The 114,753-nt window shown below is 43.5% G+C and overlaps 1 protein-coding gene across 2 annotated transcripts; it reads right to left on the bottom strand.

Annotated features, from left to right (window-relative positions):
* Positions 1 to 6,370: 6,370 nt before the first annotated feature.
* Positions 6,371 to 94,492, bottom strand: bms1 (BMS1 ribosome biogenesis factor). Of its 2 annotated transcripts, XM_072282375.1 has the most exons (23): positions 94,229 to 94,492; positions 93,178 to 93,369; positions 88,398 to 88,588; positions 86,973 to 87,052; positions 84,751 to 84,939; positions 83,663 to 83,805; positions 75,315 to 75,436; positions 71,325 to 71,518; positions 66,461 to 66,600; positions 59,690 to 60,318; positions 57,271 to 57,369; positions 47,570 to 47,718; positions 40,600 to 40,681; positions 37,032 to 37,114; positions 34,892 to 35,071; positions 34,259 to 34,447; positions 31,788 to 31,968; positions 26,777 to 26,835; positions 22,590 to 22,712; positions 19,972 to 20,119; positions 15,097 to 15,272; positions 7,904 to 8,065; positions 6,371 to 6,874 (listed from the first exon to the last, which is right to left on the bottom strand). In XM_072282375.1, the coding sequence occupies exons 2-23, from the start codon at positions 93,348 to 93,350 to the stop codon at positions 6,650 to 6,652; spliced, it is 3,717 nt and encodes a 1,238-aa protein (XP_072138476.1). In that variant the 5' UTR covers positions 93,351 to 93,369; positions 94,229 to 94,492; the 3' UTR covers positions 6,371 to 6,649. The 2 variants fall into 2 exon arrangements, with proteins under 2 accessions (XP_072138476.1, XP_072138477.1); XM_072282376.1 differs by lacking the exons at positions 86,973 to 87,052; positions 93,178 to 93,369; positions 94,229 to 94,492 and having other exon boundaries at positions 88,398 to 88,465.
* Between the last annotated feature and the right edge of the window lie 20,261 nt (positions 94,493 to 114,753).

Genomic DNA, 114,753 nt, shown 5'->3' with positions numbered 1-114,753 from the left:
AGGGTAAAAAGACCCCGATGGAAGTGATATACAGAGCTCCGAACCACAGCAACAAGTGGGCTACAAATTACAATGGGAGATAGAAAATGCACGTCAAAAGGGCAATGCTACGATAGTTGTGGGGGATTTCAAATTGCAGGTAGATTGGGAAAAACAGGTTGGTGCTGGATCCCAAGAGGAGGAATTTGTAGGATGCCTATGAAAAGGATTTTTAGGGTACATCGTGGTTGAACCCACTCCGGATAGACAAAGGAGAATCGAGTTGGTGGATGTTGTGTACTTGCATTTTCAGAAGGCATTTGACAGGGTGGCGCACGGGAGGCTACTTAACAAGTTAAGAGTCCTTGGTATTACAGTAAAGATACAAGCATTGATAGGGAATTGGCTGAATAGCATAAGGCAAAAGTGGGTATAGAGAGCCTTTTCTGTTTAGCTACTGGTAACTAGTGGCGTCAACAAGGGACCACTTCTTTTGTTATAGGTCAATGATTTGGATGACAGAATTGATGGCTTTGTGGCCAAGTTTGCAGATGATACGAAGATAGGAGGGGCGGGTAGTGTTGAGGAACCAGAGAGGACTTAGACAGATTAGGAAAATGGGCAAAGAAAGGGCAGATGGAATACAGATTCAGGAAGTGTATGGTCATGCACTTTGGCAATAGAAATAAAAGGGAAGACTATTTTCTAAATCGATACAAAATTCAAAAATCTGAGGTGCAAAGGGACTTGGGAGTTGTAAGACATAACAAATAGGTGCAGGATTAGGCCTTCTGGCCCTTTGAGCCTGCTCTGTCATTCAAAAAGATCATAGCCGATCTGACCATGGACTCAGCTCCACCTATCTACCTTTTCCCCCTAACCCTTAATTGCCGTACTATGCAAAACTCTATCCAACCTTGCCTTAAATATATTTACTGAGGTAGCCTCCACTGCTTCATTAGGCAGAGAATTCCACAGGTTCACCAGCCTTTGGGAAAAGCAGTTCCTCCTCATCTCAATCCTAAATTTCCTCCCCTGAATCTTGAAGCTATATCCCATAGTTCTAGTCTCACCTACCAGTGGAAACAACTTTCCTGCTTCTACCTTACCTATCCCTTCCATAATTTTATATGTTTCCCTAAGATCTCCTCTCATTCTTCTGAATTCCAGTGAGTAGTCCCAGGGGACCCAATCTCTCCTCATAGTCTAACCCCCTCATCTCTGGATTCCAGAAATGAGGGTGTTAGACTATGAGGAGAGATTACACCACCTCCAAAGCCAGTATATCCTTCAAGTAAGACCAGAACTACATGCAGTACTCCAGATGTGGCCTCACCAGTACCCTACACAGTTGCAGCATAACCTCCCTTTTAAATTCAATCCCTCTAGCAATGAAGACCAACATTCCATTTGCCTTCTTGATAGCCTGCTGAACCTGCAAACCCATCTCTTGCGATTCATGCACAAGCACTCCCAAGTCCTTTTGCACAGTAGATGCTGCACACTTTTACCATTTAAATAATAATCTCATCTTCCATTTTTCCTTCCAAAGTGGATAACCTCACATTTACCACATTGTACTCTATCTACCAGACCCTTGCCCACTCACTAAACCTATCTATATCTCTCAGAAGACTCTTTGTATCCTCTGCACAATTTAGTGTCATTAGCAAACTTAGATACACTACACTCAGTCCTCTCTTCCAGATTGTTAATGTATATCGTGAACAGCTGCAGGCTCAGCACTGACACCTGTGATACACTGCTCACAATTGATTGCCACCCAGAAAAACATCCATGTACCCCAACTCTCTGCTTTCTATTGGTTAATCATCCATGCTAATACATCACCCCCCAATTATATGCATCCTTATCTTATGGCTAAGTCTTATGTGGTACCTTATCAAACGCCTTCTGGAAATCCAAGTAAATAATGTCCATCTGTTCCCTTCTATCCACTGCACTTGTTATATCCTCAAAGAACTCCAGTAAATTTGTCAAACAGGACCTGCCTTTGCTGAGTCCATGCTGCACCTGTATGATGGATTTATTTGTTTCCAGATGCCTCGCTATTTCTTCTTTAATAAAAGCTTTAAGCATTTCCCAACTACAGATGTTAAACTAACTGGCTTATAGTTACTTGCCTTTTGCCTACATTCTTCTTTGAATAGTGGCGTGACATTCACCTTTTTCTAATCTGCCGGGACTGGCCCAGAGTCCAGAGAATTTTGGTAAATTATCACCATGCCTCAGATATTTCTCAGTTTATTGCCTGTGCCACTGTAATGTTATTAGTTGGTGGCCTATAGACAACACCCACCAGTGATTTTTTCCCTTTACTATTCCTAATCTCTACCCAGATGGATTCAACATTCTGCTCCTTAGATCAGTCCTGGTGTCGGATTTCCTAAAGGTTAATTTGCAGGTCTAGTCAGTGGTGAGAAAGGCAAAGCAATGTTAGCATTAATTTCAAGAGGTCTAGAACATAAAAGTCAGGATGTAATGTTGAGACTTTATAAGGTACTGGTGAGGCCTCACTTGCGAGTATTGTGAGCAGTTTTGGGCCTCACGTCTAAGAAAGAATGTACTGACGTTGGAGAGGATTCAAAGGAGGCTCCTTATCATATGAGGGCGTTTGATGGCTCTGGGCCTGTACTCATTGGAAGAAGAACAAGGGGGAATCTCATTGAAACCACTTGAATGTTGAAAGACTTAAATAGAGTGGTTGTTTTCTGTGGAGGGGAGTCTAGGACCAGAGGACACAGCCTCAGAATAGAGGGATGTCCATTTAGAATGGAGATGAGGAGTAATGTTTTAGCCAGAGAGTGGTGTTTTGTGGAATTCGTTGCACACAGGTGACTGAGTAGGCCAAGTCATTGGGTATAATTAAGACTGATAGATTTTTGACTAGTCAGTGCACGAAGGGTTACGGGGAGAAGGCAGAAGAGTGAGACTGAGAGGGAAGTGGGTCAGCTATGATGAAATAGCAGAGCAGACTCAATGGGCCAAATGGCAAAATTCTGCTCCCATATCTTACGGTCTTATTTATGAAGCATTTCCACAGGTACATGAACTGGAGAGATATGGACCACATATAGGCATCTGGAATTTGTTCAAGTTGGCATAATTGTCAGCACAGATGTAAAGGGTGTTGTCCTGTGCTGTACTGTTCCATGTAACTTTAATCTTCATTCTGGGAAAAATAAATTGGCATAAGTATTCATGAGGACATGTTCCTGGAAAGCATTTAGAGGCAGTTTCCGAGGACAGTACATGTTATCCAAACAAAGAAAACTTTAGATCTGGCCATACATAACATTTAGTATTCACACAGTAATGGATCTTTTGTAGTAAATTGAGCACAACAGAATATGTCATGCTTTATCTGTCCCATCATCCACACTTGCCACTCTGCTTCATGTATTTAGTTTAGTTTTTGGGTACACACACTCCAATGCTTCTTATAAGCCCAACTCTGATTTAGATTTTGCCCATGCCCTGACTCTTATTTAGTTCTCACACAGATTACACCCGCATTCGTGCATGCCATCAACTTTGAAGTGGTACATTTGCCCTAGTAACTGTTAATCCATTTAGCTCTTATATGAGATACGTATACCCATCCCAGTGCTCACTAATTTTTCAGATGTACTTTACACCTGCTCTTTACTTACTAATCCTGTTCTGATACATTCATTCATGTTTAATGTTGATTGACGCTGTCCTGGTGATTTGTATTAACTTAATTCTTATATGGGTTATGCCTGCCCCACTGTGCATCATTAATTCACTTCTGCAGTTCATACCAGGTCTAATTCAGCTCCGATGTCAGTTACACTGTTCTGCTGCCTCTTACTAATGCAAAATTATACTTTTTAAAAATGTTTTTCAACTTTTGAAGGATATACCGTTATCTACGAAGGACAGCAAAGACAAGCCGGGGAACTACAGGCCAGTGAGTCTGACATCAGTGGTCGGTAAGTTATGGAAGAGGGTTCTGAAGGGCAGGATCCATCAACATTTGGATTGGTACAATTTTGTGTCAGCATGGCTTTGTGTGTGGGAAATAGTGTTTGACAAATCTAAGTTTTACGAAGGGGTAACCAAGAGGAGAGATGAGGGTAGGGAAGTGGATGTTGTTTGTATGGACTTCAGCAAGACCTTTAACAGAGTCCTGCATGGCAGAATAGTCTGAAACATTAGATCACATGGGATATAGGGAGAGATAATTAATTAGATTCATAATTGGAATGATGGTAGGAAGCAGAGTGATGGTGAAAGCTGCTTTTTTGGACTGGAGGCCTATGTCTAGCAGTATGCCACTTGGACCTTTGTTATTTGTTATATAGATGAAGGATTTGGATATGAATATAAGACATAGGAGCAGAATTAGGCCATTCAGCCCATCCGGTCTGCTCTGCCATTTCATCATGGCTGATCCATTTCCCTCTCAACCCCATTCTCCTGCCTTCTCTCCATAACCTTTCATGCCCTAATTATTTGGGACACTAGGCCACTAAATTGGGACAGGAGACTGTCGCTGAACAGTTTTGCTCACTGTGGTTTCAAGCATTCAGGCTTGGAGATGCCAGAAAAGTCATGGAATGAGAATGAAACAATTTCACTACTTCAACAAGTTACGAACTATGAAGAATTTGGACGGCCTTCATTAAACTACAAAGTGTGCAGAGATGATTTATGACGTCTCTTCCAATGCTCAAGGGCCTGAGTTATAGGGAAAGGAAAGGCTATGATGTTATTCTTGAATGCAACAATGAAAATGAAGATTTGGATGCACTGATCGAAAGCATTGTATGAAGGCAGTCCATTATCTGAACCAGGTGTCTGCGCTGATTTTGTTCATTTACACTCAATCAAAAGAACACGGCAGCGTACACTGGATGAATTCCTCTGTCGATAACTATTAGGGCCTAATACAGTTTTTTTTAAGAGTACTGTGGTGCTCTTGATAGTGTTCTGATTTGTTCTGTAATTTTATTTAAATACATCATTTGTTACTCAGTTAAACTGTAGTTTGTCTTTTTACAAGACATGTTCAGTAAGTTTGTAGATGATACTAAAATAGGTGGTATCATTGACAGTAAAGTCTATCAAAAATCCCAAGGGATCTTGATCAGCTACATAAGTGAGCCTGGGACTGGCAAATGGATTTCCATACAGATAAGATCATGTTGCATTTTGGGTAGGATTGAAACAGTGAATAGTTGGGTCCTAGGGAGTGTTATGGAACAAGGGGACCTAGCAGTGCAAATGCATAGTTTGCTAAAAGCAGCTTCACAGGTAGGAGGAGGTAAAGATGTTTTACACGCTGGTCTTCAGCAATCAGGACACTGAGTTTAGGAGTTGGGACATTATGTTGCACATGCAGTATAGTCTATAATTTTGGTTGTTTTGCTCTTGGACGGCCTTCATTAAAGTGTGCAGAGGTGATTTATGAGGTCTCTTCCATTGCTCGAGGGCCTGAGTTATAGGGAAAGGAAAGGCTATGATGTTATTCTTTAGAACATGGGTAAGGTGAATGCACAATCCTTTTCCAAGAAAAGGGGAACTAAAGACCAGAGAACAAAGGTATAAGGTGAGAAGGAAAGGATTTAAATTGGATCTAAGAGGCAATTTATTCATGTAGAATATGGTGGGTATATGGAACAAGTTGCCAGCAGAGGTAGTTGAGGTAGGTAGAGTAATAATGTTTAAAAGATATTTGTAGAAGGTACGTGGTTAGAAGGGGTTTAGAGGAATTTGTGACATTAGCGGTAAATGGGACTAGTTTCATAGGCATCATGGCTGACATGGACCAGATGGACTGAAGGCCTGTTTCAATACTGTATTACTCTGAGTTCACTCATCTCAATGATCTTTTAATTAATTATTTTCATTTTATAATAAACATATCTGTTCCATAGCTTTTCATTCAGTTCAGATGTAGATTATGGCCATATACGCTACTTACTAATCCCATTCTGACCTCCAGACAGATTAAATCCAAGATCTTATTACAGAAGCCTGAGGGAGCCTTACTTTGGCTCTTATTAAGCCCACTCAGATTAAGGTTGTGCTCATTTCCCTGCTTTCTATTAATGCATTTCTGATGCAGATTATATTGGCTCTGGTGCATGCTACCAGTTCACCTCCCCAGAGAGGGTGCCAATCAGATTGGAGAAGAGTTAGTCTAAGACATTTAACTTCCTTTTCCCAAACAAGATATTGTTGTGCGTATACTCTCTGAAGTGGGCTCAACATCAGCAATTTTTTCGAAGGCTGACTCAGTGAAGAGGTGTTTACAATGCAGAGTGCATTTCTGTAGGGCCCAGTTCAAAAACCTTGCCCGAAAGACTCTCAGCTTCCAACTACAATTACCATCAGGCACTAATTCTACAACTTTAGTTTTAATAACCAAAAATTAGCAACACAAAGGCAATTTGTCTGTTTTTCTAAAAATGCATTATATAGGGCAGGGAATATTTAGTTGTTAACCACATTCCCCTTTTGCCCAAGAATCCATATCCGTATGAAATGAAATTGTTTGTGGATGGCACTTCGCAAGAGATGTGCAAAGATGAGTAATGATCTCTGAAGACACGAGGATGTTTTGCATCTTCAGTTTCCTGAAGACATCAGTGCCTGCAGTGACCCAGGAAGGCCTGATACTTCAGTCTTCTCCAGGCCCCTTAAGGCTAGATTTCATTTTGCGCTTCTCCTTCTGACCCAGAACTCGATAGATTTTCTTTCGAGCTTCTTTTTGCCTCTTAATCTTCGCCTCTTCCTCTTTCTGTTTCTGTGCAAGGAACTCCTTGCGCTGTTGCTTTTCTTTTTTCTGCTGTTTCTGTACTTTGTGTTTGTTAACTGTGCTCAGAGCCGTGATCAGGGCTGAGATCTGGAGATTAAAAACATATCAAGCTCAATAGTTGACAGCAAACAAAATCAAAGATAACTTAAAATGAAGATACAGAGATCCAGCTATCTATAGCTATTACCTTTTTTTCTGCTCTTATTTTCTAACAGGATAGTTGCACAGTGACTAAACGAGGAGTCAGATATTTTTCTTTAACAGTGCACAATAAGGGGTTAGGCTGTGGGCTAACTAATAGTAATTAGAATCAGGAAAGTTGTTCCAAATGTACTTGCTTCACGTGTGAGGTTTCACAGTGTGACAAAGATACGACAGTGGGGAGCTGCAGAAGCTCTGAAAAGACACTCAGTGCAGGGACAAGACATTCCTCTGGGAAAGCTACACGAGCTGAAACAGAGAGGCCATAATTCTTATCAATTTGGGTAACTGTACAAACAAGAAATGCAAGGATACCTTAGCAGAAATAAAGAAAAGCTTAACCCACCATCGAACTTTGGGGAGGGGAGGGGAGGCTGGAGATTGATTGATTCACTAGGAAGGTAAATAAATTATGTTAATGATGGGTGAGGAACACTTAACAATTATTTTGAATGGCTGCTGTGTGTGGGCAAAGGTGAGCTGCATATATTATCTTCATGCTGGTGATCCTTTATCAACAGAAGCATCTCCAAATAAATTATCCTGCCATGTTGATTGTCTCTTAGCACTCACCACAGAAGTTAATTGACCAGCCAGCAGCTGCCTGACATTTCACAGATTTCCAGTGTAATTCTCCAGTTCTCTGACACTTGTAGCAAGGAAGGATTAAAAGCCCTCTTACAGAAGGACTTACTTCTCATCTGACCACTGAAAATTCCTATCACGTTGACAGAATACTGAAAATGCACAGCACACCAAAACTAAGCCTATAGAATCCTTTTTCCATAGGAGGAATGTTCCAACAAGATCAGATGCAGCCTGGCAGAATAGGTCCCAGCATCTTAAAATAGTGTTTTCTTTAAAAAGAGTATTTAAATGATGATTTCTTTTGAAATTATGTTTATGCACTCTTACCTTCTTCTCGTGTGCACTTCTTATAACGGTGATGCGCTTTCTGTCGCGTGGTACTTTAGCAAGTTTCTCTTGGTTTTTGGGTTTGTTCTTGAAGGGTAGGGCTTTTTGCAGCATCTTGGGGATGTACAGGGGACTAAAATGCTTCATCTTTCTCTCAATGGTCTGCAAGGAAATGCACACATTTAGAAAGAGAGGCTACTGCAGCACAACACATCAATTAATATTTTTGGATTGCAGAGTCAGAACAAGTTACCCACAATTAGAAGGCTCTGGCCAGTAAATAGAGGTGGCCAAATAGTGTGAATGTATTACTGTCAGCATTCAATACACATACCATTGATTGTTTAGAGGTAGTATCTAACTCAAATAAACAGAGCAAATTCAACAGAGAAGGCAACAATTCAATCCATTCAATGGCTCCTCATAAAACACAAACCAAGTAGCTTCACGCCTTATCATTCTCTCCATAGCCCAGCATTTTTTCCCTTTAAACATTAGAGTATCATTGATTGTGATTCAATCACCTCCCTTCTGGTTTTGACAATGATGATAACATGCAGTTCTCTGGTTACTGCCCACTTGCTGCTGGAAACTATTTCCCCAGCTATCCTAATCAAACTCTTCCCAAATCTGGCTGACCATATCAATTCATCCCCAACTTTCCATACTTAAGAGAATAGTACAACACAGGAACAGGTCCTTTGGCCCTCCACGTCTATGCCAGTCGAACTAATCCCATCTGCCTGCACACACTCTATATCTCCCCATTCCCTGCCTGTGCACCTGCCAGTCGAAAGTTTTGCTGACTTATCAGTTTTCACTACCTCCTCAGATAGAACATTCTAGGCACCGACCACTAATCTCATTAATTTCTTTCAAACTTGCCCTTTCTTTAATGCTCCGTCTTCTGGTATTTGACATTTCACTTTGGGAATAAGACTGATCATCTACCCTTTCAGTGGCTTTCATAACTTTATTTACTTCCACCAGATTACTGCTCAGTTTCCAATTCTCCACAGGAAACAATACAACTCTGTCCAAATGTTCTTTGCAGCTAATACTGTCTAATCTAAACTCTTCACATCCTTCCAGTAATGCATAAAGGTGAGTAGCCTTTGCTGTCTTTGCACCTAACAAAGCCCTTCAACAAAGGGAGCACTCAGCTATATTACTTCTGTACCTTCCTCCAAGGCCTTGTCAGTCATCTCACAATATGTCCAGAACACGAGAAGATTAAGTTCATGCATTCCTGTACAGGAAGGATATAGAAAACCTACTGGCATGCAATCAAGACAACAACCTTTCCCTTAGTGTCAGGAAAACAAAAGAACTGGTCACCGACTTCATGAAGAGGGTCCCTGTATATATCAGTGGGAGGGGAGAGAGTCAGCAGGAACCTGAATGGCAACTTGTTCACCTACGAGGGTAGTCAATATATGAAATGAGCTGCCAGAGTAAGTGAATCAGGTGTATTAACAACATTTAAAGACACTTGGCAGTTACATGTACTTGTATGATAAAATAGCCTTGACCTTATAATCTACCTTGTCGTGGCCTTGCACCTTATTTTCTGCCTGCACTGCACTCTCTCTGTAAAAGTAACACTTTATTCTGCATTTTGATATTGCTTTTCCCTTGCACTACCTCAGATTACTGATGTGATGAAATGATTGGTATGGCTGGCATGCAAAACAGTGTTTCTACTGTAGTTCAATACATGTAACAACAAGTCAATTTACTAACTGCAGCACAGCATGGTGGAGGCCACATTGGACCAACTTCAAAGTTGTTGCCATGTTCAAGATATTTAAGGTGGAGATAGCGAAATATTTGAAAGGTTGGGGGTTACAGGTAACTAGCACAAAAAAAGGGCTGGTCAGCATGGACTCAATCCAAAATCCTGAAGCTCTTCCTCCTGCACCATCTCCTTAGTTACATGTTAAACAGCAGTATATTCCTTTGTCTGGCCTCACTAGCACGTGGCACAGGTGGCAATCCTGAGAACACAACCCTGGAGGTCTTGTCCTTTAACCTAGCACCTAACTCCCCAAACTCACCTTCCATGATCTCATCCCTTTTCCTGCCCAGTTCATTGGTACTGATGCAAACCAGGACCTCTGGCTGCTCACCCTCCGACTTCAGAATGCTACAGACTTTATCTAAGACGTCCCTGACCCTGGCACACCGGAGATAACATACTATCGGAGAACCTTGTTCTGGTCCACAGAACCTCCTGTAGGCTTCTCTAACAAACAAATTCCCCATCACTACTGCTCACCTCTTCTCCCCACTTCCCTTTCGAGCCAGACCATCATCATCAGCAATCACTCATAGTCAAGTATGATTCTTCTCCTGGTGGTCGATCTGGTCACTTGTGGGTCTTGAGATGACTGAAGAGGCAGATCTGTGATCTACAAGTCCAACTGCAGTGTTGGAGGTGTAAGTCATAGAAGTGGTGGTGGATGTAGTTGGTTGCGTCTTTCCCATTCTCTCCTTACGTTGAAGCCGTTTAGTCTCAGCGGCACGGTGGTGTTATTCTTCAAGCTGTGCAGTCTCCTCATAGACGGTCCTTCTCCAGCTTTTCCTGACCTGTGCTAATTTCTCCCATTTATTCAGGTTGATGCAGCATTCTCAGGTAGGTATTGATATTGTCCGTGTACTGCCTTTCCTGCCATCCAGGAGTGTGCTTTGCATTGAGTTGGCCGAAGAGGGATTGCTTAGGGAGGCAGGAGTCAGGTATATGGATCATGTGACTCAACACCATTGCAACTGGTGTTGAGTCATGATTGTGGCTATGGAGTTAAATGTTAGCTTCCTCCAGGATGCTGGAGTTAGTACGCCTGTCCTTCCAGCTAACTCGCAGAATCTTTCTGAGGCACCTTTGATGGTAAGTTTCTAGGGATTTTATGTGTCTACTATATGTTGTCCATGACTCCGCTCCATATAGCAACAAAGGGAGGACTGTAGCTTTATAGATCAGAAGCTCAGTGTTGGTCTTGATATCCTGACCTTTCTCAGCCTGGCCAAAGCTCCACTCGCACAGTCTCTACTGCGATTTATTTCAAGGTCAATGTTGGCTCTTGAAGAAAGAAGACTGCTAAGATATGGGAAATGATCAGTGTTCTCCAGACAGATGTTGTCAACTTGAATGGTTGGACATTTAGGAGCTTGATTTGGTGTAGGTTCGTGCAGGACTTAGGTTTTCTTGATGTTCAGATCAAGTCCGAGGAGCTTGTATGCTCTGGCAAAAGCATCCATTATGCACTGCAGATCCCCCTCAAAGTGAGCTACGATGGCGTTATCACCTGTATACTGGCGTTCCATGATGGAAGCAGTTGAAACCTTGCTCCTTGCCTTGGCAGTGTGAAAGATCAGATTGCTATGGCTTTCCTCTGCTGGGTCATCCCCTCAAGTAGTAATCTTGTTATTGAGGGAACAGCCACAGGGATACCCTGCATTGACTGCCTATCACCTTTCTCTGTCTTGGTGGTTCCCTTGTTCCTGTGTTGTGTTCCTTAGGTGTAACTGCCTCCTTGTATCCCTGCCAATTAACCCCTCAGCCTCCTGAATGATCCAAAGTTCATTCAGCTCCAGCGCCCTAGCATGGTCTGTAAGAAGCTGCAGCTGGATACACTTCCTGTAGGTGTAGTCATCACAGACACTGAAGGTCTCCCAGTCTTCCCACTTCCCACAAGAGAATTCCACTGTCCTGCCTGGCATCCCACTGCTCTTAAGTAAATAATGAGGAAAGGAAGAAGGAAACTTGCCTCTCCTCATCAAAGCCTCAAGCTCGCCACAGGCCTACTCACGCTATGGTGTTCCAGTTTAAACCTAAGCCCTTCTGTTGGCCATTGCCAATGGCTCTTGTAAACTTAAGCGCGCCAAATGTCCTCCATTGCTTTTTCAAACCTTGAGCTCAGTCATCTCGCAAGGGTGGGTAACATCAGAATACAGGCAATGAGTTTGGGAAGTTGCGAAAGTCAACCAAAGAGTTCAGTGCTTGAACTGTGTTTAATAAAGTGTAGTTTTTGGACTGTCATCTTATGGTGCTGGATTTAGTTGGTAAGTTCGGTGATACAAAAAAATTGGAATTTCAACTAATGTATAGAGCATCCAGAAATGAATATTACAGTAGTGTATCATCGACATGTTTCTCAAAAGGAAACATCATTGAACTTTTGTGAGATAACAAAAAGAGTAGATAATGGCAATTTATGCAATTTACCTCAATGTTCAAAAACCTTTCAATTACATACCCTATCAAACACAAATGTATAAAATTGGAGAGTCAGAACAAGGAGCAGAATGGATTGCTAACTGACCAGGACAGAAAGCAAAGGATGGGAGTAAAGTGCAGCAATCCACAATGGAGGTTGGAGCACTGTGCTGTGATCAATTCAGTCTGAACAAACAATTCAGACGTAATGAACATTCCGATAAGAACTGTCCTTTGTTATTCAAATCCGACAAGAACTGTCCTTTGTTATTCAAATAACTCAAAACCGACAAGAACTGTCCTTTGTTATTCAAGTAACAAACCATGGGTGACAAAGGACATTCAGGACGTCCTGAACGCTAAGAAGAGGGCGTTTACAGATGGAAATAGGGAGGAGCTGAGGGCAATACAGAGGGACCTGAAAGCCAGGATCAGGGAGGCTAAAGACAGGTACAGGAGGAAGCTTGAGTGGAAACTCCAGCAGAACAACATGAGAGAGGTCTGGAGGAGGATGAGAACCATCACCGGGTTCCGGCAAACTAGCAACAGAGGAGCAGAAGGCAGTGTGGACAGGGCCAATGAACTTAACCTGTTCTTTAACAGATTTGACATTGTGGCCCCTGCCCATCCCCCACATGAGCCATCTGTTGTCGGCCCCCAACCAACGCATATTCCACCTCCCCTCCTACCCCTCCTCACAGTCCCCCACCCTGCTCTCATGACTATATCCCTTCCCCACACGAAACCACCACGGTGGGCTTCACAGCTGAACAGGTGAGAAGACAGCTGAAACGTCTCAACCCAAGCAAGGCTGCAGGACCTGATGGTGTCAGTACCAGGGTGCCCAAAGCCTGTGCCCCTCAGCTATGTGGAGTACTTCGCCATGTATTCAACCTGAGCCTGAGGCTCCGGAGGGTTCCTGTACTGTGGAAGACGTCCTGCCTCGTCCCTGTGCCGAAGACGCTGTGCCCCAGCGGCCTCAATGACTACAGACCAGTGGTATTGACCTCCCACATCATGAAGACCCTGGAGAGACTTGTTCTGGAGCTGCTCTGGCCTACGGTCAGGCCACACTTAGATCCCCTCCAGTTCGCCTACCAACCCCGACTAGGAGTTGAGGATGCCATCGTCTACCTGCTGAGCCGTGTTTACGCCCACCTGGACAAGCCAGCGAGCACTGTGAGGGTCATGTTTTTTGACTTCTCCAGTGCGTTCAACGCCATTCGCCCTGCTCTGCTGGGGGAGAAGCTGATGACGATGCAGGTGGATGCTTCCCTGGTATCATGGATCCTTGATTACCTGACTGGCAGACCACAGTACGTGTGCTTGCAACACTGTGTGTCCGACAGAGTGATCAGCAGCACTGGGGCTCCACAGGGGACTGTCTTGTCTTCCTTTCTCTTCACCATTTACACCTCGGACTTCAACTACTGCACAGAGTCTTGTCATCTTCAGAAGTTTTCGGATGACTCTGCCATATAGTTGGATGCATCAGCAAGGGAGATGAGGCTGAGTACAGGGTTATGGTAGGAAACCTTGTCACATAGTGTGAGCAGAATTATCTGCAGCTTAATGTGAAAAAGACTAAGGAGCTGGTGGTAGACCTGAGGAGAGCTAAGGTACCGGTGACCCGTTTCCATCCGGGGGTCAGTGTGGACATGGTGGAGGATTACAAATAGCTAGGGATATGAATTGACAATAAACTGGACTGGTCAAAGAACACCGAGGCTGTCTACAAGAAGGGTCAGAGCCGTCTCTATTTCCTGAGGAGACTGAGGTCCTTTAACATCTGCCGGACGATACTGAGGATGTTCTACGAGTCTGTGGTGGCCAGTGCTATCATGTTTGCTGTTGTGTGCTGGGGCAGCAGGCTGAGGGTAGCAGACACGAACAGAATCAACAAACTCATTCGTAAGGCCAGTGATGTTGTGGGGATGGAACTGGACTCTCTCACGGTGGTGTCTGAAAAGAGAATGCCGTCTAAGTTGCATGCCATCTTGGACAATGTCTCCCATCCACTACATAATGTACTGGGTGGGCACAGGAGTACATTCAGCCAGAGACTCATTCCACCGAGATGTAGCACAGAGCGTCATAGGAAGTCATTCCTGCCTGTGGCCATCAAACTTTACAACTCCTCCCTTGGAGGGTCAGACACCCTGAGCCAATAGACCGGTCCTGGACTTACTTCATAATTTACTGGCATAATTTACATATTACTATTTAACTATTTATGGTTCTATTACTATTTATTATTTATGGTGCAACTGTAACGAAAACCAATTTCCCCCGGGATCAATAAAGTATGACTATGACTATGATCATATCACAGTATAGAGAAAACTAACTAAGCACTGGGCTATATTTCCCAGAGAAGAGAAATGAAAAGTTAAGAAGTTACGCAAAGCTATTATCACCACTGATGCACTGGAGGGGTTGCAGAGCAAGGCCAGAAATTTTGGGCCATAGGTTTCCTTTCTCCAGAAAAGAGATACAGGTCAGTAAAATTATGAAGGGCTTTGGTGTTATAAAGAGAATATTTGAAATTACAGGGAAAGAGCATAATTACAGGTCCTCAATATAAGATACAGTAGTTACTGGTAGAACTTGCTATCATAAGTAGCATTTAAATAGCATTGGTACACTGATGAGGAAGCTGGACAAGTGTAAGTGATTACACTGAGATGAAGACTGTAGAAGGACTGAGTGGAAAATAAACATCAATTCAATCTAGTGAGGCTGAATGGCTTATTTCTAATGCATTTATCCTATGTAGATTATGTAAGTATAATTCCTGTAGTCCTGTTGTAGCTGTATACAAGATTCCCTGGATACAGTTCAGTACTCAAGCTACTAAACTCAGAGACTGCCCCTCCCCAACACAGTGATCTGGGAGGGGGGGGTGCTATTTTATTGACTGCGCCAAGGGAACCCTAACCCAATATTAGTATTGTATATATTGAGGTTATAAAATTACCTTGTACAAGGAATCCTTGTTTGGTTTCATCCTAATACCCAAATCATGCTTGAGTTGTCCAACAGTCCGCATTCCAGTCCAACTCTCCCTTTCAGTATTTGGCCGAAGCAAGGAGGTGACTGGATTATAGAATTTTGGCACTGAAACTGGATACCACGTCCTCATGAAGACAATATCTGAGAAAAAGAACAAATAGCTCTGCTTTGTAATAGTTCAGAATTTTATTAAAACAGGGAGGAAAACAAAGCAGATCAGATAGCTTAACAAAGTCACATTATACAGCACAGATACAGGCCATTCAGCCAACTGCATCAATCCTAACCATTTTTCCCATCTGTATTAGAAACATAGAAACCCTACAGCACAGTACAGGCCCTTCAGCCCACAATACTGTGCCAAACATGTACTTACTTTAGAAATTACCTAAGGTTACCCATAGCCCTCTATTTTTCTAAGCTCCATGTACCTATCCAAGAGTCTCTTAAAAGATCTTCTGTGACCTCTCCAAAGCCTTGGCATCTTTTCTAGGTGGGAAGTTCAGAATTGAACACTGTGCTCTAGCCAAGGCTTTAATGAAGACTTATAGAGGTTAATCAGGACTTCCCATATTGTTTTAGGTCCACTATTTCTAAAGGCAATTATATTCTTTAAACATCTCAAATAGTGAGAAAATGGAGGATGCTGAAAGATAAATGGGTTTAAATGAAAAAGGCCCGATGCTGAATTGAGGGAACACCACACAAATGAGTGCAAAACATGAAAATGCAGTAACATGGTGAAAATGGTTCAGCTCAGAAAAATCCAAAATAGTACTTCCGGTCACCATCCGGTCTAGTATGCTTCAGGCATCTGGCATGCTGATGTGTAGCGTGACAACATCTGGCAAACAATTATAGCTAAAATAATCACTTTTGTCTAGTTTCGAAACATTATTGGCTATTCACGGAGAACTGTGTGATCTATTCACTATAGCTGTTCTATTTAAAGGTCTACATAGCCATTTACCTCTTACTTCTAATGTCAGTTGTACTGATCAATAATAGTAATAATACTAACTATTTATATAGTACATTTCATACATTAAGATGCAGGCTCAAAATGCTTTACATAGATTGTAAAGATAAATCAGTATACTGTAGTCGCAAAAATGCAAGACATAGTTGGAAATCATAAGAAAAGACATTATACAGAATAAAATTCAATTGAATGTACCAAATTACAGAAATGTAGTTATTTTCAATAAGCATTAAGTAATCCTACAAGTAGGCCAAATTAGAAAATAGGTTTTTAAGACATGTTTTGAAATGTTCCACAGTTCTAGCCTGTCAGATATGGGGCATTTCCATTTCTCCAGTAATTGTCTGTTAGTTCTACTGTGGTGCACAATTTAGAGATATGGGTCAGATGTCAGAGGCAAGGCAGACAAATCCAGGGGCAAGAGCTGCAAACAATGTAGACAACTGTAACAAACACAAAATGCTGGAACAAACCAGCAGGTCAGGCAGCATCTATGGAAAGGAAAAAGAGTTGATGCTTTGAGTCAAAACTCTTCATCAGGACTGGAAAGAAAAGGGGAAGATATCAGAATGGGGGTGATTGGATGTAAAACACTGCTGACTCACAGGAGGGAATTCAGCAGTTTCACTGGGAAAATTGCACTGAGTCAAGTTTGAACAAATTAGATTAGCAGAAGTGACTGAAACAAATGGAATGCTCAAAAAATTCAGCTATAGTCTCCATCAATGGAAACTGGGTAGCTGTTTCAGGAAACACAAGTGGAGAAGAGGATCTCCCCTTCTAGTTTTGTATGGGACAGTGGCAACACAGTTATGTACAGTTCTTAACTTGCTCCCTTGAAGAATTCACATGTGAGAAAAGTCAGCTAATGTAACACGTCGGGAACAAGGTGGCTGAACTTGAGGAGGAGGTAGCTGACTTGCGATGTTGTAGAGTATTGGCAGATGTGCTCTGTTCCAGATGTCCTTTAGGGAGATAGTGTGCACCCCAAAAGGGCCAAGGGTTGAGACTCCAGACCAGAAGGGAAGAGACAGGTGGGGGGCCATGGGAAGGAAGCACAGGTAAGAGGTGCACACTGTCTAGGGCATCAACCCCAGAGTTGGAAGTGTCCAACCATTTTGAATATCTAGCGATGCTCAACGATGACCATGAGACCTCTATGCTGGTAGGCGGAACAGAGGAACCCCACAGGACCCTCTCTAATCCTAGACCTAATCCCCATAAAAAGGAAGTAGTGATAGTAGGGGGGCTCAATTATCAGAGGAGGTTGAGAATCAGGTCTGTACTGACAAGGAGACTCGTACAAATAGGAGACCTCCCTGGACGAGTAGATAAGCTCCTGGCCAGAACTGTGGTGAATTCAGTAGTCATCGTCCACATTGGAATAAATGACATGGGAAAGGGCAGGCTGTCAGTTCTGCAAGAGTTAGCTGGGAAACTTAGGGCCAGAACTGACCAAGCGGTTTTCTTGGAAGTTCTGCCTGTGCCAGTCTCGTTATTATAGCGCCAGTGACCCAGATTCAATTCTGCTGCTGGCTGTGAGCAGCTTGTACATTCTCTCTGTGACCACGTGGGTTTCCTCTGGGAGTTCCTGTTTCCTCTATATTCCAAAGTTCATATGTTAATCGGTCTCATTAGGCAGCATAGGCTTGTTGGGCCAGAAAGGCCTGTTTCCATGCTGTATCTCTAAATAAATAACAAATAGTTTTGAAACTCGCTTCCTTAAAGGGTGGTGATAGCAGTGTTTGAGTATATTTAAAGCGGAAATAAGCAAAGGTGTGAAAGGTTAAGTTAGTACTTTGTGTTAGTACAGTATTTACCAAGGCAAAGGATTTGGAGGATTATGAGATCAGTGTGGAGCACGCTAATATCCTAGGCCATTTTGAGATAAAGAAAGAGGCACTGTAGTGTTGGGTCTCTTGAAGTACGTTAAGGTGGCTAACTCCCTTGGGCCTGATGGGGTAAAACCCAGGCTGAGAAAGTAGAAAGATGAGATTGCTGGGACCTTGACCAAGTCTTCATGTCCTCTCTAGATACAGGCAAGGTTCCAGAGAATTGGCGAGTAGTTAATGTTGCTGCATTATTCAAGAAGGGGAAAAATGATAATACTGGAACTATAGACAGGTGAGTCTCATATCGATGGCAGAAAAGTTACTGGTGAGGATTGTTAGGGATCGGATTTATGAGCATTTGGAAATCATTGCCTAATTAGGGACAGTAAACATGGCTGTGTACGGCAAGTCTTGTCTAATTAACTTGATTGTTTTTGAGGAGGTGACACAGGCAATTGACGAGTTGTAGATGTTGTCTGTATGGATTTTAATAAGGCATTTGACAAGGTCCCTCAAGGCAGGCTCATCCACAGGATTAAGATGCATGGGATCCATGGTGAATTGGGCATTTAGATTCAGAATTGGCTTGCCCATAGAAGAGAGCAAAGTAGTCAATGAGACTTATTATGGCTCATGGTCCTTGGATACTGGTGTACACAGGGATTTGTACTAAGATCCCTGCTGTTTGTGCATGGACCTAGATAAAAATGTAGATAGATAGAAGTGTAAGTTTGCAGACAATACCAAGGTTGCTGTTGGTGTGGATAGTGTAGAAGATTGCAAAATGATACAGAGAGATATGCATCAGTTGAAGATATAGGTAGAGAAATGACAGTTGGAATTTATCCAGCCAAATTTGTGGTGTTGCACAATGTTAGACTAAATTTTGGGGAGATAGTACATCATTAACAGTAAAACCATACTGATGTAAGCGTTGAAGTACAGAGGAATCTTAGTGTCCAAATCCACAACCTTCTGAAAGTTGTTCAAAGCCAAAATGTTATGTTGCATCTATATAAAAGTTATGTTGCAACTACATAAACTGTATTTCCGCCACAGCTAGAGTAATGCATGAATTGTGGTTACGCCATTACAGGAATGATATGGACGCATTGGAGAAGGTGGAGAAGAGAGTTACCAGGATGCTGCATGGATTAGAAGACGTGCAATGAAGAGAAGTTAGAAAACTCGGGTTGTTTTCTCCAGAATGGCAGACACTGAAGGAAGACCTGTTAGAGCTTTATAAAATTATGAAAGACATAGATCAAGAAGATAGACTGCATCTTTTTACTAGTGTTGAAATGTCTGCCAAGCCAGAGAGTGTGTGGGGCATATACTTAAGGTGGCAAGGGAGTTCACTGGAGGTGCAAGTTTTTGCTTTTACACAGAGAGTGGCGAGTCCTGTAATGCACTGCCAGGTGGTGGTGGAGGAAGATATCAGAGAGGCATTTAAAAGATTCTTATGTGTGGAGAAAGGGGAGGGGGGGTGATATAGACATAGTATAGTTTAATTAGTATGGCACAAGATTAATGGACAATGGGTCTGTTCCTGTGCTGTACTGTTGTATGTTCTACCAGAATTTAAAGACCCAGAGGCAATGCTGATGAGATTTTAAGACAATTATCTTGTTTCATGGTCATTGTCATCAATACTGAGATCTTGACCGAAAGAACAGAATGTTAATCAAATGCAAAGTACTGCACTGTGGTTAGAGGCAAAACAAATTCTGTTGTTATTAGGTGTTCAACTCGCAATCCAACCCCATACTTTAACAGCATGGGTAATGAGTTCGATACACTGAAGGGAAAGCACGAATCCAGCATCTTGAACTAGGTTTGTTAAATGATTTCTTTCAGACCCTAAAATGCTTAAAACTGAACAGGCCCAGAACAAAAATGAGTCAATATTAAAAATTCCAATGGATAATAGATACATTGGAGGTGAACAATGTAGTATGAATAATAGGCTTTGCTATCATTTTGAGATCTATTCCTTTAGAATTAGACGTAGGAGGAAATTGCTCACCACTCATTAACAACTTGTCTTCAAAGGAGGCCCTGAATGCACCCTCTGGGGAACGAACTGCTTTCTTTATTTGACCACGAATTCCACTTACAGTTCGGAGTGATGCACCCTCAAACTTGGCAACTTCCAGCGCAGAGTTGAACATTCCCTGCATGCAAACAGAATACATCCTTGAGAATGCCTGACTACCAAATCACCTGTAGAGGACACAACTCATTCAGGGCAAATTTCAGGAAACTGAAGGCAATTCTGCCAATGGAAACAAAGGGTAAAACTAAGAGCAACAGAACGATATAAAGGAGGAGATAGTTCATTTGTAGACTAGAGTGGGAATGAAATACAGTCAAAGTTAGAGCTACCTGGTTGGATAAAAAAAACTAGATACAAAATGAAACAAAACAATGCTAAGATAGAAATATTGAAGAAAGAGAGAAGGGATATAACATAGCACAGGAATGGTTTGTGCTGAACTAATGAAACCAGTAATTAAAAGCCCACAAAATTAGTCAGAGACATAGAGCAACAGCATGGAAACAGAACCTTCTGCCCCAACGATCATAATGCTCACCTAGTTGGTCCCAATTTCCCATGTTCGGGCCCTATCCCCGCAAGTCCCTATCCAAGTGCTTCTTAAATGATACTACTGTACTTGCCTCAACCATTTCCTCGGTCGGCTCATCCTAATCGTCATCGTCATCATCTGTGAACAAGTCACCCCTTCAGGTCTCTTTTCAAGCTTTCACCTCTCACCCTAATCCCATGCCACCTAGTGCTGGATTCCCCTACCATGGGGAACAGGCTCTTACAATCCACCTGATCAGTGCCTCTCTTAATTTTAAACACTTCTGTAAGGTCACCGTCATTCTTATATGTTCAAAGGAATAAAGCTATAGCCTGGCCAATATCTCCCTATAACTCGCGGCCTCTCATCCTGGCAACAACTTCATCATGGAGCAGTATGGCTGAAGAACTAGTTTCTGCGCTGTTTGCTCCCTCTCTACATGCCTGTTTGCTTTTAATAAAACTATAAAATCGTGTAGGGTTCTCCTTTACCTGATCTGCCAGGGATATCTCAGGTCTCTCTTTCACCTTCCTTACTTCCTCCTTGTGTGCTCTCACATCACAAGGGACCCACTCAATCCCAGCCACCAGTACCTGATGTAAGCCTCCTTCACGTGCTGAGCAGAGCCTCTAAGCCCCTCGTCAGTCAGGGTTCCCTTATCCTGCCAGTCTTGCCCTTCACTTTAGCAAGATGAAGCTGGCCCTTATCACTCACCATGTCAATTCTAAAAACGTCCTATTTGTCTAGGATCGCTTTATCTGCTAACTCAACATATGCAAGTTTCTATCAATGTCAATGGCTGTGAACAGGCTGAGAAAAGAAAGGTTGTGTTTTCAGTTATTCCTGTTGGGGTAGAAATCTTATATATTTACTGACAGTAAATGATAAAGCAGTGGTGGTTGGAGGTATGCCCACAGGAAAAAGAACCTCAAGGCTGTATGTGGTGACATATAATGTGGTCTGATAATAAAATTTACTTTGAACTTTTGAGTGTGTTAATGGTGGAGGTGTTGATCAGTGCTACTGCTTGGGGAAGGTAACTGTTTTTGAATCTGGTGGTTTTGGCATGGTGCTACGAAGCCTCTTTCCTGATGGGAGTGGGACAAGCAGTCCATGAGCAGGGTAGGTGGGATTCTTCAAGATCTTACTGACCTCCTTTTCTGGCACCTTTCTGTATATGTCCTTGATGGCGGGTAGTGCCAGTGATGCATTGGACAGTTTTGACCCATTGCAGAGCCTTTCAGTTTGCTGAAGTGCAGTTTCTGTATAATGCAGTGATGCAGCTTGTTAGGGTGCTCCCTGCTATGCCTCTGTAGAATGATGTTGAGTATGGGTGTGCACAGCCCAACTCTCTTCAGTTTCCTCAGAAAGAAGAGGTGCTGTTGAGCTTTCCTGATTGTGTACAATGTGTTCCAGGACAATGACAGGTTGTGAGAGGTTATGCGAGATATGTAATCCCAGGAGTTTTGAAAATGCTTGCTATTTCCACAACTGTGCCATCCCTGTAAAGAGTGCTGTGAGTGGTGCAAGTTCTCCTTCAGTCAATAACCATCTCTTCCATCTTGTTAACATCGAGGAAGAAGTCGTTTGCCTTGCACCAGGCCTCAAGCTCTTCTCTGTAGGCCGTCTCATCATTGTTGGTGATGATCCCCACCACTGTTGTATCATGTCATTACTCATGTGTTTAGCCATGCAGTCATGTGCGATTGTACAGTAATTGATTAATTACATAGCTAATTCAAAAAACAAACTGGGAACCAATTTACTGAATAGACTCCTGTGTGGTTTGATTCTATAAAGGAACAGGTAAAGCTTAGAAACAGGAATGGACAAATAGGTAGACTGGGAAGGGGAGGAATGCAAAGATAATGGCTAGGTGTATCAAAGAAACAGAAGAGGAAAGACCAGGCAGTATAAAGGAGCCAGCTGGCGTGGGGAGAGAGAGTTGAAATAAGATTGCTACTTCTCATCCCATCTCTGCGTCTTGTCAATGTCCTGTTGTAAGCTATGCTAACTTTCTACACCATCAACAACTCCAATGCGAAGAGTAGTTCACCTTTATAAAGGCTGTGTTCTTGTATATCTTGAAAGGGAATCCAACCAATTTGAGTTTTTTAACAACATTTATGGATTTATCGAGGTTCAGCACCACACCCGTTGCTGCAATTCTGAAATCACTCTGCAAAAAAAAAGAATCAGTAGTTAGCTTTGAAAACTAAGATTTAACTTGCCTGAATGGTCAGGTAAAGTTACCAGTACAATGTAGGTGGGGTGGCACCAATTCCATTTGCCACTGGTGCAGGGGAAGGCGAGAGGAGAGCAGACAACAGCAGCAGGTAGAATGTGGAGGGAGGGTGAGAGGACAACAGACAGCAGCAGCTGAGCAATGTAGAAGCATGGGTCTAGTAAGGACTCTCCTTCAATCAGCCTGTGTATATATTGCCAGATATCCTTCCTGAACAGACCTAACAAATCTACCTCATCTAAACCTTTTGCACGAAGGAGGCGCCAAGCAATACTAAAGTTGAAGTCACCCGTGACAACAACTGTGTCTTTCCAAAATCCGTCTCCTGATCTGGTCCTTAGTGTCTCTGTTGCAACAGCATGGGGTCTATAGAATACACCCACTCGGATTCAGTAGGCAATCCCTCCACGACACACTATCCCTGATTAGCAATGCCAGCACCCCCTCTCCACTTCCCTTACCTCCTTCCCTATACCTTTTGGAACATCTAAACCTCAGAACATCCAGCAGCCAATCCCGCCCTTGCAACAGCCAAGTCTCTGTAATGGTATAACATTGTAACTCCATGTACTGATCCATGTTCTAAATTCATCACCCTTGTTCCTGATACCTCTTATTAAAATACGCACATCAAGCTGCATCAACCTGTATAGCAGCTGCCCCACCCTCTACCCCATCACACTGGTATCGAACCCCCGCCAATCTAGTTTAAACCCTCCCCAACAGTGCTAACAAATCTACCCGCAATGATCACATTCTCAAGTTCAGGTATAAACTGCCCTTTTTGTACAGGTCATACTTTCCCCAGAAGAGATCCAAATGATCCACAAATCTGAAACCTTGCCCCCTGCGTCAATTCCTCAGCCACACGTTCATCTGCTAAATCATCCTATTCTTACCATCACTGGTGTATGGCACAGGCAGCAATCTAGAGATTACACCCTTGAGGTCCTGATTTTCAGCTTCCTACTTAGCTCCCTGTATTCTCTCTTCAGGACCTCATCCCTTTTCTGATCTCTGAATACCAATGTTGGTACCAATAAATACCGCGACTTCTGGCTGCTTCCCACTGTTCCCTCTAAGCTGTGCAGCGTGCGGCCACACAGCTGGATGCAGTTCATACTGATGTAGTTATCAGGGATAATGGAGGTCTCCCAGAAGTCCCACATCATACATTAACAACACACCCCTGAGCCTGGATCTATCCTCACTACTCTAGATAGGCCTAATAGACAAGGAAAGAAAAAAACTTATCAGAATTCTACCTTAGCCTCCACTTCTTCTCACCTAAGCCTGTTGAGCCAAAGCCTCAAGCTCTCCATTCTAACACTGTCCACTCACACAATAGCCCTATTTAGTAAAGAACCTGAAAAGGTTCCTCAGGGTAGGCTCATTCGAAAGTCAGGAGCCGTGGGATCCAGGGAAACCTGTGTGGATTCAGAATTGAGGTTCCCATAGCAGGCAGAAGGTGGCAAGTCTGTGATCAGTGGAGTTCGTAGGGATCTATTCCGGGAGCCTTGCTCTTTGAGATTTTTATGAACAACTTAGGTGAGGAAGTGCAAGGGTGGGTTAGTAAGTTTGTAGCTGGTAAGGTGTGGTGTGGATCGTGTAGAACAGGGGTCGGCAACCGTTTTGCCTCTGTGGGCTGGGTCGCGTATTAATGAGCGGACGGTGGGCCAGATAAATGCCATAAAAATCTTGAAATATGGGAATTATTCGTTTAACTACATCTAGTTATGTTTTGCCTCAAATTAATGAATAACGCATGCTGGAAAATCATTTGTGCTTAAGGTTGCCTACCCCTGTTGTAGAAGGTTGTTGTAGGTTACAATGGGATATTGAGAGGATGCACAGCTGGGCTGAGGTGGGGTATGGAGCTCAATCTGGGAAAGTGGAACGTCAAATGTGAGGACAGAATAACGGTAGGATTCTTAACAATGTGAAGAAACAGATGGATCTTGGGATTCGCACCCACAGATTCCTCAAAGCTGTAAGAGTGTGAGTTGATAGGGTGGCTGTTACAGCACATGGTGTCCTGGTCTTCAGTTGTTGGCAAACTGAGTTCAAGAGCCATGAGGTAATGTTGCAGTACTATAAAATTATTTGTTGACCACACTTGGAGTACTGTGTTCAATTCTGGTTGCCTCATTATAGGAATGATGTAGGAGGTTAGGATAAGCTGCAAAGGACATTTACCAGGATGATGCCTGGGTTAGAAAGCATGTCTTAGGTTGAGTGAGTTAGGGCTTTGCAGAGGAGGATAAGAGATGACTTGATAGGAAGTATACAAGATGATAAAGAGGCATAAATCAGCCAGAGACTTTTTCCCAGGCATAACTGTAAACTGTGGAGAGGAAAGCATACGGGGGATATCAGTGGAAGGTGCATGGGATGTGTTGTCAGGGGTGCTGGTAGAGGCAGATATATTAGGGACATTTAAGAGATTTAGAAAGGCACATGGATGAAAGTAAAATGGAGAACTATGTGGAAGGGAAGGATTAGACTAATTTTGGAGTCAGCACTACTGAAGGGCCTGTACTGTGCAGTACTGTCCTCTGCTCAATGAGAATGTTAGTTCCCTGCCAACTCTCTGCAAATCCCATTCCCTTTCTCTGCTCCTGCAGTTATCTGGTTTATTCTTTGTGTCAACACACTTTTGAAATCACTGATCATCCAACTTCCAGCATCCTTGTAAGCAGCGAGCTCTGGGTCATTACTTGTCATTGACTGAAGGAAGGCTTCTCACACTGCCCTACTTTTCTAGGCCTTTAAATCTGGGCGTGGATCCTTCAGTCAGTGTGGGGAGAGCTTTTCTCTGTTTACCTTTTCTCAACCTGCCATTAACGTCGTACACCTCTATCAAATTTCCTCTGTACTTCTCAGCTACAACCTATAAAACCTTCGAAGTTCTATCCTCTGGAAAGGGTCCTATATACTTTTCTGGAATTTAGATTTTGGTTTACTGAGCTATTCTACTTAAGTACAGGGACGTGGTGTTGAGGAAAGGACCAGCCCTGAGACGGATGACAAAACAAATGGCTTTTTCCAGTTAGTCTCACAGCATGAGAAGGATTCCTTCAGCCCACTACATCAGTGGCAGACATCAAATACTAACCCACACTAATCCTATTTTCCACACGCGGCTGTAACTTCCTCTGTCACGCGTCTGGTGCTTGTCCAAATACCTTATGATGTGTTAATACCACCATCCCCTCCAGCAGATTTCAACCATGCTCTGGGTGAAAAATCATCGTCCTCACGTCCCCTCTATCTCCTTCCCCTATCGCAAACTTTCCCTCTCTGGTTGCAAAGACCTCTGCCAAGGGAAAATGTTTCTCACCATCTCCCCTACTTCTGTACCCTGTTCAGTGCAATTGCATCCTTTCTGTAGTGCGATTATCAGAGCTGTGTACAGTGACTATTAAAGGCCAGTATCCTGTTTGCTTTCTTAATCATCTTCTCTGTCAGTTCCGATGACTTCAGGGCTCCTTGAAAAGGTTCCTCTGTTCTTCCTAGGTCTTATCATCCATAGTAAATAGAGCAGAAGCTCACCTACATGTTTTTGCCAGCTCTTTTCCTGCTTAGAGGGCATAAATCTCAATGTCTTCCCTATATATGTACCTCCCCAAAGACCTAAAAAAAATGTAACTGCAACTACATCTATCAGCACATCTGGCAGCTTGTTCCCTCAGATCTCTTTTAAATTTCTCCCCTCTCACCTTATAGCTAACAGCTCTAGACTCCACTGTCACAGGATAAGGTCTCTGAATACCTATTCCCCACATTATGACCTTCTATAAGGCTAACCTCAGCCTCCTACATTCCAAGGGAATAAATCTGGACTCTTCCTGATTAGTGGGGAGTTGTAATGATAGGGTGGCAGAAGGAAGAGATTAAGGATGACGCAGGAGCATGCAAAAGGGAATCGTTGAACCAAGGCTTCCCTGCCCCCCATCCAGGACTTAGGCTTTTCTCGTGTCATGCTAGTTGTAACTCACCGAAGCACCAACCATAGATGAAATGGCGAAAAACCCTGTGCCTTGTGGAGTAATTGGACCTGGAATAAAGGGGAAAGGAATAGCAGTTAGAGATCATAGAAACAGGCAACACAGAGCCATGCTGACCAGTAACTCCTCCTTACTGCACTTGATCTATAGCTATCCATGCCTAAGCAGTTCAATTGTTGCCACTGAACCGAATAGTTTTTTTGGATCAGCCTCCACCAGAGAAAATATTGCTCGTATCCCTAAGATATCAGGCGGGCTAATTTCAAATAACACAGTAGAACTTGCAAAAGATTCAAGATTGCTTAACGTCATTTCCAGTACACAAGTGCAAAGGAGAATGCAATGATTGTTACTCCAGATCTGATGCAGCACAAAAAATACCACAATAAGATAAAGAAAACAATGACTTTTTAAAAAAAACACAAGCAATAAATATAAATACACAAGATGGCTTATATACATAGATTGATTGAATGTTCATAAAGTAGTGGTGGAGGTGTTGATCAGCCTTACTCCTTGACGGCAGGTAGGCGGGTTCTGGTGATGCATTGGGCAGTTTTGTCTACCCGTTGTAGAGCCTTCCTGTCAGCCAGAATGCAGTTTCCGTACCAAGCAATGATGCTCTTGTTGGGCAGAAAGATTGACAGCTTACAAATCAGTAAATTCAAGTGAATCAAGGACAGTGGAAGCAGGCAGACTAATTGCCTTTGTTCTTGCCGCATGCTTGGGGATGGAGGCTGCCACTTTGTGAAGACACTCTATTCTCCATTCTGTGAGCTCGACATGCTGGGCTTGATCAATGTTTTAAAGACACAATGATACTTCAGGTAATCTGCTAATCTGGAGATCATTTCCAAACAAATTATCTGTGAGATGTTCTTTCGTTGGATATAATATGCAGGTTTGTGAATGCTAGGGTTGGTGCCTGACTGGAGTGATTCGAGCTCGTTGCTGATTGAGAACAAACAGCCATGCATTATCGGCTGTCACTTGATGGGAAGAGGGCAATAAATTGATGCTAGCTTGGAGCAGCGCCAATAACAAAGTGTTAAAGGACAGACATATGACCTGTGGCCAATGACACTGGAATGCGATATTTGAATTGATAAGGAATGGATATAAAAGTTGATGCTTCGTGTGTGCTGGTAGCAGTAACTTCCAAGAATAACCATCTCAGATACAAGCATGAGCAATCCTGTGTGAAACAGGTGGCAAGTGAATCAGCACTACGAGAAGTGCCTGGCCAGTGTAAACTCCTTTGCCCAGGTAATACTATGCTATTCTTTGACTATTCAGGAAAGTCAGGGATACTTAGCAGGTGTGCACACAAAGAATTTTAGTGTATGAATTCACATACTTGTTAGTTTAAACAATAAAGGTACTTGTCAGTAAATACAGACTTCTCTGTGCCTCACTAATCATCATAAGTTTTTTTTTACAACACTCTCTACTATGCATCTGTAGAATGACATGAATATAGATGTACATAGTCCAGCTCACTTAACCTTCCCAGAAACCAAAGGCATTGGTGTGCTTTCCTAAATGTGAAGAATATATTCTGGGACCATGTGAGGTTGTGCAATATATGCACTCCAAGAGTTTAAAACTACAAAAGGGATTGAGAGTGGTAAGGGTTCACCTGAGGTCAATAACCTTCTTTGTCTTGTTGATGCTGAGGAAGAAGTCATTTGCCTGGCACCAGGCCTTGAGCTCTTCCACCTCCTGTCTGTCTTATTGTTGTTGGTGATGAGGCCCACCACTATTGTTCAAAGCACTTCATGATGATTGGCATCAGTGTCACTGATCCCTATTGGTAAAGTCCCAATTACAAGGGGCAGAGTACTGGAGAAACTCAGGGGATAAAGGCATTCAAGTCATGAGAACCCATTGGACTGCAAACTTGCTTTAAAAGAAATGGCTGCCAAGATAGTGGATCGTCAGCTGAAATTTTTCATAACTCATTGAGCTGGTACCAGAAGATTGAAAAACTGCTTATGCGACTCCTATGTTCAAAAAGGAAGAAAGCTAGAAAGCAGGGAACTAGGGGTGAATTGGCTTAAGTGTTGGAGACTCATACAACATAGAGACAAGCCCTTTGGCCTAATTCATCATGCCGATCGTGTTACCGAGCAAGTTAGCCCCACCTGCCCATGTTTGACCCATAGCCCTCTAAACCTCTATCTAGGTGACTTTTAAATGTTGCTAATGTGCTGCATCAACCACCATTTCAGGTAGCTCATTCCACCCATTGTATGAAGAAACTGCCCCGATGTCCCTTTTAAATCTCTCACTTCATCTATGCCTCCTTGTTCTTAGAATCCTTCCCTTTGAAAAAAAACTGTGTACTTTCATCCTGTCTCTGCCCCTCATGATCTTATATACCTCTCTCAATCAACTGTTGGGGGGTAAACTACTCCTCCACTTCAAATATCCTCATTGCTTGTTCTCCACAGCCACCTATGGCAATGAATTCGAGAGATTCACCACCTTCTGGCTAAAGGAATTCCTCTTCATCTCTGTTCTCAATGGATGCCCTTCTACTCGGAGGCTGTGCCCTCTTGTCCTAAAGCTCCTCCATTTTCATTCCTGGAATCATTCTTGTGAGCCTCCTCTGGACCCTCCCCAATGCCAGCACGTCTTTTAGATAGTGTGCCCAAAACTGCTCCCAATACTCCAAGTACAGTTTGACCAATGCCTTATAAAGCCTCAGCATTACACCCTTGCTCTTATCTTCTGGTCCTCTTGAAATGAATACCAACATTGCATTTGCCTTCCTCACTACCAACTCAACCTGCACGTTAACCTTTAGGGAATCCTGCGAAAGGACTCTTAAGTCCCTTTGTACCTCTGATTTTTTAATTTTCTCCTGATTAGAAAACAGCCCCAGGCCTTTATTCCTTCTACCAAAATTCACAACCATATTCTATTTGCCACTTCTTTGCCCATTCTCCCAAATGAAGTCCTTCTGCAGATTCTCTGCTCCCTCAACACTACCTGCTCCTCTACCTATCTTTGTACCATCCGCAAACTTGGCCACAAAGCCATCAATTCCATCATCCAAACCTCCAAACCCACAATCTCTAATATGGCAATCATGGAAGGATGCTTCTGGGACCAGATGCCCATAACTAGTGATGTGCCTCAGGGTTTAGCGCTGGGCCCATTATTCTTTGTCATCTATATCAATGATTTGAATGAGAATGTACAAGGTGTGGTATTAAGTTTTGCAGGTGACACTAAAATTAGCGATTGCAGAAAGTAAAGATAATTATTAGGATTTACAGAGGGATCTTTATTAGATGGGTTAGTAGCATAATTTGGATAAGGGCAAGATATTGCATTTTGGGAAGACATATCAGAGTAAGATTTTTACAGTGAATGATATGGTCCTGCGGAATGGTGGGACAGAGGGAGATAGGAATACAAGCCCACATTCTCTGAAAGTGGCTTCATAGGTAGATAGGGTGCTGAAGAATGTTTGTGGTACACTGGCCTTTATCAGTTGAGCTGTTGGACACACAGGTTGGGATATTATGTTGCAGTTGCATCAGTGTCATTTATTGCAGCCGCTGTTCTGAGTATGGCCTCTACATCAGTGACACGTGGCATAAAGTGGGCTGCACTTTGATGAACTCAACAGCCAGGTTCTCCTGGTGGCCACACATTTCAATTCCATTTGCCATTTCCTCACCTTCATGTCTATCCATGGCCTCTATTGCCATGATGAGGCCAAACTCAGGCTGAAAGAGCAACACCTCATATTCCATCTGACTAGCCTCCAACCTGATGGCATGAACATTAATTTCTCTAACCTCCAGTACCATTCCCCTAAGTTTTCTCTGCCCTCCCCCCTTTTTCATTTCTCCTCCCATTGTGGTGGCTTTTCAATCCTGCTCTTCTCCTCCACCCTCATGATCTGCCCGTCACCTCCCTCTGGCCACCCACCACCTTCCCTTTATTCCATGACCCACTGTTCTCTTCTATCAGATTCCTCCTTCTTCAGTCCTTTACCTCCCTCCCCCATCACCTCCCATTATTCCTCCCCGACCGCCACCGTTTCTACTCCCGCTTTCCTCTCACCTGGTCTCATGTATGACCTACCACCTTATACTCCCCCCACCTTCTTATTCTGGTCCCTTTCTTCCCAGTCCTGATGAAGGCTTTCAGCCTGAAAAATCGACTGTTTATTCCCCTCCATAGATGCTGCCTGATCTGTTCCTCCAGCATTTTGTATATGGTGTTCAGTTTTGATTACTGTTTTATAAGAAATATGCCACTTAGCTGGAAAGAGTGAAGGAAATATTTACCAGGATGTTCTCCAGGACTGGAGGGAGGTTAGAGAAAGTAATGTTCATGCCATCAAGCTGGAGACTAGCCAGCCTGACTAGGCTGGAGAGTTGGGGAGAGCGGGCTAGCACTTTATTTACTGGAGTATAGGAGAATAGGGGAAGGTGATCTTATAGAGGTGTATAAAAGTCGTGAGGAGCATAGATAAGTCGAATCTGCAGAGTCTTTTTGTCCCACAGTTGGGAAATCCCAAACTAGATGGCATAGGTTTAGGACGAAAGGGGAGAAATTTAATAGGAACCCAAGAGGCACCATCTTTACCCAGAGAATGGTCTGTGGAATGAGGTGCCTAAGGAAGTGGTTGAGGCAGCCATATTAACAGCATTTCAAAGATACTTAGACAAGTACATGGACAGGAAAGGTTTAGTAGGACATGGACAAATGGGACTAGCTAAGATGGCAACCTTGGTTGAAATGGACCAGTTGGGCTAAAAAGCCTTTTTTTCTGATTTGTTTGTCTCTATCACCAAGGACAAGAAGGCACGTGTGTGGGTTTCACTCACGCTCTATACCATCCTGACTTGGAAATCGATCAATATTCTTTCATGACTGAATAAGTAAATCCTTCAAGTATTGTGGCTATACCTTCAGCAGAAAGACTGTTAAGGTCCCTGACATTTTTGAGGGCAGCTAGCAATGGAATTAAATTCCTTACCCCAAATAGTAGCAGTACAGTGCATGTGCTCAGGTGTGTACTTGAGCAGCCTATGACGCCCATTGTGATCATCGATGTGATACAGTGGAATAGTCTGAAAGCGTCTCCAGCCCAAGGAGAAGATCAAAGGGTCCCTGGTCTTCAGAATCTTCTTGTGCCATCGATGCTTCTTTAAACGCATCTAGTCGAGAAGGAAACAAAGGCTGGTTAGGACATAACACCACCCCATGGTATGTGGCCAGTTCAGTAGCTCAGTACCTACATTGTGCTCCTGCATAGATTAAAACTTCCACTGTACATCTTTTAACACATGTAACCTGTTTCATGGTTCATCTATTACATTACCTCAATGAAGAATTAAGAAAAAGAAAAAAATAGGCTGAAAATGTCAGATGAAATTTAGTGTAGACAATTGTGAAGTGCTGCACGTTGAGAGGACAAACCAGGGTAGGCCTCACACAGTAACAGTAGGACACTAAGGGGTGTGGTAGAACAGAGGGATCTGGGTACACAAATCCACAATTCCTTGAGTATTCTGGCCTCCAACCTACAAGAAAGATATCAATAAGATTGAAGGAGTACAGAGAAAATTTACCAGGATGCTGTTGGGACGTAGGACCTGAATTATAGGGAAAGGTTGAATAGGTTAGGCCTTTTTCCCCTGGAGTGTAGGAGAATGAGGGGAGATTTGATAGAAGTATACAAAATTCTGATGGGAAAAGATAGGGTAAATCCAAACAGGCTTTTTCAACTGAGGTTTGATGAGACTAGAACTAAGGTCAGAGATTAAGAGTGAAAAGTGAAATATTTAAGGGGAACCTGAGAGGAAACTTCTCCACTCAGTGAGTAGTGCAAGCTGCTCGTAGAAGTAGTAGATGCGGATTCTACTGTAACATTTAAGGGAAGCTTGGATGAGTACATGGATGGGAGGGGTATGGACGGCTATGGTCTGGGTGTGAGTCAATGGGACTAGACAAACTGCAATTCAGCACAGACTAGATGGGCTAAAGGGCCTGCTTCTGGGGTGTAGTGTTCCATGACTCACATGGAGTGTGAAGCGCAGAATCAAATATCGCTGTGATGATTGTACGTTCTAGTACCAATTGTTTGGCGACAATAAAATATAAGTATCCTTGCAGCAGGAAAGACTGGCAGAGTGACATGGCTCGAACAGGGGTGCTGCCACACAGCTCCAGATCCCTGGTACCTGGCTGTGTGTAGCCTTTCTGTGCAGGATGGGTTTCTGCTGGGTGCTGTTACTTACATCCCAAGGGGTGCTGATAGGTTAATTGATCATTCCAGATTGTATTTAGTGTAGATTGGTGGGGGAAATCAGGACAATTAGTTGGGGGGGGGGGTATGGGGGAGGAAGATGGGATTGCTTGGAAAGATGGCACAGGCCTGGTGGGCTGAATAATGGATTGCTGTTTCACTAGCAAGACTATCCTGTTCATAAAAACAAGATCAGGTTTGTACTATTTGACTTGCACTGAGAGAATGGAGAAGGAATACTTCGAAATGCATATTTAAAATATTCCAAAGCTGTCCGAATGAAGCAATCTAATTCATAAATTAGGTCAGACAGAGAACAGTACAGCATAAGAACAAGACATTCAACCTACTATGTTGATGCTAACCATGATGCTAATTTAAACTAACCCACCTGCCTACACATGTCTATACCCACTGTATTCATGTTTGTGTCCAATTAAATACTTCTTTAATATTAACAGTACAGCACACAATGTTGTACCTGAGAAATTAAATTAGTGACCCCTAATTAATTTAATGCCTCTTTCACAGATATTGACCATATCCCTCTTTTCTCTGCACATTCATGTGCTTATCTAATTGTCTCTTAAATGCTACTATGCTATCTGCCTCTACCACCCATAGATGCATTCCACGCCTGCACACCTCTCTGTGTAAAAAAAACTTAGCTTGCACATCTCCTTTGTACTTCCCCCCCCACCTTAAATACAAGCTCTCTAGTAGGAGGTATGTAATCCAGAGAAAAGTGTACTAGCTGCCTATCTGTTTAACATAAATTTATATAGGTCCATCAAATCTCCCCTCAGCATCCACCACTCCAGAGAAAACCCAGCTTGTCCAACGTCTTCTCATAGCACGGGCTCCAAAGTTGGCAGCATCCTGGTAAACCTCCACTGTACCCTCTTGAAAATCTCCATACCTTTCCTCTCATGACATGACCAGAATTGAATGCAATATCCCAAATGCGGCCTAACTGAAGTTCTATACAGCTACAACACAATTTCTCAATTTTTATACTTGATGCCCTAACCAATGTAGGCAAGTTTGCCACATGTACCGTACGTACTACTTACAGTGTCATATGAGAAGAATGCTGCCCTGTTATCTTTAACTCAGTGTCAATTTGTCAGTTTCTTTTCTGCAAGTGTTCCTATGGTTAAGATATTGTTTACTGCAAGTTGTTAATGGTGAATATTTACCTGCAGGTATCCTATATTTCCTTCGCTGCTTCCCAAGCCACCAAGTATCAATGGATAATGGGAGTCAAAATTTGCCACAAATTCGTAAGGTACATTCTCGATCTCAACTCGTACATACATTCCAGGTCTAAAACCTTCATACTGAATCCGGACTTCATCATTTTGGTCATCAAATTCAGCACGGTTAAGCTTTAAGAAGAACGAAAATTCACATGAAGTAGTAACAATACAGGATGATGCAGAGATGTGTGTGTGTCTGTCACATATTATTACTAACTTCTTGCAGCATTGTACCTGAGATAGTAGCAAATGGGACCTATCATGCTGACATATACAATTAAATTGATGTAGCGTACACAATTAACTTGGATTTTCCATTCAGCTGTATATTTACAATAAATTGTTTCCAATTTTATCAAACCACTCAGAATCAGAGCTCAATAATTAGGGAACTAATGAAGAAATCCCTCTAAATGACCGGGAATGAAAACAGTGACAAACAGCAAATGAGGGAGTAGATACACCAATCTAGGCATCCTAAAACATTCTGAATTTGTGATGTTTAGATTCCTAACTTGTCATATTAATCATATTTGTGCAGAGCAGGCTCAAAGTCTGAATATCTGTTTTTACCTGTGCTTGCTTCTGCATTTCATCCTTCAGATCATCAAAGTAAGTTCCATCTCCACCATCATACTCAACGTCGAACATTTCCTTCAATTTCCGCTTTTTCTCCAAGCGCTTGGTCTGTTCTTCCTCCTCCTTTGGCTTTCCAGGATCATTGCTATCTTCAGCATCTGTTATATCGTCTTCCTGGTTTAACATACAATTTGTATTCAAATTTAAAATAGATCTCTCTATCAAGTAGCTCCAACATAAGAGTTTCAATTTCTGCCTTGCTCCCCATCGAGCCCCGAAGCTCTGAATGTTATAATTTATTTATGGACGTGATCCCCTGGACAGATTTTAGCATCTTGCTCCTGCGTCAATTCCTAATGTGCAAACCAACACAAAAAGTGTTGACAGATGATTCATGTCGCTGGAATGACACTCGAGTCTGATTCGCTCGCAGCTGTCAGTTCCATATACTGTAATTTAAACAAACATCAGCATAGATCCAAAAACAACAAGAATCCTGTACAATACAAAATGTTTCAGGCTAAGACCTGACAAAAGCTCTTTGATCTATAATGTTAAGTCTGCTTCTCTCTTTATTGATGCTGCTTGATCAGCTATGTGTTTCCAGCATTCTGTTATGTGGAGAAGTTCATCTTTGTTGCTTTATACCCAAATACACAATATGTCAATGGTACTAACTTATGCCTTTACAGTGTGACACATTACCTCACCTTTCAGCTGCTATTTTACAACACAGGGAAACCACAAGTGGACTAAGCATGGAACAATTGTTAAAGGTTCTGGGGAAGGAGTGAAAAAATGGATTTGGACAAAGAAGGGCTAATGATGAGAAAATCTCTGATGCAGGATTAATGGATGAGACCAGCTCCGTGTTGTTACACCTAGCATTATACAGCAATGCAAACAATTCTTTACTTATTCCCCAACAGCTTTCTTTAGCTCTCCACTTACTTTTCTGCTTCGGGATGAATTTCAAAGGTTCCTTTTCTTTTCTTGCCATCAAATGTACATTCAATACAGGATAAAGGGGAGCCCAAACAAGACACAATGAACTGTATATTATTTCCTTGTTTACTTAACAATCCATAAAGAGTGTTATTGCTTCAGAAGACATCTATTATGAAGCTAATCCATCCTTAGCCCCTCACTAGCTGTAGCTAAGATGAGACCTGCAAATTACACTGCACCTGCAAGACTCTCACCTAAAGCCCTCATTTTCAAACACCCTACCTCCTTACCACAACACCTCACTCTCAAACTCCCTACCTCCTTACGCCTCATTCTCAAACTCCCTACCTCCTTGCCCCAACACCTCACTCTCAAACTCCCTACCACCTTACCACAACACCTCACTCTCAAACTCCCTACCTCTTTGCTCCAACACCTCACTCTCAAACTCCCCTTGCACTTAAGTTTCTGTATTCCATTTCCATGATCTTAAACTCCAATTTCAAAGCCCTCACCCCAAAAAATTCCTCCTAGTCTAACCTACACTAATTTATTATTTCACTTTTATGAAACATTTCTGTCAGCTCGCACATAGTCACATTTGCCCCTCACACTCACATTGCCCAGTGGGCATCCATCCACAAAAATCCACCCTCCTGGCACTTGGTCCATACCCTTCCACATCGAAGCTTGTTGAGACTCCTTAAATGCTGTCAGTGACGCTGCCTTCATCTCTGATAGTACATTCAGAAACTCTCCACTCTCTGGGTCAAAAAGGTCCCCTGAGATGATATCTCATCTGAACCTTTCCCCCATCAGCCTATGTAATCTTGTTTTGTCTACCCTTGTTATAAGGAAATGTTTCCTGCAGTCTATCTATACACCTCAATAATTTCACACATCTCAATCATGTCCCCTCTAAGCTTCCTCTGCTATAGGGAGAACAGACCCGGCTTCTCCCTCCTCTCCTCATAACTAAAATACTCTAACCTAAGCAGCAGCAGGGTGAATTGCCTCTGCAGCCCCTCCAACACTATTGCACGATATCTTGAGAAATAAGCATGATATGCATTGAATTTCATAATATAAGAACAGAATCACGATGGAAACCTATGTTAATTTTCATTGTTTCCTGAATCTTCAAAAGATTAAGCTTAACTATACAAAAAGTTTCTTAAACCCAGACCTCGTGACTTTGTTTTAGTGCTTCAGGTTTCCCTTTATGAACTTCTCCCGTCTCCAGATCCTCAAATGCTCCATATAGAGAGTCTGGAAGGAAAAGAAAAATATGAAAATATTAAGGAACATAATAACTTTGATCAGGTTTCTAAATACAAATATCAGAGTAGCTGGGAAATTTTAATTCAGTTAAATAATCTGAAATAAAAATCTACTGTTTATATTGGTGATCATGAAGCTGCTGGATCATCCATCTGGTTCAACACTGCCTCCAGGGAGGTAATCCATGATTTTTAACTGGCCTGACCAAGTCATTGATTGCCACTACACCTCATAATAAAAATAAAATTGGAGGAGCCATATTGTAAAGTCATACAGCATGGAGGTCAATGTGGACCAAGACTCACATCTAAGCTAGTCCCACCTGCCAGTGTTTGTTCTACATCCCTCTAAACTTTTACTATCTGTGTACCTGTACAAGTACCTTTTAAATGTTGTTAGTGTACCATCCTTTGACAGATCATTCCATTCTATGAATACACCCAGGTGAAAAAGTTGCCCTTCAGGATCCTATTAAATCTCTCCCCTCTCAACCTAAACCAAAGTCCTCTAGTTCTTGATTCCCCAACCCTGGGGAAAAAAAACATTGTGCAACACCCTATGCCATATCCTCACATTTTCAAAGAATTAGGAATGTGGCTTCAGTTCATCTTCACACCCAGTTTGGGAAAGGTATCACAAATAGAAGCCAGCCCATCACCACCACTAGGCACCATTCCACTCCGCATTGTCTTTATGCAACAGCATCTGTAAGAGTGCTTTACATTGACTCCAGATCTCACAAAGTCTTATATCAGCAGATTAAATACAGGTGTCCCCTGCTTTTCGAACGTTTGCTTCATGAAACCTCACTGTTACGAAAGACCTACATTAGTTCCCTGTTTTCGCTTTCAGAAGGTGTTTTCACTGTTACAAAGAAAGGCAGCACGCAATAAAAGGCAGCGCGTGTCCCGAGCAGCCACTCTGCCCCGGATTCAGAACTGCATTCTCGCCGGCATTGCTTAAACACGTACCTGTGAGCAGCCGTTTGCAAGATGAGTTCTAAGGTGTCAGAAAAGTCTAAAAGAGTTCGTAAAGGTGTTACACTTAGCATAAAACTAGACATAATTAAGCGTTTCGATCGTGGTGAACGAAGGACAAAGTGAGTTTGGGTTGTGAAAGCTGACAAAGACGATGTTGAAGAAGTTTTGGCATCTCATGACCAAGAACTGATAGATGAAGAGCTGATGCAATTGGAAGAAGAAAGGATAACAATCGAAACCGAATGCAGTAGTGAATTGAACGTGAAGCAACTGCGTGAGATTTTCACTGCAATGATAAAGTACGTCTTTAATTTTGAAAGGGTACGTAGGTTTAGGGGATATTTGCAAGATGGTTTGAGTCCTTACAAAGAACTGTATGATTTAAAAATGCGCAAGGCTCAGCAGTCAAGCAAGCCTTCCACATCAGCCACAGCAGATGATGAAACTCGACCTTCGACATCGAGGCAGGCAGTCATAGGAGAAGATGAGCTGCCTGCTCTAATGGAAATAGACGACGAGATGACACCCCAGTGTCCCACCACCCCAACATCCAGGCCGCGGATGGATACCGATTCGCGGAGAATGCAGCGGTAGCTGGGAGGCACACAGCACATCTCTAACAGAAAAGCTGAAATGAACATGGTAATTAATTAGGTGCCACCCGACACATAATTGTTGGCCCAGATCAGAGACGATGCAATTGGAAATCGGCACTGATCTGGGCCGACAATTACATGCTGGGCGGCACCTAATTAATTAGCATGTTTATTTCAGCTTTTTTCTTAAAGATGTGCTGTGTGCCTCCCGGCTACCGCTGCACCCCTGCATGCTTCGCGGTTCGGTATCGGTCGGCGGCCTGGACGGTGGGGGCCAGTGCACACCCAACCTGCGACAACTCAGTTTGACACACCATCATCAGTGTGCTCGGCACTGAACCAATTCTGGTAAGTGATACTACACTGTACATACATTATTTCTACTTTATATCGGCTGTGTATTTTTACGTGTTATTTGGTATGATTTGGCAGCTTCATAGCTTAAAGGTTACTGGAGAGCTCTTGCGCTGTGTTTTTGCCAACAGCGCTTGTGTGAGATGTCCTGCTGACGGCGCTTGCACGAGATTTTTGCTACGGAGAACGGTGCAGCAATGATTGTGGAAAAGTATTTCTACTTTATATAGGCTGTGTATTTATCATATCATTCCTGCTTTTACTATATGTTACTGTTATTTTAGGTTTTATGTGTTATTTGGCATGATTTGGTAGGTTATTTTTGGGTCTGCGAACGCTCACAAAATATTCCCATATAAATAAATGGTAATTGCTTCTTCGCTTTACGACATTTCGGCTTACGAACCGTTTCATAGGAACGTTCTACCTTCGGATGGCGGGGGAAACCTGTACTGATAAAGCATTCATGATGAACTGGTGTTTACCCAAGCCAAACACTGCTCTGATGAGACACAGTACTCTGGATGGGCATTACCACTGACTGAGGTTCCTGAAGAGAGCTATTGAAGACTGGACAGGTGGTGAGAGAAGGAATGCGTGGGGAAAATACTGCTCGACTGCTCCTTGCCACTCTACGTATCACACACACTTTTGCCTATGAAGATAATGCTAGGAGTTACTCCCAAAGCTTTCCAATCAGCTATGTCAACTTGTAAAATAATAGTGTAATACTCCATTTGCCTGTATAAGTGCAGCTTCAAAAATACTCAAAACTATCCAGGATAAAACTACCTTGCAGCTGGTAACTCACCAAATATTTTTAACACTTTCATCCTTCATCATGGGTCACAGTAGCATACTATCCAAAAAAATGCAGTTTGTCTCAATTGCACCCCCCCGAATCTTTCTCCTCCCCCTGCTCTTTCATGATCAGCTCTGGATTGAGGTGATTACTCCCATCCCAGTTTTGTGGGTTGTGATGGTATAAAGCAGGAGGTACTTGACAGTATGGGAGGTTCATAGATCAGGAAATAGTGTGCCCTTTTCTCTGTTTACAATGAGCTTCTGAGTCCTCCCAACACAGGGACTCAAAGTCCTTCATACCATTCCAAATGCTCTCCCTCCACTGTGAGCAGGCTAGTTTTGCCACAAGTATGTGGAGAAAGCTGCCAAAGGAAATGGTAGAGGAAGGTACAATTACAGTGTTTAAAAGACATTTGGACAGATACATGGATAGGAAAGGTTTGGAGGGATATGAGCCAAACTCAATCAAATAGACACCTTGACCAGCATAGGTACATTCAGCCAAAGTGCTCATTTCCATGCTGCGTAACTCTGCAGGCCACAGATGCTGCCTGACCTGCTGAGATTTCTCCAGCATTTTTTGTTTTATTCTCTATCACCTTCATGTGACTGTCAGCTGAGAAAGCCCAACAAGTGACTCTATTAAGGGATAATTATTGTGGGTAATAATTACTGCCAAACCAACAATATCCATATCGTGTAACCAAATAAAAAAATGTTTCATTTAAATACCACCTACCATCTTCTTCAAGGAGAGCAGTGGCATCCTGATCTGATTCCCATTTTCCTGTCACAAAGCAATCCTGGACACTATTCCTTACCTGCATTTTAAAAAAAAGAACATCACTGAACAAAAAACCTACACCTATCAGTATTGAGTAGTAAGATATCTCACTGGCATTCATGTATTAAACCAAAAAGTTCCGGTAAGATGGCGGTGTGCTTGGATGACCACTCCAGGTTCAATCAAAGGTGCTTGCTTGTCTTGTACATTATTTTTACAATTGCAAGTCACTAGCGGGTACTAAGAACATCAACAATATCCCGTCAGCGAGACTTGGGCTATATTTTCTTACTTTGTGACTGCATGTTTTTCTGAAATCCTAACCATATGCGCTTTTCATGTTATGTGCAGTGTGCTGGTGGTAACGTGTTTTGCACCTCAGCCCCAGAGGAACGTTGTTTTGTTTGGCTATAGGTCATGTACAGTTGAATGATAATTAATTTTGAACTTGAGGTTTTCTTCTGTCTGACAGTATGAATTGCTGATTTATGTATTTTCTGGCTGGTGGTTACTATACTATTGGAAAAATTTCATTCACACCTGCAAACAAAATTCCTTTCTACTTCCCAGTGCGAAATCATAAGCACAACATACCAAGCAAGTGTTATTTACTGAACAAACTACTGGAGGAGCTCAGCAGGACAAGCACCGTCTGTGGAGGCATAGGGATAGCTTGCGTTTCAGCTCGAGACTCTGCGTCAGGACTGAAAGTAGAAGGGGGAGTGAGATAGAGGCAGGTGACAGATAGGTGGAAGTAGATGAGGAGGGTGATGGGAAGATGGAGTCAGGAGACAGTGGTTGGTGGGTCTTAGGAGACATAAGGAAAGAGGAAAAACAATGGAGCCAGATGTGAGGAGGAGAGAATAGAGGCAGAGACATCGGCTGAAAGGTGTAAGTGAAAACAAAAGGCTACAGCTGATGATTTAGGACAAGGAAAGGTTACACGTGGAGCCAAATAAGGGAGGGATAAGGGGCAGCTGAAACCAGTTTGAGGGAATAGGAAAATTAAAGGTACAACATGTGGGTGAAAAAGAACCTGGGTGACAGCCCAGTTGGGGGTGGGGTGGGGACGAGGATGGAGACAAAAGAACACAGGAGTGTGGGTTACCAGTTTGGAAAATACAAAATTGATACCATTAGGCAGTGCACGATCTAGACTGCTGCTCTTAGGTCTCATTCTGGCAGCGAAGGCCAAGGAAGGACAGGTTGGTGTGGAAACAGAAGAGGAATTGAAATGGCGTGCAACTGGGAGCTCAGCACAAGTGTTGCACTACATGGTCACCTAGTGTATGCTCAGTCACGCCAGCGTGGAGTCTGTATCGAGAATACTAAAAGCAGTTGCTATGATTGGATGAGGTGGGCGTGAATCTCTGCCTCACCTGGAAGGTGGTGAGAGAGGAAGTGCTGGGAAAGGTCAGCACTTCCTGCACTTGCACAGAAATTTGCCAGGGACCATTGGGCACATCTACATGAAACGTAGCCATAGAAAAGCAGCACCAATCACCACAGATCCTCACCACACAGACCATGCTCTTTTCTCGCTGCTGCCATCAAGTAGAAAGTACAAGAGCCTCAGGACTTGCTCTCACAGGTTCGTGAACAGTTACTACCCTTCAACCATAAGGCTCTTGAACAGAGAGGATAACTACACTCATTTAAGGATTCTGTTACATTGTTATTTCATGCTCATTATTTATTGCTAATTATTTATATCTGCATTTGCACAATTTGTTTACAGTTGGGGGTTGGGAACCGAACTGAAGAGACAGAGGAAGGGGCTGTTGGCTCACAAATAGAGAAAGCTTGGAGACAGTGCGAGAGGGAGGATAGGCAGGTGATAGAGAAGGGATGTGCTCAGAACGATGGTTTGAGATGTGTCTATTTTAATGCAAGAAGCATCACGAACAAAGCGAATGAGCTTGGAGCATAGATCAGTACTTGGAGCTATGATGTTGTGGCCATTACAGAGACTTGGATGACTCTTGGCTGGTGGAGTTTGTGAGGTGTGTTCAGGAAGGTTTCCTGACACAATGTGTAGATAAGCCTGCATGAGGAGAGGCTGTACTTGATCTGGTATTGGGAAATGAACCTGGTCAAGTGTCAAGTCTCTCAATGGGACAGCATATTGGAGATAGTGATCATAATTCTATCTCCTTTACCATAGCATTGGAGAGGGGTAGGAACAGACAAGTTAGGAAAGTGTTTAATTGGAGTAAGGGGAAATATGAAGCTATCAGGCAAGAACTTGGAAGCATAAATTGGGAACAGATCTTCTCAGGGAAATGTACTGCAGAAATGTGGCAAATGTTCAGGGGATATTTACGTGGCATTCTGCATAGTCAAGAAGAAAAGCTTATGAAAGGTTCAAAAAGCTAGGTAATGATAGAGATCAAGACAATTATAAGGTTAGCAGGAAGGAGTTTAAGAATGAAATTAGGAGAGCCAAAATGGGCCATGAGAAGGCCTTGGCGTGCAGGATTAAGGAAAACCCCCAAAGCATTCTACAAGAGGGTAAGACGTGAGAGAATAGGACCAATCATGTGTGACAGTGGAAAAGTGTGCACGGAACCAGAGGAGATAGCGGAGATACTTACTGAATACTTAGCTTCAGTATTCAAGTTTCTGTGTGTCAACATCTCTAAAGATCACCCTGGGCCCATCATATCGTTACAATTATATAGAAGGCACAATAGCAGCCGTATTTCATTAGGAGCTTGAGGAGATTTGGTATGTCACCAAAGACTCTCACAAATTTTTACAGATGTACCGTGGAGAGCATACTAACTGGTTGCCTCATTGTCTGGTATGGAGGGGCTACTGCACAGAATTGGAAAATGTTGCAGAGTGTTGCAGGCTATATCATGGGCACTAGCCTCCCCTGCATCGTGGACATCTTCAAAAGGCGATGCTTGAAAAAGGCAGCATCGACTATTAAGGACCCCCATCACGTAGGACATGCCCTCTTCTCATTGCTACCATCAGGGAAGAGTAGCAAGAGCCTCAATGTTTTAGGAACAGCTTCTTCCCTTCCACAATCAGCTATCTGAACAGACAATGAACCAACCCATGAACACTACTTCTTTATATTTTGTTCCCTCTTTGCAGTACTTACTTTTTTAATATACAAATATTTCTTATTGTATTTATGTATTGCATTGTTCTGTTGATGCAAAACAAATTTCAGAACGTATGCCAATGATATTAAACTTGATTATGATTCTGAACATATTAAAGTTAAGAAAGAAGAAGTGCTAGAACTTCTGGAAAACATTAGGATAGGTTAGTCCCTGGGCCCAGATGGGATATATCCCAGGTTACTACAGGAAATGAGGGAAAAGACAGCTGCGTCCTTGGGCGTGAGCTTTGCATTCTCACCGGCCACAGGAGTAGTACCAGTTGATTGGAGGGTGACAAATGTTATTCCTCTGTTAAAGAGAAAGAATAGGGATAACACTGGGAATTATAGACCAGTAAGTCTTGCATGACTGGTAGGCAAATTATTAGAGAGGACTTACAAATATCTAGAGGAGCACAGTCTGATTAAGGATAGTCAACATAGTTTTGTGAGAGGTAGGTCATGCCTTACGAACTTGACTGAATTCTTTGAAGATCTGACAAAGCACACTGATGAAGGCTGGGCGGTAGATGTGGTGTATATGGATCTTTGTAATGTGTTTTAAGGTATATCTTGGTAACTCATTCAGAAAGTCAGGAGACAAGGAATCTACAGGATCTTGGCTGTTTGGATTCAGAATTGACTTGCCCATTGAAGGCAAAGGGTGGTAGCAGATAAAGTACGTTCTGCCTGGAGGTTGGTGACCAATTGTGATCTGCAGGCATCTGTTCTGGGACCCTTATTTTTTGTGATTTTTATGAACGGTGTGGTTGAGGAAGTGGAAGGGTGGGTTAGTAAGATTCCAGATGACATGAAGGTTGGTGGAGTTGTTGATAGTGTGGAGGATTGTTGTAGGTTGCAATAGGGCATTGACAGTTTCACATAAGTGTGAAGTGATGTAGGGTAGGGGAGTCTAGGACAAGAGGACATGACTTCAGGATTGAAGGACATCCATTTAGAACAGAGATGCGGAGAAATTTCTTTAGTCAGAGGGTGGTAAATCTGTGGAATTTGTTGCCACGAGCGGCTGTGGAGGCCAAGTCATTGGGTGCATTTAAGGCAGAGATAGATAGGTTCTTGATTAGCCAGGGCATCAAAGGGTATGGGGAGAAGGCAGGGGAGTGGGGATGACTGGAAGAATTGGATCAGCCCATGACTGAATGGTGGAGCAGACTCGATCGGCCAAATGGCCTACTTCTGCTCCTATATCTTATGTTGATTCATTTTGAAAGGTCAATCTTGAAGGCAGAATACAGGGTTACTGCCAGGATTCTTAACCTTGTTGCAGGAACAGAATGATCTAGAGGTCCACATCCATAGATCCCTCAAAAGTTGTCACATGAGTTGATAGGGTTGTTAAGGTGCATGATGTGTTGGCCTTCATTAGTCAGGGGATTGAGTGCAAGAACTGTGAGATAATGTTTCAGCTCTGTAAGACTATGGTTAGACCACATTTGGAATACTGTATTCAGTTCTGATCACCTCCATTATAGGAAGGACGAGGAAGCTTTAGAGAGGGTGCGGAGGAGATTTAACAGGATGCTGCCTGGATCAGAAGACATATCTTATGAAGAAACAAGACATAAGGAGTGAAGAAGGATGGGAGATGACTTGATACAAGTTTATAAGATGATAAGAGGCATAGATAGAGTGGATAGCCCAGAGGACCTTTACCCCAGGGTGGAAATGGCAAAATTTTAAGATGATTAAAGTATAGGGTATGACAGAGGTGTGTTCTTTACAAAGAGAGTGGTTGGAGCATGGAAACCCCTGTCAGGAAAGGTGGCAGGGGCAGATATATTAGGGGCATTTAAGAAATTCTTAGATAAGCACATGGATGATAGAAAAATGGAGGGTTATATAACAGAAGGGTTAGATTGATCTTAGATTAATTCAAATGGTCAGCACAACATTGTGGGCAAAAGGGTCTGTACTGTGCTGTAATGCTCTACGTTCTATACAGATCAGGAGTCGGCAACCTTTTTGCCTCTGTGGGCCGGATCGCGTATTAATGAGCGGACAGTGGGCCAGATAAATACCATAAGAACTTGAAATATGGGAATTATCCATTTAAACACATCTAGTTATGCTTTGCCTCAAATTAATGAATAACACATGCTAGAAAATCATTTGTGCTTAAGGTTGCCTACCCCTGATATAGATAGTGTCTCCTGAGATGGTGACAGAGAGAAGCAGAAAAGGCGAGAAGTATCAGAAATTTGAGGGTGGGAGGAAATTTGCCACAAAGGTGATTGAAGTGACAAGTTCTTCACAAATGCAGGAGATGGCACCAATGCAATCATCAATGCAGTGGAGAAAGAGTTGGAAGTAGTGTCAGAGTAAGTTTCAAACATGGACCTCCACGTAGCCTTCAAAAAGACGGGCCCTGTGAATGATCACCGTTCCTCACCCGTTCTTTCTCCGTTTCTCTCTAAACCTTTCAGCCATTGTTTCCACCTCTACCTCCCTTCGCCCAACCTGGCTCTACCTCTCCTCCTGCTTTTCCTCTTTCTTTATCTGTCTCTGTCTATAACCAACCAGCCAGCCTCCTGACTCCACCCTTGTTGGAGGGGATATGGAGTCACAAACGTTCCCAGAGATCTGAGTTGACAAGTTGAGCAATTCATTATTTAGTTTGAGACAATGTCCAGACAAGCCACTGGGAAGAATGAAGGCAAAGGTATTGACCTCTGACCATAATGTAACATCATGGCTTCACCAATACACCAGTGCAAGGGCTGCTCCAATCCTCAGACTCAACATTTACTGTCCCAATGCTCTTCAGGTTGACTTCAGACATTCTACTTCTGTTCAAAACTGTACTCCAACATTTATCTCGAGTGGTACAGTTGGTAGAGTCACTGGCTCAGCATCAAAGACCTTGGTTCAGTTCTGATTTGGGATGCTGTCCCTGTGGAGTGTGCATGTTCTCCCTGCAACCTCATGGGTTTCCTCAAGGAAGGCAGTCAATTATCTGCACTGGGTGTCTGTGCTGATTTTGTTTGTTTATAGCCAATCGAGAAAACAAGGCAACATACACTTTTTGATGTCCTTTGTTGATAAATATTAGGAACTAATACAGTTTTATAGAACTGTAGCAGTATTGGTAGTATTCTCGTTTGTTCTGTATTTACTTAAATATGTAATTTGTTACTCAGTTTGTCTTTTTTATATCTGTTTAACTATTTTATTGAACCTTCGGCTAATTGAGGCAGCCGTTTAGTTGGGTCCCAATGTGTGCCAATCAACTGCAATGTCATCAAGTCATGAAATGTAGCAGAAAATGCAGAAGGATAAAGATGGGGGAAGTGAACAGAATCTTAGCAAGAGTAATGTAGTACTTTGCACATGATCAGCAAATTGAGGAGTGGAAGGGGTGTGGTGGAAAAATGCCTAATGCCAAGGCAATGCTGGTGCATGGGAAAGATCACTGCAGCAGTCCAGTGATTAAGCAGAAGTCCAAAGTGAGAAAGGGCTTCATCACTAGTATAAAGGGAAACATGAACTGCTAAAGAAAGCACTGGTCACATCTCACTGGCAATGCAACTTTCAGTTTTGTATTCTGGCCATCTGGTAAGATAGCAAATTGACATTCATAAAATCAAGAATGGTATTTGGGGAGATATTCGCCTGGAGGTTGAAGCATAACTGGTTAAACAGGAATGCAGCAGAACAGTTAGAATGAGGACATATGGTGGGGATGGAGTGTAAGACTGAGGTGATTAGAATACAGGAATGCTACACGATACTTGAATTCAAAACCAGGACGAATGAGTACAAATCTAGGGCACAATTTGCCATCAACCTTACCTCCTCCAAGTCCCAGTCAAGAGGATTCTTCACCAGAAATATCGAGGAATCCACACCACTGTCTTTGCTTCTGGATTCTTGGTCTTGCTTGCTAACATGGAAAATTCCTCCCAGTATATCACCTTCCTCGTCCTCCTTGTCTTCACTAACTGAAATAACGATAACAGAAAGGCCATCCTTACATAAATTGCATATGGAGAGCTTCAACCTCTCTTCCACCCCTGCCTCTTTTATGCTGGGAAAAGCCAGGTCAGATTCTACGGGTCGTTCTGCTATTCGATGAGCTCATGGCTATTCACTCTGTCAATTCCATTACCAATGCTGATTCCATAGTCTTAATTCTTTACTTAACAAAATCTGCGTGCCACAGCCAAGGTTTAGACCCAGTCTTACTCTGGGGACTTCTACATAGAACGTAGAATAGTAAAGCTCAGTACAGGCCCTTTGGTAGGTACATGGTAGAGGCAGATATATTAGCGATGTACAAGAGATCCTTATGATAGGCACATAGATGAAAGAAAAATGGAGGGCTATATCCTTACGCAGGTTCGAATTCTGCTAACTATGCCACTTGTTAGATTCTGATGTTTTCATCCAACGCTTTTCTCAGAAGTTAGGAAAGAGGCACAAAATGTGCTGCTCACAATTATTCAACAAAGACAGTTGAAAACAGGCAATGATACAGGTCAGCTAATTTAGGAGAGGGAGAAACCCGAAGACAAAGATAATGCAACATGGAGTAGCTTTCTCATAAATAAGGAAAATTCCATTCAAATTCACAGGTAAGTCAACCAATGAGAAAGCCCTTATTCAAATAATGCAGCAGTAGAGAAGCTTCCAGAACTTTACAAAACCTTACAGAATCATACTATTGTAATCATTAGGTAACATACTGAACAACTACATATAGAGTACTGTGCTAAAGTCTTAGACACATATATATAGCTAGGGCGCCTAAGATTTTTACCCAGTACTGTAGCAACTTACATTGTATTGCATGTAGTATTGCACTGACTGCTGCCATATTAAAAAATCATAACATATGTGAGTGATGATAAATCTGATTCTGATATGGGTCTCTATTGTGGACTGAGAGTTGCAAAATGTTCTTTTTTAACTTCATCATCCCACAGGACTTGTTTCCAAAATGCATCAGGCTTGTTTAGATGTTCCATTGGCAAGCTTCTGATGCTGAATTTTGGCTGCAATGAGCAAAGGTATGTTTGGAGAATAAAGGGTGCAGAATTTCATGAAAAGAACATCTCTCCAAATGTTAAGCACGGGGTTGGATCAATCATGTTTTGGGTTTGTGTTGCAGCCAGTGGCACGGGGAACACTTACTGGTAGAGAGAAGAATGAATTCAATTAAATACCAGCAAATTCTGGAAGAAAACATCACACCGACCGTACAAAAGCCGAAGATGAAAGGAGGACGGCTTCTACAACAGGATAATGATGCTAAGCACACCTCAAAATCCATGATGGACTACCTCAAGAGGCACAAGCTGAAGGTTTTGCCATGGCCCTCACAGTCCCCTGACTTAAACATCATCGAGAATCTGTGGATAGACCTCAAAAGAGCAGTGCATGTAAGGTGGTCCAAGAATCTCAGAACTAGAAGCCTTTTGCAAGGAAGAATGGGTGAAAATCCCCCAAATAAGAATTGAAAGATTCTAAGCTGGCTACAGAAAGCGTTTACAAGCTGTGATACTTGCCAAAGGGGATTTACTAAGTACTGTAATGCAGGGTGCCCAAACTTTTGCTTAGGGCCCTTTTCCTCTTTTGTTATTTTGAAACTGTAAAAGATGGAAATAAAAAAGTTTTCTTGCTTAAAATATAAAGAAATGTGTCATCTTTAACTTTATGCCTTCTGGAAATCAGTTCATCTTTTACTCACTTAGCTATTCACAGTAACAGAAATTTTGACTGGGGTGCCCAAACTTTTGCATGCCACTGTACCTCACAACTTTTGAATTCAATTCTCAACTAATGAAGACCAACACATCAAAGGCTTTTATAACCACCCTAATAACTTCTGCAGCAACTTTCAGGGATCTAGGGACTTGGGCCCCAAGTTCCTCTGTTCCTCCATGCAGCTAAGAATCCTGCTATTAACCTTCTACTCTGCCTTCAAGTTCAATCTTCCAAAGTGTACTGATTAACAGTTTTCCAGATTGAACCTCATCTGCCATTTCTCTGCCCTGTCAATGCAACATTGTATTCGACAACAACCTTCCACATCACTGACTTTTGTGTCATCTGGAAACTTACTCATCTTCATCTTTTATATATAAAAAAACCAGAGTCAGGGTTCCACAACAGATCTCTGTGGAACGTGACTGGTTACCGACTTCAGTCCATCGACACAGCACTGCACCCCGCCCTCCCACCTTCTATAGGCAAACCAATTCGAAATCCACATAACCAATTTGCATGGATCTCATGCCTCCTGAATTTCTGGATGAGGCTACACTGGGGAACGTTGTCAAATGTCTAAGGAAAATCCATCCACATTCATTGTGCTATCTTCATCAATTTGTTTTGTCACTTCCTTGAAAAAGTCAATCAGGCTCAGGAAGCATGACATACCCATCACAAGGGAATGCTGACAATCCCTAATAATATGTACTTCTCCCAATGCTCATAAATCTTGTCACCAAATATCCTTTCCATTAGTATGCTTACTACAAATGCAAGACTCGTTGGTCTATCATTCCCAGGATTATACCAATTACCTTTCTTAAACAATAGAACATTTACCAACCTGCAATCCTCTCAGACTACTCCTCTGGCTAGGGAGGACGCAAGTATTATCGTCAACATCCCAGCAAACTCTTCTCTCATTTCCTACAGTAACCTAGGGTGAATTCCATCTGGTCCTGGGGACTTATCTATCCTAATGTTTTTCAAAAGTTTAAACACTGCCTCTTCCTTATTCTCAACATGCTGCATCACATTAGTCTGTTCTACACTGCCCTCACATTTGTCAAAGTTGCTCTCCCTGGTCAATGCTGATGCAAAGTATTCATTAAGGACTCCCCATCTGCCTCTAAGCACATTTCTCTCTTTATTCCTCCTGCTCCCCACATATGTTGGGGTTTCCCTCAACCCTACTCTCCAAGGCCTCCACCAAGGTACGATGTTGTGGCCATCACTGAATCGTGGCTGAAGGATGGTTGTAGTTAGGAGCTGAATGTCCAAGGTCACACGTTATATCGGAGGGATAGGAAGGTAGGCAGAGAGGGTGGCATGGCTCTACTGGTAAAGAATGGAATCAAATCAGTAGAAAGATGTGACATAGGATTGGAAGATGTTGAATACTTGTGGGTTGAGTTAAGAAACTGCAAGGGTAAAAGGACGTTGATGGCAGTTATATACAGGGCACCCAACAGTGGCTGGGAGGTGGACCACAGGTTACAACAGGAAATAGGAAAGGCGAGTCAAAAGGGCAATGTTATGGTAGTCATGGGAGATTTCAACATGCAGGTCGATTGGGAAAATCAGGTTGGTAATGGATCTCAACAGAGTGAGTTTGTTGAATGCCTAAGAGATAGCTTTTTAAACCAGTTTGTCATTGAGCCTACCAGGGGATCAGCTATACTGGATTGGGTGTTATATCATGAACCGGAGGCGATTAAGGAGCTTAAGGTAAAAGAACCCTTAGGAACCAGTGATCACAATATGACTGAGTTCAACGTGAAACTTAATAGGGAGAAAGTAAAGTCTGATGTAGCAGTATTTCAGTGGAGCAAGGGAAATTACACTGGTATGAGAGAGGAGCTGGCCAAAGTAAATTGGAAGGAGCTGCTGGCAGGGATGTCAGCAGAGCAGCAATGTTGTGCATTTCTGGGAAAAATGAGGAAGGTGTAAGGCATGTGTATTCCAAAAATTAAGTAGTACTCTAATGGTAAAACAGTAAAACTGCGGCTGACAAGGGAAGTTAAAGCTATTGTAAAAGCAAAGAAAGGGCATACAACAAAGCAAAAACTATTGAGAAGATAGAGGATTGGGAAGTTTTTAAAAACCTACAGAGGGGAACTAAAAAAAAATTAGAAGGGAAAAGATGAAATATGAAAGCAAGCTAGCAAATAATATCAAAGTGGATAATAAAAAGTTTTTTCAAGTATGTTAAAAATAAAAGAGAAATGAGAGTGGATATAGGACCACTAGAAAATGAAGCAGAAGAAATAATAACGGGGGACGAGGAGATGGCTGATGAACTAAATGAGTATTTTGCATCAGTCTTCACTATGGAAGACACTAACAATATGCCTAATGTTGTAGTGTGTGGAGGAAGAGAAGTGGGTGCAGTTACTGTTACAAGAGAGAAGGTATTCAAAAAGCTGAAGAACTGCACCCTAAGGTTCTGAAAGAGAAATAATCTTTCAAAAATCGTTGGACTCACGCATGGTGCCAGAGGACTGGAAAATTGCAAATGTTACTCCACACTTTGAGAAAGGAGGAAGGCAGCAGAAGGGAAATTATAGACCAGTTAGCCTGACCTCAGTGGTTGGGAAGATGTTGAAGTCAATTGTTAAGGATGAGGTGATGGAGTACTTGGTGGCACAGGACAAGTTAGTATAAAGTCAGCATGGTTTCCTTCAGGAAAAATCCTGCCTGATGAACCTGTTGGAATTCTTTGAGGAGATTACAAGTAAGATAAATAAAGAGGATGCAATGGATGTTGTATATTTGGACTTTCAGAAGGCCTTTGACAAGGTGCCACACATGAGGCTGCTTACCAAATTAAGAGTCCATGGTATTACAGGAAAGTTAATAACATGATTAGAGCATTGGCTGATTGGTAGGAGGCAGCGAGTGGGAATAAAAGGATCCTTTTCTGGTTGGTTGCCAGTGACTAGTGGTGTTCCACAGGGGTCAATGTTGGGACCACTTCTTTTTATGCTGTATATAAATGATTTGGATGATGGAATAGATGGCTTTGTTGCCAAGTTTGCAGATGATACGAAGATTGGTGGAGGGGCATGTAGTGTTGAGGAAACAGGTAGGATGCAGAAGGACTTATACAGATTAGCAGAATGGTCAAGAAAGTGGCAAATTAAATACAATGTTGGAAAATGCACGGTCATGCACTTTGGTAGTAGAAATAAGTGTTCCGACTATTTTCTAAACGGGGAGAAAATCCAGGAATCTGAGATGCAGAGGGACTTGGGAGACCTTGTGCAGAACACCCTGAAGGTTAACTTGCAGGTTGAGTGGTAGTGAGGAAGGCAAGTGCCATGTTAGTATTCATTTCAAGAGGTCTTGAATATAAGAGCAATGATGTGATGCTAAGGCTTTGTAAGGCACTGGTGAGGCCACATCTTGAGTATTGTGAGCAGTTTTGGGCCCCTCATCTTGGAAAAGATGTGCTGGCATTGGACAGGGTCCAGAGGAGGTTCACAAGGATGATTCCAGAAATGAAAGGGTTATCATACAAAGAACATTTGATGGCTTTGGATCTGTACTCGCTGGAGTTCAGAAGGATGAGGGTGGATCTCATCAGAACCTTTTGAATGTAGGAAGGCCTAGACAGAGTAGATGTGAAAAGGATGTTTCCCATGGTGGGAGAGTCTAGGACAAGAGGGTACAGCCTCTGGATAGAGGGGTGCCCTTTCGAAACAGAGATGCAGAGAAATTTCTTGAGCCAAAAGGTGGTGAACTTGTGGAATTTGTTGCTACATGCAGCTCTGGAGGTCAGGTTGCTGGGTGTATTTAAGTCAGAATTGATAGGTTCTTGATTGGACATGGCATCAAAGGTTACAGGGAGAAAGCCAGGAACTGGGGTTGAGGAGGGGATAGAAAAAAGGATCAGCCACAATTGAATGGCGGAGCAGACTCGATGGGCCAGATGGCCCAATTCTGCTCCTGAGTCTTATGGTCTTCTCATGTATCCTTCTAGCTCTTCTAAATCTCTTAAGATCCTTCTTGGCTACCTTATAACTTTCAAGCAACCTGTGTAATCTTTGCTTTCTGTACCTTAAGAACGTTTCCTTCTTCCTTGAGTAAATGTTCCACCACTGTTGTCAACCACAGTTCCTTTGCCTTACCATTCCTTAGAAATTAAGAACGCAAGAACAGGAGCAGACTATCTAGCCCATTGAGCCTGCTACACCATTCAATAAGATCATGCCATTTTCTACACATTATTCATAGTCACAGAGCACAGAAACAGGCCCTACAGCTCACAACATCCAAGCAAAAGGCTTCTCTCATCTACACCCATCAAAAAATTACAGGGGGATCCTAATCAGTGATGTGAACTGAAAATTGGCAAATGGCTTTCATTTCAGACAAATGTGCAATGCTGCTTTTTGGGATGTCAGACTAAGGGTAGGACCTACGCAGTGAATGGTCAAGCTCAAGGGAGCATTGTGGAACAGAAGAGACCTGAGAGTACATGGTTCTCTAAAAATGGGATCATAGACAGAGGGGATGGTGAAAAAGACTTTTGGAATTATGCCCTTCACCATTTGGCACTGACTATAAAAGTTAGGAGGTTATGGTGTCGATATACAGTACTCTGGCGAGGCTGCACTTGGAGGGTGCATTCAGTTTTTGTTGCCCTGTTATAGGAAAGATATTATTAAATTGGGAAGAGTCTGTGAAAAGATTGGACAGGTGAAGGGTGTAGAATACCAAGAGAGGATCCTATAGAGATGTATAAAACTGCGAGGGATATACAAAGAATGAACGCACTCAGCCTCCCACCCCCCACCCCAAGAGTTGGGGCATGAGTTTAAGGTGAGAGGGGAAAGATAAAATGGGAATGTGAACGGTAACTTTTTTTTTTGTACAGAGGGATGACTTCCCAGATGAAGCGGTTGAGGTAGGTACAATAACAATTTTTAATACAGTTGGACAGGTACATGAATTGGAAAAGTTTACAAGGTAATGCTGATAAATGGGACTAGCTTGAATGGGACATCTTGTTGGCAAGGACCAGTTGGGCTAAAGGGCCAGTTTCTATGCTGTATCACTCTGACAGTCCAGCAGATTTTAAATTCACTTTTTCTAGAACTTACATAGTTTTATAATAAATTTCCTAGTGAGCTGAAATCTGGTGTGGGAACTGGGGCCTTGGTGATACTAAAGGAGAGTGTGGCAAGCATTTCTTAGAGAGCCAGATTCAGATTTAAACTGTTTTAACCTGTTGCCAGTCCTCAGCTTTGCTGCTTTTTCAGGCCAATTAAAATGTCTACTCTTTGGATCTAATCGTATCCCTGCTTTCTCTTACCGCACTATTTCTGTTGCACTCAAGAATTGTTGCAGTTGATCCATCCTCTTTAAATGTGGCTATTGCCAATCTACCACCCAGCCCAGAAATAACATCCTTCAATCTATTTTAGCCACTTTTGCCCCATGTTATATTAGCCCCCTTCATTTTGATAGGGAACCCTTCTCTCAGAATCTATGTCACTCTCCATCTTCATGAAGACAGGATGGCTCAGAGGGCTGAATGGCTGTTCCTGCTCCTCTTTCTTGTGTTCTTAGCACGCAGAATGGTCAAACATTTTAAATTAGACAAATATAATATGATGTATTTTAGCAAAATGAATGGGCTGAGACCACATTATTACAAGATGTAAGTCGACTGGGAAGATCTCCCATCTTTCCCCAGTTTGATCCATGTGTCACATGTCACTCCAAAACCACAGTGATGTGGTTGATTAAGAACCTGTTTCATTGCATCAGAATCAAATAAGAACAAGGAATGCTTCATTTCTGCACATTCCACCACCCTTCCTCAGCTGATGGATCAATACTTCTTGTTAGGCAATGAGGCGATTTGTCAAGATATTGCCTGTTTGGAAGCATTTCAGTTAACAGGAGAGAGGCTATATAGACTGGATTTGCTTTCTCTCAAGCTGAGAAGGCTAAGAAGGAGCCTGAGACGTATACAAAATTATAAAGGCCACAGGAAAGATGGATAGAAGGAAGACTTTCCCCATACAAGAGGTACTGAGACTTAGAAGGTACAGGTAAGGGGTAAGAAGCTCAGAAGACCTGAGGCGTACTTTTTTTTGCCACTCAAAGGGTGGCTGAAATCCAGAATGAAGTACCTGAAGAGTTGGTGGAGGCAAGAGCTCTCACAGCATTGAAGTAATAACTAGATGAACATTTAAACTGCCAAGCATAGAAGACAATTAAAGAAGGTATGGGTAAATGGGTTTATTGGGTACAGTTTGAGTATAGTTGGGTATAGAGGAGGAGAAGATGGCGGCGTGACGGCAGCGCGCGCAGCCTCTGCGGTGAATGATATCTGTAATCTGTCAAGTAGGGGACCATGCACAATCCTGATTTGATGGAGACTGACGTGAGAGTACGGAGGAACATCTGGAAAACTTCTGAAATGCCCGCTTCGCTGCCGCTGCTACTGTGTGGTAACCAGAATCTCCAGAGGGGAAGGCCCCAATTCCTCGGCTTTCCATGTTTCAGCGGCCGAGGCTAGGTCGAAGGTGCTTGGCAAAGGATGGCACTCGGGAGGCTGTATCGGAGGGGCTGGTCGGAGGCTCGAAGTTTTCGGACAGACGGACTCGGTGTTGGCTGCTTCCAAGGCATTGGCAAGTTGACAGTGCCTGGAGGTTTATGGCAGGGAGTTTCTCCCTTTTGCCATCTGCTATCGGGGACTCGGGAGTTGATCGACTCGGGGACTTTGAGACTATTTTTACCATGCCCATGGTTTGTTCTTCATCAAATTATGGTATTGCTTTGCACTGCTGTAGCTATATGTTATAATTATGTGGTTCTGTCAGTGTTAGTCTTTGGTTTGTCCTGTTTTCTGTGATATCACTCTGGAGAACACTGTATCATTTCTTAATGCACGTATGCATTTCTAAATGACAGTAAAAGAGGACTGAGTGTTCTCATAATCTAATCTAATTTGATGGCTAGCATGGAGAGATGGAACAAAGGGCTTGTTTCTATTCTCTAAGGCTCTTGGCGCACAAAAGTAGCAGAAGTGCATAATGCACTCAGGGTGGTGTTGGAGGAATTCAGTCTCCATATCTAAGGAAAGCTCAGTAGAAAAACCTCAGCAACCTGGATGAATCCTGAAGGAATGAGACACCAGACTAGGACTCCAGCAGGCAGTGAGCAAGCAAAACTACCTGAACATCCTCACAAATACATTTGTTGCAAATGCATATGTCATGACAACATTAAATATTCTAGTCCAAAAGTCTATTTTCAAATATGGATCTAGTACCTAGCTGACACCAAACTGAGCTTTTGGAGGATTTAACACAGCTTACTGGCTGTTGTACTCTATGCATCAAATAACAAAACCCAGATTTCCATTTGCTTTTATTAACCAATCCTACAGCTGTAGTGTCATAGAGTCACAGAGCATGGAAAGGACCTTAATCCAACTGGTCCATGGCTTTCTTAAAAAAAATCCACACAAGTAGTTCGGATTTTGAACTCACTTCTAAAAGGTTGATAGGTACTGTTTCTAAACTTGCTTCCTGAGGAAAATAGATTAATATTGAGAAGACAAAAGTACAGATTTAGCGAGAGAAAAGCAGCAAGGCAGGAGGATTAGATTAACCACGATGAAGAGTCATGAGTCAGTCCAGTCCAGCTGCCTTCACCTCATTGCTTACTTCTCTCTCTCATCTTCTGCAAATGTCAGAACTTTGGCCTTTCATCTAAGCCCAGGTTATTCCAAGAAATGTGACCTCCATATGATTTAGGATTACCTGCTCCATAGACCAGCTTCTGGAGGTTTGGAGCTGACTGCTGCTGTGCAAAGACATCCGCTGCTCGCTGTGCGAGCCCTTCTTTCCACTTCAATGATCCTTCAGAAATAATCAAGAAAACATAATATGCATTAACACAAGGCAACATATAATTAGTATTCAAAACCAGAGGGAAACAAGAATGCTTGGAAATATGGAGGAATGGAGAAGTTAGGATGTGTCACTCCCTTCTTATTTCTCAGTTCTTTCCACCTAAGACAGATTGGACGTTCTCCCAGGAATATCCTCTTGCAGTACAGCCGTGATGTCCTCCCTAATAAATATACAACCCTCCTCTCTTACTGCCACACCATCGCATTTGTACCATCTGTCTCCCAAAACAATGAACTGCCAGTCCAGCCCAGGTCTCCATGTTTCTATAGTAACTATATCACCATCCCCTGTGCCAGTCCATGCCCTGAATTCATCTGCCTTGCATGTTAAATCTTGTGTTAAAATAAAAAGCAGTTTAGTTGCTACGATCTTCCTTGTTCCCTGTCCTGCCTACTGGACCTGTTTGCTTTCTGATCTGTTATACTACTAATTTGAGTCCCACCCCTTGCCAGAATACTCCAGAAGAGATCCCAATGGTCAAGGAACCTGAATTTCTCCCACCTGCATGAGGTTTTCAACGACACATTCACTTGCCTAATCTCTTATTCTGATACTCACCAGCCTGTGACATCAGCATTAATTCAGGGATTACAGCCCTTGAGGCCATGCTCTGCTTAACAGCCCGCCTTCACAACTCAACCCCTTCTCTACCTATGTCACTGGTAGCAATATGTAAAAATGACCTCTGGCTGCTCACCTCCCCCTTGAGAATTTTCTGCCCCTACTCACAGACACCTGGGAGGCGCATTCATAGCCAAAGAATCACCTGTCTGTCCTCCCATCAAATCATTAAGTTTGCGGATGACAGCAACATTGGTGATCAAATGAATTGTGAAGAAAGTTATCCGAGGTCCAGATCAAATGGGAAACTGTGCCACACAATGGCGGACAGAATTTAACTCAGATAAGAGCCAAGTGATGCATTTTGGCAAGTTAAATCAGGCCAGAGCATATAGAGTGAATGGTGGACACTGGGGAATGTTCTAGAATAGAGACACTTTCGGGTTCAAGTACATCATTCCCTGAGAATGTCAACACATTCAAACAGGTTGGGGCACTGAGTATATGATTTGGAACATCATGTCACAGCTGTATTAGATGCTGAAGGCACTACACCTGAAATATTGCTACAGTTCTATGCTACACAAAGGATATGATTAGGCTAGAGAGAGTGCAGACAGTATTCAAAATGTGTCGATGACTGCAGGGCTTGAGTACAAGAAGAGACTGGATCACAGGTACTGCTTTCCCTGGAGCGAAAGGGTCTTGAGATGGTGACCTTACAGAGGCTTATAAAGTGTTTAAACTTTTTCTCAGTGTAGGGGAGTCTAACACCATGGGGCAAAAGCTTAAGGTGAATGGGGATCAGAGGGGAAAGTCTCCTCCACCCACACAGTGGCTAGTGAGTACATACAGGTGTGGTAGAGGTAGATACAATTAGAATACTCAAAATGACATTTGGACAGGAGCGCGGTTAGAAAAGATTCGAGGATATGGACCAAATATAGGCAAATGGGACTAGCACATGTACACACCTCGTTCGGACAGAAAGGCCTGTTACTCTGTTGTATTCTCTGAAAATGTACCATTGCACTCCACAAGGAAACAAAGCAAAGAATTCTGTCGGTCTACATAAAAGGAGCAAAAACCAAGAATTTTTGGTCAGAAATTAAAATCACATTTTAAGAGGTGTGTGGAACAACTGTAATTTAGAGCAGACAGCAGTGTCAGCATGATGGGATCATAGGAAGAATGGTGCAAAAATGTACAGGACAGACTAGAGACAGGTTTGCAGACTTCAAGTCATAGAATGAGAAAACAGGCCCTCAGCTCAACTCATCCACTGTGACTGTGTTACCCAGGCAGCTAGTCCCATCTGCCCATTTTGGCCCAAAGCCTTCTACACCTTTCCTATCATATACTTATCTGCATGGTTTTTAAATGTTGCTAAAATGCCTGTCTCAACCACTATTTCTGGCATTTCATTACAAAAATGCAACACCTTTCTCAGATTGCTTGAGGTGGCAAAGCGGGTTAAATTCAATGTTTAAAGATCCAGCTACTGATTCAGATTGGTTTATCACAAGTACCTCAAAACATTCAGTAAAATGTGTTTGCATTAACAACCAACACAAACTAGAGATATGCTGGGGGCAGCCCACAAGTGAGGGAGAAATATAAAACAGATATTGCTTGTTTTTCTTTATATTCAAAGCATTGAAGCAGTAACAACTCATGTACTACACAAATCAAAAATTTCATATACCTGGTGTTTCAATAATTAAATCAGTCGTTTCTTCATAATTGTCTTTTAGTAATTGTTCAGTGCCACAGTGTCTTTGACGTAGCAGATCTTCTGACAACTCTGACGTTGTCCGTTTCACAACTAAGTTTACATTTTCAACTTCTTCAGAAATATTCATCGCTGATATTGTCAGCGCCTCATCTTTCTGTTTACGACTTGAAATTCCTTGCAAAGTTCTTTTTGTCACTGGTTGCTCCTTTAGTGTTTTGTTACTAGAATGTAAAGTCCTCTCTGAAGAATCACCGTCAATACTGTCCTCTAGATCAGACTCATCAGTCACCTCTGCCTCTGAATCAATCTCAGAGTCATCATCAGCAAATGCTGGCCTTTCTATTGCAGCCTCTGCATCTGGCCCCTCCAACTTCAAGGCTTTAGGCAGCCGGGGATAAAATTCTGACTTATGGTCAGTCTCGTCTTGATTGTTGGTCACTTCCTCGTTTTCACTGTCTGTTTCATTACAATTCTCAGAGTCATAACCTTCTTCATCACTTTCACTCATCTCATCATCACCCTCATCATCAAATACAGCCTTGCGTCTCACCCGTCCATTTTCTGGATCGATTTGTTTTTCCTCCTTGGGCATTTTGCATCTGTTTGCGAAAAATATACAGGTTTTTTTTTAAAACAGAAAACAGTGAATGATCATCAGCTTTGATTACTTTCATTAGGAAATTCTCATTTTGGCACTTCTCAGCAGTATCATTTGACAAACTAGAGCTAATCTGCTGCCTCTGATCTCCAACAAGCCAGATTCAACACTAAGCTCAGATGAGGAGTGTGTGGAGCTTCGCCCCAAATTATCCACCTGGCCTCATCCCCCAACCCAAAGGTGTGCTGGAAAGATAATTAGCACAGTGGAAGTTTGTGGTGCACACCTTGCAAAAAAAAAAAGTGCATCAAAGGGACATGAGAGAAAAGTTACAGGGAAATGGGATTGTTGGGAGCAAATGGACTGACAACATCTCCTCCACAATCACCATCAACACAGATGCACCACAAGGCTGTGTGCTTAGCCCCTGCTTTTCTTGTTTTATACTTAAGACTGTGAAGCTAAGCACAGCTGCAATGCCATATTTAAATTGGCTGGCAACAACACTGACGTTGGCCAAGTCAAAGGTTGCAACAAATCAGCATATAGGAGCAAGATTTAAAATCTGGCAGGGTGGTGTCACAACAACCTCTCACTCAATGTCAGCAAGACCAGAGATGATTACTGACTACAGGAGGAAGAAACCAGAGGTCCATAAACCAGTCCTCATTTGGGGATCAGAGATGGAAAGTCAGCAACTTTAAATTCCTCAGTATTTCACTTCAGAGGATCTGACCTGGGTCCAGCACGCAAGTGCCATTACAAAGAAAGTATGGCAATACCTCTACTGTCTTAAAAGTTTGCAAAGGCTCAATGTGTCATCTAAAATTTTAACATGTGTGGTGGAGAGTATATTGAGTGGTTACATCACAGCCTAATATGGAAACAATAACACCCTTAAACAGAAAAGCCTATAAAAAGTAGTGGATACGGCCCAGTCCATCACAGGCAAAGCCCTCCCCACCACTGGGCGCATTTACATAGAGCACTGTTGCAGGAAAGTAGCACCCATTATTAGAGATCCCCACCATCCAGACCATGCTCGCTTATAACCCCTCAACCATCAGGCTCTTGAACCAGAGGAGATAACTTCACTCACCCAACATTGAATTGTTCACACAGCCTATGGACATACTTTCAAAGATTCTTCACCTCATGTTCTCAATATATATTGCTTATTTATTTATTATTATTATTTTGCTTGTTTTTTGTTTCTTTGTAATTACCCTGAATGCCCGCAAGACCATAAGAAATAGGAGCAGCAGTAGGCCATCCGGCCCATCGAGCTTGCCCCACCATTCAATAAGATCATGGCTGATCTGTCTGTAAACTCAGCTCCATCTACCTGCCTTTTCGTCATAACCCTTAATTCCACTACTATGTAAAAATTTATCTAACTGTACCTTAAATATATCTAGTGAAGAAACCTCAACTGCTTCTCTGGGCAGAGAATTCCACAGATTCACCACTCTCTGGGAAAAACAGTTTCTCCTCATCTCCGTCCTAAATCTCCTCCCCTGAATCTACAGGCAATGTCCCCTAGTTCTAGTCTCACCTACCAATGGAAACAACTTTCCTACTTTCAAAATGTTGTATGTTTCTATAAGATCCCCACTCATTCTTCTGAATTCCAGGGAGTCCCAGGCGACTCAATCGCTCCTCATAGGTTAACCCCTTCAACTCTGGAATCAACCTGGTGAACCTTCTCTGCACTGCCTCCAAAGCCAGTATATCCTTCCTCAACTATGGAGACCAGAACTGCACACAGTACTCCAGGTGCGACCTCACCAGTACCCTGTATAGTTGCAGCATGACCTCCCTGCTCCTGAATTCAATCCCTCTAGCAACGAAGGCCAACATTCCATTTACCTTCTTAATAACCTGCTGTACCTACAAGCCAACTTTTAGCGATTCATGAACAAGCACTCTCAAGTCCCTCTGCACAACTGCATGCTGCAATCTTTCACCATTTAAATAATAATCTGCTCTTCTATTATTCCTTCCAAAGTGGATGATCTCGCATTTACCAACGTTGTATTCCATCTGCCAGACCTTGGCCCACTCACTTAACCTATCTATATCCCTCTGCAGACTCTCCACATCCTCTGTACAATTTGCTTTTCCACTCAGTTTAGTGTCATCAGCAAACTTTGCTACGCTGCACTCAGTTCCCTCTTCAATGTAAATGGTAAACAGCTGTGGGCCCAGCACTGAACCCTGCGGCACCCCACTCACCACTGACTGCCAACCGGAGAAACACCCATTTTTACCAACTCTCTGCCTTCTATTGGTTAACCAATCCACTGTCCATGCCAATACACTTCCTCCGACTCCATGCATCCGTATTTTATTTATAAGTCTCTTGTGCGGCACCTTATCGAACGCCTTCTGAAAATCCAAGTGTACAACATCCACCTGTTCCCCTCTATCCACTGAACTCATTATGTCCTCAAAGAACTCCAGTAAATTTGTCAAACAGGACCTGCCCTTTCTGAATCTATGCTGTCAAGAAACTGAATCTCAGGGCTGTTTATGGTGATACATATGTACTTCTATAATAAATTGTGTTTGAACTTTGATGGATCAACTGCTATGGCATAGCAAGACAGAAATAAGCAATTTGATTACTATTTCAACCACTAAGATTATTCCAGTATCTTTTACAGGATTCGATGGAGGGGGAGCAATGAAGACACACTGACAGCAAACACAAGGAGGGCAGAGAAACAAAGCAAGATGCAGAGCATAACTGAAGCCAGGAATCTGATATAAAAGAGGAAGACTGCAAAGCTCTGCAAGTCAGGCAGCATCTGTGAAAGCAGAGAAACTGAAATACTTTAGAACTGGTCAGGGACCAAAAAAAAAATGTGGATGCTAGAAATATGAAACAAAAGCAGTAAAAGCAGGAAACATTAAAACGAATATTTAGAAGGCCTTTAAAAGTGACATTTTGAGAATACAGAGTTTGTATGATCCTATCAGAATAAAAAAAACAAGGATAAAAGGGTAGTACTGAGGGTGTTGAGGATGACCTATCAGGGCACATCTGCAGCAGCTGTGTCAGTCGCATGATGGGCTTCTCTGTGGCTGAGCAATAGTGATAGGAGGCTCGATAGTCACAGGGACAGACAGGAGGTTCTGTGGCAATGAAAAGTTCGCTGGGATGGTGTTGCCTCCTGGATGCCAGGGTTGAGGATGTCTTGGGGTGGCTGTAGAACATTCTCAAAGTGGAGAAGCAGCAGCCAAAAGTCATGGTGCTTCATTGATGACCACTCTAATCTTCCAGAGAACCAATTTTGTCCCTTGCTTATCTTTTGTTCTTAATATGTTTGTAGAAGCCCTTCGGATTCTCCCTTACTTTGTCTGCTATGCACCTCCTTTTTCATAAACTGGGCCTCAACATGAACCACAGAACCTCCTGTCTGTCCCTGTGACTATCGAGTCTCCTATCACTATTGCTCAGCCACATCCAACTCCAGCTCCGGATTCTTCACACAGTCAAACAGTAGTTGCATTGTATCTATTTTTATTTATTTATTGAGATACAGTGTGGAATAAGCCCTTCTGGCCCTCCGAGTCACACCGCCCAGCAATCCCCCCCATTTAACCCTAGCCTAATCACAGGGACCAATTAACCTATCAACTGGTACATCTTTGGACTGTGGAAGGAACCAGGAGGATACGGAGGAAAACCACGCATTCACAGGAAGGACATACAAACTCCTTACAGACAGCAGGATTAAATAAACTCAGCTCACTGGTATTGTAAAGTGTTAGGCAAACCACTATGCTACCATGCCGCCCGAAGGTGAAGTCATCAAGGACACTGAAAAATCTCCCTGATCTCTCATATCCAGGATACCACTCCCCTTAGATTTTCAGAAGACCTTTGACAAGGTGCTGTACGAGGCTGCTAAACAAGATAAGATGCTGTGGTATAACAGGAAAGATATGACAATGGACTAGCAGAAGACAAAGAGGGGGAATAAAGGTGGCCTTTCCTTGTTGCCTGTCAGTGATGAGTGGTGTTCCTCAGGGGCTCTGTCGTCTCTGCTATTTTTCACGTATGATAATGATCTGGATGATAGAATTGATGGTAACATGTTTGCAGAAGGAGAGATTAAGAGAATGGGCAAAGGAATGGCAGATTGAATACAGTGTATGGAAGTGTATTGTCATGCACTTTGGTAAAGAATTAAAGATATTGACTATTTTCTAAATAAGAAATTAATTCAGAAATTGGACGTGTAACACGACTTGGGATTCTTAGTGCATGATTCCCTAAAGGTTAGCTTGTAGGTTGAGTCAGTACTAAGGAAGGTAAACGAAATATGAGCAATCATCAGAATCAGAAGCACTTTAAAAGTCATCACTGTAACTTCCTCAACCACTTTCTCTGGCAGCTTGTTCCATTTTAGCCCCACTCTCTGTGTGATGAGATTGCCCTTCATGTCCCTTTTAAATCTTTGCCCCCTCACCAAAAAACTATGCACTCTAGTTTTTGCTTCTGTACCTGGGAAAAAGACTGTGTGCATTTACCCTCGCTTTTGTAAGGTCACATCTCAGTTTCCTTTGCTCAAAGGAATAAAGTTCTAGCTTGCCTATTCGCTCCTAATAACACATAATCTATAATCCTGGCAAAATTCTTGTAAGTGTGCTTTTTACTCTTTCCAGCTTAATGACATCCTTTCAGTAACAGAATGACCAAAACTGTATACAGTACACTGCTACTCCCACTCATTCCTTCAAATTCTAATGAATATAAACCTAACTAACCAACGTTTGATTCTGGAGCTGACAGGACTGAAGTGTCAACATTGATGCTCTCCCTTCATACCAAGAACATCCTTCCTCAGAAAGGGATGCTAAAACGGCACGCCTTAGTCACAGTACAGTCTTACCATCGCCCTGCACGACTATAGCATAAAACTCCGACTCCTATGTTAGAATTTCTCACTATAAAAGGGACTATTTGCCCAAACTCAGACAGAGTCGTCAAAGGCTGTTATTCATATTGGAGCACTGTGATTAGAAATGTTCTGCAAGAACTGGTGCAGGGACAGCTGTTGTTTTGTGATATAAACCAAAGATGTGGCTGTAGATGGGTGGATTAGCAAATGACACTAAGATTGAGGAGTTGTAAGCAGTGTAAAGGACCGTCAAAGAATACAGTGGGATACAGATTAGTTAGATATGGGAAGAGAAGCATCAGATGGAGTTTAATCTGAGCAAGTGTGAGGTGTTGCACTTCGGGAGGCCAAATGAAAGTATACAGTTTATGGTAGGCACCTTAATAGCATTGAGGTACAGAGGGATCTTGAGGTCCAAATCCGTAGTTCACTGAAAGCGGCTACACAAGTGGGTAGCAAATTGCAGGCTTTCTTTGGTAGGCACATTTAAGTACATGAGTAAGGAAGTCATGCTGCAACTATACAAAACTTCAGTCAGACTGCAAATGGAACATTGTGTGCACTTCTGGTCACCCCATTATAGGGAGGATGTCTGTGGAATGAGTGCAGAAGAGGTTTACCAGGATGTTTTCAGAATTAGAGGGTATGAGCTATAGTTTGGACATACTTGAGTTGTTCTCCCGAGAGCATCGGAAGCTGAAGGGAAACCTGATAGATTTGAAATTATGAGAAGCAAAGACAGAGCAAGACAGTATCTTTACCCCAGTGCAGACATGCCTTGGGGACATGCTTTTAAGGTTGGGTAGATGTGAGAGATAGAGACAGGGAGTCTAAAGGCAATGCAAGGGTCAAGCTTTTTTTAAAACACAAAATGGTAAATACCAGGAATAGGTTACCAGTGGTAGTAGTGGAAGCATGAATATGAAGAGAATATGAATGATAAACAGGAAGGGGACATTTAGTACAAATTGGCATCAGGATCGGCACATCGTGTGTTGAATGACCTGTACAACGCTGTGTTGGTCTATGCATGAAGTTGCAAGAATAGGTACACAAGAAGAAAGATGGACTTTCTGCACTCCAATACAACTAACTATGGGTATCATGGTTCCACTAACTCTATGATGCAAGGAGCAAGAACAGGGCTGTTCACAATCTCTTCGGGATTAAATGTGCATGATGAACTAGCTGAAAGAGAGAAGGGTTTACATAGAATTCAAGGTTTCGATATACCTGATTTCTGCCAATTCTTCATATTCCAGCGGATGGGAATCCATGAAGAGAGAGACTTTGCTGGAAACCATTTTGTTATCAATGGTACTGTGTGTTGTAATGAGACTCTGCATCAACTCATCGGTTGGCCTTTGTTCTTCCTGCAAATCAAACAATGCACACGAACAATAAGAAATCTGTTTGGAAGTTAGTAGTGCATTGAGAGAATTGGTGATTGTCAATTGGTTTATAACATGTATCAAGGTACAGTGAAAATATTTGCTTTGCATGCCATCCACATCAGCATGTCAAGGTAATACAAGGGAAAACAACAGCAGAATGCTAAATAAAATGTTACAGTTTCAGAGAAAGTGTTGTACTGGCAAACAATAAGGTGCAAGACCATGATATGATAGATTCCAATCTATTCAACAAGAGGTCCGTTGAATAGTTTTTTAAAGCAGAGTCGAAATTGTCCTGAAGCTTGGTCATACATATTTCCAAGGCCTTTGTATCTCTGCCTGATTATGGGGAAGATGGGGATGGGGGGGGAGGAACAAAAAGACAGAATATCTTCGGTGGGTGGTGCTGGCTGCTTTTCTAAGGCAGCAAAAAGTACAGACAGAGTCGGTGAAGGGGAGGCTGGGTTTTTAAAAAGTGCTGAGCTGTGTCCACAACTGCAGTTTTGTGCAATCTTGGGCTTGGGCAGAGCAGTTGCCATATCATGCATCTAAATGGGATGCTTTCTTTTGTCTATCGATAAAAATTCACAGAGTCAGCGGGGACACACCAAGTTTCCTTTGCCTCCAAGGAAGCAGAAACAGTGCTGTGCTTCGTGGTCATGGTGTATACAAACTTTGGTGATGTTTACAACTTGGAACTTCAAGCATTCAACCCTCGCAAACCTCAGAAACATTGACGTAAACAGAAACATTGCACACCCCCCTTTTTTGAAGTCAATGACCTGGTATTTTGTTTTGCTGACATTAAGGGAAAGGTTGTTATCATAACATGTATCCAGAGAGCCGTGCCTGTCACGGCTCAGCACTGCCCTCTGTCTGGTCGGAAGGCACATCACATGCTAGTCAACATCTCACCCCTCCCAACTAATCAATGCACACTTAACCATTGGCCACCTTAATTGGATTAACCCGTCTAGCACCAAGCCGTTGGCCCCCGCTGGTGAATCACCTGGGCTGGATCCTCCAGCCCCCTGACCTATAAAGGGTGCTACATGTGCATGGCTCGCTCTCTTTTTTGCCATCTTCGAGGGACCATCCTGCTTCACTCCAGGCTGAAGACTGCAGAACAGCGCTGGAGACACATGGTGAGCTGTGCATTTAATAGGGTTTTGGGAGCGTTTATTGTTGTCCCTGTAGCAGAGAGCCGTGCCTGCCCACGGTCAAGGGGTGGCCGGTATTGTAGTTGCTCTTCCCTTGCTTGTATATGTACCTGTACCCTGCCCCCACACCGTTTTCCCATGTATTGTACTGCCAACCCGACTTCTCCCATGCTCGTCTATTCTAGGCGCGTTTGTGCGAATATTGTAGCCACTTGTGTTGTCCCCAAGCTCTTCTCCCCTTGTAAATAAACTCCTTATTGTTAAAACTGTGTCCAGAATCCTTGCCTTTGAGACCCAAAGAAGCTGTCTCAATTCCATCACAACATAACACCAGCCTTTACTTTGTTTCAACATGACAACTAAAATATGTGCTCATGCATAACCCATCCTTCAATGATTTTTCTTGCATTTTATGTATTTCTGACATGTGACATTTTTAAGATTCATGTATTGTCAGAAGGTGCAGATGACTTAGAAGGTGGGCTGCTCAGAAATCCCTGATTAAAATGAGAGGCTGGTGCTCCCAGTACGGCGTCCTCTATGTCAATGAGGCCTAATGTAGATTGGGGGCACTGCTTTGTCAAGCACCTTAGCTCTGGAAGGATCTTCCAGAAGCTATCCATTTTAATTCAACCACCCCCATTCCAATTTTCACATGTCAATTCGTGGCCTCCTCTACTGCCAAGATGAGGTCAAACTCAGGTTGGTGGAGCAATACCTTATATTCTATCTGAGTAGCCTCCAACCTGATGGAATAAACATTGATTTTTTTTACCTGATAATTTCCTCCCCTTCCCTCTTTCTTTTCCTATTCCCCATTCTGGTTAACATCTCACCTCTTCTCTCCTTCTCACCTACCCATCACCTCCTGATCCCCCTCCTCCCTCCCTTTGCCCACCATTAGATTCATTCTTCTTCAGCCCTTTACCTCTTTCACCTATCCCTTGCAGTTTCCTTCACCTCCCTCCTCCACTTTCTCCCTTACCTGGTCTCACCTATCACCTGCCAGCTTGCACTCCTTCCCCTCACCCCAACTTGTTATTCTGACTTCTGTGGCCTTCTTTCTCAGTTCTGATAAAGGGTTTCATCCCAAAGTATTGTCTTTTAACAGGTCAGCCTCCTTCAGGGAAACCGAACCCAGCCTAACCAATCTCTCTTTAACGTTCCAATCCAGGCAACACCTTCGTGAATCTCCTCTATACTCTCTCCAGCACGATCTCAAGCTTTCTGAAGCGTGCCAATGAGAACTGTGTCAATATTCCAAACATTGCCTAACCCAGACTTTATAAAGGTGTTTACATGATGTTGAAGCTCTCATTACATAAACCATAGTGAATGAAGGCGAATGTCCCATCTGCCTTCTTTACCACCATATCCACATGGGCTGCCAAACAGCTATCAATGGACATATCCCACTCTGTTCATTAACATTCCCTTAGTTTATTTATCTTTGTTTGCCTTTCCAAAATGCATCACCTTACATCTGTCAGAAGTACATTTAATTTGCCATTCTTATATCTATCCAGCTGAATTATATTATGCTGTAGTTTTAAACAATCTTCCTTACAATCCAGAACACCATCAATTTTTGCATTAGTTGTGAACTTATTATACTTCCCATTCACACCAAAGTCGCAAACATCACAAAGACCTACTCTATTTCTTTTTAATACACGTCCTCTTTATATACTTTGTATCATATACTCAACATATAGTAATAGAGAACACTTTGAGATTCACCTTATTCCTGTCTGCCAATAAACTTTCATAGCAGATTTTCACTCTGATTTCCTTTCCAAGTATGTTCCTACATTCCCTGTATTCCTTACAGAACGGTGTTTTTAGTTGCCCAGATTTGTCACATGCTTCCCGATTTTGCTTCATCAGCCCCTCAATTTCCCTGTTCATCCAGATCTCTCTAATTAAGTCATTCAAACATTTTGCCCTCACTAACTCCTGTTTAAAAGATTCCCATTTGTTGGATGTTATTTTATCCAAAAATAGTTCCGCCCAATCCACTTTCACCTTTGGCCTTGCCCCAGTTTGGGACCCTGACTTGCAATCCATCCTTATCCCTCTCCAGAACTACCTTCAGACTTACAGAACGATGGTTTTTCCACAAGGAAGGTGATGAGTATGTGGAAAAAGCTGCCAGGGGTGGCAAAGACCAATAGATAAAACAACAAAGTCTGAGGGGCATTTGGACAGGCACTATGAAAGAAAAGCCATACAGGGATTAATGGAGATTGGCAACACGATTGATGTGGACAAGTTGGGTTAAAAGGGCCTGCTTCTGTGCTGCATGATTCCATGATAATTTGTTGGTTCACCCTCATAATGTATGTATCTAGGTGGGAGGAGAAGATGGCGACACGACGCAGCTTGCAGCGGCCACTCCGGTGGTGATATTTGTTATCTGTCAAGTAGGGTGCCGTGCACAATCCTGATTTGATGGAGGCAGACGTGAGAGCACGGAGGAACATCTGGTGAAACTTCTGAAATGCCTGCTTCGCTGCCGCTGCTACTGTGTGATCCAGAATCTCCGGAGGGGAAGGCCCCGAGTCCTCGGCTCCGCTTGTTGCTCGGCAGCCGGGGTGGGGTCGAAGCGCTCAGCAGAGGATGGTGCTCGGTGTCGGAGGCTCGAAGTTTTCAGACGGACTCTGCGGTCGCTGCAGTCGGGTGCTTCCAATGGTGCTGCATCGGCAAGTTTGCGGCGCTTGGAGGTTCATGGCAGGGAGAATTTCTTCCTTCTACCATTTGCGTGAGATGATGGGGCTATCGGGACTTGAGACTTTTTTTTTATACAGTGCCCAAGGTCTGCTCTTTATCAAATTATGGTATTGCTTTGCACTGTTGTAACTACATTTGTATATGTTATAATGATGTGGTTTTGTTAGTTTTAGTCTTGGTCTGTCCTGTGTTTCTGTGATATCTTTCTGGAGGAACATTATATCATTTTTTAATGCTTGCATTTCTAAATGACAATAAACGAGGACTGAGTGTCCTCATAATCTAATCTAATCTTCCCCCCTTTACAGTTTTTTGCTGTATTCCTCACTCATTCCTAAATGTGTTCCAATCTTTTGGCCTCCCAAAAGATCTTCACAACATTATATGCTATTTCTTTCTATATGATACCATCCCTTTCTTGGACAGCTACAGATGATGCAGTCTTCTGAAAGAATATACTCTTACCCATGCTCTACCAGGCAAATGTGCGCTAGAACTGAAGACCGATCGGTGGGCCCCCAAGCTACAATAGCATTGTGCTAACTGCTATGCCACCATGGCACCCTAGACAGCACAGAGATCATAGGCTAAATGGCTTCTTCTTACATCCTACATTTCCGATGATTCCATAATCAATTGTAATGTCTCCCACTGGGGAGAAGGATACTAATGTCGATCTTGCTCAAGCCTCAGAACCACTTGCACCATGTACTGGAGGGCAGAGAGGAACTATTAAAATCTTTTTGGATTAGGAAGGAAAACATTAGCAAAAAGGGAAAAGCAACACGAGAGCTGAAAGTGTACCATATTTACCTCATCTCTGTGTGCATGGCTTCCACCTAAATCAATATACACGGCATCTTTATCATAAATAATACCGCCAACTCCAGACATTGGGGCATAGATCAACTTCTCTTTCTCATTCAATGATCGTTTCTTCTGCAGCTCTGGAAGTGGACAGGGATCAGGAAGGAAGTCGACTTTATTTACCATGAAATCACCAACACCTGGAGTGGGAAAAACAATTTTAAAATCACATGTATGTCATGTCTTACACCTATGCGTGTAGAATGGTAGTTTAGTCATTAGCTTAATGCTTTACAGCACTAGCAATCTGGGTTCAATCCCCACTGCTGTCTGAAAGGAACTTGTACGTCCACCCGTGACTGTATGGTTCCTCCTAGTGTTCAGTTTCCCCCCCACACTCCAAAGATATCCAGGTTAGGGTTAAGCTGTTGGAATACCATGGTGATGCCAGAAGCATGATGGCACTCATGGGCTACCCCAGCACATCCTTGAATTGTGTTGGTTGTTGGTGCAAACAACGCATTTCACTGTATCTTTCGATTGCTCTAAGTACAGGTGATAAATAAAGCTAATCTTTAATGAATCTAAGTGATGATACTGTAAATAGGTAGGCAAGATGCACTGTATTACCAAAGAACAACTACTAGCAGTGCATTTGCTAAGATTTTACAATGTGCTAATGCTCAATGAAAATACATAAAGCTACGTCTTACAGGCACCAAGCCCACAGTTAAAATATTTTAAGGGATTCAGTAGACAATTCCTTCACAATGCCCTCCCTTTCTACAGCTGTGATACCCAGAACGGCATTGCTAACTCCTCTAATGCCTCTGGAGGAACAGCATTGTCATTCCTCCACCTCTTTTACCTTCCCTCCCCCCCCCCCCCAATCCATTGGTAAGATCCAGACCACGAAACATCCAGCAGCCGTTCCTGTCCTTGTGTCAACCAAGTCTCCATAATGGCCACAACATTGTAGTTCCACATACTGACCCATGCTCTAAGTTCATCACCCTCATTCTTGATATTTCTTGCATTAAAATAGACATACTTCAACCCATCCCACTGACTGTAATTTTGTCCTATCAATTGTCTATCTTTCCTCATAGACTCTCTGCATTCTGAATCTACCTGTACACCAACTGCCCCATTCTTTGTCCATTCACTCTGGTGTTCATCGCCCTGCCACACCAGCTTAAACCCTTTCCAACAAGGATATTGGTCCCCTGGAGTTCATTTTTGTACAGGTCATACATTCCCGAAAAGAGACCTCAACAATCCAGAAATCTGAAAACCTGCCCCCAATTCCTCAGCCACGCATTCATCTGCCAAATCATCCTATCTTTACCCTCACTGACATGTGGCCCAGGCACCAACTACCCCGCAAGTCCTGCTTTTCAGCTTCCTACCAAGCAGCCCATGTTGCTCCCCAGAACCTCATCCCTTTTCCTGCTGTGCCATTGGCACCAATATGTACCACTATTTCTGGCTGCTAACCCCCCCCCCCCCCCCCCCCACAGAATGATGCGGCATCGCTCCAAGATATCCCTGCCCCTGGCACCCCAGAAGGCAACATATCATCCGAGTGTTTCTTTCATAAGCACAGAATCTCCTGTCTGCTCCTCTAAGATTCAAGATTCAGAAGATTCAAAAAACTTTATTGTCATTCTAACAATACATCAGCTCTGCAGCGCAGAATGAGACAGCGTTTCTCAGGGGCAGTGCAATCATAACACAACAAACGCAACACTGAATAATAAACATAACAAATAGTAAAACACAACAGCCACATGTCAGTTAAAGTCCAGTGCAAGTTAAAAGTGTCCAAAGCAGAGTCAGGTTGAGCAGCTATTTAGCAGTCTGACGGCCTGTGGGAGGAAGTTGTTTAGTTGCCTTGTGGTTTTAGTTTTGATGCTCCTGTAACGTTTGCCTGATGGCAGAAGAACAAACACTTCATGGAGAGGGTGTGAGGGGTCTTTAATGATGTACCGTGTCTTCTGGAGGCATCGACTCTGAAAGAGGTCTTGGACAGAAGGTAGGGAGACCCCAAAAACCTTCTCTGCTCCCCTAACCACCCTCTGCAAGGCTTTTTTGTCGACAGCACTGCAGCTGGAGTACCAAGTTGTGATGCAAAAGGTCAGCACACTCTCAACCACACCTCTATAGAATGTAGTTAAGATGTTAGTGGGGAGTGATGCTTGTTTAAGCTTTCTCAGAAAGTGCAATCTCTGTTGGGCCCCTTTCATAATCCCAGTGGTGTTCCTGGACCAGGTGAGATTGTCCGAGATCTGCACCCCAAGGAACTTGATGTTTACCACTCTCTCCACTGTGGAGCCGCTGATGCTGAGGGGTGTGTGCTCAGGCTGAGACCGTCTGAAATCGACGATCATCTCCTTGGTTTTGGTGACATTAAGCATCACGTTGTTATCCCTGCACCAGCTCTCTAGGCGTTTGACCTCCTTCCTGTACATAGTTTCACCATTTTTGCTGATGAGCCCCACCACTGTGGTATCATCTGCAAATTTAATGATCAGGTTCTCCTTGAATCTGGCTGCACAGTCATGTGTTAGCAGTGTAAACAGCAATGGGCTAAGCACACAGCCTTGTGGGGATCCAGTGCTCAGTGTGATGGAGTCAGAGATGTTCCTGCCAACACAGACTGACTGTGGTCTCTCTGTCAAGAAGTCTAGAATCCAGTGACACATGGCAGTGCTAAGGCCAAGCAGTGACAGTTTCTCTACTAGTCTCTGCGGGATGATGGTATTGAACGCTGAACTGAAATCAATGTACAGGATTCTGGCATAAGTGTCTTTGTTGTCCAAGTGAGAGAGAACTGTGTGCAGTGTGGTGGATATTGTGTCCTCTGCAGAGCGATTTGGACGATAAGCAAACTGTAGAGGATCCAGTGATGAGGGGAGGCTGGCTGTGATATGAGGCTTGACAAGCCGTTCAAAACATTTCATCACTATGGGGGTCAGGGCAACGGGACGGTAATCATTCAGACAGGCTACAACTGATTTCTTTGCTACAGGGATGATTATGGAGGTTTTGAAGCATCTGGGCAATAGCTCGACTAAGGGAGATGTTGAAAATGTCTGTCAGGACATCTGCTAATACATCAGCACATTCCTTGAGCACATGTCCAGGGATGTTGTTGGGACCTCCCGCTTTTCGTGGGTTGACCCTGGCAAGTGTCCTCCGTGTTTGCTCTGGATCAGTGATTGGAGCCGGCTGGTCAGACGGTAAAAAGGGACTGGCTCTCCCCCTTGCTGTAGTATTTGATGCTTCGAAGCAGGCAAAGAAATTGTTAAGCCTGTCTGGTAGAGAGGAGTCGCTGTCATCAGTTTTCTGCCTGATCTTGTAGTCTGTCAGAGCTTTAATTCCCTGCCACATCCGTCTGGTGTCACCTGTGTCACAGAAGTGTCCATGTATTTTGCCTGCGTAGGCCCTTTTCGCTTTCCTGATCCCTAGTGAAAGCGCAGACCTGGCTGAGCGAAGCGCACTCCTGTCCCCCGATCTGTAGGCTGTGTCACGAGCCTTCAGTGGTGAACGCACCTCTGTTGTCATCCATGGCTTTTTATAACCACGTGTGGTGAAGGTTTTCATCACAGTGACATCCTCCGTGTACTACTGAATCCCCATCACCACTGCACTCCTCTTCTCCACTCTTTCTTTCTGAGCCACAGAACCAGAGACCTGGTTGCTGCAGCATTCCCTGGTAGACCCCCCCACCCCCAGATGTATCCAATGTGGTATACTTGTTATTGAGGGGAATGGCCATGGGATACTCTGCACTGTCTGCTCATTCCCTTTCCCTCTCCTGATAGTCACTCAGGTACTTGCCTGCTGCAACTTATTTCCCTGTAAATCTTTTCTGTCTCTTCCTCAACATCCTGTATGAGCTGAAAGTTATTTAGCTGAAACACCTGTTCCCGAACACAGTCTGTAAGGAGCTGCAAAAACCCTACATAAAACCTCTTTTGAGTAATACATTACCAGGTACATGCACTTGACTGTTGGCTTTGAGATATGTCCCACGTAGGTACCCATACATTGAAATTCTACGGTCGCACTTCTGATTTACTCGTACATCCTCCGGGTTGGTCAGATCTTCCATTCTGAAATAATACGATTTTCTCATTTGAAAAAACTTCTCTGTGCAATGGTCATGTTCTGGCATGTTTGAAATGTCTGTTAGGGTTGTGCAGATAGTCAGTATATTACTGAAGTGACAAGGATCCTTTGGAACTGTCAATCTAGAATACTGTAACTGTCACAAAGTTGTGAGTAGGTTTCATCTGTGGGGCTTCACAAAGATGCACTACCTGGAATACACCATACATTTACACAGAGGGACCATCTGGAATGTACCATATTTCCTGAAAGTGACTACACAGCTTGTAAGGGCAGTAACAGAGGCATATGGCATGCTTGCCTTTATTGGTCAAGGAAAGGAGTTCCAGATTCGGGAAGCTATGCTTTCAGCTTTATAAAACTAGGTATGCTGCATCTGCTATATTGCATTCAACTCTGGTTGCCTGATTATAGCAAGGATGTGAAGGCTTTTTGAAGGTGTTTAAAAGGCTTACCACGACGTTGACTGGATTAGAGGGCATCTGCTATATGAGATTGGACAAACCTGGGCTCTTTACTCTGGCGTGGCAGAGACAAAGGGGATAAAGGATTATAGGATTAAGAGAGGCATAGATTGAGTAGATAGACAGTATCTTCCCCCCCACCAACCCCCCAGAGTTAAAATGTCTCAGACCAGAGGGCATACATTTTAGGTAAGAGGGGGTAAGCTCATGGGGCAAGTTTTTGTTTTACACAGAATGGTTGGTGCCTGGAATCCTCTATCTGAGGTGGTGGTAGAGGCAAATACGATAGGGACATTCAAGAAGCTCTTAGATAGGCACACAAATATGTAGCAAATGGAAGGATGTGGATATTATGTAGGTAGAAGGGGTTAGTTTAGCTGACTATTTGATAACAACTTTAATTAGTTTGATCCAAGGATACGCCTTGTACTGAAAGGGCAGGCAGGGCAGAGGTGGTGGGGTGGCTCTGTCGGTAAAAAAATGAAATCAAGTGCTTAGAGAGAGGAGACATAGGATCAGAAGATGTGGAATCCTTGTGGGTAGAGTTAAGAAACTACAAAGGTTAAAAAGACCTTGATGGAAGTTATACAGAGGCCCCCGAATAGTAGCCAAGATTGTGGGATATAAATTACAACAGGAGATAGAAGAGGCATGTAATCAGGGCAATGTTACAATAGTTAATGGGGGATTTCAATATGCAGGAAGGTTGGAAAAATCAGGTTGGTGCTGGATCCCAAAAAAAGGAGTTTGCATAATAGCAATAAGATTTTTCTTAAGAGCAGTCTGTGGTTGAGCTCACTTGGGGAAAGGAATTCTAGATTGGGTGCTGTGCAGTAATCAAGAATTGATTAGGGAGCCAAAGGTAAAGAAACCCTCCAAAGTCAATGATCATAATATGATAGAATTCACCCTGCAATTTGAGAAGGAGAAGATGAAGTCAGATATATCAGTATTACAGTGAAATAAAGGGAATTACAGAGAGATGAGAGAGGAGCTGGCCAAAGTTGATTGGAAGAGACACTAGCAAGGGTGATTGAATAGCAATGGCTGGAGTTTCTGGGGGCAATTCAGAAGGCGCAGGATAGATATATCCCAAAGATGAAGTAGTATTCTAAAGGAAGGATGACACAACTGTGGCTGACTGGGCAAGTTAAAGACAGCATAAAAGCAAAACAGAGGGCATGTATATAGCAAACATTAGTGGGAAGCTTTTAAAAACCAACAGAAGGTAACTAAAAAAAAAACATAAGGAGAAAAGATTAAATATGGAGATAAGCTAGCCAAAAATATCAAAGAGAATATCAAGTTTTTTTCAGATATACAAAAAGTAAAAGAGAGGCAAGAGTGGATATTGGACAGCTGGAAAATGATTCTGGAGAGGTAGTAATGCAGCCAAAAAATATGGCAGATGAACCTAATTATTTTGCGACAGTCTTCACTGTGTAAGACATTAGCAGTATGCTAGAACTTCAAGTGTGTTGGGGGCAGAAATGACTGTAGCTGCTGCTACTACAAAGGAGAAGGTGCTTGGGAAGCTGAAAGGTCTGAAGGTAGATAAGTCACCTGGACCAGATGGACTACATCCAAGTGTTCTGAAAGAGGTAGCTGAAGAGATTGTGGATGCACTAGTACTGATCTTTCAACTATCAAATAGGCACTGAGGGGATGTCAGGGGTAAGCTTTCACACAGATGGTGGTGAGTGCGGGGAATGCACTGCTGGCAGTGGTGGTGGAAGCAGATACAATAGGGTCTTTTAAGAGCCTCTTTGATAGGTACATGGAGCTTAAAAATAGAGGGCTATGCGGTAGGGAAGTTCTAGGCAGTCTCTAGAATAGTTTACATGGTCAACACAACATTGTGGGCCGAAGAGCCTGTACTTTGTTGTAAATTTCTATATTATATGTTCTATCACTAGGTTCTGGAATGGTTCCAGAGGACTAGGAAATTGCAAATGTCACTCCACTCCTTAAATAGGGAAGTAGGCAAAAGAAAGAAAATTACAGACTAGGTTGCCTAACTTCAATGGTTAAGATGTTGGAGTCCATGGTTAAGGATGAAGAATCATGGTACCTGGAAGTGCATGACAAAGTAGGTCAAAGTCCGCATGGTTTTCTCAGAGGAATACCTTGCCTGACAAATCCAGCCCTCTACTTTTCTAAGCTCCATGTTGGAATTCTTTGAGGAAATAACAGGGAGGATAGACAAAGGAGAGCCAGTAGATGTTGTTTACTTCGATTTTCAGAAGGCCTTTGTAAAGATGGTACACATGAGGCTACTTGACAAGAGCCTATGGAATTACAGGAAAGTTATTGTTATGGACAGAAGATTGGCTGACTGGCAGGAGGCAAAGAATAGGAATAATGGGGGCCTACTATGGTTGGCTGCCAGTGACTAGAAGTATTCAGTAGGGGTTGGTATTGGAACAGCTTCTTTTCATCTTATATGTCAATGATTTGGATGATGGAATTCATAGCTTTGTGGCGAAGTCGGCAGATGATACAAAGATAAGTGGAGGGGCAGGTAGTGTTGAAAAAGCAGGGAGTCTGCAGAAGGACTTCAAACGCGAGAATGGCCAAAGAAATGACAGATGGAATACAATGTTATGAAGTGTACGGTCATGCATTTTGATAGAAGGAATAAAAGCATAATTGGAAAGAAAGTTCAAAAATCAGAATTGCAAAGGGACTTGGGAGTCCTTGTGTAGGATTCCCTAAAGATTAATTTGCAGGTTGAGTCAGTGGTAAGGAAGGCAAATGCAATGTTAGCATTCATTTTGAGGAGACTAGATAAAAGAGAAAGGATGTAATGCTGAGGCTTAAAAAGGCATTGGTCAGACCGCACGAATATGGTGGGCAGTATCTAAGAAAAGATGTGCTGGCATTAGAGAGGGTCCAGAAAAGATTCACAAGAATGACTGTGAGAATAAAAGGGTTAACATATGATTAGCGTTTCTTGGCGCGAGGTCCGTACTCGCTGGAGTTTATAAGAACGAGGAAGGACCTTATTGAAACCAATTTAACATTAAAAGGCCTTAGACAGAGTAGACGTGGAGAGGATGTTTCCTATAGTGAGCGAGTCTAAGACCAGAAGGCATAGCCTCAGAATAGATTCGAATGGAGATGAGGCAGAATCTCTTTAACCAGAGTTGGAGAATCTGTGGAATTCATTGCAATGGACAGCTGTGGAGGGCAAGTCATTCAGCATACTATAAATTGCACATTGCACATTTAGAGGGAGATGTAATGCAAAGATTTTTACTCATGTGTGAAGGATGTAAGAAATAAAGTCAATTCAATATATAAAGCAGAGGTTGATAGGTTCTTGATTAATCAGGGCATCAAAGGGTATGGAGAGGAGGCAGGAGAATGGGGTTGAGAGGGTTAATATATCAGCTATGATGGAATGGTGGAGAAGATGAGCCAAGTGCCCTATTCTGCTCCTATAGCTTATGGTTTTATAACATTGTGGGCTGAAGGACTTGTTCCTGTAAAGATTAGCTTTATTTGTCACATGTACATTGAAACATACACTGAAATGTGACATTTACATCAAATCAAATCAAATCAAATCAGCGAGGATTCCACTGGCCAACCTGTAAGTGTTGTCATGAATCCAGCACCAATATAGCCTGCCTATGGCCTACTAACCCGAACCATGCACCTTTAGAATGTAGGAGGACTCTCGCGTGGTTACAGAGAGAATGTCCTTTAAGAGAGCAGCAGGAATCAAACCCTGTTAACCACTGCACTGTTGTACTGCTCATGTACTGTGTGCTCCATTGTTCTATGTTCTAAATCATAGATAAACAAACCATTTGCATGCAATACGGTTGTAAGCATTTGCTTACATGTTTGCATACCAAAGTCAAGAGCACTGGACTGAATAGTTTATAATTCAGCCCACTATCTAGTCATATCCCACCTCCAGCTTCCTTCTGTACTGTAAAACCCTGACTTGTCCTACCTGCCCTGTCTCATGTCTCCTGTCCCAACATAGGCCCAAACACCCTCGACAATTGCTGTGCAAACATCAAAGATGCCTACAAATCAATCTCCCATCCACACTTTGGTACATTAAACCACCAGCCTGTGCTCCTAATCCACGAACACAAACAAGCTGAAACAGGAGACTCCAGTACAGGAAGTCGTACAGTGCCAGTCTGAAGAAACTGATGAACTTTACTGCAACAGCTTTGAGTCAGTAGACTGGTCCATGTTCAAAGACTTAGCTACCAGCTGATGTAAGTATGTCACTACTGTAAGGATTTTAACAGAAGTGTTGAAGACTGTGTACTAAAGAGGATAATCCAGGTGTTCCCAAACCAAAAACCATGTATGATCTGGGATATTCACTCTCTTCTAAACACAAAATACTCTGCAGATGCTGGGACCAAAGCAACACTCACAACACGCTGGAGGAACTCAGCAGGTCGGGCAGCATCCGTGGAAATGATGAGTCGACGTTTCGGGCCCGAACCCTTCGTCAGGACTGAAGAGGGAAGGGGCAGAGGCCCTATAAAGAAGGTGGGGGGGCAGTGGGAAGGAGAAGGCTGGTAGGTTCCAGGTGAAAAACCAGTAAGGGGAACGATAAAGGGGTGAGGGAGGGGAAGCAGGGAGGTGATAGGCAGGAAAGATGAAGGAGGAATAGGGGAAAACTGGTTAGTAGAAGGAGGTGGAACCATGAGGAAAGTGATAGGCAGCTGGGGGAGGGGGCAGAGTGAAATAAGGATAGAGGAAGGGAGGGGAAGGGAATTACCGGAAGTTGGAGAATTCTATGTTCATACCAAGGGGCTGGAGACTACCTAGATGGTATATGAAGTGTTGCTCCTCCAACCTGAGTTTAGCCTCATCATGGCAGTAGAGGAGGCCATGTATGGGCATATCTGAATGGGAAGCAGAGTTGAAGTGGGTGGCTACTGGGAGATCCTGTCTGTTGTGGCGGACAGAGCGAAGGTGCTCGACCAAGCGGTCCCCCAATCTGCGTCGGGTTTCACCAATGTAGAGGAGGCCGCACTGGGAGCACCTGATGCAATAGATGACCCCAACAGACTCACAAGTGAAGTGTTGCCTCACCTGGAAGGACTGTTTGGGGCCCTGAATGGTGGCAAGAGAGGAGGTGTAGGGACAGGTGTAGCACTTACGCTTACAGGGATAAGTGCCGGGTGGGAGATCCATGGGGGGGGATGTGTGGATAAGGGAGTCGCAGAGGGACCAATCCCTGCGGAAAGCGGAGAGGGGTGGAGAGGGAAAGATGTGCTTAGTGGTGGGGTCCTGTTGAAGGTGGCAGAAGTTGCGGAGGATAATGTGCTGGATCCGGAGGCTGGTGGGGTGGTAGGTGAGGACAAGGGGAACTCTGTCCCTATTGTGGTGGCAGGAGGATGGGGTGAAGGCCAAAGCGCGGGAAATGGAGGAGATGCGGGTGAGGGCATCATTGATGACGGTAGAAGGGAAACCATGATCCTTAAAGAAAGAGGACATTTGAGATGTCCTGTAACGGAAAGCCTCATCCTGGGAGCAGATGCGGCGGAGACGGAGGAACTGGGAATAGGGAATGGCATTTTTGCATGTGGCAGGGTGGGAAGAGGTATAGTCGAGGTAGTTATGAGAGTCAGTGGGCTTGTAGAAGATGTCAGTGGACAGTCTGTCTCCAGAGATGGAGACCGAGAGATCGAGGAAGGGAGAGAAGTGTCCGAGATAGACCAAGTGAATTTGAGGGCTGGGTGGAAGTTTGAAGTAAAGTCGATGAAATTGACGAGCTCAGCATGGGTGCAGGAAGCAGCACCAATGTAGTCGTCAATGTACCGAAGGAAAAGTTGGGGAGCAGTACCAGAATAGGTTTGGAGCACGGACTGTTCCACATACCCAACGAAGAGGCAGGCATAGCTGGGGCCCATGCAAGTTCCCATAGCTACACCCTTAGTCTGAAGAAAGTGGGAAGAGCAGCAGGAATCAAACCCTGTTAACTACTACGGTGTTGTACTGCTCATGTACTGTGTGCTCCATTGTTCTATGTTCTAAGTGGGAAGAGCCAAAAGAGAAGTTGTTAAGTGTGAGAACCAGTTCCGCCAACCGGAGGAGGGTAGTGGTGGTGGGGAACTGGTGAGATCTATTATCCAGAAAGCAGCAGAGGGCTTTGAGGCCTTTTTTGATGGGGAATGGAGATGTACAAAGATTGGAGATCCATTGTAAAAATGAAGCGGTTGGGACCGGGGAACTGGAAATTATTGAAGAGGTAGAGGGCATGGGTTGTATCCCGGATGTAGGTGGGGAGGGACTGAACTATGGGTGGCAAAATGGGGTCCAGGTAGGCAGATACAAGTTTGGTGGGACAGGAGCAGGCAGAAACTATGGGTCTACCGGTACAGTCAGGGACAGTATCTTTGGGAGGAGGTAAAACCCAGCGGTACGGGTTGTGGGAATAATGAGTTTAGCGGCTGAGGATGGGAGGTCTCCAGAGTTGATAAGGGCGGTGATGGTGCGGGAGACAATGGTTTGATGTTTTTGGGTGGGGTCCTGTTCCAGGGTAAGTAAGAGGAGGTGTCAGAGAGCTGCTGTTTGGCCTCAGTGAGGTAGAGGTCCGTCCGCCAGACTATTACAGCACCACCTTTGTCAGTGGGTTTGATGGTGAGGTTGGGATTAGTGCAGAGAGAGTGGAGGGCAGTGCGTTCAGAGGGAGTGAGGTTGGAACAGGAGAGAGGAGTGGTGAAGTTGAGACGGTTGATGTCTCGGCGACTGCTTAGGAAGGGTTAGATTGATCTCAGAGATGGTTGAAAAGGTCAGCACAACATTGTGGGCCAAAGGGCTTGTAATGTTTTATATTCCAAAGACACCTACATCAGACTACAGTTCTGACTTAAATACTATTATTCCAAGCAAATTCATCACAAAATTCTGGAATCTGGGAGTCAATGCCTCCCTATGCAACTAGATCCATGAATTCATGACTAATGGACTGCAATCAGTAAGGGCAGGCAGCCACACATCTGTCTAATCACTGATGCTCCACAAAATTTCATCCTTAGCCACCAACTCCACTGGGACTACTCTGTTGTCATGGTGGGTCCAGCAATGCATAGTCCTTGAATTCACCCTGTGTTCCAACAACTGAATTCTTATGTATACACTCTTCTAGGGCTTCAGATGAAGATGGCAGAGTCTGTCATCGGAACGTCGGTTATAATCGAAACCTGCACCCGGCTGGAAGCCCTAGAAGAGTTTATTCATCATATACGCCAGGAAAGCACTAGATCCTTTTTTAACTGAACTCTTAGTCAATTGCTTAAAGCACTGAGCTTGGTAAAGTACTACCTGTAACATATTGGTTCAATTTGAAGAAATAAAGGAGAAAGATCATTTACAGGAGCAGTGCCGTAAAAATAACGACAAACTGGGCAAAGGAATACAGGAATTCAAATTTAACCAAGGGAGGAAGGGAGGAGCTCCATCATTTTCCGACACATTATATTCCTGTACAGACAAAATGTCTTGACCCAAAACGCCCATTGTTCATTCCCCACCAACAGATTCTGCCTGACCCACCAAGTTCCTCCAGTGTCCTGTTATTGCTCGACACTCTATTCCAGTCTCATCTCCCAATTCCTGTTATTGTTCCAGAGCCCAAGTGCACCCCTACCCAAAAATAACTGTCCGTTACTTAATTACCTCATTTCAATTCTGATAGTCCCTCTTTACTATGCCCTCAACTTTATCTAGATTTGAAAGAAAGTCCAAGCAATTTGTCCCCACCTGTCAGCCAAGATGTAAGGATGTGCCATTTGCCACATCAGTGGCCGAAACTTCATCACAGAGATAAATCGGCCCAAGTTGTGAATCTCCTGTTTCTGATACTGTCCGTGCACCATTCCTGACAAATAGAAGAGCTTTGCACCCTGGAAAATACAGATGATGATGCTGGTCTCTGTTTCATCACTGACAATTGCAAGAGAATTAATTATATAGCTCTTTAATCCATATATAATGTAAGCCACTTGCTGCATTTACCAATGGCACAAATTAATTAGTGGAAAGAAGATAATCGGTGGCCTGAAAGCACACTCAGGTGAATAAATCTCCACGGACTGACAGAGTACATACTCAGACCTTGTGGGAAGTGAGGAAGAAAATGTGGAAACTCATACAGAGGTACTTGCTTCATCTTTAGCCACAGGTGAAACTCTAGAAGACTGGAGGATGGTTAATGTTGTACAGTTATTTTAGGAGGGCAAAGATAAACCAGGGAACAAAAGGCCAGTGAATCAGACATCAGTGGGTAAAGATGATGGAGGGAATTAAAGGAATAGTCAGCACAGCTTTATGTATGGGGAATCCAGTCTGACAAATCTCTTAAAAGTTTCCAAAGAGGATAAAAGAGGGTAGGGCAGCATACGTTGCCTGTATGGACCTTACCAAGGCCTTTGACTAGGTGCTTCGTGGAATATGGTCTACAAGGTAAGACTGCATGGGATTTATGGACAGTTGATTAATTGGATACACAATTGACTTGAGGGTAGGAAGTAGTGATGGTTGAGGGTTGTTTCTTGGACTGGAGGTCTGTGACCTGTGTGGACCACAGGAGTTGGAGCTAGAACATATGTTGTTTGTAATTTATAGAATCGATTGGATGTGAACGTACAAGGCATGGTTAGTGAGGATGACACTGAAACAGGTGGTATCGTAGACAGTAAAGGTCATAAAAATTACAGGGGGATCTTGATCAGCCAGATAATTGGGCTGAGGAATGGCAAATGGAGGGTAATTGCGTTTTGGGACAGTGAATGTAAGGTTCCTGGTCGGTGTTGTTAAGTCCAATCCGATTTGCCCCCCTTGGCTCATACCTGGTAGACCTCAGTCCAGAACCGATGCTTTAATCTTTTCTTTGTCTTCTTTAACTGCTTGTTGTTTTTAATGGCATCCAAGTGGGTGAGCACACCCATGATTTTGGGAAAACCATGAACTTGACAGATGTTTAGGAATTCAAAAGTCTCCATCTCAAACCCAAAGCTAGCATCAGTCAGCATTAAAACCTGAAGAAGAAAAAAAACAGTTGGAGTGGCTATCCTATCACTTTACCACAAGTAAAACCTTTAGTTAGACACAATGTGTTCCATTAATTAATCAAAAATTTTGTTAACCCAGCTAACATTCATAAACTTCTAATCAAGGTGAGGAATCAAATGTTTCAGGTTTTCACCCTCAGTTACAAGGGTGATAGAGCAAAATGCTTCGCCACAGCTTCAAAAACCATCCTTATAACAGCGTTTTTTATTTGTTCAGCGAAACAACATGGAGTAGGTCCTTCTGGCCCTTCGAGCCACGCCACCCCCACCAACAAACCTGATTAACCCTAACCTAATAATGGAACAATTTACAATTTACCAATTAACCTACCCTGCACGTCTTTGCACTGTGGAAGGAAACCGGAAGATCTGGAAGAAACCCATGCATTCCACAGGGAGTACATACAGAGATCCCTTACAGAGCAGCGCTGGAATTGAACCCTGAACCCCGGAATACCTCGAGCTATAACAACATCGCGTTAACCGTTACACTACCACGGCACCCAGACAATACTCCTGACTGGAAATTGTACCCAGGCTGGTGCGGTTAAAGTGCCAAATCCTTAATCACTAGACCACCAGGGAACCCAAGGATTAGAGTTATTTGTCAAAAGTACATAGAGAAGTTTGTGTCAAATCAAATCAGCGAGTATTGTGCTCGGTAGCCTGCAAGTGTCACCATGATCCGGCGCCAACATAGCATGCCAACAACTCACTAACCCTAACTGTAGATTTTTGGAACGTGGGAGGAAACCGGAAAACCTGGAGGAAACCCACACATTTATAGGCAGAACATGCATGCTCCTTACAGATAGCATCAGGAATTGAACTGGGGCAGTAATAGCATTGGGCTAACCATTATGTCACCGTGCTGCCCATCATTTTAAGCACTGAATTTTACCTGACACTGCTGAGTGGAAGTGCCCAAAATGATCGCTGACATGCCTTATCCTATTACAGACTATGTTTAAGCTTAGAAGAGTTTTCATTTCATACTACATTGAGTCAGAGGCCTAGAGTTGTACAACACAGAAACAGGCCCAGTGCCTACGTTCGGACAGTATTCTTCTATGCCTTGTCTATTTAAGAGGCTGTCCAAGTGCCTCTGAAACATAGTGACTGTACCTGATTTCACTTTACTGGCAACACATTTCAGACATCAACCACCGTGTAAAACAGCAACTGAAAGGTGTCTCCCTAAAGTACTTATTTATCAATACAGTGCAGATTTGGCCCTTCCGGCCCTTTTAGCTGCACTGCCCTGCAACCCGCAGACAACCCTGATATAACCCAAATCTAATCATGGGACGATTTGCATTGACCAATAAACCTACCTGGTACATCTTTGGACTGTGGGACGAAAATGGAGGACCCAGAGAAAACCTACGGCAATCCACAGGGAAAATGTACAGAGACGCCTTACCGAGAACACTGGGATTGAACTCCGATTTCTGACACCCCGAGCTGGAACAGTGTCGCACTAACTGCTACACTATCGTGGCGCCCATTCTATGGGCTCTAATTCAATGTTCATTTAACAAGATATGTACAACAGGTCTAAGTGAAATTCCCAACTAACACTCTACATAAATTATAACCTATCCAAAAAAATGCTGCCCACGTTTCATCACTCCAGCATTTGCAAACCTCACTTGACTTCTGATCCAACAACGTCCCAGTTTAAAATTTGTAATTTCAAACCAAATTTCACTCCACCACCCCTGTGATGCCTTCAATAGTCCAGACCAAAACTTGAGCTCGCTTCCTAAAACCCTCTGCTCATCACCTCTTTCGCATCAATATTCCAAATAACTAATTTTTGATCAACATTAACTGTCAACCGAGAACAGTGGTGTCGTAGGACCTAGAACATTTTACCACATTTAAAAGGTTGTCGTCTATGCCATTTGGAAATAGCATTAAATTTCTTCCCCAAGCAATGCTTAACTGAAATAATGAGTTTTTATTTCTCTTAAACTAAACCAGAAGTTATTCCTCACCAAATCAGCCACTTTGGCCAAGTCGATCATTGAGTTGATATCGTTTCCACACTCAATAATTGAAAGACGGCGCTTCTTACCTATTGAAAACCAAACATATAATTTTGTACATTAAACTAAAGAGTATGCAAAAGGAAATCCAACAAATGCTGTTTCTACACAGATGGACTGATAGGTAAGAAATCAATGAAGCAGTTCACCTGCAAATTGACTATCAGGAAATATCAGAGTCGCTGGAGAGGTTCCTTACACTAGGGCAGGGGTTCCCAGCCTGGGGTCCACAGATCCCTCTGTTAATTGCAGGGTCCATGGCATTAAAAAGGTTGGGAACCCCTGCACTAGAGGCTGTGTATAAATACCAGACAAATGAGGCAAATGAGAAAAAAAGAGAAAGGATTAATTCAAAATATATTTGAGTAGATCCTCTGCCCCAGCTCATCAGGTGCTACCCACAAAACAAGAATGGTGGGGGTGCACTTTGAGAAGAATGACATTAATGCTACTACTGAGAAAGTAGTTACAAAAAAAGATAACTGGTACACACTAAAGACCCAAAATGGGCCAGGTTAATTGTGATGGCATTAGACAGGGTCTTGCAAAGGTTGATTAAGAGAGGGAAAGAGAAATCTGGTAAGTGGAAGGCTTTTAAAAGTGAGATAGGAAAAGTTCAAAGTTAACAAGTTCTTGGTTAGAGTGAAGGGCAATGCTGGCAGTATTAGGAAACCCAGGTTGACAATGGATATTGAAGATCTAGTCAGGGAAAGGAGGCAATTGTCACATTCAGCAGCTGGAACCCAGCAAGTGCTTTGCAGAGTTCAAGGGACATATGTGCATGCTTATGAAGGATATCAGGAGAGCAAAACAGGGACGAGATATCCTTGGCAGGTAAATATAGTAGACTCCCTAGTGATGCTATAAGTATATTAAAATCAGAAGGAGAGGATGTGTCCATTAGTAGGAGAGTCTAACATCTGAGGGCACCGTTTCAGAATAAAGGGCGATCCCTTTAAAAGAAGATCGTTTCTTCATAGAGGATGGTGAGTCTATGGAATTCATCTTCACAGAGGGTTGTGGAGGTTCATTGTTGGGTGTATTTAAGGCAGAAATTGATAGATTTTTGATTTGCAAGGCTATTAAGGGTTATGGGATAAGGGGTTAAAAACAGCCATGCTGAAAGGCAGAGCAGGCTTGATGAGCTGACCCTGCTCCTATACCTATGGTAACTAGTGAAAGAACACGCAAGTACCACTCTGCATTAATCATGGAGAAGCGCATGGAAGCTGAGGAACTCGGGGAAGAAAACAGTGATGTCCTAAAAGAGAAGGCAATGACAGCATTGAGGCATATCATCATTTATCTACCTTCGTGTTTTCCTTTGACACAATTCAAATCAACTTAAGCATTATTCACAGCTTACAGACTTACCTGCAATTATAGTGACTGGACCCCTGATCTCCGTTAATTTTTGTTTGGTGAAGTTTTGAATTAGACACCGGATTAAAGTACTCTTTCCCACCTTCGGGGGTCCCATGACAACAACTACAATGGGTGGAGGCTCCAACGGTGTCCGGTCAACCACAGGGATATGGTGCTTTTTAGTTTTCAAGTCTTGTGCTCTGTTAACCATAGGATTAAATTAAATTGCTTATTATAATTACGCTTCCACTTTCCAATTTATGATTAATTACTGTCAAGATTGCTTATTATATTATAAGTAGTAAACTCAGACCCCCAGAATTTTAGATCAGTTTCCCTATACCTTAAGTGCATCTACCCATCTGGTTTCCCTTAACACCAAACACCCAGAAATAATTTTTAACCGATTGAGCCATAAAAGCCTCAGCTTCAATAGACTATTTCCATGAGAGTATGAGGCAGCTATGTGCCATCTTTCAGCAAGTTTGCAGCCAAACTGATCTCACTATCCTAATACGTCCTTCTCCTTTATGAATATTGACACAAAGCAGAGAATAAATGATGATGCACCTCTGATACTGCTGTAAGTTTTTCATTGCAACTGTGCATGCAAGTATTTGTGCACACGACAATAAACTTTGTTTCGTGTTCCTCCAACGCCAAGCATATATTCTCTCTGTTATCCTTTCCTCAGATCTGCAGGAATGCTTCCACAATCTAGGAATTTTGGAAGATAACCATTGCATCCAGTATCTCTACAGTCAGCTGTTACAGTTTCTTAAAATACACTGGCCTGCAACCTCAAGATCTTCCACCACTTCATTATTCGCATTAGATCCTCCATTTTCAAGTATTTCCTCTTCTATGAAGGCTTCCCTTATTTGCTCTCACATTCTGTCCCCTCCTTCTTCATTAATTTCTTAGACCTCAGTTGCTGAGTTTTAAAATACTGCCCATTGTTAAGCCCCGTGTTATTTTGGCTAATTACAGAGTTATGAAGTCTATAATAGTCTAAACAATTTATTTTTACGGCAGCAGTACAGTGCAGTATATAAAATACTACATTACAACAAATATATAAAAATAAACAAATAGTGTGAAAAGAGAGCAAACTAGTGAGGTAGTTTTCACGGTTCATGTACCACTCAGAAATCCAACGGCAGAGGGGAAGAACCTGTTCCTAAAATGTTGAGCGTGTACTCTCAGGCTCATGTGTCTCCTCCCTGAGGGGGGAGAGGGAATGTCCTGGATGGTGAAGGTCCTTAATGAGGCACATTTTGAAGATGTTCTCAATGGTGGGGATGCAAGCACCCATAATGGAGATGGCTAAGTCTACAACTTTCTGCAGCTTTTTCTCAAACCTGCACACTGGAGCCTCCACGTCAGATGGTGATGCAACCAGTCAAAATGCTCTCCATACTACATCTGCATGGGCTCCCACTGAATACAAGGCTGTGGAGTCCCAGACAGTTCATTGAGCTAATTCCCTTGGGAAAATTCCTTTCACCAGCCTCTGGACAAATGATCCCCAAATCAAGCACTGCTCAGTTCTACCTTGGGTCGTCAGATCTATACTCTCAGCCTGCTCTTCCTCCACAAAAGAACTGTTAAGTCATACAGCACAGAAACAGGCTCTTTGGCGCACAAGGTCTATGCTGATCACAATTCCAATCGAAGCTAGTCCCATTTGTCTGAATTTTGGACCATACCTCCATTCTTTCCACCTTCGCTCTATCCTTCCTCCTCTTGTAGTCTTTTGCCACATGCATCCACAACACATCAGATGCAGCCCACAATTTCAGTCATTTTGAGCTTCCTGGTCCTGAATGCCTGATCCAGTGACCAAGGACCTCAGTTCCTCTGCAATTCCAAATTGCTTCTTTGTTTAACGAAGAAATTTTAGGCCAGTAAGTAGGTAGATGACTGGAGAAGATTCTCAGGGAGAGAATCTACTCACATCTGGAAAAGAATAAACTTATTTGGGATAGTCAGCATGGATTTGTATAGGGGAGGTTATTGTCTTACAGATTTCTGAGGTGATGAAGATGATCAATGAGCGTAGGGTATTTATGGATGTTTCATCCAAGGCCCCCTTCCCACTCTCAATCCACAATACAGACCCATATCAGAATCAGGTTTATCATCAATCACGTTGTGAAATTTGATTTTTTTGCGGTAGCAGTACAGTACAATACATAAATTAATACAGCACTGTGTAAAAGTCTTAGGCACTCTAGCTATATATATGTGCCTAAGATTTTTGCACAGTACTGTATCTCAGGCTCCATCGTAACAGATCTAATGGCTACACTTTCTACAACAGTGCTTCCCAGATGCCTTTCCATTTTCTATTGCTGAAAGGGCTCTCCATCACTCCTTCCGTATTCTCTTCATTCCTTACCTCTACCTACTTTTGGGTGGAAAAGTGAGATTGATTAAGGTAGATAAGAGTACCTGGGCCCATCATCAACTTACGCAGTGGATTTCACAAATTTCTGGGGGAAAAATACCCTCAAATCCCATCGAAATCTCACCTTATACCTATGCCTTTGTTTTAGACACTCCCAAGCATGGGGAAAAGATTCTTACTATCCACCCTTCCATTACACCTCATAATTTTGCAGAGCTTTCTCATTACACCTTTTCTGCTTAGAGGAAACAAACTGATAGGTTACCTGAAAGGTTTAATGAAAGGTAGGAATTCCAGGAATGGGCCAACTACCCGTTTAATGAAATTAAAAAACATAACTGTTCCTATACTCGATACCATGCTTCCGATATGCCTTGTCTACTGTCAGATATAGGTCTACCTGACCTATACTTGTATTTCAAGCACCCTCTATTCATCAACAGTCCCTAATGCAGGGGTTCCCAACTTGGGGGTCCATGGACCCTTTGCTCAACGGTCTCAGTCCATGGCACAAAAAGGTTGGGATCCCCTGCCATAGCGCCAAACCATTTACTGATCTATCCTTACTTGACCTTCAAATCTCCCTTTGCAACTGGATCCTTGACTTCCTGACCAACAGACTGTAACAAGGATAGGCAACAACTCTGTCATGATTACCTTCAACACCGATGACCCACGAGGTTGCATCTTCAGCCCCCTGTACACTCAACTGCTTGGCCAGATTCTCAGATTCTGCTCTAGCTTCTTCTACACATTTGCAGATGCCATCACTGTAGTGGGCTGTATCTTAAATAATCACGAGTCAGAGTAGAGGAAGGTCAGAGAGCTTGGTGACATGGTGTCAGGACAACAATCTTCCCCTCAGTGTCAGCAACACAAACGAGCTGGTCACTGACTACAGGGCTAAGGGCTGCACGTGTTCCTGTTTACATCAACAAGTTCCTGTTTACATCAACAATGCTGAAGTGGGATGCAAGCTTCCAAGGAGTGAATATCACCGACAGCCTGTCCTGGTCCGACCACATAGATGCCACAGCCAAGGATGCTCACCAGCACCTCTACTTCCTCAGGAGACTAAAGATATTTGGCAGGTCCCTGTTGACCCTTATTGATGTTTAATCAAAGCACCGGAAAAAGCATCACATCCAGATGTATCACAGCTTGGCTCAGAGAGAGTTGTGGATACAGTTCAAAACATCACAAAAACCAGTCCCCCCCCCCCCCCCATTGACTGTCTACAGCTGAGAAAACTACCCAAGTTTGTCGATGTCTCGTTATACATGAGCCCTTTGATCCAGGCAGCTTCCCGGTTAACCTCTTCTGAACCCACTCCAAAGTCTCCACATTCTTTCTACAATGAAATGACCAGAATGAATGCTATTCTCCATGAGCAGTTTAGCTAGAGTTTTATAATCAAATCACAGAGCAACACAGCACGGAAACAGGCCCCACGTGTAACAAAAATGTCACCCCATCCAAGCTCTTTGCACTATGGCAGCCCCAATCAATGAGGGAAGTTGAAATCACCTATAATTCTCACAACCACTGATGCAATCTCCATATATGTTTGTTTCTTTAATTCCTGCTGACTGCAGGAGAGGCCTATAGAATAATCTCATCGACCCACAGGATGATGTCATCAACGTGATCTCTCCTTTCTTACTTTTGGATTCCACTCATACAGCCTCACTGGACGGTCTTCCAAGAACATCCCCTCTAGGTACTACCACAGTATCCTCAATCAGAAACACAACTCTCCCCAGCACCTCTATCACGTCTGCAACACCTATTTGCTGGTATGCTGAGCCGTCAGACCTGCACCTTGTTCAGCATGACTATAATGTCCTAGTGCTACGTTACCAATCCACGCCATGAATCCTCTTCTTAACTTGTGAAGTGTCATGCGTCAGAATAAATGCAGTTTAATCAACTGGAACTTCCTCGTTCCCTATCCTGCCTCTGCCTGTTCCATTGCCTCAAATTGCTCCCGTTTTCAGTTATATATGTCCGAAGTTGCCAATCTGCTGCTTTGGGCCCCAACCCCTGAGTGATTTGTTTAACACCTCCCGAACAGCATTAGTCTAGATATTGGCTGCACCCCAGTTCAGGCGCAACCTGTCCCTCTTGTGCTGGTCACCTCTCCCCCAGGAGAGATGTCACTGGTTCAAGAACCTGAATCCATACTTCCCCCACCAGCTCCTCATTTGGCCTACTCTCCTGTTCTTCTCCTCATCAGCACACGACACTGAAAGTAATCCAGAGATTAGAGCCCTTGAGGCCCCGCGCATTCAGGTGACCAAATGAAGCAACAGTCTAATTCAGTCCCACCACCAGCATGAGCAACCCAGTCTAGGTGGTGTTCGGTAAACCTGCTCTCACCTGTGGAAGGTTTTAGCCATGCGCACTGCAGACTGAACAGTGAAAGCCTTCGGATTTCTCTCCCTCGCACTCGCTTCATCTCCAATGCCCAGATTCTTCAGCCGACGCTGCTTTTTCCTCGCCGCTTTGGGCCCACTGTGCCTCTGTCGGTGCGCCTTCTTAACCTCCTCCATCGTCTTCCTTTCAAAGTAACTGAATGGAAAAGCAGGCAGTTTTTCATCACGCAGCACTGCCCTCCATCACTTTCACACTCAGGGTTCACAAGCACAGTCACGCAGCCGATACAACTGCTGTCTCAATTTTCCAGTGCCCGTGTTTAATCCCAATCCCCGACGCTGCCATTCTATGACCACATGGGATCCCTCTGGGTGCTCTGGTTTTCTCTCACAAACCCCCAAATTGTGTGGGTAGGTAGGGTAATTACCTGCTATTTGTACATGAGTGGAAGAAATTTTGGGAGTTGGGTTGGGGACAGGGAGGGCAGCTGACGGAGGGTAAAATGTTTGGCATGAACTCAGTGGGCCAGCAAACAAGTTTCTTTAGAAATGAGGTTCAAGTCTTTACCCTGTGTCTGTGACACAACCTTGTTTGGTGGAAGCCTACTTCCTATCCCACCTAAAGAGGACCAATCTGCCTAAGATACCGATTCCTAGCACCACTCACAAATACCTTTCTGTCCTCACTGCCCCCTAATAGCACTCCAACTCCGGTTATTCCATCTCCTGCACCTTCCATCTGTCTCAGCCCCAGCACTGCCAAGCGCAGAGCTGACCACCCCGGCTATTCCAATGCCCATTCTCCAACACTCCGTCCTTACTCTTTCCTCCACCCCCCACCATCCCATCTACACATCTCATTCTCCTACTTCTCCCCTTAACAAATCATCCTAATCCCTTCCTCCCTCGTCACCCCACCTTGAAGCTTCCCCACGCCTCCTCCTCACTCTCCTTTGACCACTTCGGCCTCCTTTAACTTCCTTTGCTCCCTTCCCTTTCCTCCTCCTCCTCACTCCCTAACTCTTTCACCATCAACTCATCCCCTCTTCACCTACCATGTGCATCCACCACCGAGCAGTTCCCACACACCGGAAGTACTGTGTCCTTCAATCAAACCCTTCCCTCAGGCCGTCAGCCCTGAGTTTCGGTTCCGCGGGAAAACGGAAGAAAAACTCAAGCGGCAATCGCACAAACAGCTGACAGGAATCCACAGTAGTCTGGATAATTTTGAAAACGCCAGTTTCGCGTAAAAACGATAGGCGTCCACACCAGGCGATTCTGAAAGTACCTCCGTCTACGTTAAAACGGGTATTTGGGCGAATCTCCTCCTACTGGGCATGCGCAGGACACCGCCAGATTATGTCCGTTTTTGCGGCGGCGTTGTGTTATTTCCATTGATCAAAAACTGCAGTACCTATAATAACAGCGAAAGAAAGTTTTTAACAATGTCTTCGAGGAATACAAAGGAAACCCCTGGAAAAAGCAGACGATGAAGTCGAGCTGCTTCTGCGGGTTACAAGCGACTACAAAGTCAGCAGAGCAGTGGAGAGCGTGGACCGGGAGTCGTGCCAGACCAAATACAACGACATCCTCGGCCGCTATAAACAGCAGAACCAAGCGGCAGAATCTCTGGGTAAGGACTACCCGCACAAATTGGACGATGTAACCAAGACCATTTTTGCAGCCAAACAAGGCGATTTGCCACAAATACCGGCAGGCAGTGGACGCGAAACGAAAAAGTGGACACGGCAGACTCCACGGTAGTTTCCCTCGCCGTGAAAGACATAGTGCGCGTTTGTCCCGTTACAGACGAGAAAAACTTAAAAGAAAATTGCCAAACAACGGACAGCTGTTGGCTCTCGCGCAGGAGGACTTAAAACTAGAAACACAAATACTGGAGCGTATGGAGGCAACCGACAGGGAGTTCAGGGACAGTATTACCCGGCTGACGATGAACATTGAAAAACTGACTCAGTCTGTTGTAGAGGGATTTGCAATGATGATGAATATGATGGCTCCCCCCCAGTACTTTTCATCGCCCCAATACCCGCCTCACAGCCACTGCCATAGCTAGACACACGGACACACAGACCCCCGGGTGGCCCCAGCAACATCTTCCCCACTCCCACAGAGGGGTCACCCTGGAAACATTTCCTACAGCCATAGTCTCTTCACCGATGAAAGGGACGACATCTACAACTAAATGCAATAAGGCTTGTTACTGGGCAAAAGTGAAATTTGCTGTTAGCTCATTTGTTTGCCTTTTGCCATGTCTGTGATTTTGCTGTATTTAACATGTGCAATAAAACGGGTTACTGGGCAAAAGTGATTTTATGTTTACCTGAGTAAAAGTGAAACTTACAATTTTCCTTTTTTGGCCTTAACATTTTCACGTCTATGCCAAACATAAGCTACTATTTAAAAATGACAGTTTGGAAGTAGTGACAATTGCATCTATTGAATGTTTGCACAAGCAATATATTAATAAAGTACCTTGTTAAATGTATAAAACGTCTGCATCAGTGTTATCTTGTATTTCCATACAATGTTACATTAGGCTGTTACACATCTATTGTCAGAGAAGTACTTGCATAAATAGGTAAACCATCTTCATACAAGCAAGGACAGAAAACAGGGCAAAGTGAGTATACTTACCTATTCAGTAAGTTATGGGTCAAAGTATTTGGTGAGTACATTTCTAACTCTTCTGGCTTCAGTCTCATTGCTGTCTGTTCTGAAATTGTTAGGTTGAAATTCTCTGTCATACTACAAAGCTGCAGGGGGGGTTGAAATTCTCTCATACTACAAAGCTGCAGTAACATTCTGCTCAGGGACAGTCTCCTTGTTTGTCTCACAGAAATTGTGCAGCACAAAGCATGCATAAATAACAAAGGGACGGCTCTCCATATTTATGTCCATTACTCTGCGCAGAGCACCAAATCTTGCCTTCAAACGTCCAAAAGAGCATTCAGTTACCATTCTTGACTTGCAGAAGGACATACCAAAGTGCTGTTCCTGTGGGGTCACACCACTGTTCGTGTACTCTTGCATAACATAAGGCATCAGGGGGTACTGTATGCAGGGTCTCCCAGCAAAAAAACAGGAATGGCATCCTCACCCTCCACCACAAGTCGTCTGTAAAAGGGGATCCTCTTGTTTTTCAATTAGTCATTAATTTTTGAATTTGCAAATATACGAGCATCATTGACACTGCTTGGCCATTTCACAACAACATCCATAAAGCAGAATTTGTAATCACATGCAGCCTGCACGTTCAAAGAAAATCTGCCCTTTCTGTTCAGGTGATCTCTGGAGTTTGTTGTAGGCCGTTTAACTTCAATGTGTGTGCAATCAACCGCCCCCAAACACTGTGGCATGCCGTAAGCATAGTGGAAGTTGGTTACAAGGTACTTCACTTCAGACTCTGTGCATGCGAACTTGATATATGCAGAGCCCAGATGTGCAGTTATAGCCTTGCATACTTCTCTAATTATCCTGGACACCGCCTGCCTTGATAATCCAAATGCGTTAGCCATTTTCCTGAGCCTTCCTTCGTCACTTAGGTAGTACAAAGTGCAAGCGACCTTTTTAACCACATCCACTGGTGTTCTCATTCATGTTGTCTGGTCTTCAACGTGAGGACGTAATAGTTCGCTTAGACGAAGCAAGGAGCTCCTGGACATTCTAAAGTTATCTGGCCGTACGAGTCTTCAAGCTCCTGAGCCTTCCCCCGGAGGGAAGAGGGACGAAAAGTGTTTTGGCTGGGTGGGTCGTGTCCTTGATTATCCTGGCAGCACTGCTCCGACAGCGTGCAGTGTAAAGTGAGTCCACGGACGGAAGATTGGTTTGTGTGATGTGCTGGGCTGTGTTCATGATCTTCTGCAGCTTCTTCTGGTCTTGGACAGGACATCTTCCATACCAGGTTGTGATGCACCCTAGAAGAATACTTCCTACGGTGCATTTATAAAAATTAGTGTGAGTTTTAGGGGACAGGCCAAATTTCTTTAGCTTTCTCAGGAAGTAAAGGCGCTGGTGGGCCTTCTTGGCAGTGAACTCTGCTTGGTTGGACCAAGTCAGGTCATTTGTGATATTCCCCTCTATTGACGTTTAATCTCCCTCAGTGTGGTTAAATCATAGTACTCATCCCACACTTGCGAGTTATCAGATGCGGATTCAGATGATGTTATTGTCAGCTATTTGAAGCTCACACAGCAAACAGAACCCAACCAGCTGCCCCCAACACTCCCCCCCCACCCCCGCCATCCCTGTTTCATAACCACAAAGATCTCAGGTTCAATTTAATATCAGAGAATGTATGCTGTATACAACCTGAAATTTTAACTCTCTGCAGGCATACACCAAACAGAAAAAAAACCCAAAGAATAAATGACAGAAAACGTTAGAACCCCAAATCCCGCCTGCCCTCCCCCCTCCCATGCACAAGCAGCAGCAAAGGCATCAAACCCACCCCCCCACCACCACCACCACCATGCAAGCAACAGCATGGCTCCCAGAGACCAGATCGAGGGTCCATCAAAAGCTACTGTCCATACCAACACTTTGACATTTCAGACAGGCTTGCTCTCTTTCTCTCTCTCTGTAAGAGAGAGAGATATTGCTCCTACAATAGCAAGAGAGGATACCAACAGCTCACTGTTTCGATGTTACAGTCTACCCACATCACTTCTCCGAGATCCCCAACTAGAGACCAGCAGACTCTCCTTCACCGCTCGAGCGCAGGGGTCTTCTTCAGGCAACAGCGTGCACTACCTGCTGTCTCAATGTTTCAATCCCCCACGACATTTCTGATGCCATCAGTGAGGAATCGGGCCGTCCACAGGGCGGCATTCCAAAGGCGCCCATCTTCCAGGCTGCACCGGGAGATATCAAAACACGAAGCAACAGAGTGAGTCCGAGAGTGAGAACCCACCACCCATGAAGAACTGTAGTTTGAGCCGCAGCTGTAGGACACAGATTCCGACAGGATCTCAGCCACCCTAAAAAGGGAAAAATGAGGCATGAGAAGAGAAAATTAAGCCGTTTTGTGGACAGATTAGATGAAGTTGTCTTGGTCTGCAAAATCTCTGGCACCATCTTTCGCCCTCTCCCGCCAGCATTTGACAATAAAAGTCCGGGCAAAAAATACCCTGTCATCTCCCTGCTTCTCATAATTCTATAAACTATCAGGTCTCTCCTCGGCCTCCTCTGTTCCAAAGAAAACCCCAGTCTGTCCAACCCCTACATATAGCTAATACTTTCCAATTTGCTGATGATACAACCACTGTTGGTAGAATCTCAGATGTAGATGAGAGGGTGTACAGGAGCGAGATATACCAGCTAGTTGAGTGGTGTCGCAGCAACAATCTTGCTCTCAATGTTAGTAAGATGAAGGAGCTGTTTGTGGACTTCAGGAAGGCTAAGACAAAGGAACACAAACCAATCCTCATGAGAGGGATCAGAAGTGGAGAGAGTGAGCAATTTCAGGTCCTTGGGTGTCAAAATCTCTGAGAATCTAACCTAGTCCCAACATATCGATGCAGTTATAAAGAAGGGAAGGCATCGGCTATATTTCATTCGGAGTTTGAAGAGATTTAGTTTGTCAACTAAAACACTCAAAAACTTCTATAGGTGTACCGTGGACAGCATTCTGACAGGCTGCATCACTATCTGGTATGGGGTGGGGGGGGGAGGGTACTGCACAGGACCAAAAGAAGCCACAGAAAGTTGTAAGATTAGTCAGCTCCATCTTGGTATTAGCCTCTGTAGTATCAAAGATATCTGCAAGGTGCGGTGCCTCAAAAAGGTGATGTCTACTATTAAGGATCTCCATTAACCAGGGCATGCCCTCTGCTCACTGTTACCATCAGGAAGGAGGAACAGAATCCTGAAGGCACACACTCAGCGATTCAGGCACAGCTTCTTCCCCTCTGCCACAGAATTCCTAAATGGACATAGAACCCATGAACACTATCTCACTTTTTTTGATATATATTATTTCTGTTTTTGCACTATTTTTAATCTATCCAATATACATATACAGTAATTGATTGATTTATTGACTGATTTTCTTTCTATATTATCATGTATTGCATTGAACTGCTGCTGCCAAGTTAACAAATTTCATGACACATGTGGTGATAATAAACCGTGTGTGTGTGTGTGTGTATCTATATATCTATGCAAAAGTTTGCGCACCCCTGGTCAAAATTTCTGTTATTCTGAATAGCTAAGCGAGTAAAAGATGAACTGATTTCCAAAAGGCATAAAGTTAAAGATGACACATTTCTTTAATATTTTAAGCAAGAAAACTTTTTTCATTTCCATCTTTTACAGTTTCAAAATAACAAAAAAGGAAAAAGGCCAGAAGCAAAAGTTTGGGCACCCTGCATGGAGGTACTTAGTAATACCCCCTTTGGCAAGTATCACAGCTTGTAAATGCTTTTTGTAGCTAACTAAGAGTCTTCCAATTCTTGTTTGGGGGATTTCCGCCCATTCTTCCTTGCAAAAGGCTTAGTTAGCTACAAAAGAAGGGAAGGCATCGGCCTTCTGTGAGATTCTTGGGCCGTCTTGCATGCACTGCTCTTTTGAGGTCTACCCACAGATTCTCGATGATCAGGGGACTGTGAGGGCCATGGCAAAACCTTCAGCTTGTGCCTCTTGAGGTAGTCCATTATGGATTTTGAGATGTGTCTAGGATCATTATCCTGTTGAAGAAGCCACCCTCTTTTCATCTTCGGCTTTTTTACCGATGGTGTGATGTTTGCTTCCAGAATTTGCCAGTATTTAATTGGATTCATTCTTCCCTCTACCAGTAAATGTTCCCCAAAGCATGATTGATCCACCCCCATGCTTAACAGTTGGAGAGGTGTTATTTTCATGAAATTTTGCACCCTTTTTTCTCCAAACATACCTTTGTTCATTGCAGCCAAAATTCAGCATCAGAAGTTTGCCAATGGACATCTAAACAAGCCTGATGCATTTTGGAAACAAGTCCTGTGGACTGATGAAGTTAAAATAGAACTTTTTGGCGGCAACCCTGTGTACCCTGTGTCTCCCAGTGCCAGTGTCCTCTGTATCCTGTCTTGCAGTCCCAGTGTACAGTATACTCTGTCTTCCAGTCCCAGTGTACAGTATAGCCTGTGTCTCCCAGTCCCAGTGTCCTGTGTACTCTGTGTCTCCCAGTCCCTGTGTAGTGTGTACCTTGTCTCCCAGTCCCAGTATCCTGTGCACCCAATGTCCCATAGCTCCAGTGTTTATACACACAGTGTCTCCTGGTCCCAATGCCAAGTCAAGTGACTTTGGTTTTATGCTAGACCTAGACCTCTAAGATAGTTCTTACAACAATGTGGCTCTCCCTCAGCACTCCCACCTGCAGGGACAGCCTGCACTCTGTGCTCGAATCTCTGCAGAGTGCTGACCTAAGAGGCAGTCACTGCCCATCAGGAGACACCCTTGAGGTGGTGTTGATGAGTTTTCTTTGGCCACCAGAAGCTCTTTGAAAGAACTGATGAGGAGAGCCTCCCGGGGCAGTGCTGGATGAGGATGGACTCCGGGCACCAGGAGCCACGAGCCCATTCCCCACTCACTGGGGTCTGAGAATCTTTCCTCTAATCTGATGATCAGTCTCCGATTCAAAGTCCACAGCAAGCAATGTTGCCCCTTTGGAGGACTCTGTGGGGCAGAGAGTTGAAACTCAACGCAGTGTTGACAATGCTATTTTGGTCACCATGGTTACAACCAATGACATCACACCTGACAATGAGTAAATAAAATTAAACACAGCCCAGTCCGTCACACAAAGCTGCCTCCCCTCCATTAAGACGGACCACACTTTCCACTGCCTTGTGAAAACGGCCAACGTAATCAAGGATCCCTTCCACTCAGGTCATTTTCTCTTCTTGCCCCCCAACCCCAATCAGGCAGAAGATAGAAAAGTTTGAAAACCCGTACACCAGGCTCAAGGCCTTACATTTTGTTTGTCTCTCTGCACTGCACTTTCTCTGTAAAAGTAACTATATTCTACACTTTTTCCCCCTCTGTAATATTTATTGGGGAGGCTCAATAACATGTGGTTAGCGAAACAGCAGCAGTGAACCAAGTTTGTTTCAGCCACCGTCTGTAAGGAGTTTGTATCTTCTCCACATGGTCGTGTGGGTTTCCTCAGGGTGCTCCAGTTTCTTCCCACATTCCAAAGACGTACGGTGTGGTAGATCATTTAGTCACATGGGTGTAGTTGGCTGACACAGGCTCATTGGGCTGAGAGGGCCTGTTAACGTGCTGTATCTCTAAATCTAAATCGAAACCTCCATCTAATGTATGAACCATCTGCTCGGTCAGCATGCAAGAAAAAGCTTTTCACTGTATCTCCAGACGTGTGACAACAATAAAACAATTACCAATTTGTCCCCGCTTGTCTGAACAATCCCGACAGTGCCATTTCTCCACTTATTTTCCTCAGAACCCATTTCCTCATTATCTCCTCCAGCCCCACCCCACTTGATTCTCCCACCACTAACCAACACTAAGCAGTAACTCACAATGGCTAGTCGACAGCCCAGAACTTATTTGCAAAGTGGAGAGAAACCAGATCACCCAGAGAAACCCACCCAGTCACAGGACATACACAAGACCACAAGACAAAGGAGCAAAACAGTCTATTCAGCCCATCAAGTCTGCTCTGCTATTCAATCATGTCTGATTTATTGTCTCTCTCAACCTTATTCTTCTGCCTTCTTTCTGTAACCTTTGATGCCCTTACAAATGAAGAACCTCTCAACCTCCACTTTAAATACTGCATGCCCAGTGACAAGCCCTCCGCCACCATCTGTGACAATGAATTCCACAGATTCACCACTCTCTAGCTAAAGAAATTCCTCCTCATCTCTGCTGTAAAGGACATCCTTGTATTCTGAGGCTGTGCCCTCTGGTCCTTGACACCCATGTTATTGGAATCATCCTCTCAACGTCCACTCTATCTAGGCCTTCTAATATTTTATAAGTTTCAGTGAGAAATTGCAAATGCAGTCTGACTAATGCCTTAAAAGCCTCAGCATTACACCCTTGCTTTTATATTCTAGTCCCCTCGAAATGAATCCTAACATTGCATTTGCTTTCCTTGAAAACTCCACATAGACAGCACCCAAGGTCTGGATCAAACATTGGTCTCTAGAGCTGAAATCCCACATCCCTGGTAACTATCCCGCCAGTGGTTCTGCACCCATTCTAGGCACACCACCTCCTTTCTGCAGTGTGATCGGAATCTCCTGCAGCAGAGGGAGTGTGGCAATGTCACTGTTGAAAATGAGGTTTCGAGAACATTTTCATGTATAGGAGTCCATGGTACAATTTCTAAGAAGATGCCCGTGGAGTCCCGAACAATTTATTTACTGGTGACAAGCTCTTCTGGCCCAATGACCCCTCTCAACCCAATTACACCCATGTGACCAATTGACCAATTAACCAATTTACCTGTACGTGGAATGTAGGTTGAAACTGGAGCACCTGGAGGAAACTCATGCGGTCATGGGGAGATTGTACAAACTCCTTGGAGACAGCAGTGGAATTGAACCCAGGTCGCAGACATCTTGAAAGAGTAAACTGCACACCGTTACGCTATTGTGCTGCCCCCAGATAATATTTAACCGTCACTCAACATTGCCAAAAGAAATGGATTTGATCTTTATCACCAAGCCGTTTCTTTTAGTTAGGGGGACATGTCTCCTACAATGCAACAGCGACAACACTTTAAAGATACTCTGAGTAATCCTGAAATGGATGTGGAACGCACTGTAGGATTTTGGTCAACGCGCACAGAATGTCGGAGGAGCTCAGCAAGTCAGGCAGCATCTATGGAGGGGAATAAACAGTCGATGTGCCGGGCCGAGAATGGCTGACTGTTCGTTTCCCTCCATAGACGCTGCATGACTTGCTGAGTTCCTCCAGCATTTTGTGTTATTTAAGATTTCCGGCACCTCCAGAATCTTCTTTTGTGTAGGATTTTGGGTCTTACTCTATTTCAGATTACGTGAGCTAAAGTTTGGGTTCAAGTTCGAGTTTATGGTTGTCATGGGCACACATACCCTGGGTATAAATGCCATGAAATTGAGCTTTTTACAGCAGTAGCAAAGTACATTACAATATAAATCACATAAATGCAAATTAACATAAATTATACATAACTTACATGACACAGTAAACAAAAATAACACAATGACATTTTGCAAGTTGGGGGAAACTCTGTAAACCATCACCATGCCAACTGGCTTGCAGAAATGAGGGGGAGAATTTAGGACACCCTGTCTGGGGGTACCATTGAAGTCTGAGGTGGAATTAGTGTTTTTAAGGTTGGTTCAAGTAACTGATGGCAGTGGGAAAGAAGCTGTTGTTGAGCCGCGAGTTGTGAGTCTTCAGGCTCCTGTACTTCCTGTCTGATGGCAGCATCGAGAAGAGGTGAAGATCCCTGATGATAGATGCTGTCTTCCTAAGACTTCACCTCTTGTGGATATCTTCAATGGTAAGAAGAGCTTAACCTATGATGCAAATGGCTGAGTCCTCCATTCTCTGTAATCTCTTGTGATCCTGTGTCAGGCATTGTACAGTTGCAGCAGAACAATAAATTTTGTGTCATATAAAGCAGTGACAATCTGATTCTGCTTTTGATGTAATCAGTCAGAATGCTTAACACTGTACATCTGGAGAAGTCTGTCAGAGTCTTTGATGACATGCTGAATCTTAAACTTCTGAGTATAGACACTGGCATGTCTCCTTCATGGTTGCATCTGGGTGTGAGACCCCAGATTGATCCTGTGAGATGTGGATACCAGCTTGAAGACCTTTCAGTAAGGACTGGTGAATGCTCGTCTGGTACCCCCTCTGAAGTAGCTTGCTGTGGTGTGCCTAAATCCACAGAAATCTTCCCTGATTGCGAGCAGCAGTCTTCAGCCAGGCTAATAAATGAGGCCATTATGAATTCCATAAAATGCATTTTGCAGCACATTTGAATGACACCCAAAGCATATAAAAGTTTTAATATTGCAATCTTTGAGCTCCAAACCACAAGAAAGAATGTCATTTCATTTGGAGCTTTCTTTTACAGCAATACACGCAGTGAATCAGGTTACAAGTCCAACTGACAACAATTAATCAAACAATCTGCTGAAAGAACTTAGCGGGTAAGCAGTACCTGTGGGCAGTGTGGAGGCGGGTGGGTAGGAACTGTTGATGTTTCAGGTTGAAACCTGCATCAGGACCTCAAGGTGCTGTTCTTCAACTGAGCACCAGAGGGCAGGAAATAGCAGTCTACATCAGGTCCTCTGCTGACGTAAGAGATTCTGTAGATGCTGGAAATCTGGAACAACACACACAAAATTCTGGGAGAACTCAACACGTCAGGCAGCATTTATGGAGAGGAATAAACAGTTGACCTTTCGAGCCATGACCCTTCACCAAGACTAGAAAAGACGGAGGCTGAATCCAGACTAAGTAGGTGAACCCACATGGGTTTTCTCCCGGCATTGCGGTTTTCTTCCTCATACCAAAGATGTGTGGTTAGGGGTAGTTGTGGGCATGTTATGTTAGTGTTGGAAGCATGATGACACTTCAGGATGTTCAGCACAATCCTTGCTGATTTGATTTGACACAAATGACACATTTCACTGCATGTTTCGATTTATATTTGACAAAGAAGGTAGTCTTTATAAGAGCACAAACAACAGGAATTTTGCAGATGCTGGAAATTCAAGCAACGCACATCAAAGTTGCTGGTGAACGCAGCAGGCCAGGCAGCATCTCTAGGAAGAGGTACAGTCGACGTTTCAGGCCGAGACCCTTCGTCAGGACTAGTCTCGGCCTGAAACGTCGACTGCACCTCTTCCTAGAGATGCTGCCTGGCCTGCTGCATTCACCAGCAACTTTGATGTGTGTTGCTAGTCTTTATAAGAGCATGACCATCGCCTATCCTCCCACCACCAACATCCTGGTAGTCATTATTGATCAAAACCGCAATTGGACCAGTCACTCAAACGCCATGGCAACAAAGGCTGAGTGTCCTCTAGTGAATGGCTCACTGCCCAACACCCAAAAGTGGGAGAACTACCACCTTCAGGCTTCCTCCCACTTTTCCCTCAGCTCCCCTCTAATCCTTCTTCCAGCTAATGCATCTCCAAGTCACGGAATTAAACACACGAGAAGTTGCAGAGCAGTGGGCACAGCCTGGCCCGCCATGGGCACCACCGTTGGAAGCTTCCACAAGAAGCACTACTTGAAGAAGGTGCCATCTACCATAGAGGGTCCTCACTATCCAGCCATGCCGTCTTCTCACTGATGTACATGCATGACAGGACGTACTGAAGCCGAAAGAACTTCACCACTGGGTTCAGGAGCAGCTACTCTCCCAGAACCTTTAGTCTCTTGAACTGGTCTGTGAAGCCCCTTCAATAATTCCAAAAGACTGAAGTAGGGTAAATACTGAAAGGCTTTTATTCACAGTAAAATACAACTTCCATGCTAAGTGTCTGCCCCCAGACTGGGGGGCGCGGGGGGGGGCAAGGTGAAATCACCTTTATTCAGGGGTCTGTGGGAAGAGCCACAGGGGTAGTCAGCAGAGGGGCGTGTCCAGACCGTTAACCCAGTTACAACATATACAATCTGCACAACCCGAATCCTACCTCATTAATGGAACACTGTGGACCACCTCTCGTACTACCATGGACTTGTCTCTGATTAATTTTGCCTGTACTAATGTCACATTTCGTGCAGTCTTTTTTTTTCTTCATTGTCTTTGGTAAATCATGTATGACATGTCTAAATTATGTTTTGTGCATAGCCTGAATCTATGTGCCTTGTTGCTGCTGAACCTCACCGTACATGTACAGATGACAATAAAGTCAACTTGACTTATTGAGGACATAGATCATTACAGTTCTACCTGCCTTAATTGTAATTGTATACACTTTTACTAAGTCCCTCCCCACCCCCGCCTTAGCTGAGGTCTGAACATTGTTTCATTAAGTTGGAACATAGCCTCCCTGGTCTTGTATTCAATGCCCTTCTAATGAAGGCCAGCATTCCATGTTATTAACCAGAACTGTCACCTTCAAGGACCTTGGGACCTGTACATCAAGGTTTCTTTATTCCTCAATATTTCCCTATGTCCTTACCATTTATGGTATGGTCATTAGTATTTCCAAAATAGGGCATTTTTAGGGAAGCTAACGGCATAAAAATATGAGAGACACGACTATTGGTTATTTGGAAGGGTAATAAGAAATCACAGCAAGAGAAAATCTGCAGATGCTGGAAATCAAAGTAACACACACACAAAATGCTGGAGGAACTCAGCAAATGTCCTGTTGAAGGGTCTTGGCCTACAATGTCAACTGTTTACTCTTTTCCATAGATGCTGCCTGGCCTGCTGAATTCCTCCAGCATTTTATGTGTGTTACTTGGGTAATTAGAAATAATCAGCATGGCTTTGTCAAGGGCATATCTTGTCTGAGCAGTTGGTTGAAAATTTTAAGGCGGGTAGAAGTATATTGATGAGGAGGTGCATAATTTTAAAGTGATTGGAAAATATAGGGGGCTGGTGTAGGTAGTTTTTTCTTTACACAGAATGTGATGGGTGTGTGGAACACACTGCCTGGGGTGGTGGTAAAAGTAGATACATTAGTGACATATAAGAGTCTTCTAGATGGGCACATGGATGATAGGAAATTGTAGGGCTATGTTGGAGGGAAGGGTTAGATTGACTTTAGAGTTGGTTAAAAGGTCATCACAATATCATGGGTCAAAGGGCCAGTGCTGTTCTATGTTCTCAAACAGATCACCTCATGGTCAGCTGGATTAAACTGTCTGTCACGGTAGTGTAGTGGTTAGTGCCAGTGACCTGGGTTTCACTCCTGCTGCAGGCTGTATGGAGTTTGTACGTTCGCCCCATGACTGTGTTGGTTTCCTCTGGGTGCTCTGGTTTCCCTCCACATTCCAAAGACCGACGGTTTAGTAGGTTAATTGGTCACATGGGTGTCACTGGGTGGCCTGGGCTTGTTGGGCCGGAAGGGCTAGTTACTGTGCTGTACCTCTAAATAAAATAAATAAACTACATCAGCCACGTCCCAGCTCATTTCAACATCACATCAAATCACACAATCAACTCATGTACACTACCTCACTATTCCTCTGCTTTCTTTCTTCACTACTATTTAATTTAATTTTTATGTACATTTATTATTGTAATTTACAGGTTTTTTCATTATTATGTATTGCAATGCACTGCTATGCAAAACATCAAATAGAGTCATAGAAAAGTGTAGCACAGAAATAGGACCTTCGGCCCATCTAGTCCATCCCAACCCATTTAAACTGCCTGCTCCCATTGACCTACACCGTCACAACATATGCTATTGATACTAAACTTGATTCTCTCTTGCCTGATTACCATTCACTCCGTCCACTTCTTCAACGATCTTAGTATCATCTGCAAACTTACTGATAATATCTCCTACATCTGCATCACTAACAGCAAGGGTACCTATACCTGTGGAACATATATAGATAGATAGATAGATATACTTTATTGATCCTGAGGGAAACTGGGTTTTATTACAGCTGCACCAACCAAGAATAGAGCATAAATATAGCAATACAAAAACCACAAACAATCAAACAACAAAATGTAAACTATGCCAGATGGAAAATAAATCCAGGACCAGTCTATTGGCTCAGGGTGTCTGACCCTCCATGGGAGGAGCTGCAAGTTTGATGGCCACAGGCAGGAACGACCTCCCGTGCCGCCCGGTGTTGTATCTCCATGGAATATGGCCGAAGTCCAACAGTAAGAAGTTCAATATCCGGTCTACAAACACGTTCCTCGATCGTAATATGACCCGGATTGCACCATCCGTTGTTAACCAGAACAGTAAGCACCCAACTCCTTTACGCTTACCGCTCTCAGTGCACTTCCGGTCAGCCCGAACAGTCTGGAAGCTGTCCATGGAAAAGTTTTGATCGGGTATGTCCTCGTGCAGCCCCGTTCCAGTGAAACACAAAACACTGCACTCCCGAAATGTTCTCTGACACCTGGCTAGCGCCGTCAACTCGTCCATTTTATTACCCACCGAACTCCTCTTCTCCATAAGTCTCTGACAAGTCTCTGACAACATGACGTTATAGATATCCAATCACAAAAAAAGCCCTTTACAATCACTCTCTGTCTCCAATTGCCAAGCAAATTTTGGATCTAATTTTCCAACTTGCTCTGCTTTCCACAGGCTCTAACCTTTTGGACCAGATTCCTATGTGGGACATTGAGGTCCTTACTGAAGTTCATGTACTGTTCTCATTACTATACTTTTAACATCTTCAAAAACTTCAATTACTTGGTCAGATAAGTTCTTTTCTTGAAAAAAAACCATGCTGGCTAGTTCTAATTGGTCCCTGCCTTTCCAGATATTTACTCCTGTCTCTCATAACATTTTTTCCATGAACTTCCCTACTACTAACTTTAAACTTCCAGGACTGTGATTGATCGACTTTTCTTTGCTATCATACAATTGTAGAACAATGCAGCACGTACAGCTGGCCTTTAGCCCATTGTATCTATGTCGACCAAGTGCCCACCCAGCTAGTCACTATTTCTTGCATTTGGCCCATATCCCTCTAGACCCTGCCCTTCCATGTACCTATCCAAGTGCTTCTTAAATGATAATATTATAACTGCCTCAACCCCTTTCTCTGGCAGCTCATTCCATATACTCACCACCCGTGGAAAAAAGTTGCCCTCTCATCCTAAATCTATGCTTCCTAGTTTCAGACGGGGGCAAAGACAGTTACTGTCCATCTTATCTATGCCATCTTGAAAAGGAGCACATTTACTTTTCTTCAGCCACATGGTGCCTCATCCGTATTCAGCGAAAATGCACGAATCTCAGGCGGAGACTCAGTAATCTCTTGCCATGCCTCTGATAACAACCTAGGATAAATACCGTTTGGCCATGGGGATTTATCCACCTTTAAGCCCACTAAGACTTTTACAGGCTCCTTGTTACGTGTTCCTTTTCACTGAGATCGCTGACTAAAAACTCCATTTCCATTGTAAAGACTGATGAAAAATATTCCTTTAGGACTTCACAAGCAGATTGTCCATAATGGTCCCCACGCTTTCCCTTGTTTTTCTTTTGTCTTTAATATATTTTTTAACCATCCTTACCTTCCTAATTTCATTCCTAAGCATCTCCTTACACTTGCAATATGGTTGACTGGCCTTCCCTATCATTAGTTCTCCGTGTCCACTCTAAGCTTCCTTCCTTTTTATCCACCCCTCAATCCATCAAAGTCCAAGATTCGCTGTATTTAGTCTCCTTGGCTTTATCCCTTACAGGAACAGGATAGCCTTGAATTCTTGGTATTTCTCCTCTGAATGCCTCACACTGTGCAGATTTAGACCTGACACAGAAGTCTGAAAGTACATACCATTATGTTTAACTTCTATCCTGCAGCTATTAGACTCTTGAATGGAACTCTGTACAATAAGATGGACTCTTGACCTCATAATCTTCCTTGTTATGATTCTACACTTTATTGTTTACCTGCACTATATTTTCTTTGTAGCTGTTACACTTTATTCTGCATTGTTATTGACTTACCTTGACCTGGTGCACTGTGTAATGATTTGATCTGCACAAGGACTGTGCATGATAAGCTTTCCATTGTATTTTGGCAATAATAAATGAATACAAATAAACCAGTACCATTAACTTTTCCAGGACCTCTATTATTTTATGAGATAGGCCTTCCACAAACACCCTCCCATTTAATACCTTATTCCCAGTCTATTCCTATCTTTTTCCATAACCACTTTGAAATATACTATATGGTGCATAAAACAAACTATTAGAGGTACAAATGGGCTATGCTGAATATTTGCAGACAAAGAAAACATCGATTTTTATGTTGGTGAGCTTCCATCAGGACAGTCTTGATGATTCAAAACATTGTTCTTTTCTTTGTCTCCAAGATGCTGCTCAACCTAATGAGCATCTGAAGACAGTGTTATGGTCACTATTACCAAGCTGCTCCCCCCACTGACACCTCTCTACATGACCAACATTTCTCAAGACAAAGTCCTGTGATGCTCGTTCTGTCATTGATCTGTCTACAAACTGTGACATAAAGCTCTCCTAGATGCACCTCAAAAATTCCACCGTACTGAGTCTTTAACAATCAAGCAATCTCAGTTATTATTTGGGAATTTGAAATCCCCTTGTACCATAATCTTGTTTTAATTATGACCCTTTCGTATTTGCCTACGTATCTGTTCCTCTATCTCCCATTGACTGTTGAGAGGTCTTTAAAACACCCCCAGCAAAGTGACAGCGCATTTTTTGTTCTTAATCTCTACCCCTATGGCCTTGTTTGAAGAGCCTTCTAGGATATCCTCCCTCAATACTGAAGGAATGTATTCCTTCACTCACAGTTTAATGACAACTCCTCTTTCACAGCACTTCTGCCTCCCTTGAAAATTCTGTGTCCGTCTGTCCCACCCTTCAACTATGTGTGTCTCAGTAACGGCAACAACGTCATGGTCCCACCTCTGAGTTCACCTACCTTACTAGTTATACTGGAGGCACAAGAGACTGCAGATACTGGAATCAATCGCAACACACACGATGCTGAGGGAACTCAGTGCATCAAAAAGCATCTGTGGATCGAAGTGCACAGTTGATGTTTAAGTTCAAGTTTATTGTCATCTGACTGTACATATACACAGCACAACCAATGAAACAACATTCCTCCGGGCCATGGTGCACCTGCAAAACATATACAGCACACAGCACATACACCAAAATATTATACTATAAGTAAGTTAATAAAATATAATTCAAAATACACGGAGTAGAACGCAGCAGAACAGTAAACAGTAAACAGTACAGTAAACAGCTTGCTGTCCTAGTGACGAGATCTCGGTGGTGGCAGGGTATCCCTTAGTCAACTGTTACCCAGTCTGGCAGACCTAATCCTGATGCTTCTGTACTGCCTTTCCGGCGGTAGTGGGTCAAAGAGATTGTGGGATGTTTGGTAGGGACTCTCACCAATACTTTGGGCCCTTCATCTGCAAAGCTCCTGGTAAATGTCACAAACAGGAGAGAAGGATACCCTACTGATCCTCTTGGTGGTTTTTACTGTCCTCTAATGCCTTGCCAGTTCCATACCACACAGCGATGGGCTGAATGGCCGACTTCTGCTCCTTTGTCTTACGGTCTTATGGTGAAGCAGCCAGACAGAACATCCTCGATGGTGCTCCTTTAGAAAGTTGATTGAATGGGGGCGGGGAGCCATGCACACCTCAATCTCCTCAGAAAGTGTAGACGCTGCGGTGTTTTCTTGACCAATGAGGAGGTGTTGTGGGTCCAGGTTAGATCGTCCATTATGTGCACACTAAAGAAGTTTGTGCTCTTCACTCTCTTAATGGCAGAGTCAGTGTTGTCTAATGGAAAGTGGTCGACTTGCCTCTTCCTGAAGTTCGCAATCATCTCTCTTGTCTTGCCAACGTTAAGATTCAGGTTGCTATTCTCACACCATTTGGTAAGCCTCTCTGCCTCCTCTCTGTATGCCGACTCATCATTGTTGGTGATGAGGCCAAGAACTGTGGTATTGTAAACACAAAATAATCTGCAGATACTGTGATCAAAGCAACACTTACAGAACGCTGGATGAACTCAGCAGGTCGGGCAGCATCAGTAGAAATGATGAGTCGACGTTTCGGGCCGGAACCCTTCGTCAGGACTGAAGAATGAAGGAGGTGGAAGGATTTGAAGAATGCTTGTAGGTTCAGTTGAAAGACCAGTAATTTGAAAGACAAAGGGGTGGGGGAGGGGAAGCATCGCCGTCATAGGCAGGGAAACAATGGGTAGTAGAAGAAGGAGGCGGAACCATGAGGGAAGTGATAGGCAGCTGGGGGAGGGGGCAGAGTGAAATAGGGATAGAGGAAGGGAGGAGGAGGGAATTACCGGAAGTTGGAGAATTCAGTGTTTATACCACGGGGCTGGAGACTACCCAGACGGTATATAAGGTGTTGCTCCTCCAACCTGAGTTTAGCCTCATCATGGCAGTAGAGGAGGCCATGTATGGACATATCTGAATGGGAATGGGAAGCAGAGTTGAAGTGGGTGGCTACTGGGAGATCCGTCTGTTGTGGTGGACGGAGTGGAGGTGCTCGACGAAGCGGTCTCCCAATCTGCGTTGGGTTTCACCAATGTGGAGGAGGCCGCACCGGGAGCACCGGATGCAATAGATGACCCCAACAGACTCACAAGTGAGGTGTTGCCTCACCTGGAAGGACTGTTTGGGGCCCTCATGGTTCCGCCTCCTTCTTCTACTATCCATTGTTTCCCTGCCTATGACATCGATGCTTCCCCTCCCCCACCCCTTTGTCTTTCAAATTACTGGTCTTTCAACTGAACCTACAAGCATTCTTCAAATCCTTCCACCTCCTTCATTCTTCAGTCCTGACGAAGGGTTCTGGCCCGAAAAGTCGACTCATCATTTCCACTGATGCTGCCCGACCAGCTGAGTTCATCCAGCGTTCTGTAACTGTGAATTTGATGTGGTGTGAGCTGAATCTGGCAGCACAGTTGTGAGTCAGCAGCGGACTGATCACACGATCCTGGGGGGCACCAGTGCTCAGCGGGATGGAGAGACCTACCCTCATCAGCGGTGTGGACAGATAATCAACATGGTGCCCAAGGAGTGGGTGGAATTGTTAATTTGGGAAAGTATTAGAGCCATTGCCTGCCTTTATTGTTGAAAATTTTGATTGTTAATAAGTCTTAACTCTTGACCAAGGGTTGAGAGTAAACGCATGATTTACTGTAAACATCTTTCATTTGTAAATGAACAGAGTCAACGCAAAATTTTTATTGTTAATAACTGTATTGAATAAGGACTCACAGTCAACGAATGGTTTTCTTTTCCTGTATGTAATTATTTTTATTTTGTAATATTTCTGAATAAAGTATTTTTAGAAGAAAAAAAAGATGGAGCTTGAGATATTCCTGCCTGCTCGGACTGACAGGGGTCCTTCCATCGAGAAATTCAAGATCCAGTTTCAGAGAGGGGTCTTGAGTCCCAGTGAGGACAGTTTACCCACCAGCCTCTGAGGGATGATCGTGTTCAACACCGAGCTGAAGTTGATGAACAATACCCTGGTGTACAAGGCTCCATTTTCTAGGTGGGACAGGACGGAACAGAGGGCTGAGGCTTTGGCATCGTCAGTGGATAGGTTTGAGCAGTAGGCAGAGTGGAAAGGGTCCAATGTAGTTGGAGAGTGGCATTTTATATGATCCATTACCAGCCACTCAAAGCACTTCATGATTGTTGAAGTCAGTAATCATTTAGACCAGTTACTGTCACTGTGTTTGGCACCGGAATGGTGGAGGCTGCCTTGAAACCTGCAGGGACAGGGGACCGTTGCAGAGGAATACGCAAGATGTCTGTTAAGACCTCTGTTAGCTGAGTGGCACAGTCCCTCGGCACCTGACCAGGAATGTTGTCCAGCCCTGCAGCTTTGCATGGGTTTACCCTGCCTAGGGTCCGCCTCGCCTCAGCTGTGGCCAGACAGGGCGCCTGCTCCTCAGGAAAAGAGAGGGCTCTCCTCAATGTAACATCATTCAATTGGTCAAGTTGTCTATAGAAACCGTTCAGCCTATCAGGAAGGGAGGTGGCACTGACGTTGGCGTGCAGGGTGGATTGTAATCGATTATGATTTGTGTACCTTGCCACACATCCCAGCAACACAAAGGTGTCTGTAAATTTCCTGTGCCCACTCAAGCTTTGCCTTCCTGATGGGCTGAAAAGTGCAGCTCTTCCTGATCTTAGAGTCGTCCTGTCCCCCAATCTGAAGGCAGTGTCACGGCCCCGAACAAACCTCTGCAGTCAGCCATTGTCTCTGGTTTGCCTTGGCAGTGTTATGTTCAATCATGGTAATGTCCTCAATGCATTTTTCTATGTGGCTAGTCACTGATCCCGCACTTTGATGTGATGGTCGTGGGTAGCCACCTCACTGAATATTCTCCAGTCCGTGCTTTCGAAACAGTCCTGCAGCGCTGAGTTGGCACCATCTAGCCAGTTCCTGCTCTCCCGGTGAACTGGTTTGACTTGTCTAACCGGTGGTCCGTATGCAGAGATTAGCAAAAAATAGATACTGTATGTAGTCTGAGTATCTGAAGTGAGGACAAGGGATAGCCTTGTAGGTCCGTGAACGTTGGTATGAGCCAGGTCTAATACATTCTCTCCTCTAGTTGCGAAGTTAACATGCTGGTGGAACACTTTGGCAGGACTGTTTTTAAATTGGCATGATTGAAGTCACCAGCAACAATGAAGACTCCTTCAGGGTGAGGGGCTTTGGGGTTGCAGATTGTGCCGCAGAGCTCCTGCAGCACTTCACCAGCACTAGCACGGTGGGGGTGGGGGGTGGGGGATTTAAATAGCAATAGTCACAATGGCAGTGAACTCCCTTGATAAGTACAAGGACCTGCACTTCGCCATTAAAAACTCTTGGAGTTTTTGGGTTGAGACCCTTCACTGGTTA

The sequence above is a fragment of the Mobula birostris genome, chromosome 18, assembly GCF_030028105.1.
Source record: "Mobula birostris isolate sMobBir1 chromosome 18, sMobBir1.hap1, whole genome shotgun sequence".
Taxonomy (NCBI): domain Eukaryota; kingdom Metazoa; phylum Chordata; class Chondrichthyes; order Myliobatiformes; family Myliobatidae; genus Mobula; species Mobula birostris.
The sequence above is the reverse complement of the archived record's forward strand: the minus strand, read 5'-3'. Positions and strand labels throughout refer to the sequence as shown.

Excerpts from the sequence above, each read along its gene's own strand:
- bms1 (XM_072282375.1), bottom strand. The coding sequence starts at position 93,350 with ATGGAGGAGGTTAAGAAGGCGCACCGACAGAGGCACAGTGGGCCCAAA. Across the intron at positions 71,519-75,314 it reads CAGTCAAGTGCATGTACCTG|GTGTTGGTGATTTCATGGTA; the intron begins GTAATGTATTAC and ends TTCCCACTCCAG. Across the intron at positions 37,115-40,599 it reads TGCTCTCCTTGAAGAAGATG|ACTCTCTATATGGAGCATTT; the intron begins GTAGGTGGTATT and ends TTTTCCTTCCAG.